This window comes from Hemiscyllium ocellatum, chromosome 5 (assembly GCF_020745735.1).
Source record: "Hemiscyllium ocellatum isolate sHemOce1 chromosome 5, sHemOce1.pat.X.cur, whole genome shotgun sequence".
Taxonomy (NCBI): domain Eukaryota; kingdom Metazoa; phylum Chordata; class Chondrichthyes; order Orectolobiformes; family Hemiscylliidae; genus Hemiscyllium; species Hemiscyllium ocellatum.
The window spans coordinates 39817888-39924885 of NC_083405.1; the positions used below are offsets into that span (position 1 = coordinate 39817888).

At 40.7% G+C, this 106998-nt stretch overlaps 2 protein-coding genes and 1 long non-coding RNA gene across 4 annotated transcripts; 2 read left to right on the forward strand and 1 right to left on the reverse strand.

The window, feature by feature from the left end:
• Positions 1 to 6407: 6407 nt before the first annotated feature.
• On the forward strand, positions 6408 to 18797 carry LOC132816003 (pro-neuropeptide Y-like). Of its 2 annotated transcripts, none has more exons than XM_060825407.1 (4): positions 6408 to 6541; positions 7240 to 7418; positions 16540 to 16620; positions 18562 to 18797. In XM_060825407.1, the coding sequence occupies exons 2-4, from the start codon at positions 7240 to 7242 to the stop codon at positions 18584 to 18586; spliced, it is 285 nt and encodes a 94-aa protein (XP_060681390.1). In that variant the 5' UTR covers positions 6408 to 6541; the 3' UTR covers positions 18587 to 18797. The 2 variants fall into 2 exon arrangements, with proteins under 2 accessions (XP_060681390.1, XP_060681391.1); XM_060825408.1 differs by lacking the exon at positions 6408 to 6541 and adding an exon at positions 6897 to 7070.
• Positions 18798 to 40670: 21873 nt separating this feature from the next.
• Positions 40671 to 84294, reverse strand: LOC132816004 (protein QNR-71-like). Its single transcript, XM_060825409.1, has 11 exons — positions 83947 to 84294; positions 73229 to 73381; positions 69359 to 69502; positions 66389 to 66562; positions 66146 to 66310; positions 59514 to 60032; positions 53958 to 54086; positions 51373 to 51475; positions 48840 to 49042; positions 42694 to 42784; positions 40671 to 41395 (listed from the first exon to the last, which is right to left on the reverse strand). The coding sequence occupies exons 1-11, from the start codon at positions 84017 to 84019 to the stop codon at positions 41230 to 41232; spliced, it is 1920 nt and encodes a 639-aa protein (XP_060681392.1). The 5' UTR covers positions 84020 to 84294; the 3' UTR covers positions 40671 to 41229.
• Positions 49167 to 67127, forward strand: LOC132816005 (uncharacterized). The gene is made up of 3 exons (XR_009644731.1): positions 49167 to 49293; positions 63811 to 64008; positions 67028 to 67127. It is a non-coding gene; the product is annotated as an uncharacterized LOC132816005 (long non-coding RNA).
• Positions 84295 to 106998: the final 22704 nt, after the last annotated feature.

The following is a 106998-nucleotide window of genomic DNA, read 5'->3' on the forward strand; positions in this document are numbered from 1 at the left end:
ATCAGCTGCTGGAATAATTGGAGCTATTCAGAATGATAAATGCTTGAGCTGAAAGTGATAGGTGCTAAACTATTGCTGACAGCATGTAAACTGGAAGGGATGTTAATGCAGGTGAAGATAAGATTGGGTTTGAAGTTTTGCAGCAGCTTACTGAACTCTTATGAACTACTGTTTATCTACGATTTACTTTTTAAAACGTTATATAATTTTTAAAAATTCACTTCCAAAATGTGTGAACAAAACTTGACAATATATACCACTTATGAGTAAGATGATTCATTTTGAGACAGAAATACCAAGTAGTGCCCTTGTGTTTGGCACATTCACATAATTTTAGATTACAGGCTTGGTAATATTCATAGTTATTTACACCAATTATGCACGCTTAACATCCCTGTTTATCTATATTTTCATGAATTTAGAATCAATTTAACATCAAAATAATTAAACAATACATGTGATTACATATGATACTTCTACAATTATTTACATGCAACCATATTCAGACAGAGATGCTCACAGACAACTATCACAAATAAGCAAGCATCCTTATTCCCTGTTCATACCAAAAATGGGCATCTTTATACACCTTCACAGGTCACTGTTACTTTCGCATCTTCATTGTCATCACCAGTTAGACATTTCACTGGCACACACTTAGGAACCACATTATGCTGTCACTACCAATCTACTCCCAGCAATTCCATATTTGATGTTGTGCTGTGAGAAAGCCTAAATTAACTGATTTTATTTTTTGTGAATCAGAGATTTGGCTACTAAAAACCGTTGTGTAGTTTCTCTACCCAAAGATTAGGGTTTTGAGCTCTCAGCACAAGTGCCATGGACCAAATAGCCTCCTTCTATGCTGAATCGTTCTACCAGATACTTCCCAAAGAATGACTCATCAGTATTTTCTTTCAAGTGAGATGGCAATGAATGCTGAGGAGACAGTTAACATGAGAAGCTAGCAATGAAGCACAAGCTGGATTGCTGTTATGAAAACATTGAGATCAGCCAAAAGCTCCAGGTTGAGATATATCCAACGCTGCTGTTTGTACCTGAACTCATGCTTAGATCCATTCATCCACTGAACAACACACTACAACTGTACAACTGTAGCCTTGCCTGTTTTCAATTCCCACTTAGCTTTCATCTCCCTATCTGTAGAGTCTCCTCTATCCCAAAATCTATGAAGATCAATTCATCAATGTTAATCACATCGCCAATAATGGCCGAGGCTTCAGCTCCCTAAGACCTAAGTTCTAGTATTTCTTAATTAAAGCTTTGTGACTTTCCAACATCTCTTTTCCTTAAGACTGATGGTTTTGTCCAAGCTTGGGATCACCTATCACCTTATGTTGCTTGATACCAAATTTTCTTTGATAATACTCTAGAGCTTGAAGATATTGTTACACTAAAGGTGCTACATAAATATATGCTGTTGTTTTATTGTGATCATGATATCTCCTCATTATACAGGTAGAAAATGCAAGCTAGGCAGATGGTACTGTTATTGAGGCAATAATGCCTACCAACTTGCCCCCATAGTCAGCCTGTTCAGATATGTTATGACCCATCCCAGGAGAAGGTGGGACTTGGTCCCAGGCTGTCTGCTCTAATTAACCTTCTTTATCTTGCTCAAAGGCAGCTACTATAATTAATCAGTGATTTTTCTGGACCACCCCTCCATCACAAGTGTTGTCAGGAAATCAATCTGACATCTGAGATGTTTGCTTTCATCCTGATGAAAGTAATCTTAGATAATGTGCAAGAGAATAAGGTGGGCGGGGGGTTGTGGAGGTGAAGAGAACAGACAAAAATTAAACAATGTTTTAAAAAGTCATTTAAAGCTTTCATTACTGGCTTGGATCTTTCAGGAAGCAGCAATCAACTTTACTGCTCTGCTCCTAGTTTTCTGTGTCCAGACACCACAGTGAATATTTAGCTGGATCATCTAATGCAGACTTCTTCAGAAATGCAGAATTGAACAGTCTATAGCTCCACTATAGAAAATTAGGATGGATGGAGACAAGGGTCCCACTTTCTTACAACATTAGCTGCTTATGTGGAGTTTAAACGTTCAAAAGTGAATTTATGATAAGTGGATGAGTGAATAGCTGGGGGATGGGGGAAGACAAGATGAGTAAGTGGATGAGTCAGTGGGTGGGATGATAGGTGGTGTGAGAGTGAGGTGGTGATTGAGGTGGTAGGTAAGTGTGGTGGTGGGTGGGTTTAGTGGCGGATGAGATGGTGGGTGAGGTGGTACGTATAGTGGGGGTGGGTGAGCTGGTGGGGAGGGGGCATAGAGTGATGGTGGTTCTCGTGTAATCACAGAATTATGAAGGTGCAGTCAGAGGCCATTCAGCACATTGTGCCCACACCAGCTCTATGATTCAGTCCACTCTAATATCCAGACTGTCTCTATTGCCCAGGCTGGCTCTGTCACCCAGTCCAGCTCTGTTACCAACTCTGTCTCTGTCACCCAGTCTGTCTCTATTACCCAATCTGGATGTGTTACCCAGTTCATCTCTATTACTCAGTCCATCTCTGTTACCCAGACAATCTCACTTACCCAGGGGGAGGTGGATGCTACAGATGCTGAAAATTAAAGTCAAGATTAGTGTGGTGCTGGAAAAGCACAGCAGGTCAGGCAGCATCTGAGGAGCAGGAAAATCGACATTTTGGGCATCAGCAGCAAATTGATGAAGGGCTGTCCAAATAATTGCCTCCTTGAATTGAAGCTGCTTTCACCACATTTCCAGGCTTTTCATTGCCTGGTTGCAATGTTGGCAGATGAGAGTAGAATGGCAGGAGGGTAGGATGGCAGGAGGGTAGGATGGCAGGAGGGTTGGATGGTAGGAAGGTAGGATGGTAGGAGGGTAAGATGGCAGGCGAGTAGGATGGCAGGCGGGTAGGATGGCAGGAGGGTAGGATGGTAGGAAGGTAGGATGGCAGGAAGGTAGGATGGCAGGAGGGTAGGATGGCAGGAGGGTCAGATGGTAGGGAGGTAGGATGGCAGGAAGGTAGGATGGCAGGAGGGTTCAGTGGAAGGAGGGTAGGGTGGCAGGAGGGTTGGATGGCAGGAGGGTAGGATGGTAGGAAGGTAGGATGGCAGGAGGGCAGGCTGGTAGGTGGGTGCGATGGCAGGAAGGTAGGATGGCAGGAGGGTGAGATGGCAGGAGGATAGGATGGCTGGAGGGTAGGATGGCAGGAGGGTGAGATGGTAGGAGAGTAGGATGGCAGGAAGGTTGTATGGCAGGCGGGTAGGATGGCAGGAGAGTGGGTAGATGAGGTAGGTGGTGTTGGTAAGGGGTTGAGTGGGTGGTGGGTCAGGGAAGAGTCTAGGAGGTTTGGGCTAAGTTAGGGTAGAGAGTTGGTCAAGTTGAGGGGCAATCGGAGCCCCTAGGAGTACAGTCAGGGGTCAGGAAGTAGCTGGAGGTTCCAGGCAGAAGTTCAGGGTCAGTGTGAGTGATTGCCGCGGTGAACTCGAACGCAGATCCCCAACGCTGAGACAAGTGTGTAATCATCGAGCTCGGTACCTGGGGACTGTCCACCTCAGTCAGAGACATCTTTCACAAAGTTTCAAGGGAGGGGGGTGGGGTATCAGGATTTAAACTCCCCCGGTAAAGGTGACACGGCTCAGCGTGTACCGCGCCGGTTCTCCACTCTCCGACCGTATATAGACTGAAAGCTCCGATTTCCTGGGAGTCTCTGTCAAAAGTTGGGCTTCAAGGGTGCACTTTCTATTTTCCTCATCCTCATCCTTCCTGTCACCTGGGAATATTTTAAGTTTTCCCCCGAATGCCAGACAAAAAAATACAGCAATTCCTTTTTTCCCCTTTTGCACAGAAATCCATTTTGTGATGCCAAGAATAATCCCCAAACTAATATAATACTGGACTCGCCTTGTGTTTCAAATGTGCATTTACTTCCCTCCATATCTGCAAAAATTTCCCTTTGACAAAGCGTCTGTCCGTTCACAAATTCTCTCTGTGTGGAGAACTCTCTCCGAACCTCATTCTTTGGGTGATCATTTTCAATTTAAGCTCATCTTCCTGATGACACAGTCTTTTCCAGTCGCTCTATCAATCCTGTTCATAGTGTTGATAACTTGAATTTTAGCTCCTGACAGACTTCCTTGCGAGAGAGAATAGTCTTATTCCCCACCTTCCGTTCTAGATCAGCCGTGATCCATGGTTTTGGGGTCCTCAGTATTAGCCCGTGAACTGCGGAATGGCCTTGTTCAGTAGACACTCAGAAATGTACATGTTTGGTGGGAAACATATCTGAGAGAAGAGTTGCAGAAGATGCTCATATATTTGTATTTCTATCCCTTCAGCCCCTCTATTTCCGACTTGCCCTTTCTTCCAAATATTGAAAATCGGCGCCTGTCATGACCATGTCAGCTTTTTAACAAACTGCAAGATGCTTTTTAAAACGCATCTCTTTGGGGTAATGATGTCTGAAAGTGCTCCTCTTATTGTCAGGATGAACCACAGGAGAACACGTCTACATCCCACTTTAGGGTCCTGACTGACTGACTAACCTATTTTGACATGAATTCCTGAACTTAGCAATTACGTCGACATTACCCAGTTCAGAGTTTTCCTCTCTCTCTCCCTCTAGCTCGCTGTCTAATTCGCCCACCATTACTTCAGAGAGTCTGGGTAGTGTAAAAGCACATCTCACTGCTTAGGCAATGATAGCAGTTGTGAGCCAGCGTGAAGCAGGAACAGCAAAAGTAGGGTCTCCTTTCCCACCTCATGTGAATCAGAGATCAGATGTAACTTTCAATAAAACTCTCACACCTTAAATACCCATTAAGCAAAGGGAGCAAGAAGATCCATTTTATCTGCTTTCATTTGTAAAGTGGACAATACGTTCTCAATACTGAATGATTGTGCTCCAACAGCGTTTCATTCCTGTCACCCGCGGTCAGGAATATCTGGCGTCACTCTCGTACTCCAGACATTGAATTTTAAAGAAGCAAAAGCCTCCACGAAAATGAGGGATGGGGTAATAATTTAGATTGTGGGAGTCCTTGAAAGAATCTTGCATGGTGAATGTTTACAATGTAACTGGGTTGTGCGGACCCCTGCCTCCCACAGTCCGCCGGGAAACAAAAGGATGTGTCAAGTATTGCCAGCGGGAGGCTTGCTCTGTGGAGCTTTGAGCTCACTGTCATGGGAGTGGGGAGCACATTTTCTGACGTGTTTCTTGATCTCGAATTTTGTACTAGAGTTACGACAGAGATTCCTGCTCACGGGTGACAAAAGTGCAAAGCTTTTGGGGCACAATCGTTCAGTATTGAGAATGATTGTGTTTATGAGGATTTCCCCTGTCGGCGCCGGGTTTGTAGTGATACCTGCAGCAGTATTTGGATCTTCCCGATCTCCTCTGTCTTCCCTCACCAGCACACTCACTCACACACACACACACCAGCAGTGAACACAAAACTATCACATTATTCAAAGTCAAAGGAAAACCTCATTTCTTGGAAGAAATGCATTGCATCCTTCTTCATTTAAACTGGGGAAAAATTGACCGTCTGTGTATGTAATTTTTAAGAATTAAGCCGGGCTGACCAGCCAGCCAAAAAGAGCATTTTATTAATAAGAGACTTGCGCCTCTCGTATTTAGACCAAGCAGAATCCACCTTTCCAGACTGTCAATACAATACTGGGGCTCTTCCCAGGGTCTCGAATTATTTCAAAGATTATTTATTTCCAAAGATCTCCTGGTATACGTTTGAATGTTTTGAACCTATTGAAGGTGCTGCAGTAGAGCAATGTGTAACGGCCCCCAAATCAAAACATTAGTAATAAAATTGTTATAAGGATCGTTCGTTTTAAACATGCGCCGGTGTTCATGTGTTTTGTTAAAATCGTTGTTTCTGACAACCGTGAAACATAAAAACAGGATGTGAAAGTGTAGAGAAATACATGCAAATCACCGAGAAACTTACACTTGAACGTATTGCAGGGGCTGTGGGCTCCCAGTTGGGTGATTCTCTGCTTTACACACAGATCAGCAAATATACAGCGTGAGCCATGAAGCAATTTAGCCTTATCTCAGTCGAAGGCACGAGGAGGCTGCAGACTAAGTGTTCGAGTGTACAGTGTTATTAATAGATAATAATTTAGAATTGCTAAAGCTTGTTTTAAATACCATTGTATCGCGTATTCTCCCTTGGGATATTAAAGGGGGAAGGGGTCACAGTAGATAGGACCGAAAGTTTCCTTTGAGTTGGCAGGAAGCAATCAGTGTTATCAATGATAGATCAGCAGGTTAGTGACAGGGCTCCAACACCGCCACTGCTGACGTCGTTTCGCCTTTGCAGGAATGTGATAACGAATTCTGGTCAATTAAGCGTGACTAGGAACCTCCCTCAATTCCTCCAAGGGAACACATAAAAAGCATGACATGTCAATAGCTTCTCAGCCTCAAAAAGACGGCGACCAGCCAGAGACGCCCACAGAACAGCGAGAGTTCCTTGTCTGGTTCCCAGCAACTTCCTCTGACCATCAGCTGGACCCGAGATGTGAGTAACATGAACCCGGAACAAGGCTAACACCAAATCGGATTGGCTCACTGAGGCAGGCTCTCTGTGTAACGTATAGATTACATACGTTATATGCGGAAAATATTCTAGGGGAAAGCGTTGCGTGTAAATCGTCCGAGTTTGACCAATTGTGATTTTAGATTGCTGAGTGCAACTTAAGCTAATAAATGATGAGCTCGGTGGTGATTTCAGACTAATTTCAGAATAAATGCATGCTTTATCATATATAGCAGTGCACGGTGGACTTTAACAAAGTTTTTTGCACCAATATCAAACAGCTTAGCCAAAGGATAATGAATAGTATAAAACTGGCATCGAGCGAAAATGGGAAGCGCCCGAGGTTGCGTTCCCAGCTGCTGCTCAGAATGTTCAAAAGGGATGGGCTTGTGTGTCGGTGTGTTTTGGGAGAATTGCTACGAGCAGGCAATCTGAGTCTGTTTGTAATTTCTCGGCACATAGCGACTTGTGTCACTGTGTCTGTGAGAGACCCCACACAGTGATCGTTCTGGTAAGCGGCTGCACTTGGTGCGATGTTTTGTAACGCTGGGGAGTGTCAAACGTTACATTTCTCTCCAGCTTAAGAACTGGATTGTTTTTTAATGCGTATGTCTCAGAAACGGGAGCTTGTCTGGGGGAAAAAAAATGCGCTGCTCAGTTGATTTTTGTTGTCCTTCCAGATGCAAGGCAACATGAAGTTTTGGCTGGGAGTTTCATTTTGCTTGCTGATCTGTATAGGAACTTTTGCCGAGGCTTACCCGCCCAAGCCCAACGACCCAGGAGAAGGCGCTTCTGCTGAGGATCTGGCCAAATACTACTCCGCACTGAGGCACTACATTAACCTCATCACCAGGCAGAGGTGAGGCTACATGCTCCATATCCAATACATTTGGTGGCATGAACCCGGGGCATTGCTGGCTGCTCAGTTCTTTAACGTTTAAGAAACATCCAAAACAAGGGAAGCTCGGGGGAAAAATAGTTCCAAGGCAGTGTAGGACACACCTTAGAGTCAAAACGTTCCAAATTCTGTATTTTTACGAACATTATTTAAGTTAGCTGCTAAAAGCACTCCGGGTTTCAACATTTTAAAATCTCACCCTGAGATAGAACATGAATGATTGCTGACATTGGGCTCAGCGCTGGATTGGTGATAGTTCAAATGGCACATGGCAACATTCCCACTTCAGTTTAGTGAGTCCATCTCCCCATATTGCCCTAACCCCGATCTGAGAACTGGGTCCAGTTAGGAACGAGATCACTCGCAATACTGACTCTTTTAAACAAAAAAAAACTATACACAACACTTCGGGTTATTACAGCAGGATGTTGTTTGTGTGCAGAGACGTCTAAGTGTTTATGATATAAATACATAACACACGTGTGAAGCGGAATCTGGGAGCATTTCTAAGACAATAACTGACTCTTAAAAACTGCAGTTTGAATGTGATTATCCTCATTAGAGCAGCAGGTGTATTCGGTTAGGTAAGTAATATCCGATAATGTTACAGAGATCAGAACCTCCCCTGAAATAATTTGTCAATTCTGAGGTAAGAGTTACTTTCAGATTATGTCATGAATTGATGTGAGCCCAGAGAAGCTCCACCTAAAATATGTCCCAGTTAAAGAGAGAGACTAAGTGCACCGGATTTCTGCTCTGGCTACATTTTACAGCATCTTGGAATCCGGTATAAGCGGAGTCCGAGTCAATCAAATCTTTTGATGGAGTTGGAAATTTCGATATTGGCCAATTCCAGCGACAGTTATCAACAATAGCAGACGAGATTGAACAAACAACATTGGACAGCACAACACCGAATGAAAGCAGCACTGAATGGCTTTGTCTAAGCTCTGTACTAGCAACTTTCAGGAAATCGATATTCCATTCACAAATGGAACACAACTTAATCCTGCCTCTCTGTAGCTTTGGCCGAGAGGATACAGTGGGTAAGATATCTGCTGTTTCCAGACTGAATATCTCACTGCTATAGACGGTTTGCAGACGGTCCTCCTTAAAGGCAGCGAACTCCGGAATTTCGTTAGGCTGCCATAGTTCCTGATTTAAAAATCACACAACACCAGGTTATAGTCCAACAGGTTTATTTGGAAGCACTAGCTTTCGGAGCGCCGCTCCTTCACGTACCCCACAGCCACCTGATGAAGGAGCGGCGCTCCGAAAGCTAGTGCTTCCAAATAAACCTCTTGGACTATAACCTGGTGTTGTGTGATTCTTAACTTTGTGCATCCCAAAATGTGGCCGAACTGTCAGAGTTTGGGTAATGGGGCGTCATTTCCACTAGAATGCCTCTGTCTGCCGTGGTAATGACAGGCTGCAGAAAGCTACTGCTCAGTGTTACTGTCACTGAAAAAGCATGAAAACAGCAGCACCCACACCACGACTTTTATGATTTAGATTGAGGTGGGGTGTTTGCTCCGGAGCAGCCGCATTCACTGCAGGACCGAAGGGAACAGGAACCCGCAGCCGGTTCAGCGTCAGGGGCAGGGTGTCATCCATGAAGCGCAGTCCATGGAAAGCGAGCAAATGGCATGTCATTGACAAAGAGTCCGAGCAACAAGTGAGAGAAAGCGCCGCTTTCTAATTGTGTTGGCTGTGAGGGGGAGTTGGATGGAATTAACGAGGAGAATGTGGCGATTTTTAATCTCCACTTGAAAAGGGAAGGAAGCCTCCGTTTTGTTTGAAAAGACAGATGAGAGTTGACACAGGATCTGAAATGAAAGATCTGCCCCATGACCAAGGCAAAACTGAAGCCGATACGAATTGATTTAATTTTACAAAAGCAACAGAGTGCGGATGCTGAAAATCTGAAATGAGTGGAAATTGTGTGCGGAGAGAGAAATCGAGTTAACGTTTCAGGTCTGCGATTCGTCTCCCCGTTTGTTGTCCCTAAACCCCTCCCTGTCCTCTGTCCAGTTGCTGTTGTGGTTCAGTGCCGGGCGGGGCGGAGCGGGGTGGGGAGGGGGTTTAACCGGACATTGCCACCTAGTGATCAAACTCAGATGCTCGGAACAAATTACTGCAGATTGTCCTGTAAACATTAGCTTGCTGTCTCCGGTCTCCCCATGTTCTCTGCACCGTGCGCTGAAGGAGAGACGGGAGTATTACGGTAATGGTTTGGCGAAGTTTGGTGGACTTCTCTGACTGAATGGTTTAACAATGTCGAACAATAAATGTGCAGATCCTCGTGAATTTAGAATTAAACATTCTTCCAAAAGGAGTACAGGGTAAATTAAGATTTCTTGTATTCGTGTTTTGACAATGCAAGCCAACGGTGTTGGTGGGTACGGTGTATATACAGAGCTCTGTTTATTTGCAGGGTTTTGACCAGGGCGCGCAGCAGCTAATGGCAGCTATCGGAATGTAACCTGTGTCTTGGTAGAAAACTTGATCAGTTATTTGCTTTTAGTCAACGCAAATTATCGAAGCAAAAGCATTTTAACAGAATGAGTCACTGAGGATAGACTGGCAGCCTATTGGGGGGGGGGGGGGGGGGAACTGGATTAGATGTCACGTGGAAGATGACCACCTTGGCCGAACTTCCAGCGTCTAACTCTAAAGAGGAATGGAAGCTAGTTATCCCGGCATGTCTCAACCACTTCCTGAAAGAGCTGCCTAAATCGCACACAGTCCTGCTCCTCCCTCATACCTCGTTCAGATTTCTTTTCACGTTTGTGTCCAATTATCTTTAGCTAGTTATAATTCACTGTTTCCGCCACACCTCTGTGGGATGTATTCCAAAGCTAAACACTTGTTGTTGAAACGAAGTCTGCTAACCTCTTTGGCATTTCTTTTAACCGCCTTGTCTTTGAAAGCTAAATTTGTAACTCAAATGCACTTTTTAATTTCTCTATATTTACTATATCAAAATCCCTCATTTCCCAATATTAACGTTCCTCTAATGGGAACCAGTCTAATTCCCTCATCCCTGGTATCATTCTGTTAAATTTCTGCTACACCCTTTCCAAGACCATGGCACCTTCCTAAAGTGTGATACCCAGAATTGGACACAGGAGCAACTTACAAGAGGTTTACAATATTTTTTTTTGTTTTTATACTTTGCCTTTATGTTTAAACCCAATACCCTATTATGTTTATTCAAGTGGCTTTACCGATTTCTCCTTCCGTTTTCCATGATTTGTGTATGTGTGCTCAGATGTTTCAGCTATGAAGACTGACCAGACAGTCTGCAGTTGTTTCCCTCAGATGAGAAAGGTGAGGGGCGATCTGGTTGAGATCTCTAAAATTAGAGGGTAGGTAGGAAGAATTCTTTCCACTTAGTAGAAGCTTCAATAAGCAGAAGGTGTAGCTTTAAGATAAGAGATAGTAGATTTGGAAGGGATTTGAGGAAAGGTTTTTTCACCCGGAGCTTGACGGGTATTTATAACTCCCTGCCTGTAAAGTGATAGAGACAGGAACCATGACAATATTTAAGAAGCGTTGACATAAATACTTGAAATGCCATAGCATACAAGGCTACAGGCCACATTCTGTAAAATGGAACTGGAATAGTTTGGTGCCTGATGACTGGCATGAACATGATGGGCCAGATGTTGTCTTTGTGCTTAAATCTCTGACACTAACCCTTAAATCACTTTGCTCCTTTCCCAAAAGGAGAAAATATACAGATAGCGGTATTTCTTTTGTACAACATAACTAGGAAATCGGTGTGGATTATTCCTGGGGAATAAAGTTTTGATCATTTGTTATTTCCACTAATGTTTTCTTTAAGAAACTAACACATGATATAATTGCCTCTATAAAGTCACGACTAGGCTCTTTTAAAATAATTATTAATACTCCAGTGAAAACAAGCTGCATTAGTGATTTTCTAGTCTCGGAAATTGCTTACGTAACTCAAATAGAATTCCTGTTACCTCTGGTTCAGTGCATAAAGTATTCAAATTAATCTGCCTTGATCTTCTTTATCCACCAATCACTTGGCTCATGAATTGGAAATCGCTCATTATTTACTCCATATAATTCTGGGAGATCTGCAACTAGAAAAGCCAGGAGATGGGATCCACCAATCTCACCTATGGGCTGATAGTGCAACATAACCAACAAGAACCAAAGCCAACATCAATAGCAGTGAAAGTATAATCAACGTGAAATGTTTCCAGGATGTCAACTGATCACTCACTGGGCTGAATATGCCAAGCATTTTCAATGTATTACAATTGTCATTTTGAAGTAAACCGATTTTATTGTTTTTTTTTGGGGAGAATGTACTAAATGTTCTTTATGTTAAGGCATAAGTTCAGTTTCTTTCTTTCCTGAAAGAAATATGTTGCAAGATAATAACAGATGAGGTTTTAATGATGCAGATAGACACTACAGGCTCTCCATAAAGCATTCAATGGTTTTCATCCCTGAGTATCTGAATGCCCGTTCAATGTCTTGATCACTCTGTGGAAATATTTTTGAACGTCAGTCCTTTTTGCAAGTTTGAACCTGCATCCAATTGTTCTGCATTCACAAGTAAATCCTATTAAAGAACCAGCTCTACCTTTCCCATTAGATTATCCCAAAAACATTTGCTATCAGGATACCTGATCCTTGGCACCAGCAATCAGGTTTGTATCTTTTCTTTGCATTGCCTTAACACTCTCTGGTTGTCTCTGTGCTTCATTGTGCGGAACTGGACCCTATATTTTTTGGAATAAAGCCAAAATGCTACAGACCTCAGCCAATCAGGCAACACCATAGAGAAACAAACAAATGTTAAAGTCTTGGGTTGAAAACCCTTCATCAGAATAGGGAGTCAAGATGTGATCCGACCTCAAGCACTGTACAGTGTGATTTATGGCGTTCTCTCATTCATTTTCTGTTGTTTGTTTTTCTTGTGGTATCCAATATTCTGTTGATTTTAATGATTATCACTCTCTCTACATTATTTATGTATGTTGAGGGTGAAATCAATCCACAGTACTCATGCAAAATGGGCTAATAATGAATTGACAGATTACACCATGACAATTTTCTTTTCCATTTTGTGCTACTGACATCACCAACTTTTAACTCGGAGTGAGTCTACCATCACATGAGATCTGTTTTAACTTCACCCATAACTTTTAAGCTCTATTTGTGGACTATGTGTCACTTCAATTATTCCTCCCACTCATGTTCAGTATTTTACTTTTCAAATTTAAGCTGCCATTGTCAAGTCATGTGTGTATATATTTTCTAACTCCTCCTGCTATTTTTGAGTTATCATCTTTTGATTCCCTTGGTGTCCTCGACTCTGACTAGTATGTATTGAGTTTTGAATCCAAGTAATTGTTGTGAATTAGAAACAGCAGTAATGTCAATGAAGATCTCTGATCGACAACCCTCAATAGTTTTTAGAACTTCAGAATATGAAGAAGACATGTACACCTTTCCCATGTCTTTGCAACATACTGGTTACAAGCTTTAAAAGCTTGAATCAGTATGCATCAAAAAGTGAAATCCTTGCCTGAAAAAGATATTGGAGTCAAAGGGGAAATGTGTACATTCATGTGCATGCGCGCACACACCTTGTACTGTCATTTGCTGAATGGAGCCCTCACAACATAGAACATTTACAGTGCAGTAAAGGCCCTTCTTTGCCACTTTGTCTTTAACTGCTTGTTCATATCTATTCCATTCTTGTCCATATCTATATCCAATGACCATTTAAATGCCCTTAAATTGGCGAGTCTACGGGTGGCACAGTGGTTAGCACTGCTGCCTCACAGCGCCGGAGACCTGGGTTCAATTCCCAACTCAGGAGATTGACTGACTGTGTGGAGTTTGCACATTCTCCCCGTGTCAGCGTGGGTTTCCTCTGGATGCTCCGGTTTCCTCCCACGGTCTGAAGATGTGCAGGTCAGGTGAATTGGCCATGCTAAATTATCCCATAGTGTTAGGTAAAGGGGTAAATGTAGGAGAATGGGTGGGTTGCGCTTCGGGGGGTCGGTGTGGACTTGTTGGGCTGAAGGGCCTGTTTCCACACTAAGTAACTTAATCTAATCTACTACTATTGCAGGCAGTGCATTCCACGCCTCTACTTCTCTCTGTAAAGGAACTACCTCTGACATCTGGCCTATATATGTCACTCCTCAATCTAAAGCTATGTCCCCTCATGCTAGTCTACGCCAACCAAGGAAAAAGGCTCTCACTGTCCAATCTATCTAACCTTCTGATTATCTTGTGTCTCTAAGTCACCTCTCAGCCTTCTCTCTTACAAAAACAGCCTCAAGTCCCTCAAACTTTCCTCTAAGGCCTTCCCTCATGCGGGGCAACACCCTAGTAAATCTTCTCTGAACCCTTTCCAAAGCTTCCACATCCTTCCTATAATGTGGTGACCAGAAATGTACGCAATACTCCAAATCTGGCTGCACCACAGATTTGTACAGCTGCAGCATGTGTATTGAAGCCAATGGGAAGCAGACACCATATGTAACAAACAGCTCTGAATCCTTAATTCTACACAAGAAGGTTTCCATGGCATGATAAAGCCCTTTTAACTGTGTACAACTTTAGTTCTTTGACTTTGTTTAAACCAGGCCTGATGCAGGTAATGAAGTGTTGAGAAAGAACACTTAATTTAATATCAGCTACTTGTAAATTTTCAGTCTTTTTCTGAGAATCTGGATGCAAGGTAGTAAACAGAAGTACATGATTAAGTTTCTCAAGTCCTTTCCATGAAATGACAGCGGACAAATCCTAATTCCAAACACTTCCCTTGGCACTATATCCCTTAATATTCTCAATTAGCAAAAATCCATCAAGCTTGTGTTTAACATGATTTGTTAAGCTAAAATTTGCTGTTTCTTTCTAGACAGTTTTATACTTCCCTTTGGACGAAGAAATGTTTCCTAGCATCTCTTCTGAATGGCTTATCTGATTTAAAAATTACATTCTTTGTGGTAGAACACCCCAGAAGTGGGAAAACAAATCTACCACACTTCCTTTCTCAACCCCCCCAAAAACCTCAATCAACCCAAATTCCAGGGAAAACAAGCCTAGTTATGTAATCTACATTTATTTACTCATACAATACTATTGCTGAGTGCTGTAGAGTGTGCATAATGGCTTACAAGGATGACACCAGAATTGCAAACTTATATCCATCATTAAAGGATGGACAGGCCAGGTCACTGTTCCCTTCAAACGAGAAGGTGAGGGGGTAACTGTACTGATAGATCAGACACATAGAAAACATTATCATTTGGAGTATAGAGGAAAAAAACTAGAGGCTATTATATAAGTTCACCATTGATAGGAAATTCGGAACAAATGTCTTTACTCACAATATACTCAGTGAGCATATGGAACTTATTCTTACCAGGAGCTGTTGAGGGAAATGCTCTGGGTACATATCTGGCTTCTCCATAAATATAAATGCAGGGTTATATTGATAGTTAGATGCAGAAGAGCAAGGGAAGGCAAGAATGGAACACACACTGGCATGGACCATTTGGACTGTCACTTTTTTTTGTGCTTTATGGTCTATGTATTTTTCAGTGCAGATGAGTGTTTTCTTTTAGTGCTCAGAATTGTAGAGAGCATTCTAGATGTGGTCTAACCAGGGGTTTGTATAACTGGAACAAAATTTTCTAGCCATCTAAATGCATGGCTAATATCATTTTTAACATTTTTGTTTTTTTTATATCTGGTCACAAATGTATACACCTAAATTCTTTTAACATCCACTTGTCCTAGCTATTTACCATTTATAGAAAGTAAGGCGATGTTTCGAGTGTGGCAGTTTTTGAGCATGGACCAATTCATTAAGCGATGATTCCTGGCCAATTCTGATGTAGTGTTTACACTAACTTCCAGATTCTGATTGGCTTCCTGTACACTATTTGTTTTTATTTCTAACAATGGTTCATTTATTGTGTTTTTCTTAACCTGAATGGATGTGTTTAAATGAATCAATTTAGAGTCATAGAGATGTACAGCATGGAAACAGACCCTTCGGTCCAACCCTTCCAGACTGACCAGATATCCCAACCCAATCTAGTCCCACCTGACAGCAGCTGGCCCATATCCCTCCAAACCCTTCCTATTCATATACCCATCCAGATGTCTCTTAAATGTTGCAATTGTACTAGCCTCCACCACTTCCTCTGGCAGCTCATTCCATAACGTACCACCCTCTGCATGAAAAAGTTGCCCCTTAGGCCTCTTTTATATCTTTCCCCTCTCACCCCAAACCTATGCCCTCTTGTTCTGGACTCCCCCCCCCCCCCCCCCCCCCCCCCCCCCCCACCCCAGGGAAAAGACTTTACCTATTTATCTTATCCATGTCCCTCATTTTTTTATAAACCTCTGGTAAGGCCATCCCTCAGCCTCCAACACTCCAGGAAAAACAGCCCCAGCCTATTCAACCTCTCCCTATAGCTCTCATCCTCCAACTTTGGCAACATCCTTGTAAATCTTTTCTGAACCCTTTCAAGTTTCACAAGATATTTCTGATAGGAAGGAGACCAGAATTGCACGCAATATTCCGACAGTGGCCTAACCAATGTCCTGTACAGCTGCAACATGACCTCCCAACTCCTGTACGCAGTACTCTGACCAATAAAGGAAAGCATACCGAATGCCACCTTCACTATCCTTTCTATCTGCGACTCCACTTTCAAAGAGCTATGAACCTGCACTCCAAGGTCTCTTTGTTCAGCAACATTCCCAAGGACCTTACCATTAAGTGTATAAGTCCTGCTAAGATTTGCTTTCCCAAAATGCAGCACTTGGCTGAATTAAACTCCATCTGCCACTTCTCAGCCCATGGGGCCAATGGTCCAGAACCCTTTGTAATCTGAGATAACCTTCCTCACTGTCCACTGCACCTCCAATTTCGTTGTCACCTGCAAAATGTATTTGACATGCGTACTCCACTTTCTCTAAGAAAAGTGTATTTAAGTATTTGCAGAATGAATCAACTGAACAAATTTGGTAATTATTTAAAAATGTTTTGGTTATTTGTTTACAACAGGTATGGAAAGAGATCTAGCCCTGAAGCTCTGATCACTGATCTGCTGCTGAGGGAGAACTCAGACAGTTTTCCTAAATACAGGTGAATATATTTGGCAATATATTTTTTTTGTAACACTACAGCTTTTCATGATAGCAGCGTACAGCTTAAAGCAATTCACTATTGACAGCACCAGATGCAGCATTTGATAGATGGGGGTGGGCATGCATTAATTGACTTCTGCAGCATCATTACATTTAATTAGTTTAGTCTAGGTTGAAGGCACATATTTAAATAATGGTGTGTTCAATCATCTAAGAATTGATGAGAAATTCCATCTGCAGTTCAGTTCTTTTTTAAATCACACCCACTACATGCAAATATCTAACACAAATTTCTGGAGCCCAATATAATCAGTCTGGAGAACCTTTCATTAATGACTTGTTACATTTCCACTGGCACATGGATTTTAAAGTAAAAGGAATGTTCAAGAAAATTAACACCAAAGCTTAGTGTGGCTGCGAGAAAGATTTTAAATTCACCTTTGATGTTCTAACCGGTATGAATACGAGATTAAGTAAATTTAAACACAACTCAACACCTGATGGAGTGGCACTCTGAAAGCTAATGTTTCCAATTAAACCTGTTGGACTATAACCTGGTGTTGTGTGATTTTTAACTATAGAATGGCATCAAAAAAGGTAGATATTTTGCTTAAGTGGATCAAATTATACTTTGAATTTGACACATGACCAGAAACTCCGATTCATTTCGATTCCACCAGAATTTCACCCAACTGTTAAGGCTTGAGTTTGAGGCTGGGGTACTGGCAGGAAGTAAGGGTGGGGTGAGTGTGTTAGTAGGGAGTGATGCTAGAACTGAACAGGTTAAAGGGTATATCAATGAGAGCTTTCTAACATGAAAGGAAAATATAAAGGGCTGAAAAGATTAAAAATAACAATTTTGAACATTACAGTATCCACCATTGTGTTTAATTTTACAAATATTTTGTAAGTAGCTTAGCATTGAAAATATAACAAGGTGCTCACTTTCAACTGGGGTGGGTACTTCACCTGATGAAGGAGCATCACCCCGAAAGCTTGTGATTTCAAATAAACCTGTAGGACTGTAACCTGGTGTTGTGTGACTTCTGACCCTGTGCAACAAGGACATAATTGATAGAAGCAAAAATGATCACTTTTGCCCTTTGAGCCTTCTCGGAAATTCAGTAACGGTCACCTTTATTATAATGCTGTGCATTTGACAAAGATTTCATCTAAAACTCGAAGTTAATTTGCCCTCCACTAAAGAAATTATTAACCAAACTGGTAATGTAAATACTTAGTCATAGAGACGTACAGCAGGGAAACAGATACTTTGGTCCAACTCATCCATGCTGTCCAGGTATCCTAAACCAATCTTATCCCATTGGCCAGCACCCAGCCCATATCCCTCTAAACCCTTCCTATTCATATACCCATCCAGGTCCTTTTCAAATGCTGCATTTGTACCAGCCTCCACTACTTCCTCTGGCAGCTCATTCCATACACGTACAACCCTCTGCATGAAAAAGTTGCCCATCAGGTCATTTTTATGTCTTCCCCTTCTCACCCTAAACCTATGCCCTCTAGTTCTGGACTCCCCCACCCCAGGGTAAAGACCTTGTCTATTTATCTTATCCATGCCCATGATTTTGTAAACCTCCTATAAGGTCATCCCTCAGCCTCCGACGCTCCAGGGAAAACAGCCCCAACCTGTTCAGCCTGTCCCTATAGCTCAAATCCTCCAACCCTGGCAACATCCTTGTAAATCTTTCCTAACCATTTCAGGTTTCACAACATCTTTCCAATAAGAGGGAGACCAGAATTTTGTCTGGGTAAATGTGGTAATGAGTAGAAGTGCCTGTGTGACAACGTTTGTTTGTGAAAAGACAAGAAAATGAGAACAGCAGTCAGAGAAAAAGTCCTTTGTGTTAAGCATGTCTTTGTTATCGAATTAAAAATGTTAGCAGTTGTCTTTACTCATACTTTGTTTCTGTTTCAGGTATGATGAGCCTTCCATGTGGTGATTGGAAATAGAAGTTTTATTTAATGGGATTCACATTTTATCGTCCATTACTGTGGAAATGCAACATTCTTCATGTTCTCAAGACCCTCATTTTATATTCAAAGATCGCCAATGCATGAAACCATCATTGAATCTGTAGATTTTGTTTTTCTTGCAGCATATATTGTATATAAACTTTATTTAAATAAATGATGTCTTCACTGAATATATAATGCATTATAAAGGCTATAAAGAAATTATTCTATTTATGGGAAGGACTGGTTTGTGCCATTAAAGTTCAGTAATGAAACAATACAACCTAAATGGGAATGTGTATAAAGTTACCTAACCAAAACATGAAGTGAGGCAAGAAAACTATGATTTGTCAACATTATATATTAATGGTATTTGCCAACTCTGTAGAATTGTTTCCTATATCATACTACACTTCAACTCTTTTGAATTATAAATGAGTTTTCACAAGTGTACTTAACTAACATCAAAATGCATAACACTTCAACATAATTCCTAAATACATAAGCCTAGATCATTGTCCTTCTTGTGTTAGTAAAAGACCTAAATGGAAATCAAGAGGAGCCAATCTCCTTTTATTGTGTAAGTTTATTACTAAGAAAGAAATGAAGTAATTCAATAGGATGAGTTAACTTGATGTTGGTCGTGCTCAATACTTTTGAGGACAATGTGGTAAAATAGAGAAATGTACTTTGATGAACTGCAAAGGACTAACATTTAAGGAAAAGTAGAAATAAAGCTTTTCAACTTCTGAACAAAAGTTGCCAACAGAAGCAACACTAGCCTCCAAGGCTGTTTTCATTGTTATGAGCTAAGCAAATTATGCTTCTAATGAAATTGTTGGTATTTGGCTTTTAATTAATAGCTGGTGCACTTTTCATTTACACAGAATAATTCCTTATCATGAAGATATTGAAATTACTGTTATTGGTTGTGGGAATACTGAAGTTAGTAATGCCCCCTGCATGCGCTTTACCACCTGATATTAACTTCAATGTTTTAGCGGTTTAATTGCATGATTTTAGATATAAATGTTTTTTGATACTTATACAGGGATAATAAGTACAAAAGGGAGAAGTGGGGTCAAGAGAGTGGTGAGGTGGTGGAGGTCACTGAAGGACCATTTGCAGCTTGTAATCCCGAGAGAAAGGGGTTTTCTGCAGGCCCTGACAAATGTAAAGGCAGGATCTGCTTTAATTGTCCAAGAGGTTTCCCTGCTGTAGGCAGCCGGATTGACGGTTGTTCTGGGTGACAGCCTGGAAATGGAGAAGATGTAAGTCTTGGGAAGGGGAATTGAACAATCTTGAGACCAGTGGGGTGGAGTCAGCTGATCACCTGACTGTAAACTTGGTGAAACATTCCTGCATCCTCCTGGGCTACAGACTCTATTGTGAACATATTTTCCAACAAGTCCCTTGCCATCGACGATCAGGCTTCCTGGAGAGTTACAACATCCAGCCTGCAGGCAGTAAAATAAAAATGGTTACATTGATTCTCCTAAATTGTTAGCAGCACCTTCACCTGTCCTGAAGAGTGAAAATTACCTCCTCAGATCCAAAATTTATTTTATTCTGCCATAATTTACTTATTTTTAATTCTTCTTTGGTATAATTAGGATTTGTAATTAGAATTCTTGGTACGTTTGAAATAGTCAGTGAGTTGTTGAAATGCTCACAGATGTGAATCCCTTTTTGGCCACTGGCTCAATCTGTTTTGATACATTGTGATAATAAAATTGATTGTTTGGTCTTGGTTGGCTTTGAGCTTCTTGAGTGTTGTTGCAGCTCCACTCATCCAGACAAATGGACAATATTCATTTCATGCTTGGTTTGAGCCTGTCAATGTGAACAGACCTTAAGATATCAGGAGATGAAATATTTCCTGCAGAATCCCCAGACACCTGATCTACTTTCACAGAGACAGTATTTATAAGGCTGGTCAGTTACATTTCTGATGATCAATGAGGGTTCCCAGGTGGATGCAGCAATGACACTGTTGTTAAATAGTGAGATGGCTCAAACTCTTGTTGAAACTGGTCATTGCCTGGCACTCGTATGGTGAAAATGTTACTTGCCAGTGATCAGCCCAAACCTGACTGTTGTGCAGATCCTGCTGCATGTCAGTAGGAATTGCTTCCTTTTCTGAGGAGTTGTGAATGGTTGAAAACTACAAAATCAGTGAGCTTCCTCGCTTCTGTTTTAAAGTGGAGAGAAGGTCATTGTTGAAGTAGTCGAAGATGTTTGAATCAAGGCACCTTTCCATCACATTACTGAGAATTAAGAGTATGTAGATGGGGTGGTAATTGGCCAGGTTGGTTGTATTCTGTCTTCTGTGCGAAGAACATACCTAGATTATGTTCCCATTTGTTGGATTATTACCAATGTGTGGCTGTACTAGAATAGTTTGGTTGGATGTCCTATTGTCTCTGAAAGTCTTCAGCATTCTAAGTACTATTGTGTCGGACCTGAAGAACTTCACTGTATTCAGTGCATGTGGTTGTTTTTTGACACTATGTGGAGTGATTTGACTTTCTGAATAGTGTCATCTGTGATCATGGAAATTCATGAGCAGGCTGACATGGATGATCCAATCAGCACCTCTGGTTAAAATTAGTTACAAATGTTTTCAGTTCTCTTGCACTCAAATGCTTCTCCTTGACAACATTGAGATGCTCATAGGATCACTTCTTATTATTTGTTTCATTGTCCACCAATATTCACAACTGTAGCAAGACTTAAAGATTTGTCCTGACCTCATCTGTTGGTTACAGGATCACTTATTTGATTGTGGGAGGACAGAAATTTCTTCTGTCATGAGCATCCTACCCCATTTAGCCTGTGTTAGTCCCACATTGTAGCTTTATCAGGTTGTCCTATTAGGCTTACCTCCTGCTACTCCTGGCATGGTTTTCAATGTTCTTCATTGAACCAGGGTTGATCCTTTGGCATAATGGTAATGTTAGAGTCAGTAATATGCCAGGCTATGAGGTTACAGGTTACAGTGGGATACAATTCTGCTGCTGCGGATGGCACAAGGCACTTTATGGATGCCCAGCTTCTAAATCTTTTCTGATAGACAGTATGGAGCTTCTGAATCCTCATTACGAGGATGAAACGTGGTCTCCACAATGTCTACCAATACTATCAGATGTGGCAGAGGCAGGTAGATTGAACTATTGACATAAAATAAAGAACTGCAGATGCTGGAAATCTGAAACAAAAACAGAAATTACTGACAAAGCTCAGCGGGTCTAGCAGCATCTATGGGGAGAAAGCACAGTCAACATTTCAAATCTGGCGAGTCTTCATCAGATGAAAACCTGCTGAGCTTTGCTAGCAATTTCTGTTTTTTTCTGGTAATATTGAATTTTCTTTACAAATTAAATATTTCAAATATGATAATTCAAGGTAACATAAAGAGCATGACACAATACCTTGCTGTGGTAATTCACCTAAACCCACTCAGAATCATTTATTGTAATTGATTATTTTCTACCTGAGCATTTTAAAATATCTGCTTTTACCTTTTTGCAAATAAGATTCTCTTTCGATTCAATGTCAAATTAATAAAATATTATCTTTGATTTTTTTGGCACTAGATAATCCTCTTTAAGTTGATTGTCAATGCCAATAACATTTCTCAGGTTTAGGATTGGAGTTAGAATTTGACAATGGATCTTCCACCAAAAACAAAGGGCTTGGCTACAAATGAAATTTCAAACACGAATGGAATCAGATGAAATTTAACATGCTCCTTTAACACTGGAAGGTGAAACATGTGATCTGGAATTTAAAGTAATGATGAGAACAAAACACTTATTTTGCTTGAGCCTTTTTTCTTCAACCGACTGTGGCAACTTACATAGTCATGGACTCATGCTAACTTATTTTGTCTCCTGAGGGAGATTAACAATTCAACTATAATAAGAGGATAAATGTCTAGCCCCCAGTTTAACATTACCATCCATATTATTCAAGTTGCTGGGTGGTTTCCACAGTGCCAGTGCGAGTACATGAAGTATTTGAGGAAGATTTGTAAAATTATTCTTTCAACTTTATTTCTCTTAGAAATTAACTTGCAGTATTAAATTATAAAGTACTGAGTTTTCAACATAAAGCTCCATTTTGTTACATTTTACAACGAAAAATGCCATGAAATGCTAAACATTAGTATTATTTAATCAGGATGTATGAATGAGTAACTTAAAAGAACGTTACACTTGGATAAGAAATTTTATAAATAAAGCATAGAACATATCAACTTATATGAAAATATTTTCATTTTATTTAATTTAATCATTCAGTACATAATGCAAGTGACTTATAAATACGTTAGACACTTTTGACTTCAAGTTCCAAAATTTACTGTGGCCATTAGATCATAGTTGGACAAATACTAAAAAATTGATAATTGGAAATCATATTCCTGGATCAAGTTTTACGTTTAGAACCATGCAGAGCACATGAAGAGACCAGTAGGTCAAACACATATGTGCTTAAAACACAACTTAAAATCAGTGAGCTATTTGCTCACTCTATAATCCAATTCTTTTTCTTGGAGTGTGTCTAATTGTAATTTGAGACTATTTACATATTCCTGTTTAGTGGTTTGTCCTGATGGATTATTCTAGAATTTCGTCAGCTTTGGAGTTACTTCCAACTTCTTAATTTTTAGCATTTGTCCAATGTTATTTGAAATTACATCATAATATACAATATCTCATAATATGATCAATTCTCATCAGGATCTTGAAAGTCTCACTCAGGTAAGCTCAGCATGTCTTCTTTACCAAAGAAGAGAAAGTCTTTTTTTTTTAACTCAGCTTATTAAATGCCTCTAATAAACATGCCTGGTATTCTTGTGCCTGTCTGTATTTTCATATGGTCATTAATGGCCAAAGTAATGGGACCATCTCATGCATGGGGCTGAATAGGTGGCTGACCTCTTGCTTCTTTTAGTGTCAGTCTCTTCCTTGAGAACCGAAAGTCTCTGAGCTAGTGACGGGTGCAAGTGAAAGCCTGGCCAGTGCATCCTTTGAGGGTTCAAAGCAGGGAGCAAGTTTTCTTTTCCTCTGAACCTTGTCCTGAATGTTGAGGCTGGAACACCATTCTTGCTTGCACTGTGAGGTGTGGTGCGTGCAATTGAGTTCTGATATGATGTGAAAACCAGAAGGCTCCAGCAGTAGCAAACACTTAACCCTCTCCAACAGTTTCATTCCCTGAGATTATGCAGGTTGGAGGACCGCGAAGCATCTCTTTGAGTCCCCAGCAGACTGGTGGGAAACAGTTAAAGGGAACATCAAGAGGTTCTTCATCCTCAAAGGTGTTCAGGAGGCGAGAGAGAGGCGAGGTAAACTGTCCCAACTCCAGAAAAGTATGCAGAACCTGCTCCTGCTGCAGAAGTTGGGGGTCGATGTCACGGAGGACCTCAAGGAGGTGAAAGGCCAGCAAGCCTCGCTCTTTGCCTTGGAGGCCTCCAAGATAATCTTCCGGTCCAGGGTCCACTCGGTAGAGCAGGACGAGACGTGCTCACATTTCTTCTTCCAGAAGGTGCACAAAGAGAGCTCCGTGCTCAGCAGCCTGAACGAAGAAGATGGCTCGGTAACGTCATCTCAGGCTGACATCATGAGGATCAGCAAATCCTTCTATGCCAGCCTGTATGACGCGAAGCCAACCGACAGCGCGGCCTCCCAGTCATTCCGGTCCTCTATCACAGAGATCCTAGATGACGGAACACGAGAGAGGCTGGACCAGCTGCTATCTCTGGATGAGCTGACCAGGGCCCTCGAGTCCTTCGAAAAGAATAAAACTCCCGAAGCGACGGCTTACCGGTCGAGATCTGTTCCGCTCTTTGGGACTTGATTGGCCGGGACCTGCTGGAGGTGTATGTCAGTATGCTTCGGGCAGGTACCATGAGTGAATCCATGAGGAAAGGCATCATCACCCTCATCTACAAGCAGAAGGGGGAGAGGGACGAAATTAGAAATTGGAGACCGATCTCACTGTTAAACACAGACTACAAAATCTTGTCAAAGGTCATCGCCAACTGGGTCAGGTCTGCTCTGGGAGCGGTGATCCACCCCGACCAAACCTGTGCTGTACCGGGCAGGAAGATCTCTGAGAGTCTTGCACTCCTCAGGGATATGATCGCCTACGTGCAGGACAGGGGGGTGGACACCTGCCTCATCAGCCTGGACCAGGAGAAAGCCTTTGACAGGATATCGCATACATATATGAGGGATGTCCTCTCCAAAATGGGCTTTGGGGAGGGAATCTGCAATTGAATCAGACTGCTCTACACCAACATTGTCAGTGCAGTCTCAATCAATGGGTGGGAATCAGGTAGCTTCCCTGTAAGATCTGGAGTCAGGCAGGGCTGCCCACTCTCTCCTGCCTTGTTTGTGTGTTGCATAGAGCCATTTGCCAAATCCATCAGGAAGGATGCGAGCCTGAGAGGGGTGACTATTCCTGGCAGCGGGGGCCTACAGGTTAAGGCCTCCTTGTACATGGATGACGTCGCCGTTTTCTGCTCAGATCCGCTGTCCGTGCACAGACTCCTGTGCATCTGCGACCAGTTCGAACAGGCATCGGGGGCCAAGGTAAACCGAGGCAAGAGCGAGGCTATGCTCTTTGGGAACTGGGCCGACCAATCATATACCCCCCTCACTGTCAGGACTGACCACCTGAAGGTACTGGGTATTTGGTTCGGGGGGGGCTGGGGCGTGCGCCAAGACCTGGGAGGAGCAGATCAGGAAGATGAGACAGAAACTAGGCAGATGGGAGCAACAGTCGCTCTCCATCGCGGGAAAAAACCTGGTCATCAGGTGCGAGGTACTCTCAGTATTGTTGTATGTGGCACAGGCCTGGCCTATCCCCAGAACCTGTGCTGCCGCAGTCACCCGGGCCATCTTCCACTTCATGTGGAGATCAAAGATGGACTGGGTCCGAAGAGACACCATGTACAAAGACTGGTGCAATGGGGGAAAAGGCAATCCCAATGCCACCCTCGCCCTGATGGCCACCTTTGTGTGTGGCTGCATCAAGCTGTGCGTGGATCCCCGGTACGCAAACACCAAGTGTCACTACGTACTGAGGTTCTACCTGTCCCCGGTGTTGTGAAGGATGGGCCTGGCCTCGCTGCCGCGGAACGCTCCGAGTAGTTGGACCGTTCCGTACCACCTGTCCTTCGTGGAGAAATTTCTGAAGAAAAACACCTTTGACCACAAGTCCATCAGGAAGTGGTCAGCACGTAGCGTCCTTGAGACCCTTCGGGAAAAGGAGAGGGCGGATCCTGTTGAGTGGTTCCCTGAGCAGACTGTCAAAGCAATTTGGCAGAATGCCTCATCGCCAGAACTTTACAACAAGCACCAAGACATGGCTTGGTTGGTGGTGAGAAGGGCTCTACCTATGAGATCCTTTATGCACGCCCGGACTCTCTGCCGCACCGCACGCTGCCCTTGAAGCCGTTGCGGGGGTGGGGGGGAAGAGACTGTCACACACCTCCTTCTGGAATGTGCATATGCAGAGGAAGTCTGGAGAGGAATGCAGTGGTATTTGTCGAGGTTCGTCCCGAGCAGCGCCGTGACGCGGGACTCCGTGCTCTACGGCCTGTTCCCCGGGACGCACACCGAGACGAATATCAACTGCGCCTGGAGGATCATCAACTCGGTGAAGGACGCTCTCTGGGTGGTCCGAAACCTGTTGATCTTCCAGCTGAAGGAGTTGACCCCGACTGAGTGTTGCAGACTGGCACATTCCAAGGTCCAGGACTATGTGTTGAGGGACGCGCTGAAGCTTGGGGCAGCTGCCGCCAAGGCGCGGTGGGGAAAGACCAACGTGTAACATCTGCCTGTCTAAAGAAGATAAGGGGGCCTATGCAGTCATTTGGGCTCTGCTGATGCCTCAGCTCAATATATGGGCGTAGGAGTGAGAAATGCACAGACCTGTATGTAAAAAGGAAAATTCTAAACTGTGTATGTTAATGTGGACATATGTATGGCATTACCAAATGTACAGTGTATCAAATTATTTTATGAATATTTATGAACAAAGTATATTTTTGAAATAAAAGAAACAGTTTCATTCCCTGAGAAAGACAACCAAGAACCTGTTGTGTAACTAACAAGGTGAAGAGTGGAAAATTGTTCTGAGCTATGGTGTATCAGGCTCCATGTATCCACAATAGGCCAAATTGTTTCCTTCTGTGTTGTATATGATTCTAGCAAGTGCTTTGAATGTTGAAATTCTCCTGTAAAGGACATGTAAATGATCCTGAAAAATATTAAGCTTTAGCTTTCTCCTGAACTATTTCAATATGATTAATTCAGTAATATATTGCTTTCCTCTCTTACTATTGTTGTGAAGACTAACAGTCATCAGTTTAAGGTTAGAGGGGAAAGAATAAAAGGGAACCTGAGAGGTAATTGTTTTACACAGAGGGTGGTACACATAAGGACTGAGCTGCCAGCAGAAGTGGTTGAGGTGGGTACATTAACAACATTTAAAAAACATTTGGACAAATACATGGATAGGGAAATGGGTTTAATGCCGATGGATATTTGGGTCAGCATGGACCAGTTTGGACAAGAGGGTCTGTCTCTGTGCTGTACATCTCTATGTTTCTATGTCAGATATTAATTTTTAAATGATCAACCAGAGACAGACATTGGACTTTTTAACCAAAACAAAGATAATGATTGAAAGTAAAACAAATGTGGCATCCAAACTTGCAGAATGGCACGGTCATTGACCTTCTTTCTGCATTGTTTGTGTTACGAAGGTGTAAGAAGTACTGTATCTTTAAGAGAGGTGAAAGCTAGCAAGGACTCAGAGAGCACAGAGAGTCTGGAACAAGGTAACAATGTAACACTTGGTCAGAACAGCTAGCACTGGCTGGGTTGCTATGAGACAAAAACAAATTCAAATTCGGCCAATCAGTTTAAATTATGTCCCAAGATACCAAACTCCAATCAACTTTGAATTTGGTACTTTGACAAAATTAAAACCAATCAAACAATCCAATGTTTTGGGGGTATAAAACCAGAAAAAAATTGAACAGTTGGAGGAGAACAGCCAAAAGACCAACAGATATAGACTGCTAGTAAGAACTCTCTGAGAGGTACCTGTCTGGAGAAGGAGTTTGCAGAGAAATTAACATCAACATCGACCTAGACATCAAATCTACAGAGCAAGGTATAAAGAGAAGATTTGAAATTTGAATTTTTTGGTAAATCTTAACCCGGGGTTTTATCGGACCAGTAATGTACAGGGGAAATTAAAAGATAGGTTAGAGAAAGGAGTTGTAAATAGTTGTTAATTAATTATTCTCTGTTAGACTTAAAAATTAAGTTGTTAATTGTTTACAATTAACAACTGTTAATTTTTACTTTAAATAGTGACTTTTGGAATAGTTCTTTGCTTCTTGAATTTTAACAGATTACAACGCAGGGTGAATTTTTTCTGTGTGGCTGGTTTAAATTACCGTGCCATAATATTTGCTACTCCTTTGAACCCTGGAGATGGCACTGAACTAGGTTGCAACCTCCAACCAGGTTGGCATGGTCTGGTGGTGCGGACACCTCTCCCATCCTCTGGGAAGAAGATCCCTTTCCTTTGTACCACCTCGTCCACCAGGAGCTCCTGGTACCTGTCAGACAAATTTGATGCCATCTATCGCTTGATTACCATATTCTGCCTCTGTCTATGTACAATGCAGTTTCAGATTGCAAGTGCTTCTCTGGGCACAGTGTTGTCTTTAAAGATGGTGTGGATGCAAGGAATGTCAGTCTTTTAGTGACTATCCACTGAGTGGTGAGATCTTGTTGCAAAGACGTGTGGCAAAATGGCTGGGGATCTGACATGAGAGAAGCCATGCAGGGCCGGCTAGGGAACTAATCCAGCAAGCTTGGTAAGATACAATGAGAAAAGTCACAATGTTTCATTGACAAGAAACACTCCAAAAATTTTATGTAACTTGCACTTAGCTCCAAAGGTGCAAGGTTCAGCCGAAGCACAATTCATAATGATTTTAAAAGAGAAATAGGTAACTATTTGAAAAATAAAAGTGAAAACTCAAAGGCTCTAAGACTATTAATGTAGTTCTTTCAGTGAGCCATCACACATGCAGCAGGCTGAATGGCCTCTTCTATGTAAGTTCTAGAGGATGAATCATCCCTTTATTGGCCGTCTTAATTGCATCGAGTTATTTGGAGGCTTTTCTCCATGAGTCCTGGCATGATTTCTTGGGCTATCTTTCCAAATTCTCCTCAGCAACTATCTAGCTCACCCCTACAGCACCTGTCATATCTGATTCTGGCCCAACTACCACACATCATTCCCAAAACAACTCAGTGGACCTCCACTGGCAAACTTGCATTCCTTGTGTTCGTGCCAATTTTGAACGGCTTCTGCGTACCCGAGTGAGCACTGGTAATCCGGTATTGCCACCACTGCAAGGTCATAGTATTTCAGCCCCTAGGAGTCAAAAATTGCTGGTCTCTGTACCTGACATATGGCTTTTTTTTTACCAGAGCCTCAATTTCTCTAGTCATCCAGCATTTCCCACACCCACCAGCCTTGCTCTTCATCTCAGCAGGAACATATCTTCTCTGGACTCTTGTTATCTCATTTTCAAAGGCTTTCCATTTTCCAGCCGTTCCTTTACCTGCGGACACCTGCCCCAATCAACTTTTGAAAGTTCTTGCCCAATACAGTCAAAATTAGCCTTCCTCCAATTTATAATTTTAACTTTTAGATCTGGTTTTTCCTTTTCTATCACTATTTAAAAACTAATAGAATTATAGTCGCTGGCCCCAAAGTGCTCCCCCACTGACACCCCAGTCACCTGCCCTGCCTTATTTCCCAAGAGTAAGTGAAGCTTTGCTCCTTCTCTGGTACATCCACATACTGAATCAGAAAATTGTCTTGTACACACTTAAATTCCTCTCCATCTAAATCCTTAACACTATGGCAGTCCCAGTCTGTCTGGAAATTTAAAATCCCTTACCACAACCACCCCTATTATTTTTAGGGATAACTGAAATCTCCTTACAAATTTGTTTCTCACTTTCCCGCTGACTATTGGGGAAAGTAAATTGTACAATCCCAATCAGGTGAGCATTCCTTTCTTATTTCTCAGTTCCACCCAAATAATGTCTCTGAATGTATTCCCAGGAGTATCCTCCTTAAATATAGCTGTAATGTTATTCCTTATCAAAAACCCTTCTTCCTATCCTCTCTTGCCACCCTTTCTATCCTTTCTATAGGCTTGATACCTTGGATGCCATTCCTGTCCATCCCTGAGCCATGTCTCTAATTTGTATGGAATCCCTGTCCCATGTTCCCAACGATGCCTTGAATTCATTGACCTTACCTGTTAGGCCTCTTGCATTGAAATAAATGCAGTTTAGCAGTTCCACCTCGTTCTTTGTTCCTGCCTGCCCTGACTGTCTGACTTAAGTCCTTTTCCCAACTGTACCAATCTCAGACTGATCTATTACCACACTATCTCCTTCAGTCCCACCAACAACCCCCACCTTCCTAGTTTAAAATCCTCCAGAGCAGCTCTAGCAAGTCTCCCTAGCTAGTGTATTAGTCCCCTTCCAATTCAGGTCCATCCTTCTTGTATTGGTCACCTCTACCCGAGAAGAAATTCCAGTAATCCAAAAATATGAATCTTTCTCCACTGCACCAGCTCCTCAGCCACAGACTCATTTCCTCTATCTTGCTCTCACTAGCCCATAGCATGGGAAGTAATCCAGATATTACTACCTCCTTTATAAATTCCTGCCCAACTTCCTATATTCTCACCACAGAATTTCGTCCTTTTGTCCTATGCTGTTAGTTCCAATGTACACAACCTCCTGCAGGACCCACTCCCCTTTGAAATATTCTGCATCCTCTCCAAGATATCCTTGATCTTGGCTCCAAAAAGGTTACACACCATTCTGATATCTTGCTGTTGGCCACAGAAATGTCTGTCTGTACCTCTGACCAGAGTCCCCTATCACAAGCAGATTGCTCGGAACCTGACATACCCCTCATTACACTAAATACAGTGTTGGTACCAGAAATATTCCTGTCAGTGCTACATTCTCCAAGAGTCCATCACCCCTCCATTTTCCAAAACAGCTTGTTTGGTTGAGATGAGAATAGCCACAGGAGACTCCTGCATTACCTGCTTCCCTCTCCTACCTCTTGTGGAGGTTACCCATTTACCTGATTAAACCGAAGATACAGGAGCTACAGGGTGTGATAGATGGCAGTTGCAGGAGATGTAAATTCCTCATTGCCTATAACTGCCACTCCAACCGATCCATGTGATCCAATAAGATTCACAACTAAACACTTAATCCATCAGCAGACAGAATCCATCAGCAACATGGAAACTCTCCCTAATCTCCCACAGTCGACAAGAACAGCACACTCTAAAGGCCATCTTTGCACCTTAAATGTTCTACAGACCCAGAAAAGAGCCCAGGCTTACTGCTCTAAAAACACTACCAGGCTAGCTTAGTAAGTAAATATTTTTATACTTTCAAAAGTTCAATCAAGATTGATGAGCCAAATGGTCTAATTCTACTCCACCAAAAGACCAGAAACAAGAACATTATTCCTCAACAGGCTCATGACCGAGCTGACATCCATCACATCCATATCCTTGCATTTGTCCATAATTCTTGAATCCCCGACTAATCAAGAATCTCAACCTTAAATATTTTTTAAAAAATCATTCATGGGATGAGGGCATCGCTGGCTGGACCAGCATTTATTGCCCATTCCTAGTTAAATAGCGGGTAGTTACGAGTCAACCACATTGCAATGGGTCTGGAGTCACTTGAAGGCCAGACCCAAGGGTAAGGATGGCAGATTTCTTTCTCTAACAGGACATTAATGAATTAGATAGGTTTTAAAGCAAAACTACAATTAACAATGAATTCACGATCATTACAGTCTTAATTCCAGATTTTCATTAAATTCAAGTCTCACAATTCACCATGGCAGGATTCAACCTGGTTCCTGAGAACATTATCAGGGTCTTTGGATTAACAATCCATTGACAACACCACTGGGCCATTGCCTCCCCTATAAATAAATATACACAAGGACTCTTGCCTCACAGCGCTCTGCCGCAAGAATTTCGAAAGTCTCTCCTGTCAGAGAAGAAATTCCTTATCTCAGTCTTAAACTGACCCCTGTTTCCATGCTATACATCTCTATGACTCTAAGTAGAACCAGTCTGACTCAAGGTTGGAATACATATGGATTCTAACCTCACATCTTTAATGCATTGTCTGAGCTGAGATGGTTTTAACCAAACCTTAAGCTATCTTGGGAATGTGACTTGAAAGAAGTTGTGGGATTTACATATTAATGAATCAAAACCTGTAGCCCATTCTAAAAGATGAAAGTTCGTGGATAAAGAAACAATATATCCAGGTTAAATGAAATTCCAAAGACCAAAAGTCTAGACTACAAGGTGGAAAATTATTGTTTTACAGTCATTTTAATTTTAGCAAATTCAACATGCAGATGTCTGTAGGATGATGTCCATTCCTCAATTCATTGGTTGATCAAGTGGATCTAGACATTTTCATGTTTTAGAAATCTTTTTTTCCCAAGTTTACTGAAGTTTTTTCCCCCCATATTAGAGAGGGAGACAAATGGATGCTTTCTGGATGTTTCTTCCACTGTCTTGGCACTGCAGCTCAATTAATAAGTGATCTGTTGTCAGGAAGAATCTCTTTAACTGATAAGATTCTCTGCACTCCTTAATCTCACATTTTTCTTCTCATCGCTTCAAACATCAACACTGCACCACACAACTTCAAACATCAACACTGCACCACACAACTTCAAACATCAACACTGTACCACACAACTTCAAACATCAACACTGTACCACACAACTTCAAGTTATGCAACATTTGATTTTTAGTTACAAAACTCGCCTATTATTTCAGTTAAACCAGTCCAAATTCCATTTCAATTTATACTCTCAGATAGGAAAATAATATGGTCTCTTACACACTTTCACTCATAAAAAAGTAACACTGTTGCATTAAATGCTTTTAATTACCAGGTGAACACAAAACGAAAATGTATATTCATTTGCCATCTTTCATTCCTTATGTAGGAATTTCTTGTCATGTACCTCAGAAATTCTTAAACTGAAACTGCATCAGCTTTTTTAAAAATTCATTTTTAGAATGCAGGCATCGCTGGCTGGGGCTGGGCCAGCATTTATTGCCTATCCCCAGTTGCCCTTGAGAAATTGATGGTGAGCTACTTCCTTGAACTGTAGTCCATGTGTTCTAGGTAGATTTTCTCCAGCAATGTTTAATCATTGAATATATTGGAAAGTTTTGCATTTCAAGTATTAAATTTCTATACAAGAACTAGGAGATTGTGATAAGGTGGGCTGCACGGTGGCACAGCAGTTAGCACTGCTGCCTCACAGCGCCAGAGACCTGGGTTCAATTCCCACCTCAGATGACTGACTGTGTGGAATTTGCATATTCTTCCCTTGTCTGCGTGGGTTTCCTCCCACAGTGCAGGTTAGGTGAATTGGCCAGGCTAAATTGCCCAAAGTGTTAGATGAAGGGGTAAATGTAGGGCAATGGGTCTGGGTGGGTTGCACTTTGGCGGGTCAGTGTGGACTTGTTAGGTTGAAGGGCCTGTTTCCACACTGTAGGTAATCTAAAAAGTATATACTAACAGTTTCTTTGCAACCATGCTAGATTTGGAAAAGCAAATCAGAGCAGGACTTAAACACTTAATGGTAAGGTCCTAGGGAGTGTTGCTGAACAAAGAGACTTTGGAATGCAGGTAGATAGGATCGTGAAGACGACATTTGGTATGCTTTCCTTCTTTGGTCAGAGCATTGAGTTAAGGAGTTGGGAGGTCATGTTGTGACTGTACAGGACACTGGTTAGGCCACTTTTGGAATTTTGCATGCAGTTCTGGTCTCCTTCCTATCAGAAGGATGTTGTGAAACTTGAAAGGGTTCAGAAAAGATTTATAAGGATGTTGCCAGGGTTGGATGATTTGGGTTATAGAGAAAAATCACTTGTGGCTGTTTTCCCTGGAGTGTCGGATGCTGAGGGCTGACCTTATAGAGTTTATAACATCATGAGGGACATGGATAGGATAAACAGATAAGGTGTTTTCCCTGGGATGGGGGAGTCCAGAACTATAGGGCAAAGGTTCAGGGTGAGAGGGGAAAGATATAAAAGGGACCTAAGGGGCAATGTTTCCATGCAGAGGGTCATGTATGTATGGAGTGGTGGAGGCTGGTACAATTACAGCATTTAAAAGGCATTTGGATGGGTATATGAATAGGAAGGGTTTAGAGGGACATGGGCCAAGTACTGGCAAATGGGACTTGATTAGGTTAGGATATCTGATCGGCATGGACGAGTTGGACCAAAGGGTCTGTTTCCGTCTATATACATCTCCATGACTGTATATAGACTTGAAAATGTTGAAGTCACTCATAATCCCAAAGCCTCCTTTTCCACAGAAGAGTACATCACTTAGAAATTCTGCCTTCTCTATTCACAATTTATCATCTTGCACCTAAGGGTGCACCTACCTCCAAGTTACTAGCATCAATTGCCATTTTAAACAGTTTTATAATTTTCAGAATGGCCAAAACTGTTTCAGTTAATAGGATTTCCTTCAGCTTCTCGAACGCTGCTTGGTACTCTGCATACCATATCACCTTTGCCTGTTTTTGTAATGGTACAGCTATGAGGTGAAGTTAATCACAAATTTTCAATAAAAACCACACATTCCCCAAAACCTCATGACTTCCTGCTTAGTTTTAGGAATAGGGTATTCTATCAGAATTATCACTTTTACTTTTCTTGGAATATTTACCTTTGACCTACAGGCTGTCTTTGGTAAATTACCCTTTGTGAATTAATATTTGGCAAGATTTATTACTCAGCCAGCCAATATACTTGCTTAAATAAGTCTTCTATTTATGTAAATACCTTTCACATGTTTTACTATGTATTATAATATTGTCTAAATAAACAACACAGTTTGATACTTGCACCACAACTTGATTCATAAGTCCTTGGAATGTAGCTGGGGCATTTATAAACCCAAATGACATCATTCAACATTGACATTACCCATTTGATGTATCAAAGGCTGGCATGTACTTATACCCTTCAATACATCAACTTGAGAAAGAAATGTAGCACTACCAACTCCATCAATGTAGTCTTCTAACTGAGGATTTGGTTGTGGATCTGTTTGTTACTACATATACTTTTCTGTAATCTAAGCAGAATCTAGTTGTCTCATCTGGTTTACGTGCTAATGCTACGAGTAAATTCCAACTGCTTTGGCTTGGTTTAATTAAGCGATTCTAACATATGTTGAATCTCATTTCCACCTGAGCTTAGTTTTCTGGGTTTAACTGAAAAGCATGTTATATAATTGGTATTGATGCCTCTACATCTGCATCATGTGTGACTAATATAAGATATCCTGGTGTGTCATTGAACGCCTTAAGTAACCTTTCTAGATTTTCCCATTGTCTTTCCCCTAAGCATGAAAATAGGATATCTAATTGTCCCAGTATTTCAGAATTAGCTGACTGAATTGTAGATTTTCTTTGTGAGTTGCCTACTTCTGTTACCATCTCACTCTAACTGTCCATGTCATCCCACACTATCTTATCAACTGACATACTTGTTCTTTCTTATCTTTCTCCCCACGACCACATTGGTTTAACATGTTCCCATGACATAACCATATTTTCTTTCTGCAATCATGTGTATCTGTCTGATCAGTCATATTACTAACACTCCTATTTACCACTCAATCTCACTTTCAGGGTTCAACTTATAAAGATAATAAAACTTCATCTTCTGTTTGAACCATTCATGTTCTAGCATGTTTGCCCATTTCTTACAGCTTTGCCAGTAAAGTTAAGTATTCCTGTGCTCCATTGCATGATCCTGTGAGTTATTGCAATCACAGTAATTCGATTACTGTGTCCAGACGGATCAGAAAGAGAGAATAATAAACTTTGGAGCCAGGAATGCAAGAACTCTGATGCACCCAGCTAACAGTGATCAACCTGACAGAAGAACTGCGATCACAGCCAGAGAATTGAAAAGATATCCGATGGACCTAGCTGCTCTTTCCAAAACTCACTTTGCAGACAAAAGACAATAAAGGAGGTGAAAGATGGTTCCTTCTGGAAAGGGAAGGCTGCAGATGAACCCAGAATTCATGGTGTTGGATTCACAATTCAGAATCAGCTCATCAGTTGCCTCTCTGAACTTTCTATGGGGATCAATGATTGATTCATGATCATCCCCCTAATACTCACCATCAAGCAGATGGCTACAATTGTGAGCACTTATGCCCCAACCATTGACTTGGAGGAGGAAGTAAAGGAAATTTTCTATGCCAATCTTGACACACTATTTTCAAGCATCCCCAAGGAAGAGAAGATTTCACTGCCAGGGTTGATGGAGACCACTTGAGGCACCATAGGAAGGGAAGATATTGGCAACATCAACTCAATTGAGGCTTCTCACAAAATGCATTGAGTAAAACCTCACCATCACAAACACACACTTCTGTCAGAAAAACAAATTCAAAGCATGTTGAAGACACTCAAAAACAAAGGCATCTCATTGACTATGTCGTTGTTCGCTCCAGGGACAGTCATGTCATGAATTTCACCAGGGCTATGATTGGCTCAGATGACTGCTGGACTGATCACCACCTTATCTGTTCCACAATGTCCATTAGGCTACATAGAAAGAGGAGGTTTCAGAAGAAGCAGATCCAGTCAAGATTCAACATCAACAGCAGGAGTCTGCTTAAATCAGCACCGTTCTCAGTATCTGCAATAACACCCTTGGGTATGAGCAGAAACCATCAGAACTGTTTGACGAGAATGATGTGGAAATTGAACAGCTCATCTCCCAAAAAAGGACAGCCTTCTGTGACTGGCAGAATGACATCAAATACAATTTAAAAGAAGGGTTCTATGCCAAAGCTAAGGCTGATGTCAGATGAGGGTGAGGGAGCTCAAAAACAAATGGTGTACTGAAAAGCCCTTGGAAATCTAATGGTGGGCAGATAGGGGCTATCAAGGCATATACGGTCCAAAGCTACAGTGGTCTAAACCCCCTGCACTCTAAAGATGGACAAAAACTGCTCAAGGACAATGATGCAATAAACACCCACTGGAGAGAGCATTTCCAATAACTCCTCAACCATGACAATGCGGCTGTCCTGACAAGTTCATCAGGATGCTGAGGCTGCTGCATGGTGATATGTTTAGCAACTGTGGATTGGAGTCTGAGCCTTTCATTGTGGAGACAGGAGTCCTCCATGTCCAACATCGTGGCAGAAATACAACACTGTCTGAGCTATGCCAATGGAGCTTATGCCTGATTCAGAAGAATGGTGTTTGAAGACCATGATTAAATTTCTCATCTACAAAGCCAATGTCTTTCCTCTACTGCTATATGGAGCTGCACTGTAGACCACCTACAGTAGGCACCTTAAAGCACTGGAACAACACCAGCAGAGATCCCTATGAAAATTCCTGTGGATCACCTGGGAAAACGGCACACTAAGACCAGTGTCTTGGAGGAGGCTAACATAGCCAGCAACACCACCATCACATTTCAACAGCAAGTACAATGGACTGGCCATGTCAATCGAATTCCCAACTCATGCTTCCAAAAACAGATCATGCGCACCCTGCTAAAGGAAGGTCCGGATGCACTTGGTGGCCAAAAGATATGCTTCAAAGATAACCTCCGGACCAACCACAAGGAATTCCATATCAACATCAACAATCGGAGGACAGGCTACAGACCAGAACCACTAGAAAACCATCATCCAGCAGGAAAATGATTTCTGCCGCTCCACTCTAACAGACTACACTGAACACAGAACAGAACATCAAGAAGGTCCACCTACCACCCCATACAGCCACAATTATCACCCACCAATGCCCACACTGCAACAGAATCAGTGAATCCCAGATTGGCCTCTTCAGCCATCTGAACACCCACAAATAGACACCCTCATGGACACCAGAATGATCACCGATGATGACGACTATGCTAAGTACTCTTGTATAATGATAGAAGATGCACACTATTAAACATGGTTACAGTACAAACTGAAATAAGGATATATGTTAATTATGAGTAAAATCTGACATCCAGAAAGAAAAAAAAAATCATCTTAAAACATTAAATTGAACTCCCTCTACTATTTCAAACTTGTTTTTCTTCCCAGGATGGGGGATTTCAAGACCGGAGGCACATACTTAAGGTGAAAGGAGAGAGATTTAAAAAAGACATAAGGGGCAAATTTTTGCAGTGGATGGTTTGCGTGTGGAATGAATTTTCCTCAGGAAGTGGTGGACATGGGCACAATTACAACGTTTAAAAGACATTTGGATAAGTATATGAAATGGAATGGCTTGGAGGGATATGGGCCAAGAGTAGGCAGCCGGGACTAGTTTAGTTTGAGATTATGTTTGGCATGGACCGGTTGGACTGAAGGGTTTGTTTCCATACTATGTGACTGTATGTTGAACAGACAGTTCTGTTTGCTTTTATGGAACACTGCTACTTTCCATGGAGTATTGGTTAGCTGCAGCAGGATAGATCTGTGAAGAGAAATCAAAGTTAACGTTTGGGGTCAAGTGACCCTTCCTCAGGGGTTTTGAAGAAGGGTCACTTGACCCGAAACATTAACTTCGATTTCTCTTCACGGATACCGCCAGACCTGTGGATTTTTTCCCGCTACTTCTATTTGTTTCTGATTTACAGCATCCACAGTTCTTTCAGTTCTTATCAGGATAGATCTTTTCCTGGTTTTATGCATATGGTTATTGATTGTACAGATTTCATTTACACCAGGCAAAAAATGGAAGTGAAGGCAGTACATACCTTTAAGCAAACCTGCTCAGTTTTACATTCATTTAAATGAACAGTAATAAGATGAAATCTAATAAAAGGATATCCTATTCCTTGAAAGAGTTTCCTGTATTACTGAGGTGAAGTAAAAATCTCAATCTTGAAGTTTCTTTTAACTAGTATGAATTATTTATCCAATTTGTTTTACTTGGTGTTAATGATGTTGATCACATTTTATGTAACAAGATAATTTTAAAACAATTAAATTATGGTGTTGGGCTGGTTACGGTACTAGGTACTCACTATCTTGTGACTCAGTGCACCACCCACAGCAATTGGCTGTTGAATATAAAACAGATGAGGATGAAAATCACAAACTAAAACTACAATATGTCTTCATCTAAAGTTGTGGTTGTGTTCCAGAAATCACAATTTGCAGTGAAACAATATAAAGTGAATTAAAGTTTCCACAGGAATCAATGTTTAAGCAAGAGCTATGTTCCCTCAGACTTCCTTCTGCCTGGAAAAAAAAACTGTACAAGTTGAATTATTACACTATACATACAGTATATGCATTCCTAGCTGAAATAATTTGAAAACCAGAATACATCACGAAATATTAAAGAAATACAGCACAATATGTTCCTTATACAACATCCAAAAAATGCACTCCCTTGAATTTTTCAGTTAAAAAATCACAACACCAGCTTAAAGTCCCATAGGTTTATTTGGAAGCACTAGCTTTCGGAGCGCTGCTCCTTTATTAGGACCTCTCAGCCACCTGATGAAGGGGCAGCGCTCCGAAAGCTAGTGCTTCCAAATGAACTATAACCTCGTCCACCCCAGTCTAACATCAGCTCCTCCACATCTTGAATTTTTAAAAATTAATCAGATGTTAGAGATAGCCAGTTACAATGACCTTGCAACTCCTATACTGACCAACTTCAGCCACTAGATGAAACCATTCAGTACAAGTTCACACCATCTCAAAAACACTAAATTTCTTTAAACTGGGTACTATCCTATTTCAACTTTGTAGCTGTTGTTTTTGGTGTGAGACCCATGTGATTTCATCGAGGCCATTTGCTTGTTGTGTTTATTACATTCTTGGGGTAGGCAGGTAATGAAATTGCTGTGCCTTTCACTCAAATAAACCATGTAATTGCCTCTTTATTGTCTCTGGTGAAAACAATGAATTGCACTTTAATATAGGAAAAGATGTAGCTACAATCTAAAACAAACTTAAACCCTTGCTAACTGAGAAGGATGAAAAGGAATCCAATTCACCCTCTTCCCTTGATGGTAACACTTTCAACTAACCAGAAACCGAAAGAACTGCAGATACTGGAAATCTGAAGAAAAAAACCGACATTTCTAGAAAATCTCAGCAGGTTTGGCAGCATCTGGGGAGAGAAATTAATATTAACATTTTGGGTCCAGTGACCCCTCAGAAGTGACCTTTCTTCAGCATGGTTCTGAAGAAGGGTCACTGGACCTAAAATGTCACCATCAACCCAAGGAAACTCAGACATATAAGTAGAAAGCGGGCTACACCACCAGTTCTTCACTTGGAGGCTTATTGAAGATGTTACCTAGTATGGTGACAAAACACCTGAAAATGAACCTTCCATCTCAGCAAGCAAACCTACATGCAGAACTTCAAGCTAAGCTATAAATCTTCTCAAAACTCACTAATTCCATCTTGTATATGAGTCACTATAAATTAGCAGACAAATGCAGCAAGAAATTAGGATGGATAATGGTGGCCTTCACTTCAAAACCTGGATATAACCTACACAGAGAATGTTGGAGAAAGTCAGCAAGTTTGGCAGCATTTGTGGACAGAGAAAAATGGCATTAATGTATCTTTGTGTGACTTCTTCACAACTGAAGAATCTTACTGGACTTAAAGTTGTGACAAATTTCTTCAACATGTTCTGTGTTTGTTTCAGATTTACAGCATCTGCAGTATTTTGCTTTTATTGGATACAACCTAATCTATAGACTCAGTCAAGAGGGCAAAATCACTGGTAAATAAACGTTGTGGATTTTTTGGCTAATTTTTGCACAAGTCAATTCCAGACATTCTTCCCAATTTCAAACTGACAAAAGACAAAAATAAAGCCAGGTTTTGTTTTTTATAATTCATCATTACAATAGTTTATTTGACATTATCTGTTTTGGAGACTTTTGACACAAGTCTGAGAGATACAAGTAGAAAAGTTAGTTTTATGACTATCATATCTAAGCAAATGTGCAGAAACTCAAAAGCTAGTACTTCTAGAAGGGTCTCTGTGAACATCCCTTTTGTATAGATTCTTAACTGAAACAATTTGGTGTCAATAGAAATCCAGTATGTGCATCCAGGTGCTGCCATTTTGCCATCACTGTACCATCTCATGAGAGTCATAGAGATGTACAGCATGGAAACAGACCCTTTGGTTGGAGTGAATGGAATGAACTTTAGAATGGCATTAAAAAAGTTTATCTCCAACATTTGCAGTTGCTTATAACGTTTATAAATACATATAGACTTACACCCTCAAGCACCGTGAAGGAGAGCTGGATTTCAAGTAATTTATATTGTAATCCACTTGTAAAGAGGAGCTAAGCATATAATATAACATTTCTATATTCAAGATTTGCACAAGCAACACAAGTACTCAGACAGAAAGTTGACTGTTCCTGGAGCACACTTCCGGTTAGATGAGTATCTCTGATTAAATGACTCCAGGTTTCTTCAGTAATGGGCTCTTCTCATCATTCACAAGGAAGAGTTTGTTTCTCAGGTTATTGAAGTACACAGTGGCATCACCATTATTCACCACCAGTTGTTTACTTCTGTCATTCAATCGTCTAACAATTGGTGTATATTCTTTGTAACGCCTGCAAAGTAAGTTTCACATCCTTAATGAATCAAATTGATTGTAGTTCCTACTTCATCTGCTGCCAAAAATATTAACAATGTATTTTATGAATTTGTAAAATATAAAACTTAAGTATGAATTGTTGCAATCCATAATGTGGAAGGTTGGAATATCTCCCAACCATTTATTTCTATTCATTATCAGAAATTACATTCTTAGAAACATGTTTTAAAAATAACCTCATACAGCCTCCTTTAAAGATTTTCAGTACTTAGATAGTTCCATATATTTTATTCATTTTCAAGACTCATAGAAAACTAATAGAAGCCGTAATGCTGAAACATTTCTTTTTGTTTGGAATTGGCTGGATCTCTTTTCCCTGTTATGAGATATAATTGCACACTTTTGGAGCAGGTGAGACTTGTACGTGTATTGCCCAGTCCAGGGCTAGGGATACTACCACTGCAGGACAAGAGAGCTCTGGTTCAACTTTGTTGATGCTAATGCCTAATTTTGATTACATTGAGCTCAATTTAGGAAGATTCTACAATGAGCAGGTGATTAGCCTGTCCAGGTGACGACCCAGACCCTGAAACCAAATATCAATTCAATTATGTTTTTAGAAAACTGAACCTCAATAAAGTTCTTGTAAGCTTCAGGAATTTCTTTCACAAAGGAAGCATGCAAACAAAGCCTTTAATAGAGTCCATTCAGTAACCTCTATATCCAGCACTTGATGTTTTAATATCTTCATGCAAAGAAGCTTAAAGAAATAAGGTGGAAACTATGCTTAATATGTCATACATTTCCTTGTTGTGTAACATGATATAGATAAGTGATCCCCTACAGGAATTATTTATTTTAGCCTGAAAAGTTTTGGGGCTATGTATTGTGTCTAATTGAGATTCGTACCATCTCACATCCAGCAACAGTATTTAAAATATGGACAGAGCAGAATCCCCAAGAAAACCTAAAATCTTCCCACCCAGGCACAAATACTTGAGGTGGGGTAGATACAGTAGAACATTTGGCCATGGAATTGCCTACTGGAATTTAATTCATTGTAGAAATGAAGCAAAATTTCAGTGTACAAAGTTCTGCTCCACTTTCAAGTCACACAACTGAAAATTAATCCCAGTTACATTTTGGATTTGATCAGAATGAATTTAAAGACTTACATCATAAGAAAAGGAAAGGAATTCAATGTTATTACAACTTCTTAGTATTTCTCTATAAATGACTTGTATTAAATGCATTCAGATTTTTAAAAATCAGTTATTTTTATGCTTCTTTTTCTGATGATCACTCAAAACTTACTTGTAAAGGAAAGAGGCAGCACCAAGAATAAGAATCACCAGGCAAATGCCAAATATTAAGACACCATGCAGGCCTGTATTACTGCTGGAACCTGCAAGTAATTCAAAATTGAGTCATCAAATAAAATCTCTTTTTAGAGGCATATATAAGACTCAGATATCAATGATCATCATCATCTAGGCAATGTGGTAAAGCAAAGTAAAATAAATTGAAAGCTGGGATATTTAACCAGAAAGCAATGTTTGGATTCCTGTAAGAGTGGACCGGTTCACTCCATCCTTCTCCCTAGCGACTCTGAGATGAAGGAAGTCAGTTCATACCCTTGGTGTCACAATAATTAAGAGATGAGCTTCCCACTTCATACTGTATCATCTCTAAGACTATCTATTTCCACCTTCATAACAGCATCCAACTTCACTGTGTCTCAGTTTATCTGCTGATGAAACTCTCTTACATTTTTTTATTGCTTTTATTCTAAAATATTCCAACTCATTCCTGAGTGGTCTTCTACACTGTACCCTCCATATATGGGTCATCTGCCCAAATCTCAACTCATAGCCAGTTCCATTTCCCATCACCTCTGGACTCATAGATCTAAACTGGCTCCCTGTTAAGCAACGCCTTGATTTAGGTTTTCATTCTTGTTTTTAAATCCCCATAGTCTTGCCCCTCCCTAGTTTTATCTCCTCCAACCTCAAAATCTCCCAAGATGTCTATGCCCCTCTAATTCTGCTCTCTTGTGTGTTCCAATTGTGACTGCTCCACCATTAATGGTTGCTTCGCCCAAGACCCAAACTCTCAAATTATCTCTCTACATCTCAATACCTCTCTGCCTTCCTTTCTTCTGTGTTTGGTAGGCCATATTGTGTGCAGCAAAAACAGTACACAAGATTGTAGGAGGTACAGGTGAAATGCTGCTTCACCTGGAAAGACTGTTTCAGTCCTTAGATGGTGAGCAGGGAGGAGGTGAAGAGGCAGGTGTTGCACCTTCTGTATTTATATAGCAAGGTGCCATGGAGAGGGGTGTGTTTTTGTTGGTTGTGGAATGGATTAAGTTGTCCCAGAGGGAATGATCCCTACAAAATACAGACGGGGGAGTTGTGGGAATTTGACTTGAAACATTAGCTTGATCTCTCTCCCTGTATGCTGTCTGACCTACGGTGATCTCCAGAATTTGTGGTTTTCAGTACAGATTCCAACATCTACCGTAATTTGTTCCAACATCCTCAGAGTGTTAAGCAAGCTAGCGGCAGCGATACTTGATGCATTGGTTGGTTTTCTTTCAAAATTCTGTATCTTCTGGAAAGGTTTCTGCAAACTGCAAAATAGTAAATGTAACCCCACTTTTTAAGAAGGAAGATCAGTGGAGGGCGATGGTTAGAATTTTTAAAGGGTATGGTTAAGAACCTACCCAGGCACTAAAAAACATCGACAAAGCTGAGAACATTGGGACAATTGTGAGATGGTCAGCAAGGATCTGACATCAAGAGGAAAATAGTCTTATTTTCCAACCATGTGTTGAACAACAAGATGAGATTCTCGCTAGTGAGTGGGAAAAGGCCTATTTGCATAAGGAGCATACCTGCCAGATTGAAACTAAATTGCGACAATTCCTGACATTGTCCTGACATGAAAATCACAGCAGTTACCTGCCAACTCCATTTTGCCACTTGCTCATAAGGACTTCCATCTTGAACACCAGTCCGCAACTTCTTAGTGCACACGCCATGAGCAGTGGCCACATGCATCCCCTGCCACAGATATTGGTTTTAGACATGTACCAGCCTCACCACACTCTCATGGTACACCTCTGATCCACTTGTATAATGGTTCTGCACTTCCATGCTGCATTTTGGAGTGCACCAGCACTTTTCATTGGAATGCTGCTGCCAGGACACTTTACACATAGATAGATACCGATATCATGGATTTAACCAGATAACATCTCAAGGATTCTCACTTGCTCTCTCTGTACTCACTCACTTTGCACCTGTTTAGATGCTCACAGCATCTCTACTTTGCCTTGTCTGTCTGCATTTTCCCGAATGCCCAAAGTACTTCTTGTTTCGCCTTTTATTGCAGATACTAAGCCAGACAGCTTCTCAAGGTTGTCAGCAGTCATCAGTCAAGGGGATGGACATGTTACTTTATGGCATCATGTGACACTAGTCTCACAGCTGCACTATGTGCCAGCGACATACACACCAAACACATGGCATGTGCTTCAATCCAATGGCAATATCTCAATGTCTAAAGAGAATGGTCCTCAGTCAAGGGAAGGTACCCTTCAGTCAGAGGATCCAGTCCAGGGACTCGCAGGAGGTCAGTCAGGGAGCTGCACATAGGTTAGTCAGAGGACTAGACATCAGTCAGTCCTGAGAATTCACTTGCTAGATGTCTAGGGGATATTTTAACGAGGGTCACTGACGTGAAAGAGATGGTGAGGAATTCAATTGAGGGGATTGGACGCAGCTTGCTGGGATGCAAAGAGGGTGACAATTGTCAAGGGGGGGTGACTTAGCATATAGTGGGAGGAAATGATAATGGTATGGAGGGAAAAGGAATAAAATGGGAGAAGAGTCATCAGCCAACAATACTCTGGTTTTGATGGTGCAATAGTGCATGACTATACTTGGCCTGTTGACACAATATGCCTAGGACTGAGAGGGTAACATGGGAATTGAACAGTTAGATACTCCAGTTGGATATGGACAGAGGGAACAAGAAGTCTACTGAGTGATATAAACAAGTTCAGCGATTTGCTTTTAAACAAGTTAACTGATTGGGGAAAAATTGGCAGATGGAATATAATGTGGGAAAATGTAAGTTTGTGCACTTTGGCAGGAAGAAAAGAAGAGTTTGATATCGTTCAAATTGGTTAGGCTACAGAAATCAACAGTACAAACAGATATGGTGCTCCTAACATATTACGAAAAAGCTAGCATCCAATTTCATTGAATAACAAGGAAGACAAATGCAATGTTGGCATTTCTTTCAAAGGGACTGGAATATAACATAGTGAGATTTTGTTGAAACTATTCAAGATATTGGTCAGAACACAGATAGAATACTTTGTCAAGTTTGGTCCCTTTATCTAAGGAATGATACACTGGCTTTGAAGGCAGTCCAGAGGAGGTTTACTAGGTTGAACCTGGGTCTGGAGGGATTTTCAAATAAGGAAAGGTTGAGTATAGTATTGGTTGGAGTTTAGAAGAATGAGAAGGGTTATGATTCATAAGTGGTTTAACAGGGTTGACACATTGATGTTATTTTCCCTTGTGGGAGAGTCTAAGTTTAGAAGGCCTAATCTCAAAGTAAGAAGTTGTCCATTTTAGAAAGAGAGTGATGTATCTGTGGAATCGTTTACTGCAGAGGGCTGTTGAGCGTGGATTGGATAGGCAAGGCTCAGATAGGCAAATTTGTAGTCATTGAGGAAATCAAGGATTATGGGATAAGTCAGGAAAGTGGCTGATCAGAGCAGCCTTGATCTATGGAATTCTCTACTGCAGTGGGATATGGGTGTGGATGCTCAATTATTGAGCATATTCAAGACAAATTCAATAGATTTCTGGATACATGTGACATCAAGGAACATGGGGATAGTGTGGGAAAGTGGTGTTGAGACAAATGATCAACCATGATCTAAGTGAATGGCAGAGTAGGTGCGAGGTTGAATGGTTAACCATCTGTTCCTACCTCTATAGGTGAAATTTTCTTTTTTGTGAAACTGTATGAAAGTTTGGCAAGGGCTTCCACTTGATACAGGTTGGGTTTTCTAATGTAATTATGTTGTTCTCAGCTCATTATATATTCATGCTTGAGTAAAACACTAAATTTTATAGGCAAAAATCTCTGAAGTCCACCAGGACTTTGCAAGTTCCAAAATCTAGGCACTATATTTAAAAGATATCAGATCAACAATTCACCCTCTGCAACCAAGAAGCATCAGTCAGCCTCTGCACTTCACCCCTATTCACCCCTAGAAATGTCAAAGAATACGCAAAAAAGTAGGACTATATTTTAGTAACACCTCCCTAGAAGTTCTCTTGAAGACTGTCCAAAGAAGAGAAGCTCTTTGATCTATGGATGGCAACAAGAAACCATTCCAATCGATGAAGGCAGCTTGGCTGTTTTGGTCAGATGTGTGGGTGGTCCAGAAGAAGCTGGTCTCAGTGTCACAAGATGATGAATGGTGTGCTTGCTCTGACAGGGTATACACCACTGTCTACTTAAAGCTTCAAGCCCTTAGAAGTGTGAATTCACATAGTAAGGTTGACACAGCCCAGGACTGTCACAGCCAAGATGTTTCCACTCAATGCCTCTTGTACCATCATTGTCACTTAATTGCACCAACTGTATGTCTACTACTTGCACCACAGTGGTATTCCCACTAATTCATCTTCTAGGGTTCACACTTAAAACATAAAAGAAGCTGCAGTACTCAGCATCTCATACAACATAAAGTCACTCACCCACCTTTACAACTAGGAGAATGTGATCTGATAGCTTCTCATCAAGGACCTGCTTGGGATGAAGGCACAAGCACACGAGAAAGCCTTTTGAGTTCAGCCCACTTGCATACCCCAATCAGATTTCTGTCCTCAGACTATGTGGTTGCTTCACTTGAGCAGGCTTGTTGGCCTGGTCAGGTTTAAATTCCTAACACTTAAAGCATTTAATAACAAATAGTCAGGCTACACAGTACTGAGACTTCTTGTGCTGATCAATGGGAAGAGGCTTCACACTGCTGGCTTTATAATATTGTAAGCGTTTGCACAAAGAAACACCTTAGTTATGAAGTAGTGGAGTAACTATAACATGTTTTTATTCATCAAAGCTTTAAGGAAAGAATCTACTCGTCAGTAAACACCTATATGTAAACATTGAGTTTGCCAGGAACATTGTGGCTATGAACATAATTCTATTGTAAAATAAACTCAAATGGATGCTGCAAATCTGAAACAGAAACAGAAATTGCTGGAAAAACTTAGCAGGACTGGCAGCATCTATGGAGAGAAATTAGGGTTAATGTTTCAAGTGTGGTTCTGAGTTCTGAGGAAGAGTTTCTCTCTACAGATGCTGCCAGACCTGCTAAGTTTTTCCAACAATGTTGGTATTTGTTTGTGAACATACTTCTACTGGGCTGGGATGCTAATGAGTATTTATGAAATGCAAATTTTTGCAAAACAGGAAGGCGAAAGGGTCTGACAGCCTAACAGCAAAACACTAATCTGCCATGTGCCACTCGATTAAATTCCTCTACACACCCCTCTAACATCTCTAGGCAGGTAGAGAAAATTCAACCCTATATGCCTAGGGAGGGAATGTGAAACCATTCATTTCAAATGCTAAAAAAGACAAATTGGAATATGTTCTTAATAGCAAGAGACTAGAAACTGTGGAGGAGGAAAGTAGATTAGGTGTTCAGCTATGGATAATGTAATGCTTGTGCACACGTTCAAAAAGTAATTAAAATAGTTAGAACATGTTGGCATTTACCGAGTGTTGGAATGCTGAAGGGAGGAAAGTTTACTTCTATTGAGCAGTGTTTTGGTCAGATCTTACCTGGAGTACAGTGCTCAATTTTGAGCACCACAATTTAAGAAGGATATGATGGCATTTGAATGGTGTACAGTTCAAATTAATCAGAATTATAAGAAATTAATTTTTGAGAAAAAGGTGCATAAGCTTAATTTGCATTCCTTTCAGTTTATAAGATTGATTTAATTGAAGAGTTTATTTTTTAAAAATCAACTGAAGTGTTAAAATAATTTTATACAAAAGAGCAGAAGTTTTGAATTTTCTTCCTCCAAAAGGCTGTAGATGCTGTGTCATTGAAAATTTTCATGATTGGAGGTTGGTAAACTGTTACTAGGCGACAGTATCAAGGATATGAATCAAAGGTGAGTAGATGAGTTATTGTATGTTGTGGTTCATCTGAATGGTGGAATAAGGAATTGAAGAGACTGTGGTTAGAACGTGTTTCTGCTCACCAAAGTGAAAGAAATACAAATTCAGATCTTAAACCATAATTTTTGTGGATTAGTTAATTTACTGTATTCTTAAATAGCAGGGAAGCTACAAAACAAATGAACCTTGTGTAGTTATTACTTAAAGAAGTCTAGTCATTGAAAATAAGTGCTTACCTTCAATTGATACCAGAGTACTAGCCACAGCTAAACTGGTATTATCGCTCAATGTGATGTTGACGCAGTAGATGCCAGATTCATTGAAGCGTCTATGAAGGGTCAAATAACATGTATCAACAGCCTCAACAGGTTCACAGATCATGTTTTGCAGCACCATGCATGAACTGTCGCCAATTATAGTGCAAACGTCAGTAGGTATACTGCAAGGGAAAAACACAGAAATCAGGTTACAACTGAGATCTGGGTTGCAATTGCTGAAAGCAAAATTCCATAAAAGTAGACCAGAACATTGAACAAGAAAATATAACAAAATACTGAAAATTATTGAATCTATCTAAATGGGGAAAAGGTAGGAGAATGACACGGAGTAAAATGTTTACTCAGGAAGTTGCTACAGACATGACGTGCTAAAATGACTCCTTCTGCAACATAATACTTCTGTGATTCTGAGGTAAGGTTCGACAATAATACCTAAGCAGCTGGATTCTCCACCTACACCTGCAAGTCTTTATAAAGTGGAAGTTCTGCTCAGTCAGAATCTGGTGTACTAACAGTACAGGTACAGCTTGTCTCATTAGGAAAGCCTTTGACAATGGCAATGGGGCAGAGGTTTACAAATCACAGTTAAGGCATGAGTCTTAACAGATTAAGGTGATCAGTGTGTTATTTTTATCAACATTTTGAAATAGTATCCTGATGTAGTCAGCATTCCCTTCAGAGAGGGGAGCAACTTAGTACCCCACTTCAGCTGGGAATCTTAATATGCCATTCCTGTATCTTTGGTGTTCTCCAAACTGAAGGTGCAATCTTTTACCCGTAAAACTCAGTCGACCAATAGCAGAGTTTTGTGGTACATCAATGCATCGGATCTGAGGTCCGCAGTCCTGCTTATCTGTGAAGGCATGCAGCAAAAAAGCAGCACAACCTCAGCCTATCTAATCTTCTCTCATAGAACAAACCTTCCAGTCTATGGCAGCATGCCAGTGAGTCTTCTCAATACCATCTCTAGTGCAATCACATCCTTCCTATAACATGTTGACCGGACCTACATGTAGTACTCCAATTGTGGCCCAAGCAGTGTTTTATACAGTTCCCGCATTACCACCCTGCTATCTGATCTGCCTGCCCTGCTACCTTCAGGGAAAGATGGATATGCACACAAAGGTGCCTCTGATCTTCAGTACTTTCCAAGGTTTTACCATTCATTGTGTAATCCCTAATCCGGTCAGCCTTCCCCAAATGGATTAACTCACTTTTCTGGATTAATTCCCATTTGTTCTACCTACCTGTCCAGTCCATTGATATGCTCCTGCAGTTTATGGCTATCCATCTCACTATTTAACACTCCACCAATTCTAGTGTCTCAATACCTTGATCATGACCCCAATAATCAAATCCAAATCACTAATGTGTGCTCAAACAGCAAGAGTCCCAGCATTGAGCCCAGGAACAGAAATATCCTTCACCCCATGCCATCTGTATTTCAGCCAATTTTGGATCTAACATCCTACTTTGCCTTGGATTCCACTGGTTCTTACTTTCTTGACCAGTCAGCCATCAGAGACCTATTAAAAACCTTGCTAAAGTCCATGTAGATCACATCAATTACATTGCCCACATCAACACTCCACCAAAAGAAATTGTTCAGACTTGTTAAATACGACCTCCACTTAACAAATCCATGCTGACTATTCCTCATTAAACTGTGTCTCTTCAAATGCAGATATATTCTATCCCTCAGAATTTTTCTAATAATTTCACCTCCACATAGGTTAGACTGACTGGCCTGTGATTTCCTAGTCTATCCCTTCCTCATGTTTTTTTTTAGCAAACCTTCAGTCCTCGAGGACCTTACCTGTGGCCAGCGAGGATTTGAAAATAACAGCCAGGGCCTCAGTATCGCCTCTCTTCCCTCCCTCAGATAAAGTCCTCCTCTCTCCATCCTCATCAATACCAGCAGCTGCAGGTTTCCTACCCAAGCCCTTAGCCAGCTGTGGAGTACACCTCAACAGCTGGAAGCCAGTTCAAGTAGATTAGCTTCTAGGTGAGGATCTTTTAAAGAGAGGTATTTTGTTTGGAGTTAGAAATCTATGTAATAAGCTTCTTGGTTTCTACTCTGAAAATCCACTCATCTGCTGAGCAAACCTAGCCTTGTGAACACGGAATGCTCATGGTCAGACACACATTCATCCTTGGAAAGGCAAGCTGCAAAACAATCTAAAAGTAACTTTTTGCTGAGTCAGTGCTCTTGGAAAAAGGCACTTAGAGTTCATTTGAATTTTTTTTACTTAGACAGTTGTGAATATTTTGTACCCCTCAGAGGGTTGAGAATGCTCATTTGTTGACCATATTCAAGGCTGAGATTGATTTAAGATCTTTGGACACCATAGGGTTCAAAAGATATGGGAATCAGGCAGCATTAAAAATTGCTGTAGAACACGAGCCATGATTTTACTGAATGATAGAGTAGGCACCATGGCCCCCTATGACTTACTCTGGCTTCTATTTCTTATAAAGTATATACACTCACCTGCCCTGACATGTGACAACAAAATTCACCATGGAGTTCTGCTGAAGTTCTGTGGAGATCTGAACACTGGTCACCTCCACAATGCTGACTCCAACAATTCCATCTAACAATGAAAAACAATTCAAAATAATTGACAGTATTAGGCAAGAACTTTCGAAAGCTGATTGGAGGCAGATGTTCGCAGGTAAAGGGACGGCTGGAAAATGGGAAGCCTTCAGAAATGAGATAACAAGAATCCAGAGAAAGTATATTCCTGTCAGGGTGAAAGGAAAGGCCGGTAGGTACAGGGAATGCTGGATGACTAAAGAAATTGAGGGTTTGGTTAAGAAAAAGAAGCAAGTATATGTCAGTTATAGACAGGATAGATCGAGTGAAACCTTAGAAGAGTATAAAGGAAGTAGGAGGGCAAAAAGGGGACATGAGATAGCTTTGGCAAATAGAATTAAGGAGCATCCAAAGGGTTTGTACAAATATGTTAAGGACAAAAGGGAAACTAGGGAGAGAATAGGGCCCCTCAAAGATCAGCAAGGCGGCCTTTGTATGGAGCCACAGAAAATGGGGGAGATAATGAATACTTTACATCTGTATTTACTGTGGAAAAAGATATGGAAGATATAGACTGTGGGGAAATAGATGGTGATATCTTGCAAAATGTCCAGATTACAGAGGAGGAAGTGCTGGATGTCTTGAAACGGTTAAAGGTGGATAAATCCCCAGGACCTAATCAGGTAAACCCGAGAACTCTGTGGGAAGCTAGAGAAGTGATTGCTGGGCCTCTTGCTGAGATATTTGCATCATCAATAGTCACAGATGAGGTGTTGAAAGACTGGAGGTTGACAAATGTGGTGCCACTGTTTAAGAAGGGAGGTAAAGACAAACTAGGGAACTATAGACCGATGAGCCTGACCTTGGTGGTGGGCAAGTTGTTGGAGAGAATCCTGAGGGACAGTATGTACATGTATTTGGAAAGGCAAGGACTGATTAGGGATAGTCAACATGGCTTTGTGCGTGGGAAATCATGTCTCACAAACTTGATTGAGTTTTTTGAAGAAGTAACAAAGAAGATTGATGAAAGCAGAGCAGAAGATGTGATCTATATGGACTTCAGTAAGGCATTCGACAAGGTTCCCATGGGAGACTGATTAGCAAGGTTAGATTTCATGGAATACAGAAAGAACTAGCCATTTGGATACAGAACTGGTTAAAAAAGTTGAAGACAGAGGATGGTGGTGGAGGGTTGTTTTTCAGTCTGGAGGCCTGTGACCAGTGGATTGCCACAAGAATTGATGTGGGGTCCTCTACTTTTCATCATTTACATAAATGATTTGGATGCGAGTATAAGAGGTACAGTTAGTAAGTTTGCAGATGACACCAAAAATTGGAGGTGTAGCAAAGAGGATTACCTCAGATTATAACATGATCTGGACCAGATGGGCCAATGGGCTGAGAAGTGGCAGATGGAGTTCAATTCAGATAAATGCCAGGTGCTGCATTTTGGGAAAGCAAATCTTAGCAGGACTTATACACTTAGTGGTAAGGTCCTAGGGAGTGTTGCTGAACAAAGAGACCTTGGAATGCAGGTTCACAGCTCCTTGAAAGTGGAGTCGCAGGTAGATAGGATAGTGAAGGCGGCGTTTGGTATGCTTTCCTTTATTGGTCAGAGTACTGAGTACAGGAGTTGGGAGGTCATGTTGCGGCTGTACAGGACATTAGTTAGGCCACTGTTGGAATATTGCATGCAATTCTGGTCTCCTTCCTATCGGAAAGATGTTGTGAAACTTGAAAGGGTTCAGAAAAGATCTACAAGGATGTTGCCAAGGTTGGAGGATTTGAGCTATAGGGAGAGGCTGAACAGGCTGGGCTGTTTTCCCTGGAGCGTTGGAGGCTGAGGGGTGACCTTATAGAGGTTTACAAAATTACGAGGGGCATGTATAGGGTAAATAGACAATGTCTTTTCCCTGGGGTCAGTGAGTCCAGAACTAGAGGGCATAGGTTTAGGGTGAGAGGGGAAAGATATAAAAGAGACATAAGGGGCATCTTTTTCACGCAGAGGGTGATACGTGTATGAAATGAGCTGCCAGAGGATGTGGTGGAGCCTGGTACAATTGCAACATTTAAGAGGCATTTGGACAGGTATGTGAATAGGAAGGGTTTGGAGGGATATGGGCCGGGCGCTGGCAGGTGGGACTAGATTGGGTTGGGATATCTGGTCGGCATGGACAGGTTGGTGTGAAGGGTTTGTTTCCATGCTGTACAACTCTATGACTCTAATTATTTTCACTACCATTTCAGAGTCATTTATATTCTTGCGTTGTCATATATCTTTTGTATATTTTAGTAATTTACTGATTCAACCATGGTAAAGATTTATTGATGCACTGCAGATGTAAACTGAGGCTGTGCAGTTAGTTTCTTCAAACAGACTCTACACAGACAGAAAATGTTATAATAATTTAAGGTTATAGACAGCAATAGGATCAGGGACTTTTATTAATTCTCCTGCTCATTCAGGAAACTGGGCAGGCAGTCCAGGTTCTCACATAGGATATTTGATTGCAACACAATTTTTAAATAATATTGCATACCCACAACTGTGATATTTGTTTCAAAGTAACCATATCTGTGAAGATTACAGGCTAATTCTGAGACATCTCTTTTCTCAAGCTGCAGTGGACTGTTTGTACCATTGGTATAAGCAATTGTTGTTGTGGAACCTGGGGAGGAAGTAAAATGAATACATTAAATACTACACACGAAGGACAAGCATGTTTTTAACAACACATTGGGGAGATTCTAACAGTGGGAAACAGGGGATTATTAGAGTTGAAATAGAGGTAGTTGACTTACAGTGATGTCCCCAGAGCCTTAAACTAGATAGTTGACATATGCACCTGAACTATGCAGAAGTGCTATTCTTTCGCATTCAAGGGTCCATGTCATTCATAGTCTCTGACGCTATTTTAACCACATACAGGGCAGAGAGCCTCATGTAATCACTCTGCTCAATCAAACCTGGCTTAAAGCAAAACAGAGACAAGTTCTGACATTATTTTGTTGGCTCAGGTAGAGCAGAAATGCTCCTCTTTCTCTCTCTAAAAGAATAATGTGGGAAACTGCCATCCTGGGATTCTCCCAACACAGCAACTGTATACAATTTCACACTTTGCGATCCTCCTTCTCAGTTTATTAGCTTGTTGGTAAAATGTGTTTGTGACAATAATGCGAAATATGCTGCATTTAGAGTGAAGGAGGAGCTGGTCACTGGAGTTTATTCATCCAATGCCATTATGTGTGAGTGTACCCTCCATGCATCACAGTCAATACCAACACTGCCATATAAATAACAATTATCGAAATTCCCGTTCACAAATTCAACCACTTTCTTAAAAAAAATGTTGGATTTGTCAGGCATGACATCCTCTTCATAAATCCCTGCTGGGTCCTCCTAATCAGCTAAAAGTGTTTAAGGTTTTCAGCCACTTTATCCTTCAGCAATTTCCTGACAAAAGATGTTAAGAAAATGGACAATAATTTCCTTCGTCATCTTTCCTAATAAAATAACATGTACATGTTTCCAACTTCAAGGAGCAATTCCTGAGTCAAGAGGACTTTGACAGATTATATTTATGGTATCTGCATTGTTCTCACTTTTTGTTTTAATTCAAGGAATGGAAACCAATCCATCATCAATATCATTATTTTTTTCATTGCGATTATTTTGTTTATCCTAGTTTTGGTGAATTCCTTAGTGGAATATTGTGATGTTCCTGAGAGTGGGAAATGAGACTGGAGAGGCCAGTTAATTCAGCAATCTCAAATTCCCAATTTCAGGATAAAATTTGGTTCTGGTGGACTGAAAACAGATTGTGCTTTGCAATGGCAAGTCAAAGAAATCTATTTTTAACATATTAGCATGTCATGAACACTCATTAAAATACAAATCAGAATAATTTGTACATTTGGAATTAAGCATGCAGAATAAGTTAAAGATGTGCTTTCAGTTAAAGCTGGTGTGTAGCAAGCAAAGGAGTCACACTGGTGGATTTGGACTGAGTAGTAACTGGCTTCCTTGAATGGGGAGCTTTGTAAACTAGGGGAGAGGAGGCATCAATGCACTGAAAACAGATGGCAGCTGTGAACAAGGAAGAAAACATGGCTGACCATGGGAAGGAGAGCAGTGGCAGCTCTATCAAAGCTTGTGAGCGACAGAGTGAGAAAGTTGGACTACAACATTGATAGATGGTAGTTCAAATGGATGTGGGGATATCAAGGGATATATTGGGAAAGTCAATGATGAAGACCTAAGAATTTCAGATAACAAAGGGCAAGCATGACAGAAGAAGAGTCGAGGATGACATGTTGCAAGTCAAGGTCAAAGGTAATCAGACTTGGCAGGGGTGCAGGGTGGGAGGCAGTTGCAGTGAGCTGGCTGATGGTGCCAAAGAAAGCTCTAATGTGATTCAAAATTGGTCAAAAAGAAAAGGGGGTCTTGGGTTTAGTGTCACCTTTCAGGGAAAGGGCAATGAAGTGATACAGCAGGAAGGCCTGTGACACCATCCAGTAGGAATGAAGCAATTGTCACAGTGTAAATGCCAGTAGATCAATTCTTGCTGGATAGAAAGTGTGCATAGCTATCTCAGTGCTATTCAAATACGGATCTGAATGCTTGCCCCTGTAATGGTGGAGCCAGTGACTCCCTGTCCATGCCTCCTGCATATTTGACCAGGATCTTTGCCCTGCATATCTAATTGGTTGCTGGCTGCCATGTGATTGGGTGTGATTGGACATTCTCCCCCTGAGCAGAGACTCCAAGAATACCATTGGGTAACTTAAAATGTGAAGATGATTTTGTCCCCTGACCTTGACTCAGTATTAGTTTGTTTGGGATCTAGAAGGAGAGGGTGGTGCAGTGACCATGTCACTGGAATCAGATCCCCAGACTACTGTCCTGGTTACATAGGATCAAAGCTGGTGGAAGTTAAATTTAATTTCTAAAACTGACCATGATCATTATTGTCATATTACTTTTCAAATGATTTCAACCCTGACCACCATTGCTACTCCTTTTGCTCAACGTTTTCACTATCTTAACTACTGACCTTATAAATTTGCCTATTTTACCTGTAAGACCTTTTTCTGACAAGGATCAGTATTCCCAACTCATGGTCTCTACACCCACACTCTGCCTTCACTTCTATCGCTGATCTCTGTTATCTTCCCATTTCTAATTCTAGCAAAGGATCTGTACTTGAATGATTGCATGTCCTTTGTCCTTTCAGAAACTGATGGATTTGATGTGCATTATCAGCATTTTTGTATTTTTATTTCTCTTTGCGCTTTTGGAATTAGATTTTTGTCTATCATTTTTGCTTCATGTGCTGTGTAAACATCTCTATCTTACTTCCTTCTCTTGTCAATGAAAGGGATCTATTGGAGAAGTTGTAGGTCTTGTAGCTTCATGTATTCTTGTGAGGGTGGTTGCTTTTGCTGACATAGAAGCAACAGAAGTAACAAGATGTTGTAACTTATGAGGGAACAAGGTTAAGAGGGATAAGGAACACTGGAATTGAGCATAAGCATAATCATTCATACGGTCGCCATAAGTAAGGAAAATTGGAGACAGAAGGAAGACAAAAAAGGTAGAGGGAAGAAAAGAGAGCTAGAAGGAAGGTAGTAGTCGTGAAAGAGTTGGTTGAGGTTGGATAGGAAAGGGATAAGGAAATGAAAGGGAATATGAGGAATTGAGAATGGAAGGTTGAAGAAGAAGCTAAATGGGAATATTTATATGATCCAACCAAATGTGATCTATGCGCTCAACCCTTCTCCACATTTATCCCAATTCCCCTTTCATCCCTTTCTCTCCTCTTTTCCATTTGCATGTTTCCTTACTTCTCCTTTCACAATAGATTAACTTCCCATTTCCTTTTCCTCTTTCTTTCTCTCTCCTCCTCCCATCCCTCTCCTGTCAACTCCTCTTCTCCCCCTCTTTCTCCCATTCTTCTCGCCTCTTTCCTTTTCTCCTGTCCACTTCCACTGCTTCACATCCCATTCCTTCCCTTTCTCTCCATTTACCTCGATGTCTCCTCCTTGCTAACTCCTCCGCATGTCCTCCTCTCCATATTCTTGACCCTACTTTCCTGCATCCAGTTCTATGCTTTCTCTTCATTTTTTTCTATCTTCACACCTACTCCTCGTGTCCTTCTCTAGCTGCTTCCACCCCATCCTCCTCTTTGCCACCTCCATATTCCCACCTTCATCCCCCTTCTCCTACATTCTGTCTTTCCCATTTTCCAACTTCCCTTCACTCCTATTTTCCCACTTCATACTCCTTTTTCAATTATCTGTCTGAAATTCTACATACAACTATAATTTCCAATTTGTAAGAAGCATGGGTGATTGATTAGGAATATAATAGAAATGTGTTTGCATTTCCTGTTGTTATTATAAACCACTATGTACAGATTTTTCATAGAAACTGCCTCTGTAAACCTATAGTAGACAGGCAGGAGGCTGGAAGAACACAGCAAGCCAGGCAGCATCAGGAGGTGTAAAAGTCAACATTTCAGGTGTTACTCTTCTTCAGGACTGGGGGTGGGTGTGGGGATACTGTAGATAAAGAGAGAGAAGGGGCAGAGTAGTGAAGTGGGGACAGGTGAAGACAAGTAGAGGATATGACCTAATTAGTCAATGGGAGGAATGAATCCAGTTGGTGGTAGGGAGCAGTGGAAGAGAGGGGAAGGGGCTGGGAAGAGAGTCAGGGGATGGGAGGGAGGTTATTTGAAATTGGAGTGCTCAATGTTGAGTCTTCCAGGCTGTAGGGTGCAGGTAGAAGATACGATGTTGTTCCTCCAACAGGAGCTGTGGTTTGTTTTAGCAATGGAGGAGGCCAAGGATGGTCATGTTGGAAAGGGAGTGGTTGGGGGAATTGAAATGGGCGGTGACTGGGAGGTCCAGTCGGTCCCTGCAGACCCTGAGTTTACATTTGGTGTCCCCGATTTGGAAGAGACCACATCAGGAGCACCTGATGCTTTAAATGAGGTTAAAAGAATCACCACCTATTTCAATTCCCTCAACCACTCCTTTTCCAACATGACCATCCTTGGCCTCCATTGCCAAAGCAAACCACAGCTCCTATTGAAAGAACACTTTATCTTCTGCCTGTGTACCCTACAGCCTGGAGGACTCAATATTGAGTTCTCCGATTTCAAATTACCTCCCTCCCCATCCTCCGACTCCATTCCCAGATCCTTCCCCTCCCTTCCACCAACTGGATTCATTCCTCCCATTGACTAACCAGGTCATACCCTCTACCTGTCCTCACCTATCCCCACACCTTACACCTTGCTGCCACCTCCTCCTTTATCTGCAACTCCCCCACACCCAGTCCTGAAGAAGGGTTACACCTGAAACATCAACTTCTCCACCTCTTGATGCTGCCTGGCTTGCTGCGTTCTTCCAGCCTCCTGCCAGCCTATTTTGGATTCCAGCATCTGCAGATTTTTTTAAATCTATAAACCTGTAACCTGTAATTACATTGGTCTGCCCATGGGTGTGCTATAGTGTTTCCACAAATAAGTTAACTTGAACAATGCCCACCTAAAAAACGGACAAATGATTCATAACAGAAGCATAGACAACAGGTAACAGAATAAATGATTTGAAAACAGGGTCAGAATAACAACTACATGTTCAGTTTCAATTATTCTATATTTTCTGATTCTGCTTTATCTGACGTTTTGACACTTGTTCTTGAGTGCCCATGTACAACACTATTGGAAATAAAGATAGGTAAGTACATGCAAGAATCATAAACAATTGAAAATATTTGGAAATTTCAGATTTCGAGGAGATTTTCCCAGCTGCCCACTGTATCTTTGGCAGAAAAGCTGTGTAAATGCTGGCAAAACGGTGTAAATGTTTACACAGTTTTCCTGGCATTTCTGTGTTCAGCCTCCAAAGTTGCAGTGGTCTGCCAGGAGACGTTTATCTTCTAACTGGTGTCTCAGAAATACAATAACATTTTAATTTTACAAAAAATTTTAATTAAAAAAAAATTCAATATTCAAAAGCATAGTGTTAAACATTTGACTGCATTACTCCCTCTTGGCACTGCATTGTAAAATAAAAAACATCAAACATACCAGTTGTAATATCTGCATTGGTCACAGTGCTCAGTTTAGTTGTAGAGCTCTGTTCAGTGGTAGGGCTCTGTTCGGTGGTAGGGCTCTGTTCGGTGGTAGGGCTCGATATAATCGTAGTGCTCTGTTTGATCGTGGTGCTCTGTTTGATCGTGGTGCTCCAATCGGTTGTCATGCTCCCTTTGGTTGGAGTGCTCAATTCAGTTGTAGTGCCCTCTTCTGTAGTTGGGCTCAATGTAGTTGGTATAATGGAGCTACAGGAAACTGATAGAATTGCCTCAACAATCAATTTAGGTTTGAAATTCCCTGAACTAGTGAAGTTGTGAAGAACAGTTGGACTTTTTGATAAAAGCGCATGTCCATCACCAAAATCCCAACTATAGGATATGGCAGCATTTTTCAGATATTCACTGGGATCATGAAGGTTAACTTCAAAGATAACATCTAAGTCCTTGATGTAGATGTTCTTTGTGGTATTGCGATTGTTTTTTTGTGAAATGTGCACATATGTTGGAATATGATCTGAAAAACAAATCACATTTTGCAAAGTCACATATCCTTTCCAAATTTGAAATTCTCAAACTTTGTTTTCTGTGACAATTAACAGTATTTAGAAAGGAGGTATCATTTGGAAATACAGAATGATATTACCCACCAACACTGAAATTCCCTGCCCTTATAGCCTTATCAAAGATTTTCATGATCCTAAGTCATCAAGTCATAGAGATGTACAGCATAGAAACAAACCCTTCGGTTCAACCTGTCCATGCCGACCAGATATCCCAATCTAGTCCCACCTGCCAGCACCCGGCCCATATCCCTCCAAACTCTTCCTATTCACATACCCATCCTAATGTCTTTTAAAATGTTGCAATTGTACCAGTCTCCACCACTTTCTCCAGCAACTCATTCCATACATGTACCACTCTCTGTGTGAAAACGTTGCCCCTTAGGTTTGTTTTATATCTTTCCCCTCTCACCCTAAACCTATGCCCTCTAGTTCTGGACTCCCTGGCCCCAGGGAAAAGACATTGTCTATTTACCCTATCCATGCCCCTCGTAATTTTGTAAACCTCTATAAGGTCACCCTCAACCTCCGAAGCTCCAGGGAAAACAACCCTAGCCTGTTCAGCCTCTCCCTATAGTTCAAATCCTCCAACTCTGGCAACAGCCTTGTAAATCTTTTCTGAACCCTTTCAAGTTTCACAACATCTTTCCGATAGGAAGGAGACCAGAGTTGCACGCAATATTCTAACAGTGGCCTAACCAATGTCCTGTACAGCCGCAACATGACCTCCCAACTTCTGTACTCAATACTCTGATCAATAAAGGAAAGCATACCAATTGCATTCTTCACTATCCTATCTGCCCGTGACTCCACTTTCAAGGAGCTATGAACCTGCACTCCAAGGTCTCTTTGTTCAGCAACACTCCCTAGGACCTTACCATTAAGTGTATAAGTCCTGCTAAGATTTGCTTTCCCAAAATGCAGCACCTCGCATTTATTTGAATTTAACTCCATCTGTCACTTCTCAGCCCATTGGCCCATCTGATCAAAATCCTGTTGTAATCTGACGTAACCTTCTTCGCTGTCCACTACACTTCCAGTTTTGGTGTCATCTGCAAACTTACTAACTATACCTCTTATGCTCACATCCAATCATTTAATTAAATGACGAAATGTAGAGGACCAATCCTTGTGGCACTCCACTGGTCACAGGCCTTCAGTCTGAAAAACAACCCTCCACCACCACCCTCTGTCTACCTTTGAGCCAGTTCTGTATCCAAATGCCTAGTTCTCCCTGTATTCTGTGAGATCTAACCTTGCTGACCAGTCTACCATGGGGAACCTTGTCAAAAGCCTTACTGAAGTCCATATAGATCACATCTACCCCGCCCTGCCCTCATCAATCTTTGTGACTTCTTCAAGAAACTCTATCAAGTTTGTGAGACATGATTTCCCATGCACAAAGCCATGCTGACTATCCCAAATCAATCCTTGCCTTTCCAAATACATGTACATCCTGTCCCTCAGGATTCCCTCCAACAACTTGCCCACCACCGACATCAGGCTCACTGGTCTATAGTTCCTTGGCTTGCCCTTACCACCCTTCTTAAACAATGGCACCACAGCAGCCAACCTCCAGTATTCAGCACCTCACCTGTGACTATTGATGACTCAAATTTCCATCAGAATATTATCTAGTAATTCTAATGCTTTCATTTAATTATTCCTATTCCTTTAATTTTATTTTCATACAAATTTTTGCTTACCTTTCAGGGTAATTTTGGCTTGATGTGATTGTGTGAAGCAGGTGATAGCAAATCAACAATCTATTTTCTGGTGACGTCAATGGAAATTAAAATTAAGGGACAGATATAAATGGAGAGGCATTTACCATCAAGCTAGCTTTTGACCAACTGTGACATCAAAGAGTGCCCGTAAAATTAAGTCACAAGCAATCGGGGAGCACATCATCATTGATAGAATTAATACCTATCACAAATGGAGACAGTTGTGGCTGTTTGATGTCAATCATCTCAGTCCCAGGAAATAATGCTGGAGTTCCTCAGAGTAGATATTTTCTCCATCAACCTATTCAGAGATGTTATGACAGCTTCTACAGCAGATGAGACTGAATTTGGGTCTCCGAGCTCTGGGGTAGGAATATTACCACTGTGCAAAAGAGCTCCTAGTTCCTCAAAGTAAAATATTTTCAAGTCAACTTTGCAGAGATATTACTACATACCTTTTGGACAGGTGGAACCTGAACCCCAGGTTTCAATGCTCAGATGTAGGGGCTTCACCACTGACATGGGTGAGTAGGTATTTTCTATATCAACCTGATCAGAAATGTTAAGACACCCTTCTAGAGCAGGTGGCACCTGAACCCATATCTTGGCTCTGAATTAGGGACATTACCACTCCTCATGTCCTAGGTCTAACCATCTTCAGCTACTTCAATGATCTCCCCTCCATCAAAAGGTTAGAAATGGGGAGTTCTGCTAATGATAGTGAGAAAGCTTGTAGCCTTACATGTGACACATCTGCTACAGGATATGCAGGAAAATGCTTAACACTGGGGGAGGGGGGCATTGTTTAAGAACAATTGAGGACATCTGTTCTTAGAGTCAATGGATCAGTGTGAATAAGTGATAACATTTATTCACTTGTGGAATGGGTGACAATACTTCCTTTCAACCCTGAGGGATGGAAGCTGCACATATTTTATAGTTGGACGTTGGATAGCTGAATTTCCAGTTTATATTGAAGACTCTTTAACAAAACTCATACTCAATAGGAAAAGAACTTGTAATTTAATAAGCTAAGTGAAATATGCACGTAATCCTGACACATTTTCATGTATACCACACCGAGCAGATTTGAACTTATGAAGCTCAAATTGGTAAAGTAGCTATTCGAAATGGCTCAGGAAATTTTGACTGTTCTGGAGTGTGAACGTCTTATTACCCTTACAAGCTAGGAAAACACAAAGGCTGAAACTAACATGATAAGAAAGTTGGAAGATGTTCATATGTGTGAGAGAGAGAAAACATTCTTCTATAAATTACATTCACTGACCTCAGGGTTTAAGGAACACAGTGAGAGGGAGAGACAGGATGTAAGCTGGTGGAAAAGTTAACTCTTTGTGGTCTGATTTGAGTGTACACTTGCTTGTCATGGATTGAGTGATTGTGTATTGTTCCCTGGAGTTCATGGTTCAGGAAGGTTATGAATTTAATGTGCATTTTGGAAATCTAAGATGGTTTTCTTTTAAAAAAGCTGTTTTGTAGGATAATGATATTGGGCATGTGAGCTGAGCAAGGTTACCTCGTGACCTGTTCCACATAGTTTCGATAAGTCTCTCATTATGCTGTACTGTTAAAAGGGAGTTTATCTAGCTAAAGGCAATTGGCCATTTGGCTTGGCTTGATCAGGGTTTCCCACTTTGATGTGCATAGAGCTTAATTAGTCAAGCATACTCAGACCTGTCAATTAAGTTTGTTTTCCTCTACAAACGTTTGCCATTTTATTGTTGCTTATCTGGTTAAGGACATGTGGTGTTTTTGTAATCTCCGTACCAACTTCTGTAGAAAGACAGCTCATTTTTTAGCAATAAGGGGAGTAACCTGAGAGAGCTCTTAGGGGTAAGAGCTGGCGCTGCTACTCTGCTAATGGCTTTAAAACCTTAGATATCTACACGCCAAGCTTGAGCTATGTTATAGTATAACGTTGATGCCATTGGTAAATAAAGATAATAATTTAAACTAAGCTGTCTATAAGAGTTTTATATTCCAGACTACCAGAGAGTACGATCTCCAGGATGAACCAAGAGAGGCTTACAGGTCGAGTCCATCAGGGATTCCCTGAGCTGTTTTGAATAGATACCGTAAGAATTTGGTGCTGTGAGCAGGGTTCCAACAAGGGATACGTGTGAGTGAAATTGAAAAGAAGAGCTTTGCCTGAAGTTCAACTTGACACCAATGGACCCACAAGGTAAGGTTATACCTTCGTTACTCTCGGTCCGCATTTTTGTGTGCTTGTTTCCGCCGTTTCACTCTCACATACCCTGATGTACAACTGAATGAGATCGTTTAAATAGGCACTAAAAACAGAAATCTTACGAAAGTACAAGACAATAGTATGAATTTTGTGAAGGTATACAATAAATCGGATAAAAATGGGTGCGACTCTGGATAAGATATAGGGCAAATGTCCCTTGTCAGAGATAATGAGTATGTATCCTAATTACAAGAAACAATTCAGGGGAATATCAGGTGCAGCTATCAAACCGAATAAGGACTGGCCTCTGGGAGGCAGATATGATCAAAATCTATGAAAGTTGAACAAAGGCACACAGTTTCATATGTAATAAAATGAGACTGATCATACCCCTGTGAAGCAAGCTTCTAGTTTGGCTGAAAAATGGCAAGCAACATTTGAGTGAGGCAAAGACCATCTCCTACAGCAGAGAAGCTAAACACCTCTCCTCAACATTCAACAGGACTTACTATTGTTGATTCACCTATCATCAATATTCTTTGGGCAAAAGGGTGAATGGGTGCGACATTGCCACTGCTGACCAGAAACACAACTTAAATGGTCATATTACTACAGTCACTATAGGATCTGGTCAAAGATTAGGAATTCTGCAGCTTTTAACTCATCTCCTGGCTGTTCAAAGCCTTTCAATCATCTACAAAGCATGCCAGGTGTGAGATTAAAAAAAATTCCTATCATGCCTGGATGAGTTCAGTTCCGATATTCAAGATATTTGATACAGTCCAGGACAAGGCAATCCACGTGGTAAGAATACAATATGCCACTCCTTCCAAATCTGTCAGACTGTGGTAGCAATGCATACCATCTGCAAAATTGTTGCAGCAATTTACCAAGGTTTCGTCAACAGCATTTTCCAAATTCACTCTCTCACCTAGAAGAACAAGGGCAACAGGCACATAGGAATATCAGTTCTGAAGAGGGATCACTGGAACCAAAACATTAAATCAGGTTTCTGTCCACAGATGCTGCCAGACATGCTGCACTTTTCTAGCAACTTCTATTTCTGTTCGAAGGACTATGATTCTTGACTTGGAACATTATTACTGTTCCTTCACCTACTGTTGCTGGATGAATATCTTGGAGCTTCTTTCCTTAGAGCTTTGTGGAAAATGCCGATGCTATCCAGTCTGCAGCTGTTCAAAAAGCCAACTCATCACCAACTGGGATAGGTGATAAATATGATCTTACAAATGATACCCACATCCCATGAACAAATGTAAAAAGGAGTTGCTAATTCACTTTCACGAATTGTATATTACAGTTTAGCATAAGAAAAGGTGTAAAAGCATTTAAACCTTTGAATCTATTTCACTATTCTATATGATCACGGTTTATCTTCAATCTCACCTCCGGCTTCCTCAACAAGTCCCACTACCAAATCTTCCTTTGGCATTCAAAAATGTATCAATTTCTACCATAGATATTCTCAAGAACATAGCATCAACAGCCATTTGGGATACAAATTTACAAATATTCACAACCTTTGGAAATGAAAAAAAAATCTTGATCTCAGTTCTGAATGACTGATCCATATTCTGAGACTTCATCCTTAATTCTAAGCTCATCAGCCAGTGGAAACATCTTCCCTGCGCTGACCACATTAAACTCCTTAAGAGTTTAAAATGATTCAATGAAATTTTCTAAACTCTAGGAAATTTGAGCCTGCTCAAATCAATCTCTCCTCATTGGACAGTCATTTCTTACAAGGAATCAGATGAGTGAATCTTTGTTGCACTTTGTTCAGCAGGTATATCCATTATTGGATAAGGAGACTAAAACTGTACATCGCATTCTTATACATGCTGAACAAATTGTATGAAGTGGCCCTGTACCATAGTTTACAACTTTTTCATAATCATCACACAAGGCCTTACAAATTTTACAAGCTTTACAAAGTTAAATGAAAAGATATACATCCTCACAACTAGTGCCTCAATTTTATAAAATTGCAATTTGTTTTCCACATTCCCCATAAGTATGAACACCAGTTTGTTTCCATTTTTTTTTGTCAGGGCACCAAAACTGCTGAAACTATTGATCAATAGATGGGTTATCCCAAACACAATCTCACCTGTAACCGTGTATGGGCCACTTGCTGTTGCAATTGGAATGTATTTTTTTCTATGGTGATCTCTTCGATAGACAGACACAACCATCATATGGTCACCCAGTGTGATGTTGGTCGTATTGATAGAAAGAGTCATACTGGATCGCCCAATATTTTGATAGTATTGGCCTATATTTGAAACACATATGGTCAGCAAAGCCTTTAAAGAAATCCCTTCACATTTGTAGGAAATATTGTTGTACCAACCTTGGGTGTGCCAAATATAGACAAAGTTCTTATGCCTCCAATCCATGTGTCTAGGAAAAGAATGACCATCTGGGAAGACATTATATTTGGTAAACGTGGTGTGGTTAAACCAACCATATTCATCAATCCAGGAACTCCAGTTATATACATATTGACCAGGAAAGAATGAAGATGCTAGAAAATAAACACTGGCATTAGTGACTAAAATTGGAATCATATTTAGAAATGTACATTCTCCTTCCAATAAATGATCATTATTTGAAGATACTATTGAATACATGCAATGGAATACATGCAGAAGATTTTAAAATTGTCATTGCAACAGATCAGAAACAAAATAACAGATTAGAAAGTGTTTTACATGTCAGATTTATGTGGTACTTTTGGTGAATTAAGACTCTACTAAATTGCCATATTTCTTATATAAATAATATCCTAAACAATGTGAAGGTTGCCCATTGAAGACTACAATGTACACAGAAATTGGTCTATCAGATTCATAATGTCCATAATACATTATTCCTAGATACTGTACATCTAACCAATATGGCGATAACCATCTTAAAGTGCATAATAACCTGAAAAATTGTATAATGCTCAATATATTCATACATATACCCTTGATCATCTTACTTGCAGCAGTCCCATATTCGGAGAAGTTGGACATGCCATTGGATGGAGTTCTCCCACTTCTGAAGAGCCAACTGGATCTTTCAATTTCAAATTTGACTGAAACATTACTTGCCAATGTAAGAGATGTCACAATTGACAAGAGTTAACCTGATTCATGGGTCCATGCTGCTACTGACATGAGAAGTGAGGCAAGTCACCAAGGCAGCCGTTGTCATGAGATCAAGCTGTCTCAAGCTGTCCTCGTGGGACAACCTACTACTCTAATCATAGGGTAATCTCTGTTCATGCACAACATTTACTCGAGTTTCAGCATTAAAACAACAGTCTTCATCACTTCAATCTGTAATCAGGTGCTCAGCTAGGTTCAAGGTCTATTAATTAATGTTAATCCTATCTTACTTTGACTGAAAATCTAAGTCCCTCAAATCACATAATTTATTAGCATCATTTAGTTCAATTTATCTGTCTAGGGGAATATTGTCTTAAAATAATTTGTAACAATATCAAAATGGTGTATGATAAAAACATATTTATGATTTTTATTTCAAAAATTGACATTTTCGTTCGTGACTGGAGGATGCAGCAAAGGATGCGGAGGTCTTGAGCCCAATTCATGTTGATGCATTGCTTAGTCAACGCTTCATGGTGATTCTTATCATAATCCCAGCGTTCAGCTGCTTACTCGATTCAGAGTTGGAAGATTGCTCCTTTAAGATGCAGCATTTAGGATCACTGGGGAAACCAGTGCTGAAAAATCCTTAATGCCTCAATAGACAACATATTGACGAATTAAGGGAGAGGGGGAAAGAAAAGGACGGAAAGGGAAGCACAGGAAAGAATAATCTGTCCTCACTCGTAATGTGTTTAGAGACACAAAGCATTTCATCATGTGGAAAAATGGCAGCTGAACACATTGATGTTCGAGTCCACAACATCCATAGATGGCCTCCCTGCCTGCCATCAATTGAGGTCTTTAGACAATTAAAGACACTTTTAAGAACCTCATATTCCATTGTTATCGGGAAAGGGGTTTCCTGCTTCAAAGGTAACCCAGAAAGCTCTGTCCCCTGGGAGAGTGTAGGCAGGGAAGGGAAACCACTAACAGCCACCCCATTGGGCATGTGTCCTTCATGCAATGCTGATACAATGAAACTCTTCCTGCCATTTACCACTTGCAGCCAGATCATTCTGCAACTTCACTGGCTGTTGGTTGAGGTCCTCTCCAATGATACTATTGAGGAATGGCTGCAGGTCTTTGATTAGCCAGGTAGGCAAGATCTCCTGTAGGGGAGAAAGTGAGGTCTGCAGATGCTGGAGATCAGAGCTGAAAATGTGTTGCTGGAAAAGCGCAGCAGGTCAGGCAGCATCCAAGGAACAGGAAATTCGACGTTTCGGGCATAAGTCCTGATGAAGGGCTTATGCCCAAAACATCGAAGATCTCCTGTAGGGTCATGATCCCAGGGAAATGGTCACCAGTTGTCTGTCAACTGCCTGATAGGCTTGTGGTTTAGTGGGCACTATCCAAATAAAGCAACATGGATTTCCACCAGCTCTCCAGCCAGTAGACCAAAGCCGACCACTTCCTCAAGATTTCACCAATAGGAAAAGGAGTAGACGTTTAACCCCTCAGGTCTCTTCTGCAATTCAATGAGATGGTGGTTGATTTGCATTTTAACATCACATTTCTGCCTGATCTCCATAATTTCTTAATACTTTCGGTTAACAAAAATCTATCAAACTCTAATTATCAAATGATTGCCTAAATGTTTCATTTTACTTGATTTACTTTGGTTTAATTGGTCTGCCATTACCAGTTTTAATGTTCTCTTCTTTTTAACTGATGATATTATATTACTTACTTTCCAGTGCCATTGTTCAACTGATCGTTTTAATAATGCAGCTAAACCAACCTATGGTCAATTTCACTTGTCCAGAAGTCAACCATTATAGTTGAAAGAGATTTGTAGGTGTAGTTGAGTGATTAAGGAAATTCATTGAGGCTTCCAAAAGTTTAGAACTCTCATAAATGGCAACTGATATCTGCAATGACCCAATCTTCAACAATACTTTCCAGCTGAGCCACCTACTCTTCTCTAGGGATTGCCTTCTTCATGAAAGTGAGACACAAGGCTTTATATGTCTTGGCTTCACTATTTCAAAGCAGAACCCAGCATTTATCACTCCTTAAGTGTCCAATTATAGGCACACTTCAATTTCTATCCTTCTCAAATTACACATAATAGTGCAAATAGATTATGTAAATGATTGAATTCACTGAATTTGATCAATTGAGGCTTATCCTATATAGCACACATGCATATGCACACAAAGGTTTACCATTTTTGCAGTTTTCGTCATAAACGATATCACCATTATCATCCTCTTTTTGACATTTAGGTAATTTAAGCACCACGTTAAAAGTTACATTCGCTCTAACCAGTGTAGGCCCATCATTGCCCAAGTGGGCAACGACTTTTCCTCCTGAAAGAGAAAACAAATTAATTGAAAAAAAAGGGAGAAAACAGATACTTTTTGGTATTAAGCATAATATTTGCTCAGAGATATGGTTCAAACTACAAAATAATAATTGAAACTATAAACTGAATTTCAAAGAATATATTCACCATCAATAGTAAATGGAGGAAACCTTCTCACATGGAAAATTAAAACATTTTGGAATTAATTACAAACATTAGCATCAATAAATTATTCTATTTTATAATGCGAGGGACAGTGCCTGTTCCAAGATAAATCAAGTTTTAGCATTAACGGTTAGTAAGTCAGAATTTTCAGTTTACTGTTTTCAATAAAATCTAAGAGGATTATTACTAATGTAACTATTCCTGCCTTTGAAGAACTGAGACATATGTTTTAGGACACTGATGCTATCCTGCGACCTAAGAACTCAGGGAAGGAATTGATTTTTGTTCCAGAAAATAGAGCAAAGTTTCAAATTTTGTAGGATATGTTCTGTGCCCCAAGCATGACTGAAAAATGTGCAATACTATTTTGGTCTTGTATAAATGTCAGATCTTTTGCATATGCTAATAGTGACGTTCCAATTTCTTTTGTATAACACCTGAGAAATTAGACTATCCCATGCTGCTCACATTAAAATTTCCCTGCACGAATGAGGCACAAGAACGAGCTGCTTTGATTTTCTAAAATGAGGAAGCAAGAGGAGAAGGAAATAAATTATTGGAATGTGTTGCCCAAGGCTCAATTTCAAGCTGGTGTCACTATCCTGGTTGGGGCCTTACTGCATCCACAGTGTTAATTCCTAGTCTAAAAATTGGTTCAAATGAATTGCTCCCCATGATCTCCAAGCTACTGAACTAATTGTAAAACAGTCATACAAACTTGATTTTATCCAAATGTAACAATTTAGCCAATTGTTTTTTATTAACCCAGAGAGATTAATAATATATTCTTGATCATAGATTTAAGTAAATGACTTAATCCGACGCCTGCAAATATTTACTGCATAAACTGAAATGTGTTTTATTGTACTCAGTTGATTTTTAAAAAAAGTTTAGAGACCCTTTAAAATTTCTTTAGGCAATTACATGCATGCAGTAACTTAAAGGGTATGACTTGAGTAGTACTTACATGGAAATGCTCATGTTGCTACCAGCTAAGGGCTTAGACAAAACACTGAATATAAATGGTACTCACTAAATCACCAACTCAGATTCTGTAGGCTTTATAAAACATAGATCGAGCATCTGAAAACTGGATATCCTTAAGGCACGGTGACCCATCAACAGCAGCAAAATTGTATTAAATTACAATCTGTAACATCACAACATGGTATATCATTCACTCTACCACTACCATCAGGCCAGGGGAGATTGCAAGAGGACATGAAAGGAGAATCACAGGCATATCTAAAATAAAATCAGGTTTCAATGAGGTTTACGCACATGGTAGGCTATGGAAGCAGCATGCAACAGACATGGCAAAGCAATCCCACAATGAACAGATCATATTGCACTCTACAGTCCTGCCACATTAGTCATGAATGGCACTAAAAAAAAGGAAGACATATAGTGAATATCCCCAAATTTAACTATGTGGTAGCCCACTGTGAGAGTACAAAAGGCAAGACTGAAGCATTTGAAACTATCTCCAAACAGAAGTGCTAAGGAGATGATTCATCCCAGCTTTCTCCTCAAGTTCCAGCATCACACATAATATTCTTCAGCAATTCAGTTTACTCCATGTGATATCAAGAAACTGGACACTGCAGAAGCATTGGGCCCTGATAATATCACTTCTGAAATCCTGACATCTCGTGTTCCAGAACTAGCTATGCTCCTAATCAAGCCATTCCAACATAACTGCATCAACAATGTAGCAAATTGGCCATGCTTGTCTGCTCTAAAAAAAGGAAAAAAAAATCTAAGTATGTCAGTTACCACCCTGTCAATCTACTATCAATCATGAGAAACATGGTGGAAGGTGTCATTGACAGTGCCTTCAAGAGGCAATGACTCATCAAGATGCTCAATTTGAATTCAGTGAGGATCACCAGGCTCCAGGCCTCATTATTGATTTGGTGCAAGAATGGACAAGCAGATAAATTCCAGAGGTGAAGTAAGGGTAATAGCACTTGATATCAAGGTAGTGCTTGACTAAGAATGAAATCAAGGAGCCCTAGCAAAATTGAAATGAATGGGAATCAGGAGAAAACCACTCCATTGATTAGGGTCATAGCTTGAACAAAAGCAAGGTGGTTGTAGTTTTGGAGGTGAATCATTCCAGCCTTAGAATATCACGGAACTCCTCAAGAAGCTTGCACTCAATTTCAGCTTCATTAATGACCCTCCTTCCACCCTAAGGTCAAAAGTGGAGATGTTCTCTGAAAAGTGCAAAGTGTCTTTTGCAATTCCTCAGATACTGAAGTAATCCATGCCACATGCAGCAAGACCTGGAAAACAATCAGGCTTTGTCTGATAAGTACCACATTGTATTGACTTCATACAGAGTTATATAACGATTACCTCAAATGGGAGAGAATCTATCTTCCCTCACCCCCCCCCCGACCACTACCAATGATCAGGGGCATTATTATTACTGAATCCCCTATCATCAACAATCTACTTATCACTGTCCAGAAACTTAACACAGGATCAGAATCCTTACAGTGTTGAAACAGGCCCTTTGGCCCAACAAGTCCACACTGACCCTCCGAAGAGTAACCCACCCAGGGCCATTCCTCTACCCTATATTTACCCCTGACTAATGCATCTAATCTACATATCCTTGAATATTATGGGCACTTTAGCATGGCCAATTCACCTAACCTGCATATCCAGAGAACCTGGAGGAAACCCACACTGACAAAGGGAGAACGTGCAAACTCCACACAGACGGTCGCCCAAGGCTGGGATCGAATCTGAATCCCTGGCGCAGTGAGGCAGCAGTGCTAACTGCTGAGCCACTGTGCTGCCCCAAATCAGCAACAGAAATACCATAGCTATTACAGCAGTTTAAAGACTTGGAATTCTGTGGAGAGTAATATATCTCCTGACTCTCAAAGACTTTGTACCATCTCAAGACACCAGTCACAAGAGTTATGGAATACTCTCCATTTACTTGAATGGGTGAAGCTCCACCAGCACTCAAGAAGCTCAATACTATCCAGGACAAAGCAAAGGTGAACTGTCTTGAAATGCTGCAGTCAATGGACTGTAGATACTACTTAGTCGAGTACCCATCCACTAACTTAAGCATTTAAGTGTTCCACTTCTGACACACAGTAGGATCAGTGCCTTTCATATCTTGTACTACAACAAGTGGCCAAGGGTCTCTCAACAACACTTTCCAAACTGAAGAACGTTACTACCTGGAGCATACGGCAGCAAATGCAAGAAAACACCATTGAATTTACCTTTAAGCCATACATCATCCTGAACGTTATCATCATTTGTTCACTATCGTTATGTTAAAATTCTGGAACCACCTTCCCAACAGCACTATAGGTGTACCAACAGCACATGGACTGCAGAACTCAAAACGCTGTTAATTTCAAATTTCTTGGCGGCAATTAGGATGGTCAACTGATATTATCCTTTCCAGCAACACCCAAATTCCATGAATAAATTTTAAAATTCTCTTTTAACTAAAGAGAATTCAAAGACCACCTGGGCAGAAGGAGGGCCCGCAGTACAAATACTTGGATAGAAATTTCCTTCTGGTTCTTACCTTTCCAGCAGTTTTTCCATCGGATGTCATTTCTCTTCCACTTGGGATAAAGTTTCTCATTCCAGACATTATTGTTAGGATGCCAACCAGCAAGGTGGCCAGAAAGTCGTGAAAGCGATAATTTGCTATCACCAGTGAATGAGTCTTGGAAGCCTGAAAACACAAACGCAACTACTCATCAACTAAAGATGAGAAACAAGTTTGTCTTCAAATTGACAATAAAGTTAAACAACTGCCAGGTATATGTACTATGGTTACATCATTCAACAACATTAAATATTCTGTGAATGCTCTCCATTCTTATAGCTGCATAACAATTTTTTAGGTTTTTTTATGACTGAAGCAAAATGTAATTAGCCTTATAGAACAACAGACTGTTAAAGCATTGAAAGAGGTTATTCAGCCCTTCATATTCATGTCAGTTTTCTGTTAAGAGGAACTATTAGTCCTACTCTCCTCCCCTTTCCTTGTAGCCCTGTATCTTTATTCCTGCAGGAGTTTTTCTAGTTTCCTTGTGCAAGCCATGATTGAATCTTCCTCTAGCACACTCTCAGGTAATGCATCCCCAATCCTAAGCATGCATTGCATTGTCATGTTTGGTTCTTTTGCTACTCAATTTAAATTGTCCCTGGATTCTCAGCCTATTCATTTTCATCTTCCTTCCCTTCCAATAAATCGCAATTTCTTTTTGCAAAAATATACTTTATACATAAAATGTATGAAGATACATTACACAACAGTTCAAATTTTACACTGCATTTCTTTCAATACATTCTGAGGTACTTTGAGGCACTTTACTACACTTCCTATTCTGTGTTATATTTACAACGTGTATTTACATTTCATGTCAAATACGTTTGGTTGCATACAGCCCAAGGGCTTTACAATCCCTCAGGAGAGAGGCCTTAGGTCATGATCTTTCTTCACTGGGCTTTTGCAGCAGCTGCCCTAAGCTTCATTACATCGGCAAATGTTAGCATACAACCCTGGGCCCTTGAATATTTCTTTGTTATTCTCTTATAGGGCGAGACTCATATTGTATCTGGTTCTATGAAAATCCACTCACATCAATTGTCCTCCCTTAAGCTGCTTTTCTTCATGTGGGAATCAAGTGTTATGAGCAGACAAGGGGAATCAGTTCCCCTCTCAGTATGTTACAACAAATACCTTCTTTTTTTTAGCACACAGCTATGAACTTTCAATTTTAACTCATTTAACTAGACCATATTTAAGGTGCCAATTCCAAAGGTTTTCTTGATTAAAAAAAATTAACCTACAGCCCTGAAATAATAATAAAACACGACACCAAACTCTCATAAACCTAGCTAACAAGTTTACATGAGGAAAGGCAGCAAGTGTCTAGTTTAAACAAAAAGATAATAACAAGTATGCTTTAAAAGTTCTTCGAGTGAAAGCTGAGTGTGTGACTCATTTGCTGTTTTCTTGTTTCTCATTAGTGGTGAAATTGTGCAATTCAGTTCTTGGTGAATGGGTGCCTTGAACATGTCACTTATTTTGAGAGATGTTTAGGCAAAGTGAGAGTGAGCGAGAGATGATGAGGGAAAGCAAGCCTTCCTGTTCTGTTGTTATGAATCAATTTTCTTCTCTCTTTGCTCTGCCAGCAAACTACTGAGAAATGATTTAGATTAGATTCCCTACAGTGTGGAAACAGGCCCTTCGGCCCAACAAGTCCACACCGACCCGCCGAAGCGCAACCCACCCATACCCCTACATATACCCCTTACCTAACACTACGGGCAATTTAGCATGGCAAATTCACCTGACCCGCACATCTTTGGACTGTGGGAGGAAACCGGAGCACCTGGAGGAAACCCACGCAGACACGGGGAGAACGTGCAAACTCCACACAGTCAGTCGCCTGAGGCGGGAATTGAACCCAGGTCTCTGGCGCTGTGAGGCAGCAGTGCTAACCACTGTGCCACCGTGCCGCCCATTTTGATATTCCCAAAGTCTGGCTCTGTTGTCTTTCCAAGCTGAATAATCCAAAGGGAGAAATGAGGATTGCAGATGCTGAAAAAGCACAGCAGGTCAGGCAGCATCCAAGGAGCAGGAGAATCGACATTTCGGGCATAAGCCCTTCATCAAGTTCCTGATTTTTGAGAGAAGTAGGGAACTTTCAAGTAGGGAAGTGGCAGCCTGGACAATGTATCTGCATATGTGTGTGGTTCCAACTGTCTGTATTTTACATCGTACAAGTGTGTTGAGAGGAGTAGGGCCCATCTCTGAAGCTAAAAATGTGGTGCTGGAAAAGCACAGCAGGTCGGACAGCATCTGAGGAGCAGGAGAATTAAAGTTTCAGGCAAAAGCCCTTCATCAGGAATGGGGCTGTGAGCTAAGGGGTGGACAGGAAAATGGGAGGCTAGGACGGGGGGTGGTGGTGCTGGGTGGGGGGAATGTAGCTGAGAGTGCAATAGGTAGATGGAGGTGGGGGTGATAGTGATAGGTCAGAGAGGAGGATGGAGTGGATGGGTGGGAAGGAAGATGGACAGGTAGGACAGGTCATGAGGACAATGTAGAGTTGGAAGGTTGGAACTTGGATAAGGTGGGGGGAGGTGAATTGAGGAAACTGGACCTCTGAAGTCATCTGGTCACCTTTGAGGGAATCCCAGTGTCTGGGCTGAAGATGGGCATGAAAGGGTGAAGATCTATTAGCAGAACAAAGTGGCGTCCAAGACGTACTGGCAAAATTTCCTGACATTGAGAATGATACCGAGGGCCTCCTTCTCCAATTTGGGCATACCTAATTTCTGCATGAGTGAGAGAACATGAAGTTAAGATAATTGGACTCTTCTCTCCATTGGGTAGAAAATATGTGACAGCTCTGCACCAACACCATAACGTAAGGCATCACACGCCAATTGCACGGGCAACCTACCTTGAAGTGAATCAAAACATTTGACCTCTGGAAAACCTGTTTGACATGAAGATACTCTTATTTACAGTCTGGGTTCCATAGAAGATTGTGTAATAGCTGTCAAAAGGGCCACCAAATTTGGAATTAATATTCCATCGTAATTCGCACGACCCAGAGAAGACCATAATTGGAATACATTAATGAGCTGAGGGACCTCCACGATTGCCTCTATTTTCTTTGGCATCTTGTGAAGTCTTTTGCTGTCAATGATGTGCCTTAAATATTCATTCAATTTCCGGAGGAAGTAATAACCCATACGTTTGCAGCCATTTGAGGGTCTCCTCCAGATTCCTCGAGTGCTCTTCTTCTGTGGAACTGGTGATCAAGATATCATTAAGGTAGCATTGTACCCCTTTAGGATTCCAAAGCCTTATATAGTGACACAAGCCCCAATGAGTCACCACAGTCAGCAGGTGTTGGATTCAGCAATGACTCCAATCTTCAGCAAGGTCTCCAAAACATCCTCCTTTGTGAATTTTTGCCACCCTTCCAGGCCACTGAGCAGATCTTCAATCAAAGGCAACAGTAGTTATCTGCACATGGCGCTGGTTTAAAAGTAACTTTCAAATCACCACAAATTTGGATTGATCTGTATTTTACGATTTCTCAAAGACTTGTTTAGAGTTAACCAATTTGATCATAGCACCCCAGTTCAATTTCCATTTCTGCGGTTACAAACGCACAAATAATGTTGAGTGGAGGGATATCTCAGTGGCTGGTACCAATACCATTACATACCCTTTGAAGGGTATACCCCCTGCTCTGTGTCCTGAGGGAAATGTTAGAATGCCTCAGTGGCAGATGTCACAGCATCTCGGTTTCAAATTGTTTCAGGAATAAATGAAACTGTTGCCTTGGTGTTCATCCCCATCTGATGAGTTGCCCATCCAATGTAGACAAAACCCAACATCTATGCATTTCACCCTGGACTGCCAAGACATTCAATTTAAATTCTTCATTGGACAGTGTCCATATCTTCCTTGTGCTTTCAGCATTGACCTTCTTCCTTGGGTTTAGCTGATTTTTTTTCTTCGGCAGGGATTTCTCCAGACTGCTCTGCTTTCATTAGGAGGCCTTTGCAATGTGGTCTACTTCTTAACAGTTCTTGCATTGGGCCTCCCTGCAACAGCAGTCAGTCTCAGAGTGTTCCGATTTGCCAAACTTGTGCCACTCCTGCTGTTGCAAAGGTTTCTTTTGTCTGGCTGGGCTCTAGCTTTGGCGGCTTACTCCATGTACACTGCAATGTCCAATGCAGTTTTAAGATTTGGATTTATCTCAGTCTTCATTGGATAGTGTCATTTCATAAAAGACAGACTAAACTGTGACCTAAGGCTTTATCTAAAAGATTCCAAAGCTCACTGCAAGGATCATGATAAATTGGGCTTTCACAGTATCCTTCTCAAATAATAGTCCAAATAGATGTGCAAGTAATGGAAGCTACCGAAACTTGAATTTTATTCTACATTTTGCATACATTGCATTTTGCTGATGCAAAATTTACTGTTTCGGTTTATATGAATTTATATTAATTCCAACTTAGTTTCATATCTGACAATATCTGAATGGATGGTTTGAAATCTTCAGCTAAATAAATCTTCAGCAATCTCACCTATGTATTAGAATCTCTCCCTGATTCAACAATATAGAGAAAGGTTTCAGGAATGAGGCTGGAAATTAATACTGTATAATGTCAAATGTTGAGATCACTATCACAAGGATAAATCAACCCAGATCTCTTCATCTAGCTCCCACAACTAAGCAACATGATGTTTAACTCATCTTTACTTTCTACAACTCACTACTTTATTAATCTCATTTCGAAACTGCAGCATTCGATATTGACATTGAAAAGAAAATTATTAATGTGTACAAAACGGGATCAGAGATATGGGTATTCCCTAAAAGGAATATAAAATATTTTATAAATGAACTTATAAACATGATTGAGTTAATGATTATCAGATAAAGTCCAACTATGCAAAAGAAAATGCATTAATCATATTCATGTGACTGTCAGATGACTGAACACCCACAGGATATTAGCAGTGAAATGTTGGCACGGTAACGTGACCCATTGCAAAAGTTTAGCAACGTTTAGAACAGCAGATGTAGTTATGAAGTGCGTGTTATTTTTATAAGTTATGAATTGAATAAAAGTCATCAAAAGTTATGGTCTAACTCAGTCCTGAAGAAGTTCTAGTATTTGATTTAATCTTTCTGCCACACCAAGCAGTGATGAAAGAAGTTCTTCAGCAAATTGACATAAAAATGTATATTGCCATAGCAACCTACTCTCCTTCAGAGGTGGGAGGAACCAGTACAGTTCCTTATTAGGTGGTAGATCAGATTTGCACCAAAAACATGCTGTTCAATCCTTGTTCCAGCTGATTTAGGGCATGTCTCCTTGCCCTGCTTGTGGTGGAGGCCGTAGTGCTGTGGGTCAGGCCAACCCTCAGGAAAAGTACTCAAGAAGTGAATATCACAGAGGAGCATCAGAGAAGAGTTCTGTTCATTTACACTCAAAACTCTCAAACACGGTATGATTAATTAGCTTTGGACTCAAACTCGCCTTTAACTGTTTGCCTAAATTTTTTTGAAAATTGTATTGTACTGAAAAAGACACTACAATAAAATTAGGCATGGCACTAGCAAGTTACACTGTTCTGATGCAAAGCAAATCAAGTCAATGATTTTTCCTGCATCTCCTATACTAAGCTTTAGCATCAGCACCAGAAGTTAAGAAGCTAGTGCAATCTCTGATCGTGAAGAACTATTGGAGGGCAGAAAGTGAACAAACAGGATTTATTGCATCACCTCAAATTATGATAAACTACAGGAAAACAGGCAATGATGCCAACATTCTAGATGCATCAGTCCTTTTAAACCTGCAAAAATGCTTCTGTTACTGAGTTGATTGAGTTGGAAACAACCATGCTAAACATAAATAAGGGTAATTACAAGGAATGAGGGCAGACTTGACTGGAATGGGACTGGGAAAGGAGTTTTAACAGAAATGATGATTGAGGATCAATGACCGAGAATTAAGAAAATAGTTCATGATTCATAACAAATAATCCCCCAGTGAGGAAGAAGGATTCTGGGAAATGGATAACCAATCATGGTTAACCAAGAATGGTATGAAGTTGAGAGAGAGAGAAAAAAATACAGCATAGCAAAGAATACTGGTAAACTAGAGGATTAGGAAAGTTTTAAAATCCAACAAAATATAACCAGAAAAAAGGGAGAAAATTTATGATAAGATTAAACTAACAAGTAACACAGAATCAGACACAAAGATATTCTTTAAGAATTTCAAGAAAAGAGAGATATCAAAGTTAACATAAGCCCCTTATATAATGAGGCTCAGGAAATAATAATGGGGTACCAGAAAATGTCATAGGCGTGTAATAAATACTTTGCTTCAGTCTTCATGGTAAAGGATACTAATAGCATCCAAAAATACAAAATAATCAAGGGCAAAAAATAGATTAGGGAAATGAGTACATTAACTTCCATGAAAGAAAATGTACCAGGGAAAATAATGGGCTAAAGGCAGTTAGATCCCTTGTATCTGATTGGGTACATATAAAAATATTAAGGAAGTGGTTACTCAGAAAGTGGACATATTGGCAGTAATGTTTCAAGAACCCTGGAGAAGTCCTTGAGGATTGGATGTAACACCTTTCTTCAGAAAGGGAGGGAAACAAAAGAAAAACACAGGTAAATACGGCCCAGTTCACTTAACATCTGTCACTGGGAAAATATTTTTAGACTAACATTTTCCCAATCAAAATGTTCAGACATGCTGTGACACAGCTCCAGAGCAGATGGGACTTGAGTCTAGACCTCCTGGTCCAGAGGTAGTGTCCTTACCTACCACTGCACCACAAGAGCTCTAAATATTTGCAGGTGATGTTACAGTCTGTATTAAAGGATGTAATAACAGTACATTTAGAAATAGATGACATGATCAAGGAGAGTCAACATCAATTAATGAAGGGAAAATAATGCCTGACAAATGTATTAATGTTTTTTGATAAGATAATAAATAAATACATAAATTAATAGACTAAAGTAGATGTAATGTATATGACTTCCAAAACACATTTGATAAGATACCTCAAAAGATTATTTAATATGATAATAGCCCATATTGTTGGGGCAGTATATTACATAGACAGAAAAGACTAGCTAACTAAAAGAAGACAGAAAGTTTGGATAAAGGGGGCTTTTTCAGGAAAGCAACCTGTAACTCATGGAGTGGCACAGGGATTGTATTTATCTAATGACACGGAGAAAGAAAATGAATGTCTTGTTGCCAAGTTTGTGAATGACAAAATTAGGTAGAAGGTAAGTGGTGAGTATGACACAATCCCCAGAGATATATAGGCAAAGTACGTGAGTGTCCAAAAACTTTGCAGATGGAAAAATACATGAAAGAATATGAGATTATGCATTTTGGCAGAAGAGCTGAATATTATTTAAATGGAGAGACTGCAGGGTCTGCAACAAAGAGGCAGTACTTATGCAAGAATCACCAAAAAAAAACAACATTCAAAATCAGCAGGTAATAGGGAAGGCAATTGGACTTTTGGCCTTTATTTCAAACAGGCATGGAGTATAAAAATAGGGAAATCTTGCTAAAACTATACAAGGTATTAGTCAGGTAGGAGAAAGTGAGGACTACAAATGCTGGAGATCAGAGTTGAAGAGTGTGGTGCTGGAAAAGCACAGCTGGTCAGGCAGCATCTGAGGAGCAGGAGAGTCGACATTTCAGACATAACCTTTCCATCAGGAATTCCTGATGAGGAATTAATCAGACCCACCCAGAATACTGTAACCATATAGAGTTGTGGGTCAGGGTGGTGACACAATCCTTTGGAATTGAAGATCTGACCAGCGATTGATGACTAACAAGGGAAGGACAGACCAATGTTTCAGATAGCCTAAAAGACCACAGGCCATCTTATTCTCACCTGCTTTGAGAATGAATAAGCTGTGAACAGTCTTAATTTAATTGTTTGCATATCCAAGTTGCTCAGGACTTCCCTGACAGGAAGCCCCCTGATTAGTGCAAAGTACGTGTCTAACATGCTGGTTTGCCATTCTTCACTTTTGTCTTACAGACTAAATATTAAGTTATTCATGTTTATGTTCAAACTATATTTTCAGCTGAATCAAAGTTAGAGTAGCTACACATAATCTGCCCTACATCATCATGAGGGATTAAAAAGCAACGTTCATGCTGCATGGCACTCAAGTTGCATTGTTCTGAAAGGATCCATGACAATGTGACATGTGAGTCATCTATGGTTCTGCTCCAAATGAGAGTCACCAGGTTGACACGAATCTTACGAAGACTTCATTTTGTTCCTTAATTCATCTCTATCCCTTTAATGTTTTAGAATGCACAGAGACTGTAACTTTGTCGTAATATACTCGATCATCCTTTACATAATTTAGTCTGTGAAAGGCAGTGTTTTGTGCAGTTATCTCAGCAGACCGGTGCTGTGAGGGACAGTGCTATGTGCTATGAGGGACAGTAAATATGTGAATTGCCCACTGAACATCAACCATTCTTGAATGCCATTGCACCCCTTGAAAAGCTTCTACATATGAACTATGTGGAATCATCACTGATTTCATACTCTTACCCATTAAGTGGATATATATGCTGAAGAATATGTGCCAGGCCAACACCTGGCATATTCCCTGGACTTTACCTTTAGCCTTGATGTATTCCATATTATGGTGCAATGCTATAACTAAAGTTCTCAAAATGAAGGTTCAGGGATCCTTGACATACGAGGCAATCTTCAGTCAAAGATTTGTTACTTGAGAGAGATGAGCATTGGCAACACCTGACATCTTTAGGTTGTGTGAAGATTTGGCTCATCTCTCACTTGGGTGGGATATAAAAAAATCTTATAGTAAAAATAATACTTCAACAAACATTGTGACAGGACAAGCGAGGCCTACTTAACAGCATGCACATTTCAGAGCTGTTGAGAGGGAAAAGAATAGAAGAAAAAATTACATTTATATAGTGCCCCAGAAGTATCCATTGGGGACCTTACAGGAATGAAATCACTGCCGTCATGTTGGAAGCATGGCAGCCAATTTGTTCATAGCAAGCACCCTCAAGCATCATGACCAAATACAAGCCGGGTTTTGTTTTTACTCCATTGTGGATGTAGGTATTGCTAGTTGGACAGCATCTACTGACCATTCCTGGTCGCCCTTGAGAAGGTGCTAGTGAGCGCCTTCTTTAACTGCTGAGGTCCCTGTACTGTCGGTAAACCCACTGTGCCATTGGGAGGGAATTACAGAATCTTGATCCAGTGATAGTGAAGGAATGGTGATATATTTCCAAGTCAAGATGGTAAGTGACTTGGAGGAGAACTAGCAGATAGTGGTGTAATTATGTATCTGCTGCCCTTGTCCTTGTAAGTGGAAATGTGGTAGGTTTGGAAGGTGCTGTCTGAGGATCTTTGTTGAATGAACGATATACATGCCCCCCTCAAGAAGCTTCTCCTCAGGACACTTCAAAGGAGCCTGGCCCCACCCTGCTGCCTGTGGATCCCAAAATCTGCAAGCAAAAGAGGACGAGGTTGTATCTGGTAGGAAACTCTCAGCAAACAAGGCAACTCTTGGCCAGGAGGCCACAAAGGCAGATCCCCAAGTATTCTAAGGCAATGTGCCCAAGCACAAAACAGGCTCCCCCACTTCCCCAGCTGGGAAAAGCAGGCTTTCACCAGGTACTGAGAAGATGAGGCAGAAAACAACTCACTGAGGGAGTCACATCATTGAAATTTCACTTACAGTGATTGTCATACAACAGAGAAACAGACCCTTCGGTCCAACTTGTCCTTGCTGGCTAACTTTCCCAAACCAAACTAGTCCCATCTGCCTCCATGTGGCTCATATCCCTCTAAACCTTTTTTTATTCATGCACCTTGTCCAAATGTCTTCTAAATATTGTAACTGTACCTGCAAATGCCACTTTCCCTGGCTGTTCATTCCACATACAAACCACCCTCAGTGTGAAAAGGTTGACCCTCAGGTCCCTTTTAAATCTTTCTCCTCTCCTTGTTCTAGCGAAGGAATCTTGCTCTCTTCAGATTCAGTCCATTCAAACCAATCAGAATTTAATGTGATCTTTGCTCTCGCCTTTTCATCACTGGCCTGGGGTGGCTCAGTGGTTAGCACTGCTGCCTCACAGCGCCAGGGTTCGATTCCAGCCTCAGGTGACTGCGCGGAGTTTGCACATTCTCCCAGTGTCTGCGCGGGTTTCCTTCGGGTTTCCTCCCACAATCCAAAGATGTGCAGGTCAGGTGAATTGGCCATGCTAAATTGTCCATAGTGTTAGGTGCATTAGTCAGAGGGAAATGGGTCTGGGTGGGTTTCTCTCCTGAAGGTCGGTGTGGACTTGTTTCCACACTGTAGGGAATCTAATCTAAATAACAAAGATCATTTCACACCAACGAAAGCGTGGCTGCAAATCAAAAAAGCAAATCCTTCACATCACAAGTTCTACAGAAGACTCAGACCGGACACAGAAAGTTAATTCTGATTCTCTGATCGCAGACGCTACCAGATCTGCTGAGTTTCTCCAGCCCTTTGTTTTTAACCCCACATCACCCTGTCAGGTTAATATCATTCACTTCGAAATACACTGTCTGCATTTTCTTGCAAATCTTTTCAAGGGCAATGTTTCGACGAAGGACAAACTATGTTAACAAAAAGCTGCAACACAGCAAGATAATTTTGTTTTAAAACTTACGTTTTCGAGCAACTGTTTCGAAGACTGTAATCAGGAAGACGTATCGAAATAGGACCAAAGAGCAACCTCTCATGGTGACCAAGGATTAGCAGGTCCAGCACACTCTCAGTCGAGATACTGATGAGACTGACTGTAACATTCCTCACATACACCCATCCTATACACCACCTTCCCCGCCCCCCGGCCAAATCCTTGACTTCGTGAGCTCGTCATGTGCCCTTGTTGATAAAACCAACCTATTGCCTATTAAAAACTAAGACCCATTCCCGCCCAAATCTTGTGGCTCTGAGTCACCCCGCCCGGCAACGATCACTTTATGATTTTCCGAGGGGAAAAATATCTGGTGTTCGTGCAGCAAGGGCAGAAAAGTGGGACTTTGCTGCTTTGTGCAAGAACTGAGCCGCACAAACTATTCCCCAAAGGCATTTGTAAATGGGAGTACACAAAGGCATTATTCAGAGATTTGTTTTAAATCGTAGTTCAGAAAACAGGGGGATGAAAGGAAACGCAATTTAACTTTTCCGGAGCTGATTTTGAACTGAAGCATTTGACATCACAAGAAAAATAAGTTGAATGTGGCGACATACAGTTTATAAATACTCGAAGGGATGATTTATAAAACGCTTCATCAAACTCCAGGTTTGGAGAAACGGCTTGTCCGTTTGGTTCATTTTAAAATGGCATTGCGAGTGAAGTTTGGGTTTGGAACACATACAGAATTCTACGAAACACTAACTACTTAAGAGTCAAATTCCGTGTACGTTGTCATGAAAAGGCATAGTTGGAAGCACTAACTTTCTGAGCGCTGCTCCTTCATCAGGTGGTTGTGATGAAGGAGCAGTGCTCTGAAAGCTAATGCTTCTAAATAAATTTGTTGGACTATAACCTGGTGCTGTGTGATTTTTAACTTTGTACACCCCAGTCCAACACCGGCATCTCCAAATCATGAGAAGGCATGTTTGCAATAGGTGATATTTCTTTCAGGGTCTAGGAAAATTCTACCTGATGAGTCTAAAACCAAGTTCCTGATTTTCAGAAAACTGCAGAAGAAAGTTTCTGTACTTTGTCCAAGTACTCCTTTGTGAAGGAATGTATGGAGGGTGCATATGTCCTTTGAGCCAACGTTTTCCTTTGGTTGGCATAGAATGTTGTTTGCATAAGATGTTGGCACATGATAACACATGTCATGAACTCACCATTTAATTCTTTAATCTCTAAATTGTTGGAGAATCATTTTAAAAATCCATTATAACTTTTATCATAGCTGAATTCCATGACGTATGCCATGTTCCCTTACATTTCAAAAGGGCTTCTAAAATGCTTCATTGGGCGCGAAGTATTCAAAAATATCTTAGGATTGTAAAAACAATATATAAATGCAATGTCTGTCTTTCCTCTCTATCTCTTTTTCTCATCATTGCATGTTCTGTTCCACAGTAAAAGGATAATCTTTAAGTAGAGTAGGACTTGAACTAAAAGGCAACAGCAGGATCACTGATCCAAACTGCTGTTAAGAAAATATCCATACAGATAGGTATATCAGACTGAGGCAGTGGAACATATCAAAGGAGCATCCATAAATAATTTCTCTCTCTCTCTTACATTCTCTATCCCTTGATATCATCTGTTCCACTTCACTGACCTATCACCCTCCACCTACCATCACTGACATCCATTGTGAGAATGACCATTATATTTCAATTTTATACAGAAATTCAAAATGTATTGGTAAGAAAAAAAATTGACTGTAAATAAAACACATTGGTAATCATTCTCATGATGCAAAGGTATCAAATCCTACCCATTATTTGATAATTGATAAAGCTTAAGCTATACTCCCATGGAGTAATATAATCTGACAAATATCAATAGTCCCTCAGCAGTGGTACATGTTTGGAATGAGCAGCCAAAGGAAGTGATGGAGGCTGGTATGAATACAACATTTAAAATGCATCTGGATGGGCATATGAATAGGAAAGGTTTAGAGGGATATGGGCCAAATGCTGGCAAATGGGACTAGAATTATATGGGATATCTTGACAGCATGGGTGAGTTGGACCAAAGGCTCTGTTTCCATACTGTATATCTCTATGACTCCAAGACTCTATAACTGCAGAAAGTACAATCTGATATATTTTCCTGTGACTATAAAGTTAAAGTATTTTGTCACATGATTCTCATCTATACTTTCTTTTTTATGGTTTTATTAAAATCTGGTATCCAAAATTGGTTTTTGTCTTCTTTTAGTAAAACTACATTCATATATCAACCGACATTTGTAAAAAGAAATTGACAAAAAATACTTCACAGCCTTTCAACTTCCACAACTAAAATTTCCTGTTTATTTTTGGCAGCTCTTCTCTTGGTAACTATTCTTTTGATTTAAAAAAATTACAATAGCCTTGCTATTTTATTTAACACTGTTTATGATTTTTCTTATTGTTTCCTTTCAGACCTTCTTACATTTCTCTACAAGTATCTACAATTTTCTTGCACTCATATATTACTCTCTGATGTTTCACCTTAGTTTGAATTTCTCTTCACCTCTTTTCATTGATGCATCCATTTATCAACTTGCAGCACAATGTGTATTTTGTGCTCTATCTATCTCCTTTGAAAATCTAGTATCTGAATCATGTAATCACCTCTGTGAATTATTGAATACTTGCACTTTAGCAATCATTGTGGGTTGAAATGAAGAAGTACATGTTTGAATATCAGCTACAGTTTCAACAAGGAAAAGTTGTGTTTCTTTCAGTTTGGAAAAAAATTTGGGAATGATCAAATAACTTTGGAATGCATGCAGCCATGTTTTACTGTATACTGTATTTTGTTTTTCTTGATTAATGTTTATTTGATTATCTGACATTTTAAAATATGTGTAAGTAGTTGCTTGATGGGATCCTCATGAAAGAATAATCACTTTCAGCTGACCAACAATACTATTTGGGTTACTGCTTTATTAAATTAATTCTTTAAGTCTGGAGGGTGCGTTAACTCTTTCAAATCCAATCCTCAGGACAACTGATTATCAACCAGTTTCATTGTTTTTACATATTTTTACTTTACAGCATTCCTTATCCTTACTTGAATTGAATCAAAGGAACAGCCAAAAAGTCTGGTCCCTGGTCTCATTGCTTGTAACCATTCATTGGGAAATATTAAGAAGCAAGGCTTTCACAAACTTTCTCAGGAAATCTAGAAAAATTGAAAAATCTGTTGCAATTTTCAAATGAATTAAAAATTGCGCGAAAACTTTAGAGATACTGTGGGGAAAACTGGTTGAAAAACACTTCTCCACAAAAGGTCAATGTGTAGCTGTGCATGAAAATTGGCACTTAATAAACAAGTCAAATATGTGCAATGGTCTATCTATAGAAAATCACGGGACACAAAATTTAATTTTATAGTGCGGCTTCCAGTGGTGCTACCACCTCACAGTGCTTCTCCAGGGTCAGGTAGGAGCAAGCAACTATCTGCTCAGCCAGATGGTGTTTTACAATGATTACTTTTACTCATTCATGAGGTGTGACTGTCACAGACTAGACCAACATTTCTAGTCCAGTCCTGATCCCTTGAGAAGGTGCTGGTGAGCTGAGTTATTGAACAACTGCACTCCAATTTCCTTTTCTGAGATTTTTAAGCAGTTAATACAAGAGAATAGCATGCTAGCCTATTTCAGAGGGGAGTTAAGAGTCACATTAATTGCTTTGGGTCTGCAGTTACGTGTAGACCAGATCAATAGGGACAGCAGCTTTCCTTCTCTGTGGGGCATTAACGAACCAGATAGGTTTTTATGACAATCAGTTCTTGCATTGTCCAAATTTGTCATCTTGCCATCATGTCAGCTACTTTGATTGTGTGATATCAACGTAAGGTCAATTCAGTATGTTTGGGAACATGCAGGGAGTGCACCTGAGTGTACCATAGGGAGGCTGTGGCATACTGGTATTGTCACTAGGTTAGTAATCCTGGGAATCTGGGCTTGAATCCTACCACAGCAGATACTGGAATTTGAATTCAATAAAAATTTTGAATTAAAAGTCAAATGATTACCATGCGTAGAGTAGGCAATAAATGCTGGCCCAATCACCTGCACTCACATCTTATGAATGAATTTTTTAAAAATTGTAAAACACCATGCTGACTGAGCAGGTAGCTGCATGCTCCTACCAATACCTGTGTTGTCCGATCTTGAGTCAAGAGGTTTGAAATAGCAGGGTTGATCCAGCATTAGTGTTGTTTAATGGGCAAAGCACTCTGATGTTTTTTGATTTGGAAAGTATCCAAAATAACCTGGAGTGTGTTGAAAGCATGTTACTGCATTTGACATTCAGTCAAAGGCTGAAACATGGTATGGGGGCTGCAACTGCATGGTCTCTGATTCTGTCTGCAGCTTGACAACCAAATGGAAGCAAGCTTGTGGAGAGGGAAACATCCATGCCATGCCATCTTCCAAGCTGGATTTGAAATATACTCTCTTTGGCAAATGCAGAAAGCTATGTTAACTAGGCCAATTTATGCATTCTAAATCTGCTGCAGTGCTTCCCAAATCTTTTTCTGCTTTAACTCCATTTCACACTTGATAGGATTGCAGAATTAATAGTTAGTGAGTGGTCAAGGTGAAGAATTGTCAAGCAGGATGGGTATTCAAGCAACAGGGCAACAGACCTACTATTCTGTATGCTTTGTTACTTTCAGAGCTCATTGAGTTAAAGCACATTCACAGGCAAAGATGTGTTCATATTTAAAGGGGCCTTGCAGCAAAATCCAAGTCTGTCAAGCCTGAGTCTGTGCACTTTAGCTGCTTGGTAGGTCATGACCCTAGTGGTGTCATGACCCACAGCTTGGGAGCCCTCAGCAATTTTACATGCCTATTCAACACTGACCTATATATTGTGCTTTTGCGTGGGCTCTCACACATTATTCTTGTCCCCAGGAGTTTGCAGCTCATTTATATCCAGCAACTCACCATCTAAAGATCCCAACTTTATGTTACTCACTAAAGTAAATGCAGTGCAAGCCTGACCCTAGACCTACCTGGCTATTGGGATCCATGACTTCACTGGGGTCTGATAGTGCCACGGGGATGTGTGAACTGTCAGCAATTTGAGTCTCACCTTAAGCCAATTAACAATCCAAACAACCATGAGATTTCTGGGTACAAGGCTCTGGGCCATTGCGTTCATGTGAAATTCAGGCCAAAGACTTAGCATTTTCTCCAACCCACATTTTGATTGTCTAATCTGATTGAAATTGCTGTGGGAGATATAATGACTGGGGACCAGAGAAGTGATTTTAAAAAGTCTCAGAGTGCCATGGAAGGTACTGGTTCTGAAAGAGTTAATGCTGAAGTTGTGTAGAATTCAACCCAATCTGATGATGCCACACAGTGCATGATATCCCAGAAATGTCACCCCTTGATAGTTTTATGTTGTTATGCCTTTGCCTATCTCATTAATGTAACCTATTGAACGTATTGCTTTTATGCAACAAACTACATCTTGTCATTTAGGAGAAGTGTCTCTTGTTAACATTTCACCAGTGGAGTGTGATTGTTAAGCAACTCCGCAAATGGAATGCAACATAGATATATCTGGTCAAAGCTTTTTTCCTGTTTGCATTTGTGCATTCACAGTTAGATACACCAATGCCAATCTGGTGTTCTTCTCCGACTACTGCATTCTACTTTCCAGCTGTCACCTATAGGAAGACCAGAGGCATGGACAGGGGACATGGAACTGAACGTAAGTTTGCTAACAATAGTAAACATTGAGGAACTCAAATGGAATTTCAAAGCTTCGAGAATTGTAAAGCCTGTCAGGGTACGGTGGGGTCAATCGGCCAGACATCAAGAGGTTCTTCTTCCTCAAAGGTGTTCAGAAGATCAGAGAGGAACAGCAGGAAATGGGCCAAGTCCATAAAAGCATGTCAAATCAGCTCCATTTGTATTTGATTAGGTTTGATCGCAAAGGAGACTATCAAGGAGTGAAAAGATAGAAAGACTTGCTCTTTGCCTTGGAGACTTCTAAGACCATCTGCTAGTTTAGTGTCTGCTCCATGGACCATGATGGGACATACTCAGGGACCTGGCCAGACTCCCTCAAAACATCTCAAGAAAGCAGCCCAGAACCTAGCTTTTCTAGTTGTTTTTGGCAGGTGCAAGGTGGATATTCCAGGAGTGATGCAGCTGGTCAAACCACTCAGTTTTAAACAAAACAGAATTTATTTACAGACTACTGATTGAAACATAAGCAAATGAAAACAGAATGTAGAATAACGTAACCCATCTGAAAATCCAAGCAACTCAATTGCAACTTAATGATGCTGTCCCAATTTCCTGTAACACTCCATAAACACACACCCCCCACCTTGGCAAATTCAAAAACAGGTTCTTACAGGAGAGATGTCAGAGAAAGAGTCATCCAGAAACCCTCTGTTGAATCAGCGAACCGTCCCCCCTCAGCATCTTCCTTTGACCAGCAGTTTCAAGCTAAAAACTAAACCAAAACCAAACTAGTAAAATCCCTGAACTGGAAGAATTGGCCATTCCCTTTTCATTGCATAAATGTTTTTTTTAAAAAGACCAAGCCAAAAAACCCTTTTCCCATGATTGTCTTGGGCAGTATCTGTTTGCCATAATCAAAGTGGCCTAATCCCAGAAAAAATTGGAACCTCTGCCATTCATAATCCCTTTTTAAAAAAACTAAGAACAACATAACCATGCCAGAGAGACAGTGTCATCACACCTGGTAGACAGAGAGAGCTTTGTGATCAGTAGTCTGGAGGAAGATGATTGCGCAGTAAAGTAATTACAGTCGGAAATTTTTGGATCAGAAAATCCTTTAAGTTGGATTGTGTGAAGGTGAAGCCCACAGACAGCATGGCACTCCAGTCATTCCTGTCCTCTGTCACTGAGGTCTTAGACAACAGTAAGTGAGAGAGCCTGGATGAACCACTAACTCTGGATGAGCTGACTAAGACCCTTGTGTTCTTTGTGAGTAAAATTTCCAGAAGTGACAGCTTATCAGTCAAGTTATATTCAAGTCTGTGAAACTTGATTGACCAGGACCTACTGGGGTGTACGAGAGTATGATTCTGCCCAGGAGCACGTTGAATCTGTGAGGAAAGGCAGTATCACCTGCATTTACGAATGGAAGGGGGAAGAGAGGGAATTAGAAATGGGCAGCCCATCTCACTGATGCATGTAGACTACAAATTTCTGTCCAAATTTTAGTGTTTTATGAGATTTCCTCAGCACATACCTGGTTCTGCTGGTATCTTCTTTACATAAGAACATAAGAACTAGGAGCAGGAACAGGCCATCTGGCCCCTTGAGCCTGCTCCGCCATTCAATAAGATCATGGCTGATCTTGTTGTAGCCTCAGCTCCACTTATTTGCCCTCTCACTATAACCCTTAATTCCTTTACTGCCCAAAACGTTATCTATCTTAGCTTTAAAAACATTTACTGAGGAAGCCTTAACTATGTTTCTATAAGCTTCCCTCATTCTTCTAAACTTTTTTTTAAGATTAGATTACTTACAGTGTGGAAACAGGCCCTTCGGTCCAACAAGTCCACATCGACCTGCCGAAGCACACCCCACCCATACATTTACCCCTTCACCTGACACTATGGGCAATTTAGCGTAGTCAATTCACCTGGTCTGCACATCTTTGGACTGTAGTAGGAAACCGGAGCACCCAGAGGAAACCCACGCAGACAATGTGCAAACTCCACACAGTCTGTCGCCTGAGGCGGGAATTGAACCCGGGTCTCTGGCGCTGTAAGGTAGCAGTGCTAACCACTGTGCCACCATGCTGCCCATTTTAATAAATGTAATCCCAGTTTACTCGATCTCTCCTCATAAGCCAACCCCCTCAACTCTGGAATCAACCTAGTGAACCTCCTCTGCACCCCCTCCAGAGCCAGTACATCCTTTCTCTAGTATTCCAGGTGTGGCCTCACCAGCACCTTATACAGATGCAATATAACCTCCCTGCTTTTAAACTCAATCCCATTATCAATGAAGGACAAAGTTCCATTTGCCTTCTAAATGACCTGTTGCACCTAGAGACCAACCTTCTCTGATTCATACACAAAGATATCCAGGTCCCTCTGCACAACAGCATGCTGCATTTTTTTTTACCATTCAAATAATTATCCTTTTTCCTGTTATTTCAACTGAAATGGAAGACTTCGCATTTATTAACATTGTACTCCATTTGCCAGACCTTTGCCCACTCACTGAAACTAACTATGTCCCTTTGCAAAGTTTCCAGTCCTGCACACTTTGCTGTGCTACTCATCTTAGTGTCATCTGCAAACTTTTACATACTACATGTGGTCCCCAACTCTAAATCATCTATGAAAATTGTGATATGTTGTCACCAACCCTTCCTGTAAAGTAATCTGTGGGACTTAAGCATTAAGTAGTGAAGGATTAATGACTAATAAGTCATTGGCAGAAGAGGGGTATACTTGAGTAGCATGAGGTAATTTATTACATAGTAAAATAACAGATTGCATTAGCTTTATGCTAGTGAACTATGATGCACTTGATAAGGGACTTGGTATCTCCTAAGAAATAACAGGCCAACCTTGGCTCCATGGTTGTTACCATTAGGAGTATGACTAACAAAGCTGAATAATTGCAACAGACAGATAGAACTAACTAGCTCCTTCAAGACTGCCATATATCTCAGTGAGAAGAATAGGAGAGTAATTAGTTTTAAAACCTGTCAGTAATAGAAACCAGGAAAACTTGAAGTTGTGGTAATTAATTCTTCACAAGTAAATGAGGAAGTGGAAGGGTGCTTTAATAAGTTTGCTGATGACACAGGTTGGTGGAGCTGTGGTTAGTGTGGAGGAGTGTTGTAGATTGTTATGAGACATTGACAGAATGCAGAGCTGGGCTGAGAAGTGGCAGATGGAGTTCAACCTGGAAAAGTGCAAAGTGATTCATTTTAGAAGGTCAAATTAGAATGCAGATTATAGGGTTAAAGGCAGGATTCTTGGCAGTGTGGAGAAACAGAGGTATCTTAGGGTCCATGTCCATAGCTCCCTCAAAGTTGCCACCCAAGTTGATAGAGTTGTTAAGAAGGCATATGGCGTGTTGGCTTTTACTAGCAGGGGGATTGAGTTTAAAACTGCAAGGTTATGCTGCAGCTCCATATAGCCCTGGTTAGACCACACTTGGAATATTGTGTTCAGTTCTGGTCACCTCATTACAGGAACAATGTGGAACCTTTAGAGAGGGTGCAGAGGAGATTTACCAGGATGCTTCCTGGGCTGGAGGGCATGTCTTATGAAGAAGAGTTGAGGGAGCTAGAGCTTTTCTCGTTGGAGTGAAGAAGGATGGGAAGTGACTTGATAGATATGCAGAAGATGATGAGAGGCATAGATAAAGTGATTAGCCAGATACTTTTTCCAGGGTGGAAATGGCTATCATGAGGAGGCATAATTTTAAGGCGATTGAGGGAAGGTTATGGGGCAATGTCTGAGGTAGATTGTTTTGACAGAGTGGTGGGTATCATCGTCATTAGTCGTAGTAGAGTCAGATACATTAGGGACATTTAAGTGATACTTGGACAGGCACATGGATGATAGTAATATGTAGGGTATGTAGGTTAGTTTACTCTTAGAGTAGGATAAAGGTTGGCAAGAGCCAAAGGGCCTCTACTGTGCTGTTCTATATTCCATAAAAAGGGAGTCTACAGCTTCAGGCTTTAGAACTTTTGAAGCTATATGTTGGAGAAAGATGTACTGGATGTTATTGTAATGAGCATTATGTCAATTGAATCATCCAATACTGAACATTTTTATTTCATAAGGATTTACATTTATGCAATATCACTTCGCAAAGCATTTCACAATACAGTGAATTACTTGAGGTCAGTGGCTGTATTAGAGAGTAACATGCAACTCTTTAGCTGTGATCTCTCCAGACCATTGAAATTTTATTTAGAATGATGGCTTTTATGTCCAGAAGTATGTGTCAGTTAGTTGTTTAAAAAAAATGTTGCTTACTTGTTGTCATTTACAAATTTAAATACCGTGGTGTCTAGATAGCGAGTGTTTCCCTATGGTGGTGTGAAGTTTAATAGAGCCACTGTACAGGCAATTCATTAAGACTCATAGCTGAACTCACACCCACTTCAAGTTTTCAAACTACTAACCTTTCCTGGCATAATGCTTCCTTCTTACCTATGGATAGCTGACTACTCAGTATGCTTATGCACACTCTTAAACTTGGATAGAAAATGTTGCTATCACACTCAATCCTTCTCTTTATCTCAAAGTTGGATCACAACTGGACCCAACCTGTGGAGGATGAACTCTCCACGATCTCTTCAGCTATCTTCGTTAGAACTCTGGGGGAAAGTCCATTTGGTCCAGGTGATTTATCCATCTTTGGGCTATCCAGTTTTTCTAGCACCTTCTTCTTCGTGATAGCCACCATACTCAGCTCTGCCCACTGACTTTCTTGAATTTTTGAGATATTACTTGTGTATTCCACTGTGAAGACTGACTGTGAAAGAGATTTTGTGGCAGTGAGCATAAATTTAGGATGGTTCATTGCTTTCCTGGTTCTAGGATAGCGGATGCCTCTAAAAGTTTCAATCATTTGTTAAAGGTGAGACTGAGAAACGAGAAATGTTTGTACACATTCATGGGCATGACATTTTTAAGGAAAAGATTAAAGCAATACAGAGTGAATTTAAGAGGGGGCTACCCTAAACTAAAAAGGAACCAAAATCTTAGCAGGGAGATTTGCTCATTCCATTAAGGGAGCCTTTATGCTGATAGAGAGGAGGAGTAGAGGAATTCTAAGTAGCAGTGTAAACAGAATAATTGATGGGGAAGGTTCTGAATGTGAGGACAGCACATCAATTTGAAAAAAAAGACAAGAGGGAGTCAGAGTATGTAATAATTCTGAAGAACTAAGTTGCATTTATTCCAATGGAAGGGATCTTACAATTAAGGCTGATGAACTCAGGGCTTGTTTAACAACATGGGATTGGGATATCATAGCTATCATAGAAACTTGGCTGAGAGATGGACAAGACTGGCAGTTCAGTGTTCTGGGTTTTAGATGTTATTGGAAGGATAGGAAAGGAGACAAGAAATGAGTGGGTGGATGGCATTTTTGATTAAGGAATACATTACATGTAACTAGGCAAGATATTTCTGAAAAATCTTCCAATGAAAATACATGGGTAGAAATTACAAATAAGAAAGGAAAGATCACTTTGATGGGATTATACAATAGGCACCCCAGTAGTGAGAGGGAAATTGAGAAACAAATATGTTGGAAGATCTCAGATATATGTAAGCATACTAAGGTTGTAATCATGGGGAATTTTAATTTTTCAAACATTGACTGGGGCTACTATAGCGTTAAAGGTTTGGATGATGAAGAATTTGTAAAATGTGTTGAAGAAATGTTTCTTTATAAATATGTGAATGTTCTTCCTAAGGAAGGAGCAAAACTAGACCTTCTTTGGGGCAATAAGGCAGGGCAAGTGACTGACGTAAACGTAGGGGAACACTTTGGGTCTAGCAATCAAAGTCTATGAATTTCAAAATGGTTGTGGAAAAGGATAAGCCTTCCATTAAAGTTAACATTTTTAATAGGAGGAAGGCAAATTTTAATGGTATGAGACAGAAACTTTCAAAAATTGTTTGGATTAGACTGTTTGCAGGGAAAAGGACTTCTGACAAGTGGGAGGTGTTCGAGAGTGTGATAATTACATTCAGAGCCATTATGTTCCTGTTAGAGTGAAGGGTAAGGCTGGTAGATTAAGGAACAATGGATGAATAAAGAAATTGAGTTCTAGTCAAGAATAAAGGAGAGTTTTATTTTAGATGTAAACAACATGGTTCAATTGAATCTCTTAATGAATATAAAGAGTGCAGGAGAATTCTTAAGAGAGAAATCAGGAAGGCAAAGAGGGGATATGAGAGACCATTAGCAGATAAGGTTAGGGATAATCTGAATAGACTCTACAAATACATTAAGAGCATGGGGATAACTGGAGAGAGTCTAGATCCTATTAAAGATCAAGGAGGTCATCTTTGTGTTGAAACCCAGGAAATGGGAGAGATACTAACTTAATTTTTCACTGTGGAGAAAGATATGGAGTCTAGAGAATGCAGAGAAGTAAACTTTGATGTTTTAAAAACAGTTCACATTATAGAAGAGGACATTTGAGCGGTCTTAGAGAATATAAAGATGGATAAATCTTTGGGAACTGATCTAATGTATCCCAGAATGTTGTGGGAACTAAGGGAGGAAATTGTGGGATCCCTTGCAGAAATACTTGAATCATCTATAACTATGGGTAAGGTGCCTGATGACTGGAGGGTGGCTAATGTTGTCCCTTTGTTTAAGAAAGGTTGTAAGGAGCAACTAGGGAACTATAGACCTGTGAGTCTGACTTCAGTTGTGGATAAATTATTGGACATAGAAGATAGGATTTATGGACATTTAGAGAGGCAAAAATTAAAAAGGGACTATCAGTATGGTTTTCTGCGAGGAAAATCATGTCTCACAAACTTGATTGAGGTTTTGGGGAAGTTACTGAAAAGATTGATGTTGGCAGAGCAGTAGATGTTGTTTTTTTGGATCTTAGTAAAACCTTTGACAAGCTTCAAGCTTCTGCATGGTAGACCATGGTAGTAAAGTTAGACCGTATGGGATTCAGGGTGTGCTTGCCAATTGGATACAAAATTGGCTTAAATGCAGGAGACAGAGAATAATGGTGGACGGTTGCTTTCCAGACTGGAGGCCTGTGACCAGTGGTGTTCCATAGGGATTGATTCTGGGTTCTCTGTTGTTTGTCATTGATATAAATGATTTGGATAAGAATATAGAAAACATGCTTACTAAGGTTGTGGATGACACCAAAGTTGGTGGCATTGTAGACAGTAAGGAAGGTTTTCTAAGGTTACAAAGGGATCTTGATCAAACAGGTCAATGGACTGTAAAATAGCAAATGGAGTTAAATTGGATGAACACCGAGGTACTGCATTTTGGTACAATAAGCTTACACAATTGGGTTCGGTCTTGGGTAGTGTTGTAGAACAGAGGGACCTAGGGGTGCAGATACATTATTCTTTGGAGTTTGTGAAACATACATACAGGGTAGTTAAAAAGCTATTTGGCACACTTGCCTTCATTGCGCAGTCCTTTGAGTATAGGAATTGGGAATTCATGGTGAGGTTGCACAGTAATTGGTGATGCCTCTTCTGGAATTCTGTGTCCAGTTCTGGTCACGCAGGTATAGAAGGATATTATTTAGCTGGAGAGGGTTCAGAAGAGTTTTGCCAGGTATGCAAGGTTTGAGTTATAAAGAAAGGCTGGATAGGCTGGGACATTTTCACTGGAGTGTAGGAGCTTGAGAGGCGACCTTATACAAGTTTATAAAATAATGAGAGGTATGGATAGAGTTAATGGGTAGTTATCTTTTCCCTAGGATGGAGGATTTCAAGACTAGCGGTACATTTTTAAGGTGAAAGGAGAGAGATTAAGAAAGACATAAGAGGCAAATTTTTTTACACAGAAGGTGGTTCACATGGGGAATGAACTTCCTGAGGAAGTGGTGGGTGCAGGTACAATTATGTTTAAAAGATATCTGGATAGATACATGGATCGGAAAAGTTTGGAGGGATATAGGCCAGGAGCAGGCACGTGGGACTAGTTTAGTTTGGGATTATGTTCAGCATCGACCTGTTGCACCAAAGGGTCTCTTTCCGTGCTGTATGATTCTATGACTAAGAATGACGATAAAATGCTGATTTTGTCTTGGCTGAAGTATTGCTTCCAATTCTGGGCAGCATACTTTAGAAAGACTGTGAAGACTTTAAAGAGGGTGCAGAAAAGATTTATGAGGAAGGTTACAGTGATGAGGAACATCAGTTACGTGCGCAGTTTGCAGAATCTCGGATTATCCTTCTTGGAGAAAAAAGGTTTAAAGCAGGTTTGGGGAAGGTGGTCAAAATCACAGGGAGACTCAAAAGTGTAGATGGTCAAAAACTGTTCCCATTTGCTGATATATCAAGAAGCAGATGATACAGATTTTCTTGGCAAAAGAACAATGTCGAATGATGTTTATGTGCAGTAAGTAGTAAAGATCTGGAACGCATTGCCTGAAATGGCCATGGAGACAGATTCAATCAGGGCTGTCAAAAGCACCCACAGAACAAAAATATGAAGGATTGCAGGAAAGGGCAGGGGAAGGAGATTTGTGCACGCAATGCACACAGCCGTCCCTCAATTAAATCCTTCTGCGCTATACCAATCCTATGATTATTGGCCTGATGTAGAAACGAGTCAAATAAAACAGTATTAGTTAATACCATCTTATAAACACAATAGATCCTCTGTAAAGGTTTGCCTTGGGAGTCAAACAAAAATGTATTACAGTGATCGTGTTACATAGAGAGAGATTTAAACAGTTTATTTGTTAATTAGACAGTTGTAGATTACTAACTACATCACAGAAAATATAATATTGAGAAGATCTTCTATACTCATGAAATACAACCAGAAATTATAGTTAAGTGAACTTATGATTGCAGGATGGGTGGTGGGGGGAGGAGGGTCCTGTCTTGGATAATATGAGGAAGCAAGTCATACTACATCCACATGATATGCCTAACTGGTGCTTGTTTTCCTTAATCATCATGTGAAAGTCGAAGCATAAAGCAAATAACAATCTCATGGTCAGACCACATAAACACATGATTTAATTGTATCCTGTGGCTTCCCCAGTTTGAAATCAACGAACATGTTTCATTACCTTCATTATTTTAAATATCATGCTACATCAGTCAGAAATTGATCCTAATAATGTTAAGTGCAACTATTATGTAATATTCTGTTTTCCCTTGTGGGCCCCCAATTTAAGAATGAGATATCTCTCTTTTCAGAAGATAATTATTTTCTCTCAGAATGTAGTTAGTCTGGAATTCTCTTCCCCAAAAAAGCAATGGGAGCTGTGATATTAAATGTATTCAAGGCTGATTGATATAGGTTTTTGACAAAAAAGGTATCAAAGGTTATAGGAGGCAGACAGAAACTTGGAGGTTTTTTTTCTGCATTATGGGGCAGCTCAAAAGGCCAAATGACCTACTCCTTCTCCGATGTCATATATCGCCTCACAGCACCAGGGACCCAGGATCGATTCCACCCTCAGGTGACTGTATGCACAGAGTTTGCACATTCTCCCTGCATCTGCATGGATTTCCTCTAGGTGCTCCTGTTTTCTCCCACAATTCATAGATGTGCAGGTTAGGTGGATTGGCCATGCTAAATTGCTCAACATCCAGGGATGTGCAGGTTTGGAGGACTAGCCATGAGAAATACATAGTTACAGGGATGGGATAGTGGGTGGGTCTGGATGGGTTGCTCTTCAGAGGGTCAGTGTGGACTCAATAGACTGAATGGCCTGTTTCCACACTGTAAGGATTCTGTAATTCAATGTCCTTTTGTCCTACTAAGTCTTAATATGAAATGAGACTGATGCCCCAGCAATCTTTATAATAACTCAGTAAAATGTTATAGTTTTGCAGGAGAAATCGTTTTGAATGTCAGTGTCAATGTCAATTATTGAATATCAATAATAGTATCAAGAACTGTTACTGCTTTGTTGATGTACATATTGACAATACAATCTGAATCAAAACATCCTTATTATTGTTGTCTTCGTGACTTATTTTGATTGAAACCGAATGAAGATAAAAAAATCTGCACAAAGATGTTTTATACTGCAATATTTACTTAAGCCATCTATTCTGCTTTTTATTCTAATACAATAGAATGAGTTTCATTTGCATTTGGTGTTGAGTTACATGGAGTTATATATTACAAATGTTTTCTCCTTTAGTTAAAAAGGTTTTGTGTTGTAAACTGCTGGAATTATGAGCTGATCTAAGTTAAAGAGGCATCTGGTATCTTGGTGAATGGCTGAACAAACTTGATGAAATCTGAAGAAGGGAAATCTAACAGGAACATTAGTGTCAGAAATAGAAATGGATTACTTTTATACAGAAAAAGAATGAAAGATGACAAGAAGGATTAGATCAAGGAAGAGAGAAAAAAGACAGATATGAAAAGTCATAGTTTTCAATATAACATTTTAAGATCTTCTAGAAACTATTTGTATTTGTAAGAACGAAACTCTTTGTTTGGTTGTTCCCTTTTGGACCTCTGAGCTTGAGTGGAATTGAAAAATAGAAAACTTGCTATTTAGAAGGTTCTTACATCGTGAATACTGGCTGTAACTTTCTTTTGTGAATTTAATTTGTTTAACTTAGCAGATGCATGAATTTCTCCAAATACATGGGCAGTAGATGGCAATGCAGTATAATGACTGTATCAATTTGATGTAATTTGCAACTCATGGTACATTTCTGCCTTGCCCTAAGTATATAGATTTTTATACAGTAATTTTGGTTTTCAAATTTGAATTCCTATTATTTTTCCAGCAATTTCTAAGCTGAAATATTGTGTGTAAATGGGATTTATCACCTATACATTAAGGACAATGATGAATTAAATCATCATTTTCAGATAAACAGTAATGTGGAGGAAAAAGTAAAACACTTTATTTCAAAGTTTGAGCAATTGAACACTTAGCAGGTCTGTGATGAGAGTAAGGATTAATTTAATTAGCATTTCAGATTAATAACTATGACCACAGAAATTGCCTAACCAGCTGCTTCTGATGAAAGGTCGTTGACCTGAAATGTTAACTTCATCTGATTTGCTCAACAAATGCAGTCAACCTGCTTATTTTTTCCAGAATGTTCTGTGTTTACTAACATAAGAATATACAAAATAGGAGTATAAGTAGACAACCCAACTCATTGAGTCTACTCCACCATTCAATTAGATCAACTGATCAGCTTGAGTTCTGGTCCACATTCATATCTATACTAAACAGTCTCTGATTCCTTTGCCTAACAATAATCTATCCACCTCGATCTTAAAGATATTCAATGATCTGCTTCCAACCGCCATCTGAGCCAAAAAGTTCCAACGTCGTTCAACGTTCTGAGATTCTTCTCATCTCTGCCCTAAAAAGGCAACTCCTCATTTTAAACACTGCCCCCTTGTCCTGGACTGACTCACATGAGGAAACCTGTTTTTGTGTCCACCTTGTCAAAACCATTCAGATTCTTATACACTTCAATCAAGTCATCCCTCACTCTTCTAAACTCCAGTGGAAGCAAGCCCAGCCTGTCCAATGCATGTCCATAAGACATCCTGTTTATTATCTGTAGCAATGTAGTAAATCCCCATTGAACCCTCCTCCATTGCACTTACATCTTCCATTTGATAAGGAAACCAAAACTAAACCCAATATTTGAGATGTGGGTTCAAATTCAAGGTCAAATCATGCATAACTAATACTTAAAAGTTCCATTCCTCTCATAATAAAAGCTATCATTCCATTAGCCTTCTTGCTCCGTCTATACCTGCATACTAAGTTTTTATGACTCATGCATTATAATACCTGAGACAGTCTGCATCTCAGACTTCTGCTGTCTTTCCTCCTTTAATGAACATTCTGCTTTTTATTCTTCCTGCCAAAGCAAACAACTTTACATTTCTTCACGTTGTACTCCTTCTGACAGAGAGAGAGAGAGAGAGAGAGAGAGAACTGCCTTTGATGCTTGAATTCAAAGGCGGGGGGGTGGGGTGGGGGGTGGTGGGTCGGGGGGTGGGGTGGGAGTGGGGGGTGGGTGAGGGGGGGTGGGAGGGGGTGGGTGGGGGTGGGACCCAGGGAGATAGTGAGAAATGAGATCAATCTGAAACTGGTACAGTTGAGAGCAGAAGCGAGTCAAACAGTCAGGGCAGGCAGGGACAAGGTAGGACTAATAAATTAAACTGCATTTATTTCAATGTAAGGGGCCTAACAGGGAAGGCAGATGAACTCAGGGCATGGTTAGGAACATGGGACTGGGATATCATAGCAATTATGGAAACATGGCTGAGGGATGGGCAGGACTGGCAGCTGAATGTTCCAGGATACAAATGCTACAGGAAGGATAGAAAGGGAGGCAAGAGAGAATGGGGAGTGGCATTTTTGATAAGGGATAGCATTACAGCTGTGCTGAGGGAGGGTATTCCTGGAAATACATCCAGGGAAGTTCTTTGGGTGGAACTGAGAAATAAGAAAGGGATGATAACCTTATTGGAATTGTATTATAGACCCCCTAATAGTCAGAAGGAAATTGTGAAACAAACGTGTAAGGAGATCGCAGCTACCTGTAAGAATAATAGGGTGGTTATGGTAGGGGGATTTTAACTTTCCAAACATAGACTGGGACTGCCATAGTGTTAAAGGTTTAGATGGAGAGGAATTTGTTAAGTGTGTACAAGCCAATTTTCTAATTCAGTATGTGGATGTACCTACTCGAGAAGGTGCAAAACTTAACTTACTCTTAGGAAATAAGGCAGGGCGGTGACTGAGGTGTCAGTGGGAGAGCACTTTGGGGCCAGCGACCATTATTCTATTAGATTTAAAATAGTGATGGAAAAGGATAGACCAGATTTAAAAGTTGAAGTTCTAAACTGGAGAAAGGCCAATTTTGATAGTATTAGGCAAGACCTTTCGAAAGCTGATTGGGGGCAGATGTTCGCAGTTAAAGGGACGGCTGGAAAATGGGAAGCCTTCAGAAATGAGATAACAAGAATCCAGAGAAAGTATATTCCTGTTAGGGTGAAAGGGAAGGCTGGTAGGTATAGGGAATGCTGGATGACTAAAGAAATTGACGGTTTGATTAAGAAGAAGAAGGAAGCATATGTCAGGTATAGACAGTATAGATCGAGTGAATCCTTAGAAGAGTGTAAAGGAAGTAGGAGTATACTTAAGAGGGAAATCAGGAGGGCAAAGAGGGGACACGAGATAGCTTTGGCAAATAGAATTAAGGAGAATCCGAAAAATTTTTACAAATACATTAAGGACAAAAGGGTAACTAGAGAGAGAATAGGGCCCCTCAAAGATCAGAAAGGCGGCCTTTGTGTGGAGCCGCAGAAAATGGGGGAGATACTAATTGAATATTTTGCATCAGTATTTACTGTGGAAAAGGATATGGAAGATATAGACTGCAGGGAAATAGATGGTGACATCTTGCAAAATGTCCATCATTACATCGATGACTGCATATCCTGCACCCAGGCTAAATTGGAGCAGCTCATTGATTTCGCCCACAACTTCCACCCAGCCCTTAAATTCACTTGGTCTTTCTCGGACATCTCCCTCCCTTTTTCTTGATTTCTTCATTTCTATCTCTGGCGACAGTCTACAGACGGATGTTTACTATAAACCCACAGACTCTCACAACTACCTGGACTATACCTTCTCTCACCTGTATCCTGCAAGAACTCCATCCCATTTTTCCCAATTCCTCCACCCCCGTTGCATCTACTTGGATGAAGAGACATTCCACTCCCAGGCATCCCAGATGTCCACCTATTTTGAACAACATACTTATCCCTTCCATCATCCAGATAGCCCTCCACTGCATCTCTTCCATTTCCCACTCCACTGATCTAAACCCACCCCCCCAATGCAATAAAGACAGGGTCTCCCTTGTCCTCACCTACCAGTCTCCGCATCCAATGTGTCATCCTTAAACACTTCTGCCAAATCCAGTTAGACCCTACCACCTTCCCACCTCCTCTGTCTTCCGCAAGGACTGTTCTCTTTGCCATTCCTTGATTCATACCACTCTCTCCACTAACACCCTGAACCCTTAGGTACTTTTCCCTGCAACCAGAAAAGATGCAAAACCTACTGGCACACCACCCCCTCACCTCTACCCAGGGCCCCAGACAATTCTTCTAGGTGAGACAGAAGTTCACCTGCTGCTTCTCCAACTTGGTATACTGCATCAGGTGCTCCAGGTGTTGTCTTCTCTACATAGGGGAGACCAAACGTTAACTCAGGGCACATTTTGCCGAGCATCTCACCTGGACCCGCAAGAGCTGACCTGACCTGACCTGCCCATTTTAATTCTCCTTCCCATTCCTTTCACAACATGACAATCCTCAGCCTCCTCCATTGCCATAATGAATCAACCACAAATTGCAGGAACACCACCTCATCTTCAGCCTGGGCAGCCTACTGCCCAGAGGACTCAACACTGGGTTCTCCAATTCCAAATAACCTCCCTTCTCATCACCCCCAACTCCCTTTCTGACCCTCCCTCTCCCTTCCATCCCTCTGACCCTTCCTTCCAGCTACCAACTCTATTCTTTCCTCCCATTGACCAACCAAGGTCGCTGTGTTAACCTGCCACTACCTCACCACTCAGCCCTACTCTTCACCCTCCCCTTTCATCCGTTCCCAGTCCTGAAGAAGAGTTACACCTGAAGCGTTGACTTCTCCACCTCCTGATGCTGCCGGGCTTGCTGTGTTCTTCCAGCTTACTGCTAGTCTATCTTGGATTCCAGCATCTGCATGTATTTTGTCTCTATTTTTGTACTTAAGCTTCTAGGAGTCTGAGGTACATTTCTATGTGTAAAGGGTGTCAAATAGAATGGAAAGAGATCAGGAATAAGGCATTGAGATAAAGAATCAGCCATTATCACATTGAAAGACAAGGCAGGTTTGTTGGGCTGAATGGCCAATTCCTGCTTCTCATTTGTGTTTCTGCCCCTCAAAGCAGGTTGATAAGAAGATTGCTGTTTTTGCTGGCATTTTTCATATTGCTGTAGTTCATCCTGGTCTTCATCTGGGGTCAAATAAAGCTGCATAAGTAACACTTTTCCTGGATAGACAAGATGAGCAATATCCATCAGACACAAGACTCCAACACAAAGGAAATGGCCTGTGAATTACTGGAAGTCAACCCCAACGTAGTTAAAAGCTAAATCTCAGAGCAATTCCTGTGAGTGAAGAGTCTTCTAATTAGGCAAGGAAACAGCTAGGATGTCTAATTACACAACAGGATATTTACCAAGTATTTGTTTGGACTCTTCAATTTTTAGTTCTCTCTCCGCCCTTTCACTGGGGATTCAAAGAAATCCAATAATTCCAAGCTAATTTAGAAAATCATGTAAAGAGTTAATTGCCTTTACCATATTTCAATTGGCAGCCTGCCTTGCATGAGATTTCATGCGCACAGATGAACACACTGTTAAAAATAGATGGCAGATGGACTCCTTGGGCACCGTCATTTTCAGCTCTTTTAACCAATCACTTCTAAACCCAAACTTAAATCTAAAATTCCTCCCCTTCCCAACCTCGTCAAGTTTTTAAAACCACGTCATAAAGTGCAGTACCAAATGTTCACTTTGGTTCCATTTGTACTTACAGCGCAGCATGTGTGCTAAACAATTTCAAATCATACACAACACTAATAAAACAAATATAATGCTAAATGCCTAACCAAAACAACAAATCACAAGTCACAGGATCTCCTTCCCCATTTCACACCTATTATACAGTTGTGGGCGGCACGGTGGCACAGTGGTTAGCACTGCTGCCTCACAGCGCCTGTAGACCCGGGTTCAATTCCCGACTCAGGCGACTGACTGTGTGGAGTTTGCACGTTCTCCCCGTGTCTGCGTGGGTTTCCTCCGGGTGCTCCGGTTTCCTCCCACAGTCACAAAGATGTGCGGGTCAGGTGAATTGGCCAAGCTAAATTGCCCGTAATGTTAGGTAAGGGGTAAACGTAGGGGTATGGGTGGGTTGCGCTTCGGCGGGTCGGTGTGGACTTGTTGGGCCGAAGGGCCTGTTTCCACACTGTAAGTCTAATCTAATCTAATCTCTGGACAGATAACTTCAGTAAATTGTCAAAAATTAAGATTCTGTATTAGTTAAACATAGAACAGTACAGCACAAAACAGCCCACGATGTTGTGCCGACCATTGATCCGCATGCAAGGGAAACCTAATGTATGAACCCTCAAATTTCTGTGACCATATGCATGTCCAGCGGTCTCTTAAATATCCCCAATGACTTGCTTCCATAACTGTTGCTGGCAACGCATTCCATGCTCTCACAATTCTCTGCGTAAAGAACCCACCTCTGACATCCCCTCTATACTTCCGCCAAACAGCTTAAAACTATGACCCCTCGTGTTAACAATTTCTGCCCTGGGAAAAAGTCTCTGGCTATCAACTCTATGCCTCTCATTATCTTGTACACCTCAATTAGGTCCCTTCTCCTCCTCCTTTTTTCCAATAAAAAAAAGTCTGAACTCAGTCGACTTCTCTTCGTAAGATAAGCCCTCCAATCCAGGCAGCATCCTGGTAAACCCCCTCTGAACCCTCTCCAAAGCATCCACATCTTTCCTATAATAGGGCGACCAGAACTGGACGCAGTATTCCATGTGCGGTCTAACCAAAGTTTTATAGAGCTGCAACAAGATCTTATGGCTCTTAAACTCAATCCCCCTGTTAACGAAAGCCAAAACACCATTTGCTTACTTAACAACCCGTCCACTTGTCTGGCAATTTTAAGAGATCGATGTACCTGCACACCAAGATCCCTCTGTTCCTCTACACTGCCAAGAATCCTGTCTTTAGTCCTGTACTCAACTTTCAAGTTCGACCTTCCAAAATCCATCACTTCACATTTATCCAGGTTGAACTCCATCTGCCACCTCTCAGCCCATCTCTGCATCCTGTCAATGTCACGCTGCAGCCTACAACAGTCCTCTATACAGTCAACGACACCTCCAACCTTTGTGTCATCTGAAAACTTGCTAACCCATCCTTCAATCTCCTCATGAAAGTCATTAATAAAAATTACAAAGAGTAGAGGCCCAAGAACAGAGCCCTGTGGAACACCACTCACCACTGACTTCCAGGCAGAATACTTTCTTTTCACTACCACTTGCTGTCTTCTGTCAACCAGCCAATTCTGTATCCAGACAGTTAAATTTTCCTGTGTCCCATTCCTTCTGACTTTCTGAACGAACCTACCATGGGGAACCTTATCAAATGCCTCGCTGAAGTCCATATACACCACATCCACCACTCGACCCTCATCAACTTGTCTAGTAACATCCTCAAAGAACTCAATAATATTT

Coding starts and splice junctions, on each gene's coding strand:
- LOC132816003 (XM_060825407.1), top strand. CDS start 7,240: ATGCAAGGCAACATGAAGTTTTGGCTGGGAGTTTCATTTTGCTTGCTG. Junction 7,419..16,539: donor AACCTCATCACCAGGCAGAG/GTGAGGCTACAT, acceptor TGTTTACAACAG/GTATGGAAAGAGATCTAGCC. Junction 16,621..18,561: donor GACAGTTTTCCTAAATACAG/GTGAATATATTT, acceptor TTTCTGTTTCAG/GTATGATGAGCCTTCCATGT.
- LOC132816004 (XM_060825409.1), bottom strand. CDS start 84,019: ATGAGAGGTTGCTCTTTGGTCCTATTTCGATACGTCTTCCTGATTACA. Junction 60,033..66,145: donor TGGCCCATACACGGTTACAG/GTGAGATTGTGT, acceptor TTTGTTTTTCAG/ATCATATTCCAACATATGTG. Junction 51,476..53,957: donor AACAAATATCACAGTTGTGG/GTATGCAATATT, acceptor TTTCATTGTTAG/ATGGAATTGTTGGAGTCAGC.